Below are 137873 nucleotides of genomic sequence, written 5' to 3' on the forward strand. Positions count from 1 at the left end.
GTTCAAATGGCCCACACAACATGAAACAGTAGAATTGAACATCTACTGTTAAAAAAATTCTTGGGGCCCACGGAAGTTTTGGATCAAGCTTATATTTGTTTTTCTCTTCATCCATGTCTGTATAATCTTATGAATAGATTGGATGACAAATAAACATCATTGTGGGGCTTAACATGATTTCAATGGTTGAAATCATTATTCCCACTTTTTCTTGTGATACGATCAACTTGAGACTTGGATTTGGTTCAATTTTAGGCTCAACCCCTTAAATAATATGAAAAAACGGATGGACGGGATGGATTTCTCAAAAAATCTCACGGCATGCCCCACCCAGGATTCTAGTGCACTACTTCATGCTAAAGGCTTTTGCAGGAAATACTCCAAGTCATATTTTAATAACCAGTTTCATCGATTTTGTTTCTCCACTTATCCTCTAAAATCTTACCGTTGGGTTAGAAATTTCAACATCCAACCGCTTGTGTGTTGCCAGCTCTCAACCCTATGGAAGGTAACATACGGTCGAGCATATGGTACCTTTTCCATATATATATTTATTCATCCAAGTTCTGATGACCTTATCAATAGGTCACATGGCCAACAATCATTGCAAGGCCATAGAAAGTTTTTAATGGTAGCTTACCACTATTTCCTTTGATACCCCAGAATTAGATCTGCTTTAGTTTGGGGCTCATGCCCCGAAATGAGACAGGAAAACGGATAGACGACGTGGATATAGAATACATGCATCAAGGTGAGCCCCACAGTAAGCGTTGCAATTTCGTTTGTAAAGCCAGGGCAGCACCTAAGCCGTTCCTGTCCTAGCAGGAGCACGATGCAATCCACATCCCTTCTATGAAGACCAAGTAGCCAAAATCGGATGTCCGTGCTAAATCTGGTCCATCCATCAGCTGCGTCAACTCATGTTTGGGAAGTGGTGGCAATTGCCTAACGAGCCCCTAGCTCTGTTCCAAGTTTAGATTGCATGCATATCCACGGCTGTAGGAACAGAGAACTAACTGAAAGGAGCCCGATTCATTCAACAAATTTCAAAATTTCTATCTCCAGATTTATCTAGGGGTTGCTTCGATTGATAAAAGAGAAATTTCCTACTGTACTATCCATTTATGGCCCACGAACCTTTTTAAGTCCACTTCTTTTTACATCGCCAGAATAAGCCTCAGCTGTACGGACATACATTTATTGGACCAAAATGCCCCTTGCTCTTTCATACAACCGGCTCGTTATGGCTACGGGTTATAACCGTAGGTAAAACCGTAGCATTTAAAGAAGTAGACGAACTATCACGGCAATACTGCCATACCAATAGTAGTGCCACGGCAATATGTGCACTTTTTTTTTTTCCTTTTTTTCTTTTTTTTTTAACATGGAGAAATTTATTCTACCTACATTTTTCTCTAGTATATATTTATAGAAATATGTATATACAAGCATATAATTTTTTTTTTCTCTCTTTTTATCATTTCTTTCTCTATTCATTTAACAAGAATATCTTCTAAACCAAAATTAGTTACTTGACATACCATATATGATTTTAGGGTAGGAGAAGCTACTTTAGCCAACAAACCTGGTTATTTTTCAAGATTCCATTAGGTCAATGGTCGAAAATCTATTTCACTCACTTCGTTGTCAATTTCAATCAGTTCGCGGTCAATTTCATTCATTTCATTTACTTCACGATCAATTCCATGCATTTCACGATCAATCCCAGTGATTCCCCTTCACTTCACGGTCAATTCGCTTCACTTCACGGTCAATTCCATGCATTTCACTGTCAATTCTGGCGATTCCCCTTCACTTCACGGTCAATTCAATTCATTTTATGATCAATTCCCTTCACTTTACGGTCAATTCCGTGCATTTCACGGTCAATTCCCTTCATTTCACGGTCAATTCTATGCATTTCATGGTCAATTCCGGTGATTCCTCTTCACTTCACAGTCAATTCAATTCATTTCACGATCAATTCCCTTCACTTCACAGTCAATTCCATGCGTTTCACTGTCAATTTCCTTCACTTCACGGTCAATTCCATGCATTTCACTCCATTCACTCCCTTACACTCAAATACACGTCCAAACTCATCACTGTCATCCCTATTCCCTCAAATACACGTCCGAACTTATCTCTCCCATCCCTATTCCTTCTTTTCACCCATTTTCTTCATTAAATCTCCATCCGACTATCACATTACATCTTCCATATTCTATTCTACTTAAGGCTACCTGTATTCATTTTCTGAGAGGACGTGAATGCATTAATAAACGTGAAATGTTGTAGGCTTTTCTCCAAAGAATGTGACGCAGGGATGAACGTGATGAGGATAACTACTCCGAATCCACGGAGCTTCTCTGGACTCCTCACAGAGACTTCTCGAATCCACGAGGAAAGAAAGCAGAAAATAGAAATAAATTCTAATAAATTCGAAATTGATTAATTGATGAATAAAAACGAGTTCACAACCCTTTAAATAGGGGTACCAAGCAATGGGAAAGAAATCAGAATCAAACTACAACTCAAACTCTTAGAATCCGCGACTTACTATAAATAGTAAACTTACTATTTATAGACGGTCGGGATGTCTACTAGTGCGCATGGTTTTCGGCCAAAAATAGTAAGTGTCCTATTTGGCCTCACCAAACCGTTCTCCTAATTATTCTAAGCTCTTTTCATGTTGGGCGCAACTCCTAAAGCCCGACGGATGAAGAGTTATAATCAAACTAAAACTTACTATTTATAGTAAAAGCGAAATTAAAACGGGGAAACGACCATCGATCCAGGGGTTTTTCGCAATTCCGGGCTGCGCAACCCGGCGTAGCGGGTTGGTTGGCTTCAGTAGCTCGTTCTACCCCAAAATCATATATTTTACGTCAGATAACTCATTCCGGATTGCAAGATACGCCCGATTTAAGGTTCGATGGTCCGGATCACTTCTGTCGTCGACCGGGCCTTTTCTGATCCATCTTGGCCATGTAACTGTCCGCGACCTGCTCTACATCAGAATGTGTTTCACATCAATGCACTCTTATTCTTTTTCTTGAACATGGATTTCACTAATACGGCGGCTGTGGGAGGTAAGGACGTTTAAATTCTTAAGAAATTACCTAGAAGTTTGTGGTCAATTTCATGCATTGCTAAGTTAATGGAAATTGACCGTGAAATGCATGAAATTGGCCGTGAAGTGAAGGGAGTTAACCATGAAATGAATGAAAATGACCGTGAAGTGAAGGGAATTAACTGTGAAATGCATGGAATTGACCGTAAAGTGAAAGGAATTGACCGTGAAATGAATGGAAATGACCGTGAAGTGAAGGGAATTGACTGTGAAATGCATGAAATTGACAGTGAAGTGAAGGGGAAGGGATTGACCGTGAAATGCATGTAATTGACCGTGAAGTAAAGGGAGTTGACCGTGAAATGAATGGAAATGATCGTGAAGTGAAGAGAATTGACCGTGAAATGCATGGAATTGACCGTGAAGTGAAGGGAATTGACCGTGAAATGCATGGAATTGACTGTGAATTGACCGTGAAATTCATGGAATTGACCATGAACTGAAGGGAATCGCCAGGTTGACCATGAAATGCATGGAATTGATCGTGAAGTGAAGGGAATTGACCATCCAGTTGGGGTCGACCCCAACTTACTGCATGTCTGTCAAACCTTAAAACAATCTTATGTTGCAAGCTGGAATGAGTTTTTTGACATATCATATATGATTTTGGGGTAGGAGAAGTTGATTTAGCCAACCAACCTAGCAGATTTATGAGATTCCATCTGATCGATGGCTGAAAGCCTATTTTATTTTCGTTTTTACTATAGATATTAAGTTTTAGTTCGATTAGGCTGCCCCGACATTCTTCTCAACTCAAACTTGAAAACTTTAAACCCATGTAGTTAATCACTATAGAAGATGTTAATATCATGAATTTCATGTTCGGCTTGATGAATTTCATATTAGGCTCGTTGAATTTCATGTTTGGCTCGGTGAATTTCATGTTAAGCTCGTTGAATTTCACGTTAGGCTCGTTGAATTTCACATTATGCTCGTTGAATTGCGGTGACAGATGTAAAAGCTTAGGAAATTATTGCAAAAGAGAGTGAGGACAACAAAAAATTTTAAAAGCCAACTAGGGTGGGACATCTAGTCAAGGTCGACCCCAAATTAGTGCTAGTAAGATGGGGTCGACCTTGTTCCCCCTCAAAGCTCTTTGGGCCATACCTAAGTTATAGATTTATCCTATGATTTTGGTTTCCACCCAAACTTGTTGACGAAACTATAGATTCTTAATATACGACGATTCGAAGAATTTAACATTAGACCCTCCGAAATTTTCTCACATACATCCTCTGCAACCTTCATGTCAATTGCTTTCAATGGTTCTCGGTATAAAGAAGAAGTGGAACCCAAACAGCTTTCAGCCGAACGGGGTCGACCCCATCTAGACCCAGTCGACCCCATGAAATGCATGAAATTGACCTTGAAGTGAAGCGAAAATGACTGTGAAGTGAAGGGAATTGACCGTGAAATGCATGGAAATGACCGTGAAGTGAAGGGAATTGACCGTGAAATGCACGGAAATGACCATGAAGTGAAGGGAATTGTCCATGAAATGCATGGAATTGACCGCGAAGTGAAGGGAATTGACTATGAAATGCATGGAATTAACTGTGAAGTGAAGGGAATTGACCGTGAAATGCATGGAATTGACCGTAAAGTGAAGGGAATTGACTGTGAAATGCATGGAATTGATCGCGAAGCGAAGGGAATTGACCGTGAAATGCATGGAATTGACTGTGAAGGGAATTGATCGTGAAATGCATGGAATTGACCGTGAAGTGAAGGGAATTGACCGTGAAATGAATGGAATTGACCGTGAAGTGATAGGAATTGACCGTGAAATGCATTGAATTGACCGTGAAGTAAAGGGAATTGACAGTGAAATGCATGGAATTGACCGTGAAGTGAAGGGAATTGACCTTGAAATGCATGAAATTGACCGTGAAGTGAAGGGAATTGACTGTGAAAAGCATGGAATTGACTGTGAAGTGAAGGGAATTGACCATGAAATGCATGGAAATGACCGTGAAGTGAAGCGAATTGACCGTGAAGTAAAGGGAATTGACCGTGAAATGCATGGAATTGACCATGAAGTGAAGGGAATTGACCGTGAAGGGAAGGGGATTGACCGTGAAATGAATGGAAATGACCGTGAAGTGAAGGGAATTGACCGTGAAATGCATGGAATTGACCGTGAAGTGAAGGGGATTGACCGTGAAATGCATGGAATTGATCGTGAAGTGAAGGTGATTGACTGTGAAATGTATGAAATTGACTGTGAAGTTAAGGGAATTCGCGAGACTTGACAGCGAAATGCATGGAATTGACCGTGAAGTGAAGGAATTGACCGTGAAATGAATGAAATTTGTCACGCCCCAAACTCAGAAAACGGGCTCACAAAATTTTCGATCACTGAATCTAGTGCTGACAGCCTCCATACCACCCCATTCTCGGCTTTCAACGCCCATATGCCAGATTCCGATCCTGTGATCATACAAGGAGTATTTTCAACGTACATTTATCTCATAAGAAGTATAACCACAAGTTTACCCAAATCACAAAGGCAGCATCATCATCACATATCCACTAATATAAACAGTTGAATACAATGCTGAAAGGGAAATACATATATATCGAAATCAAAGCTCTAAAAGTCTGTTGTATGCTCCAAGCTCAACGCTGCTTCGACCTAACGCCACCTGCCAGCATTTATCGTGCATAAGCTTATAGAAAGCTTAGAGGGTGGTGGAAGTGTATGCACAAGGTAAGTGTCAAGTATGCAATACAATGCCATAAATCATACAATATTGAAATGAGCGGAAATACTGACAAGATCATGAATCATACGATATCAGAGTAAGTGGAAATATACTGATAAGTCCATGAGTGCCATCAGCTATACCAAGGCTATGCGATGCAAGGCATGAATGCTAACGGCCATATCAATGCAGAAACATGGCAACCCAGAATACTAAATGCTGTAGATGTAATGCAATATGTGGTGCGAATGAAATGACCAAGCTGGAGTGAAGTCGGGATGATAGTACATAGTATTGCATGCTATGAGGTCCATCACAAGGGACTTCTATCCAAACCAGTCTCATACCTAAATTTGGATAGCCAAACTCAATGTAGTAGACTCCTGATCTCAGGTTAGTTGCGCGCCCCAACTGAAATCCTTGCCATCACGAAGGTACACAACAATTAGTTGTGCATCACCAACCCGAGTAAATAGTGAATGAATGAATGAATGAGTATGCAACTCCTACTCAATAAGTCGACATATCAGTACGGTTCCTCTTTGAAAAATTATCGGGGTCTATTACACTCCAAACCAGATTGTCGTCCCATTGCGTGTAACAAGGTGAGTGGAAGAGACCTCACTATCCGCCTGCCAATATCGGGCTCGACTCGTCGATAGCGGACCCATTCCTCAAGTTGGTCAGACTCAACCTAGCATTGCCTCCTCCTCTCGGGAAAGTAAGGTCGTACCCCTTCTAACCGACCACGACACAGTGGGAGACGTGGCCTAACGGTATACGGTCCTCGTGCGTCCACTCGGTCTAGACGTTAGAGCAACCTTTGGAACCAAAAGGGTTCTAGGACTTTCACCCAGGGATATCTATAATACCCATGTAGAACAGATTTTCAGTGTCCCATCTGGCCATCCATGATATGCCTGTGGAGGCTACGACCCTGATGTCGCTAGGGCGTACAGTAATCACAGTACACAATGCAAGATGCACGAGTCATACAATCCAGTCATGCATTAATCATGCGCACACCGTGTGCTCATGTGAGATAATCTCCGCCTATCAGGGAGTCTCATAACAACCGGCACTATGGCATATGTAATTGTCAATCATATTTTATAACAAACATGCAGATGATGCATATGGGCATGTATCATGATGTTATGTTGTCACATACTCATAATTAATATCAATAACCGACATCGACAATCGACCTCGACAATGTGGACATTTAACCAACATTGCCTCCAAGGAATGGCCCATATAGAGCCCAACATATAGTGGACCCATGGCCTCACACAAGGGCCAAATATACAACACCATGGGCCTCGCTCAAGAGCTTAATACACATCACGATGGGCCTTTCACATGGGCCTAACATGCATCACAATGAGCTCCATCGCCTGGCCCTCAAATGCATTATAATGGGCATCATCACATAGGCCTCATATACATCACATTGGGCCTTAAACACGGGCTGAATACACATCACGATGGGCCTCAAATACAGGTCGTATATGCATCTCATTGGGCCTCAACAATCAGAATCGACAATCGAAATTAGTATCGACAATCGGAATCAGTCTCGATAATCAGCCTTAACAATCGGAATCGGAATCGGCCTCAACAATCGGCCTCGACAATCGGAATCGGAATCGGCCTCAACAATCGGCCTCGACAATCGGAATCGGATTCGGCCTCCACAATCAGAATTAAAATTGCCCTCAATAATCGGCCTTGACACTTGGAATCAGAATCGGCCTTAACAATCGAACTTGACAATTGAAGTCAGAATCAACAATCGGAATCGGCCTCGACAATCGGCCTAGACAATCAGAATCGGAATCGGCCTTAACAATTGAAATTCGCCTCAACAATCGGCCTCGACACTTGGAATCGGAATCAACCTCAACAATTGGCCTCGACAATCGGGATCGACCTCTACAATCGGCCTCAACAATCGGAATCGGCCTCGATAATCGACCTCGACAATCAGAATCGACCTCGATAATCGGCATCGACAATCGAAATTTGAATCGGCCTCAACAATTGGCCTCGACAATCGGAATCGACGTTGATAATTGACCTCGACAATCAGGATCGGAATCGGCCTTGACAATCGAAGTCGGAATCGACAATCAGAATCGACCTCGATAATTGGCCTCGACAATCGGAATCGAGGCCTCGACACTCGGAATCGGAATCAGCCTCAACAATCGGCCTCGACAATCAGAGTTAGAATCGACCTTGACACTCAGAATTGGAATCGGCCTCAACAATTGGTCTCGACAATCGGAATCGGCCTCAATAATCGGCCTCAACAATCGGCCTCGACAATCGAAGTCGGAATCGACAATCGGAATCGGCATCAGCCTCAACAATTAGAATAGGAATCGGCCTTAATAATCGGCCTTGACAATCGGAATCGGCCTCAACAATCAGCCTCGACAATCAGAATCGATAATCGGCCTAACAAAGGGCCTAAGGGAAGGTCACAATGTAGACATTTAACCATCATTGCCCATCAATGTAGACATTTAACCAACATCACTCTTAAGCAATGGCCGCCATAAACATTATTACATATATCATGATGGAATCTCACATCGTAATAGGCCTCATATACATCACATTCGGCCCACATAGAGGCCTCACATACATCTCATTGGGCTCACTCATGGTCCTTATATATATTACATTGGCCCTCAATCCATGGGCCTCAAATACGTCTCAATGGGTCTCATATACATCAAGTGGGCCGCATCATGTGGGCCACTCCAATGGGCCAACATGCATCAAATGGGCCACATTATATGGTCCGCACCAATGGGCCCATATACATCAAGTGGGCCGTATTAACGGGCCGCACCAATGAGCCTCAAATACATCAAATGGGCCGCACCATTGTGGGCCTAATACAGATCACAATGGGCCTTGCCCATTGGCCATGAATACATCACAATGGGCTTCATGGATGGGCCACACCAATGGGCCTCAAGTGGGCTTGGGCCACACCAAAAATCATTTCAATAGTTGTAGGTGTAACATATGTATCATTGTACACTATCATTCCATGGGGCACATGGCCCACTAACGATATTCAACACCATCCAAACATTGTCTATGTAAATCAGCACTTTCCAACCATTATCCACGTAAATCAACACCGTCCAAACACTGTCCAGCACCGTCCAGCATAATCTAAACGGTGTGGATTATAATAAATAAATCAAGGTGGGTCCCACGTGGGGCCACCATAATATAATATTATGTGTGTGTGTGTGTGTATAAAATATATCCACGTACATGTGGTGGGTCCCACATGAAATTTAGATCTATCCCATTCTCCCTGCAATACCATGAGAGAAAAAAATAATAATAAAATAATAAAAAGAGAACATCTTTTAATGTTTTAATGTTTGGACGGTGTGAGTATATCTCACATACATCAGGTGGCCACCCACCGTCCAAATGATGGACAGCGTTGATGGGAAACATACATCAAGGCCCCACAGTTCTGTCCAGATGGACGGACGGCTGTGGATATACAAACATCATGTGTGGGACCCACGTGACCTAGACGGTCTGGATGGCCCACATCTTCAAGCAGGCCCCACCGTCCCACGTGGACGGTGGGTGAAATACCATACATTTAAGGTGGTTCCCCACCGTTGGACGGTCTGATGGGTCCCACCGTCCAAACTGGACGGTGGATGAAGCATATACATCATGGTGTGGTCCATTGCACGGATGGTGCAGATGGCCCCACCGTCCAAACAGATACATCCATCAAGGTGGGGTCACGTACACGTGGCTCACAGCCACATACATTGAGGTGGCCCCAAGAACACGTGGCCCACTGCACGGATGGTGTTGATATAACACATACCCCATGTTCAGCGCCCACTAATGGATGGTCCCATGAGATGGATGGACGGTGTGGATGGAATCCACACGCAGGTGGGTCCCACGGCATGTACGGCGTGGATCAAGCATCAAGGTGGGCCACAAAAGGGAAAAAGAGAGAGAGAGAGAGAGAGAGATAAAGAGACGTGAATAGCGGAGGGACCCCGCCACTATGGGTCCCTCTTTGAAGAATGCATACATCAAGATGGGTCCCACCATATGTGGGCCCTTAAATCACAAAATCACAACATAAAATCACCCACCATTTCGATCTTCTTGGTCCGATGGAATCCCTAGCTCCTCGGCTTCGACTTTGATGGAGGATAATAAAGTTTGGAGGGTTAGGATAAAAGATGTGGGGTAGGAAGATGAGCCACACCAAGTTCTTCTCATGGAGAGCTTGGACGGTTGGGTTGCTTGGAGAATGAGAAAGAGAGGTTGTAAGAGAGAAAGATGGGTGAGTGATGGGGTGTGATGTGTACTTGACATGTAAGGGATGGGTTGCTTTGCTTTGGGGTTGCTTTAGTAAGGGAGTGATGAGATATGTACTTGACCTTTGATGTGTACTTGATTGATGGGATGTGATGTGATTGATTTAAAAGATTGTCTTGGGTTTGCAAATGCGCGGTGTTTTTCTCAAACTGAACGTCGGCCCACATCTCCTGGCCTGGGTATCGTCTCGGCAGGCGAGATGTGGCATTGGAACCGCAGTGACAATGCGGTCGCAAGAGTACAAGTTTCGAGTTGAGCCGACTCAGGAATATGAGACATGACTCAATATTGTGTGCAATTGTCAATAACAGATCACGGGTTGTCAGAATTTGACCATGAGAACTACGGAAGTCTACGGAACAGTACGGGTTAGGATAAGGGCCTAACAGAATTAACCGTGAAGTGAAGGGAATTCACCACGAAATGCTTGGAATTGACCGTGAAATGAAGGGAATTGACCGCAAAATGCATGGAATTGACCATAAAGTAAGGGGGATTCGCCAAAATTCACCGCGAAATACATAGAATTGATCGCGAAGTTAATGAAATTTGTCGCGAATTGATTGATTAAAATTGATCGTGAAGTGATTGAAATTGACCTCGAAGTGAATGAAATTAACTACGAAGTGAATGAAATGGATTTTCGACCATCGACCTAATGAAATCTTGGAAAATAACCAGGTTGGTTGGCTAAATTTACTTTTCCAGCCCCAAAATCATATATAGTAGGTCAAGTAAGTCATTCTAATTTAAGAGATATGCTTGTTAATTAAATGGAGAAAAAAATGAATTAAAATACAGAAAAATATTTTTATATACTTATATATACATAATTACATAAATATGTATTAGAGAAAAATGTAAAGGAGAAAAAATTCTCCTTGGTTAATAATAAGAATTTTTTATTTTTTATTTTACCAGATGGAATCTTTATTGCTTTTGTGGGTCCAATCATGAGGTCTGTGTTATATCCAAACCGTTCATCTATTTGCGAGCTCATATTAAGGCTTGAGACGAAAAATAAGACAGATCTAACTATCAAGTGTACCACACTGAAAAAGGCAATGGGGAATTGAACGTCTACCATAGAAATCCTTTCAGGGGTCATAGAAGTTTTGGATCATTATGAAATTTATTTTTCCTCTTCATCTAGGTCTTTGTGACCTTCTGAATGGATTGGATGGAAAATAAATGTTATGGTGGGCCCTACAAAATTTTTAACGGTGAAAATGAAGTTTCCCGCTGCTCTTTGTGGTGTGGTCCAGTTGAACTTTGGATATGATTTTTTCTTTTTGATAATGCTCCGAAATGATATCGAAATATGGATGAACGTTGTGGATATAATAAATACATAACTGTGGGGCCCATGTAACTTTGATCTTTTTCGAACCGTTCGTACAACTCGGAAGGAGGTCATTGCTCGTCTTCGAGTACCAGGCGATCCGCTTCCGGAAGGACAGGAGGGGCATTTTCGTTCTGAGAAATGGGGCCGTATAGCTGGGGCTTATTCTTGGGAGGTAAAAAGCAAGTGGGCTTAAAGAGGTTGGTGGGCCATATATGGGTCGTGCAGTGGAAATTTCCCTTGAAAAAAAACAACTAAAAGATAAATGGAAGACAAATGTTCTGTGGGCCCACCATGAGGTGTGTATTTCATCTATGTTGTCCATCCATTTTTTTCATATCATTTCATGGTATGAGTAAAACATTAGGTAGATCCAAATCTAATGTGAAATCTATTGTGGTGGTATGAGCCAAAAAAAAATTAGGTAGATTTAAATCTCCTGAGGACGACAGCATAGGAAACAGTATTGGTTGAACGCACGCTGTTAAAAGCTTCTTGAAAGCCACAAAAGTTTCAAATCTAGCTGGTATTTGTTTTTTTCCCCTTCATTTATTTTTGTAGGACCCATCTAAGAGGTTGAATGTCAAATAAACATTACAGTAGGCCTTATGAGGTTTTTAATGGTATACATTCAATCACTACTGTTTTTCTGTAGTGTGGTCCACCCAAGATTTAGATCTGCCTCATTTTTAGGATCAAGTCCTAAAATGATCTGAAAATAATGGATCAACGGTGTGAATAAAACACATGCATCATTGTGAGGCCTACAAAGCATTAACCACTGGCCACCTTGCTAGTGGCAAGGTCACTGGCCAAACCACCCATGTGGATGGACACACCCAGTCAAGTGCCAACGACAGCAAGACGTGTGGCATCGACCCACAGTGAAAATTTATAAATTCTCTGCATGAAGTGCGATTTTATGACCCCAGCTGCCTGTGCCCCCATTTGGAAGATTTCTGTGAGAAATCCACTGTCTAGAAAATAAGTAGATCCAATACTTAAGCAGACCGCATTTCAAAAAATAGTGGAGATGGAAATGCCCACCATTGAGAACGTTCCAAAGCCATTGTAATGTTTACATGCCATCCAAATCATTCACAAAACCAGATGAAATGAAAACATAAATATTAGCTCCATTCAAAATTTTTGTGGTGGGCATATCATCCCCACTATTTCCTAAAGTATAGTCTATTTGAGTTTTAGATTTCAATTTTTAGACCATCACCTAGCATGAGCTGGAGAAATTAATGGACGGGTGATTTCTCATGGACATCGTAGTAAGGTCCTACGTACCTTTCAACCGCATAAATTTTATGTAGATTGGAGGTAAAGCAATTCACGTTAAATTTTTTATATTTTTTTTTCATTTTTATCGTAAGTCTCGTATCCAACATGTGCACATAATACTTTTCCATTAGCAGAGATATAATCTACATCTATGTTATCTTCACGTAACTATAACTTCTATGGTTCACCCGCTTTCACCCATGTCCACCGGTCATCCGGAAATCAGTGTACTGATACCCTATGTTAATTTTGCATTATTTAAAAAATCATTGTGACTTTTTACATATATGCATGGCATAGGTGGTACAACAAATTCACACCCATCCAAATCATTTACAGTGTATAGAGCATTACTGAAAGAATACATTAGGAAGATAATATTAATGATCTTAATTTTTTCTACTCATAATTCTGACTACTCACTAATTTACTTTTAACCATTCATGTCGTGCCCGTTAATTGGATGGCTAGGATTGTTTGATTAGTGCAAGCTCAACACAATTTTTTAAACGGTACAAAACTAACAAAGGAGTCTAACCGTTTCCATATCTGGGCTAGGGTGTGTTTGCGGTGGCTCCCATCCAGCCCATGGGCCATGCTCGTGAATGGCTTCCTTTCCGGGACCACCTATGCACTTGGCAGAAAAGAGTAATGGAGTTGCAATTTGAATCTTGCTCTCCCTTCGTGTAAGATCTGGGCTGTACGTCGAGTGGACCCAACATGATGATCTGATGGACGGTCCTTGTACGAGAAAAATGAACCATGGTAGTCAGGCAAGTGCGGAGCCTACTACTAACTGTGTAGCACGTCGGGGAATAACACGCATGACATCCACACCGTCCATCAGTGCATTTTCTCATGTTCATCTTGAAACCTAAAAATCAGACAGGCCACACCATGGGAAAGAGTTGGGATGTTGGGCCATGTTCCCAAGGCCCTCAGGTTGGGCTTAGGTTGGAAAAGGCCAACCTGATTTGAATTCAGGTTGGGTTTGATTGACCAAATTCATGGCCAAGTTAGGTCGGCTCAGGAATAATCACATGCATTTGGGCTGGATTGGGTCAAGTATAGAGGACTTTGGGTTGGCTTTGCATTGGGCACCTTGGTTTGAAATTGGGGTGAGGTCGTAATACAAGATGCCAATAATCAAGTGGACCATTCTACGGAGGTTAGGGCCTAGATTTTATAATGTTTCATCTGGTGAGGCTCATTCGAGTTTTGGATTGGTTTTATGTTGTAGGTGTTTATCTCCATTGTCACTAATTCTTGTGAAAGCCAATCAAAATGAGTTACGTGTGATTTGGATGAATTTATGTCGTGTATTTGGAGATATGCGGAGATATATGAAGAGGATCCTGCAACAGAACAACTGAAGTATATCAAGCGATGCGATGATATCTATTATGCAAGAGCGTTCGTGTAGAAGCGGTTACATGATTGATGGCAAAAGTATGATCAAAGAAGGCTATGTAGTTTTAAATGATTATAACAACCGTCAAAATATGAGAATGATCTAAATTATCAGGGTAAGGATATAAATAGTAAAGGAATTCAACAGGAAAATTTGTCTCATACCAACTCAATCAAATCCAAACATAATTTTCCACTACCTGTCATTTTACATTTGTTAGTGTAATCATTTTACTTTTTCTGCTCAACCAATTACATCTCTGATGTAATCTTTTACATTTCGCTTACTATGTACGTTCCATAATATATTCTGTAACGTTAATCAAATAGGTGATAATCTTAGCTGTAATTTGGGTCTACGCTCATACGCTGGATTCAATTCTCCATTTAGTAAGGTGCTTCATAGCCATTTTCTACAATCGATTATAAAAATTTCTTTCTCGTTTCTCATTTATTTATATTGAAAAGTCTTTTCATATTGAAGGCAAATGTGTAACCCAAGGATGAGCTATGTTCTCTAAATATCGTCCAATCATATTTATGTACTGAGCAAGTGGCTGAATAGGCGATATTTCTCATTTGATCTCGATCATATATTATGTATATATATTATGCATGTATCTACATATCTCGATGCTCGAGGTCATAGTTGTTCGGCTTGAATCGAGCCGCAAATTCAATTCTAACAAGCCCTCACTCCCCACGTGATAAAATTGGAAAGAACAGCGAGGAGCAACAAGCCAAATATTAGTGAAGCGGATCAGCTGGTGTACCACACACCACCAACTGGGCTATCTGGGTACGTGTGGTGCAAAGGTGAGCGCGGAGGCTCCTCTCCCTCCTAATTGTACTAACTGTTGGAAGGAGATCAAAGTTACATGGCCCCAACATGATGTATTTATTGTATCCACATTGTTCATACATTTAGCATTATCATTATAGAACATGATCTCAAGAATGAGTCATATCCAAAACCCAAGTAGACGACGCCACAAATAACACAAAGGAGGATGATTCTCACCATTTTCACAGGCTCACCGTAACTTTTAATTTCCATCGAATCGATCCATCAGTCAAGTCAAATATACATGAAGGAAGAGAGAACAAATATCATATTAATCCAAAACTTCCGTAACCTCAACATAATTTCAGTGGTAAATGTTCAATCCCCAATCTCCACTACTTTTTGCAGTGTGGTTCACTTGATCTTTGGATCCATCGTATTTCTTGTCTCAAGCCTACTGAGGATGGACGATTTGATATAACACGTAGCTACGTCAACAAACAACCAGGTCCGCGGTGTGCGGTACACCACCCAATCCAATTCCGGTCAAGATTAGCCAACCCGCGTACAACGTGCAGCTGAGATGTTGAGCAGAGTACCATTGAAATTTGAGCCACGGCATGGCATGTTAATGGCGTGCTGCAGCGGAAACGCACCCGTGACTTTCGTACCGAGTAATGTTTTCTTGAATCATGTGCACTATGACAGTATGACGCACCGGCACGTGAAAACGGAAGTGGATTGGCTGGTGTACCACGGTTATATATCTAGTGTAATGACGTCCGCAAATTCTGCGGGTTACATCATGAGGTATGAGTTATATCCAAACCATTCATCCATTTTTCGAGATAGCCGTAGGGCTTGAGAAAAAATAATAAAACAGATGTAACGATCAAGTGGACGACACTGAAATTTGGGTTCACAGAAGTTTTGGATCAATATGAAATTTTGTTTTCCTCTTCATTCAGGTCTTTGTAAGGTTATGAACATATTGGATGGAAAATAAATGTTATGATACGCCCTACGGAATTTTAATGGTGAAAATCATTATGTTGGTTTGTATTTGTGGTGTGGTTCACTTGATCTTTAGATATGATTCCTTTTTTTTCTTAATATTTTAAAATAATTTTAAAAATGAATAAACAGTGTAGATATAATAAATACATCATTCTGGACCATGTAAGTTTAATTACTGTTCATTTCAGCTTGGAGTTGAGGAGAGTCAGTGCCCTTGATAACGGACGCGGATTGCGTCCTACCCGGTCAGTCATCCATCATAGCAGGGCTATGTGGGGCCCAACTTAATGTAAGCATTTTATCCACACCGTTTATCATTATTTTCAAATAAATTTATGTTATTATCTTAAAAATGAGGCAGGTCGAACTCTCAAGTGGACCACAGAGTGGGGATTGAACATCCACCATTAAAAACTTCTTAGGAGAGAAGTCTTAGATCAAGTTGATATTTGTTTTTTCACTTTATCCACGTCTATATGACGTTATTAACAGGTTGTATGATAATAAAAAAAAAACATTACGGTGGCCTTTATAAAGGTTTCAACGGTGGGTGTCATTATCACTGCAGCTTCCTTTGGTGTGATCCATCGGAATTGCGGACCTGCCTCATTTTTATCACAATAACTTTAAATGGTCTTAGAAAAACGATGAACGGAGTGGATAAAACTCTTACATCACAGTGGGCCCCACAGAGCCCCGCCTAGACGGATGACGGTCCGGGTGGGGGTAGGACGCTATCCGCGTCCCGCCAATCCGCTTCCCATGAAAACTTCTTTGGCCTGCTTCGTGCACTCAGAATCACGTACGTGGGTTTAACTTTGATGAGATCTAAACCGTCCATCAGATTGGAAGCCAAAATTCATGACAATCTAGAAATCAGGTAGGCCACACCCTACCCAAACGGTGGAATGGGAAGCACCCCAATTCGTTTTATATAGTGCCCACCGTGATGTTTACGAACCATCTTATCCATTCATCTTATGTGCCTCATCAGGATGAAAAATTACCTTAAAAAATCACAGCATTTCAAAACTCAGTTGGGTCATACCAACTGAATTTACATATTTACATGTATAATTTTATGAGGTGGCCACCTGAGTGTTAAATCATTCTGATTTTTGAATCCTAAATAATACGTGATGCATCAGATGAGCAATGTGGATTTCACGGCCTTAGTAACTTAACCCATGTAATACCTGGATGGCAAGATTTTTTATTTTTCAATTTTTGTGTAATTTTTAAATCCCACCAACTAGCGTTAAAAAGGCATCCCCGTAATTACATGTCTATCAACTGGAAGCGGATTGGCTGGTGTACCACGCACCAATTATATTAGCTGGTGTAGATAGGTGTGGTGCGAAGATGATCTCCGACGCTCGAGTTGTACAGACAGTTCAAAGGAGATTAAAGTTACATGAGCCCAACAATGATGTATTTATTATATCCACACCGTCCATCCATTTTTCGAGATTATTTTAGAGCATTAGACAAAAAATGAATCATATCCAAAGCTCAAATGGACCGTACCAAAAATAGCAGCGAGGATAAAGATTTTCACTGTTAAAAAATTGTAAGTCCACCATAACATTTATTTTCCAATCCAACCTGTTAATAAGTTCAAAAATACATGAAAGAGGACAAACAGATTTCGTATTGACTGGAAACTTCTGTAACCCCCAAAAAGGGTTTCAAAAAATAGATGTTCAATCCCCCGCTGTTTTTTGCAATGTGGTCCACTTGATCTTTAGATCTATCTTATTTTTCATCTCAAGCCTTAAGATGAGCTCGCTAAATGGATGAACGGTTTGGATATAACATATACCTCATGATGAACAGTTTGGATATAACTGGTGTGTGGTACACCTACACCAGCCAATCGGCTTCCAAATAAATCCCATTAAAAACTTAAATGGGCCACACACCAACACGATCAATATAAAATTATTCTCAAAACCACTAAATTCATGGGGAATGGTGCCCTGAAATTTCTATGAGACTGACTTTTGTACCCTCTCTTCATCTTCGTTTGTTACAACCTCATTAACAGGTTTGGTGAAAGATAAACACCATAGTGGCCCACATAGCATCCCCATTATTCCTTGTGGTGTGGCCCATTGAGTTATGGATGTAGTTGATTTTTGGCCTCAGGATCTAATATTGAGGATAGAACCTGATAGACGGGGTAGATTTTACATATACCATATGGTAAGCTCCTGACGTGTGTTTTAGGCCCCTCTTAAAACAGGTGTTGGACAGGATCCGGGTCCTTCCTTTTAGTTCACATGGGCCAGACCAGACCATAGTCTGCATTGGTCAGGCGCTACAGCTCATTAGATGTGACCTTTTATCCATTGTACACATGGCAATATTCAGGTTGATATAGACTGTCCAAACTGCGGTCCATTTTTTAAAGTACTGTAACCCAAAAATTGCCACTGATTGGATGATCATGGCCTAAAATTTATACTGATCAATCCTTCCCAACCATCCAACTAATGAACATTAAAAGTCAGTTAAAAAATCTTTGACCTAATAAATGGATGATGGGATGTGGACCATATATATGGTGGGTCCATGGATATATCTTTGAAGTAAAAGATGACTTTTAAATCTTTGAACTTGAAAGGGAGTAGTCTAGGTTGCAGCTATAAGATTGCACTCAAGTTACGATCAAGAACTAGGGCTGTGATTGGGCCGGGCTCAGGCACACTAAATCAAAAATTTGAATAGGCCCAGCTTGTCCAGCGCATCCCAAACAGTTCAAAATCTGGGGCTAAAATCAACCCCATGTCCGACCGCTAATAGCCCTATCAAGAATGTAAGAAAATTAGAGGAAGTGAAAGCGGAACAAGCTTGTATCCCAGCTAGAGGGAACGGATTTTGTGAGAGTGGGGAAATTGCAAGTTCGGTAAGGCCCCGATGTGGAGGGTTCCCATTGGTCCAATCCACATGTGACTTATTGATCAAGTATCGAACAACTTTCAAACATGTTTTGTATGGTTCTATCTTTTAAGGAAGCAGATTAGGTATGCCCTTATCATGGGCCCGCCTTGATGTATGTATTCTACATACATCCATGTTGTCCATCCATTTTTTTATATCATTTTAGGGCATAAGCCCAAAAATGATTATCTAAATCTCACATGGATCATACTATTGGAAACAGTGGTGATTGATTGCCCTACCATCAAAAACTTCCTAGTACCCATTATAATTTTTATTTTCCATCCGACTCATTGATAAGGTCACACAAACACTATAACAAATTAGACTTTTTACAGCGACTTTTTTTAGTGACGAGTCTAATTTCATGGCAAAAAGTCATTTTTTTACAATGACATTTCAAGTCGTCGCAAAAAATAGATTATTTACGATAACAGTTTAAATTGTCGCTAATAATCAACTTTTTTGCGACGAGCTTCAATCGTCGTCACAAAACTTGTCGAGAAAACTTGCCGCATTAATTTTTCATAACGACCTTAACCAGTCGTTGATAATAGCCACCTTTTGTGACAAATTATGTGTTGTACAAAAAAGTTTTTTACAACAACACAAAAGTTGTCGCAAACAGTAGCTTTTATGACGACTGGTTAAGCTCGTTGCGAAAATATAACATTAGAATTTTTTCCACAGTTCTTTTTGCAGCGACTAGTTAAACTCATTGCAAAAAATACTAAATTAGACTTTTTGCGACTAATGTAATTTCATTGTGAAATGGTAAAGTATTTCCAACAACATTGTAAATCATCGCAAATAGTCAACGTTTTTGTGACGAGTTGCAATTATTGTCACAAAATATTTTCCCATCAATTTTTTCCAGCAATTTACATGGCGGGAAAGACTTTTCATGACGCATTTTAATTATCATCGCTAATATCCAGTTTATGCGATAAATTAAGTGTCATCGCAAAACATTATTTTTTGCAACGACACAAAAGTCGCTGCAAATAGTTTGTTTTAGTGACGACTAGGTTAACTCGTTACACAAATACCAACTGAAACTTTTTACGACGAATGTAGTTTCATTGCGAAATGTTAGAATATTTGCAACAACATTGTAAATCATTACAAATAGTCAACATTTTTACGACGAGCTGTAATTATCATCGTAAAAAAATTTCTCACTAATTTGTTGGCGAAGACGAGGACTCGTTGCAAAACGTCTTTATTCGCAACGAGTCTCATATTTAGCGATGTTTTACGATATGCAATGACGACATATCAAGTCATCGCTAATTAGCTATATTTCGCGACAAGTTATTAGGTTGTTGCAAACAATTGAGTTATTGGCGACGAGTTGTCGTTTTTGTCACTAAATAGAATTTGTAACGCCTTATTTACAATAAAATTGGTGATGAGCAACACTCGTCACAAAAAAAAATTAGGAACGAGTTGGGAGTTTTTAGTAATGAGTTGACTTGTCGCAAAAAAACTGAATTATCGTAGTTAAACTTAGAAGAAGTTTTTTTAAAAAAAATCAGCTTGATACAAAACTTTTGTGGCCCATTAATGGTCAATCACCATTATTTCTTATGGAATGGCTTGCGGAGAATTGGATTTGCTTCATTTTTGAGCTCATACTCCAAAACAGCATGCAAAAATAGCATATATATATATATATATATATATATATATATATATATATAGGGAAAAGGTACTACGCGCTCGAGGTAATGGGAACGCCCCATGAGGTCGAGTTGTGTGGGCCCCACTGTGATGCATTTCGAACATCTACCCCATCAGTCAGATGCACCATTCCATCGTGGGCCTAGGTCTCAAAAATCAAGTCAATCCGTGACTTGTGTGGGCCACACCACATACAGAAGTGGGGAGGGGCCGTGCACCATTAAAACATTCATAATCATTTTTTGGGCCCACCAAGATGTGGTTTGCAAATCCAGCCCATCCATTATATGTGTCCCACTTGGATGAGGGTTTAGACCAAGTTTCAGCAGCATTCAAAACTCAGGTGGGCCCCACCAAGTGCTTTTATATGTTTTTGGCATGTCTTCACATGATTTTAGATGGTATAGCCCACCTAAGTTCCATATATGGCTGATTTTTGGGATATCCCATAATTTAAAGGGGAACCATCAAATGCACGGTGTTGATGGTCGACACGCATCACGGTGGGGCCCACACAGCTCGAACTCACGGGAGCTTATTGTGAGGTTGAGCACATAGTACCTTCCCCCCCCCCCCACACACACACACATATCAAGGTGGGTCCTATGGTAAGGACCGTACTGACTTGGGCGAGTCTGAGCTGCACTCCCATATCCCACAATAGCATATAGTCAATCAAATCTCACCACATCAGGCGTCACCAAACTCGATATTTTTCGGCCTTAATCCAGTTCTGAATGAGAGAGCTATAAAAGCATTTAGAAATACAATATAATGCATTTTGTTATATTGTAATAGAGGAAATCATCAATTATCAATCACAAGAAGCCATGTGATATTTAAAATTTAAAAAATCTATAAAATTTTAAAAAGTGAATTTATATGACACTTTACTTTGTTGATGGGTGGCTGGCTTACCCTATCACAACACAAACTTCCCATGCATTTATCATCAAATTCTTTTTGCTTTGTTTTTCTATGTCATGGAAAAAGCACTTTTTAGCATGCTAGTTGTGTTCACTTATAATTGGGGCTTGAGAGCAGATTAGGTGTTACTCGAGTAACACCATAGTGGGTGTTACCATCTTTCCTATAAATTACTCCTAATCATGCTAGAAATCCTCTTATAAGGTAAATTTATATGTTTATATTATTGGTAAATTTTATTATTTTGAGTAATTTTTGTTGTAGTTGAATTAGGACTTTATGAGGGTTTGAGTCTTTCATATAAGATATGTAATTGCACATTTCAGATTTATTATCCAATTATACAATTTCGAATATCTCTCTTTTAATCATGTGGATTTAAGGTTTTGCTTACTTGAGGAAGACAATTATCTTCTTCACATTATTTCACGACTTTTCCTGTGTCAAAAAGTGAAGTCAATTCCTATGAGAATTATAGCAATTTCTAAAGTACTTATGAAAATTAGAATAAAATACATGACCCTAACGTGCTGGATTTGTAAAGCCTTAAATTTGCTTGAAAATATTGTATCTTTAATACATCAGAAATGTAGTCTCACGGGTTAAGTTTAAGACACTAGATCACTGAAATTTTAACAAACCTAGATATGTTAATACTAGGTATGGTTCAAAATTTAAAATACCTTTTCTAATATCTCCTTTTATTTATTTACCTAGCAGTGTTGTTTAGTCTTATATATATATATATATATATATATATATATATATATATATATATATATATATATATAAAGTTGTGGAGGATTCTATGGTAAGTTAATTTAAAACATGAGACCTATGTACTTTGCTTTTTTATTTCCTTTTACTTGAAAGTAGTGTTTGTCTCACATCGAATAAGAAAAAAATAGTTAGAGAGGCATTTATATTGAGATCCTTGCCTATATGTTTATAATGCACACTAGAGGGTGGGATCTTTGCAAAGTTGTTATACGCCTATGCTTCTGCGTCTTTAATTTTCAACCATTAACGTCTCTATGATCATTGTTCCCTAAGGTGTGGTCCACTTGAGCTTTGGATTTGCCTCATTTTTGGGCTCATGCCTTGAAATCTGCTGTTAAAAATGATGAATGGTGTGGATAAGTCACATATATTGTAATGGGGCCCACATATTTAAATAGGTAATGACATGATTTTCATGGACCGTATTTCAAAACATAATTCCTAGTTAATTTCAAACAGGTGGAGTAAGTCATAATTACTTATTTTCATGTATTTACTAGGGAAATTGATAATCAAACAACCCCTACATGTAAGTCACATGTCTCGAGCTGGCCATCTTTTCATGATACTTTTGTTTTAAAAGGAGCTTTTATTTTTCATTTTTTTCCATTAGATTTTCTATTCTTTCATCTCTTCTTCTTCTTCTTCAACTTCTCCTCTTCATTCTTTTCTTTCTGTGTGGCAAATTAGTAGAGTTAAATCTTAGTTAACGAGAGTTGATCAAGCCTACACCTGATCTAAGCCATCCTTCATCTCAGAGAGCTCTTATATCCCAAGGACAAGAACTGCAACTCAATGCATTGGAGGGGCGCCTTGATAAATTGATCGAAGTCCATGGTATAATGGAGACTGCACCACTTGCAGTGGTGAGGTGCGCCTTGACCTAGATGAAGGAAAGCGAATATTAGCATAGAACCACCATTTTTCACACTTACACTAAGTGCGGAGAAAAGAGCTGCAAAGTGATCATAGACAGCGGGAGTTGTGAAAATGTAGTTTTCCCAGTGCCTAGGGTTGAAGTCAGTCCCTCACCCCAACCCATATAGAGTTTCTTGGGTAGATGCAACATCCTTCCCTGTGACCCAACGATGCCTTGTTCCGATTAAGTTTGGACCATATAAGGACAAGTTGTGGTGTGATGTGGTCACGATGGACGTTGGCCATATTATCTTGGGAAGGTCATGGCTCTATGACAAAGATGTCACAATATTTAGGCGTGCAAATAATTGTGTATTTAAGTATAAAAGAAAGAAGTTTGTCTTAAGCTCGCTCATTCCCAAATCGTCAACATGAGCGAAAGATGTTGCGTCCCCAGGCTGTCCTATGATCAAAGGGCGCTTCAGTCGAAGTCTCTCTACATCATAAATGCTAAGGAGTTTGAGTGAGAGAGTAAGGCGGGGACTATGGTGTACGACCTACTAGCTAGGGAGAGTACACTGAGGTTGCTATAGTGATACCTCAGGAGGCTCGTCCGGTCCTAGAAGAGTTTCGGGATGTCTTCCCTAAGGACCTTCAAGACGAGCTTCTACCAATGCGAGACATTCAGCAAGCGATAGATCTCGTCCTAGGGGCGACCTTACCAAACCTCCCTTACTACAGAATAAACCCAACCAAGCATGCCGAGTTGAAGAGGCAGGTGGATGAATTGCTTAAAAAGGGATTCATTCGTGAGAGTCTGAGCCCATGTGTCATGCCCGCGCTTCTTACGCCCAAGAAAGACGGCACATGGCGCATGTGTGTTGATAGTAGAGCCATAAACAAGATCACTGTCAAGTATCGGTTTCTCATCCCGAGGCTTGATGACATGCTTGACATGATGGCCACCTCTACTATCTTTTCAAAAATTGACCTTAAGAGTGGTTACCACCAAATTCGTATTCGCTCGGGAGATGAATGGAAAACTGCCTTCGAGACGAAGGATGGGCTCTACGAGCAGTTGGTTATGCTCTTCGGGTTAACCAATGTCCCAAGTACGTTTATGAGGGTGATGACTAGGGGTGTACATCGAGTCGAACTAAATCGAGCTGGCCTTAGCTTGACTTGGCTTGGCCACTTTCTGACCTTAGCTTGAACTCGACTCGGCTCAATCCTCGAGCCTGACTGGCTAACTCGGCTTCGTTCGGTCAGCAGCTCGGGCCAGGTCGAGTCAAGTCGAGTTCGAGCTGAGTTCGCCATTGCAGTATTTTTACAAACACCTGGACTGTACCTTCAAAATCTCACTATATTTGAGACAACAGCAATGGTTTTACAAGTATTTTATTAAATACCTTCTAAGCAACATTAAAATCAAGAAAACAAGGGTTTTGGTTTCATATACATACCTTCCTTGCCACCAGCCACATTTCTTTGAATCATTTCATCAAACACTTGGTGAGCAACATCAATATCAAAGTAACCGAGTCACTGAACTGGTTCGATTCAAGCTGGGTTTGATCTGAGTCGAGTCGAGTTGGGGCTAGCTCGAACTCATTTTCGAGCTTTAAAAAATCAGCTTTACTCGGCTCGAACTCAGCTTCAAACTGAGTTGAATCGAGCTTTTTCGAGTTGAGTTGAGCGAGCTAACCGAGCTAGCTCGGTTTGTGTACACCTCTAGTGATGATCCAGGTGCTGCGACCCCAAGTTTTTAGTTGTGTACTTTGATTATATCCTCACCTATAGTATATCCCTTAGCCAGCACATCGAGTACTTGAGGCAGGTCTGCAACGCTTTGTGCGTGGAAAAGCTCTATGCGAACCTCAAGAAGTGTTCCTTCTTGACCTCCCATGTTATCTTCTCGGGGTTCGTTGTATCATCAAAGGGTATATCTGCAGACTCTGAGAAAGTCAATGCCATTTTCAATTGGCTTGAGCCGCGTACCATACACAACGTGCAAAGCTTTCATGGCCTAACTACATTTTATCGGTGGTTCATCTGTGGATTTAGCTCGATTATGGCTCCCATCACAGATTGCATACGAAAATGGGAGTTTCAATGGACTAAAGCCGCGGCACAGGCTTTTTCAAAAATTAAAAAGAAGATGGCGAAGGCACCAGTCATGCGTCTACTTGACTTTACCAAATCATTTGAGGTGGCGTGTGACGCATCAGGAATTGCCATAGGCGCAGTGTTAAGCCAAGAGGGACATCTTGTGGCCTTTTCCAGTGAGAAGTTAAACGAGGCTAAACAACGCTACTCCACTTATGGCAAGTAGTTCTATGCGGTTGTGCAATCATTACGCCGTTGGCGGCATTATTTATTACGACAAGGATTCGTCCTGTTCTCTGATCATGAGGCCTTGACATATTTGAGTTCTCAAAAGAAGTTGAGCCCTAGGCATGCCAACTGGGCACAATTTCTTCAAGAGTACATGCTTGTGCTTAAACACAAGGCTGAAAAAGGGAATAAGATTGTTGACGTGCTTAGTCGTCGTATCATGACGCTGCGGTCCATGAGTATTGAAGTTACAAGCTTTGAGCAACTCAAGGGTGAGTACTCAAACTGTTTTGATTTGGGATCATTTATGCATCATTGTTTAGTGACCTGCCCTCGAGGAGTGCGGAGTTCGTCCTTACAGATGGATATCTTTTTAGAGGGGACAAGCTTTATATCACACGAACATCCCTCTGCGATTTTCTAATTTGGGAGCTACATGCTGGAGGGATGGCAGGTCACTTTGGTCGAGATAAAATAGTTGTCCTTGTGTCTGATTGTTTCTATTGGCCTAATCTCCAGCAAGATTTAGATAAAATTGTAGGGCAGTGTCAGACATGTCTATTGGCGAAGCAAAGGAAGCAAAATACAGGTTTATATACTCTTTTGCCAGTTTCATATGCCCTATGGCAAGATGTCAGTATGGACTTCGTGTTTGGGCTTCCTAAGACTATTCATAAGCACGACTTTATACTCGTGGTTGTTGATCGATTTTCTAAGATGGCCCATTTCCTACCCTATTATAAGACCTCAGATGCCTCCCATGTTGCTAAGTTATTCTTTCAGGAGATTGTGCGACTCTATGGAGTACTTAGATCCATCGTGTCTGATAAAGATACTAGGTTCACTAGTTATTTTTGGAAGACTCTCTAGCATCTTTTGGGTATGAGGCTCCAGTTTTCTTCAGCATATCATTCCCAGTCAGATGGTCAAACGAAGGTAGTGAGCCGTAGCTTAGGAAATTTGTTAAGATGTCTAGTTGGAGACCACCACAGGAGCTATGACACTGTTCCTCCCAAAGTAGAGTTCGCGTATAATTCTTCAGTGAACAGGTCCATAAGAATGAGCCCGTTTAAAATTGTTTCAAGTCTTAGACTCTGAGCCCCTATAGATTTGATGTAACACCCCATACCACTGGTACAGGGGTGTTGCCTTTTTAAAACCTACATCAACCTAAATCAGAACGGATTAATCAAATAGCTTGAACTCAACTTATGCAAGGCGGGACTTCCAAGCACCATTAAGGGTCATCCATCAGAAGCCCTAAAAGCTGTAATGCACCACATGTCAGTCTAAAAGGTAACTTTGACTAGACACCTCAAATCAAAATAGTTCCAACCCAACTAACTATAACAATATACGATGGATCAATCTTTGAGGGCTAGTGAATAGCCAACTGAATGCCCATTACGCTCTAAGTCCACAATAAGCTGTTGAAGTTTAATATCAAACAGATCCAATCATCGGATCAGCGGTCATGGGGCTAAATGGAGCCTGAGACGTGTGGTACGACCCACCTGGGCCTCAGGTCCGCCCTAAAATGGGCCAGTACCCCTTACGGATACTTACACGACATTTGGACAGATCAGATTCATCGCAACTGTCCCGGTGGATCCCACACAATGGGCATGTGCATCCCATGCACTTGTGCACGAAGTGCACTGGAGCTATTGGCTCGGTCAAATGAGCTTTGACCGAGCTCTTTGCAAAAAGAGAGAAACACATGTTCTCCCACCAAACGGAAGTTTGAAACTGGAAACCTTTGGGCTCCAAAGTGGCCCACCCTGGTTACTTTGCGAGCCATCCGAACCATTCAACTTCTCCGTGGGACCCATTTGATCAAAACCGTATAGGCTTTTGAGCCTTTGTAAATGGACGAGAGAGATGGGTTACAACCGTCCAACACATCACACGTGGGAGGCATCCGTGAGATGGGACCAATCTGGGATCGTTTGGGTGGCTCACGATCGGTTCGATCATGCCATCCCATCCATCTGTTTGCCTGGGTAAGATGTGCTCTCCCTTTTGCAAAAAACGGCCAGGTAGGGCCAGTAGGTGGGAAAAACGAGCGGAGACCTTCCTCTCTGGGAAAATAGAGGATAGCACGATCTCGGCCATCCCCTGACCACGTGGAGAAATCCGACCGTTGGGAGCTCTCCCTCACAACTATATAAATGTCATGTAGACCTAGGGATTCACACTAAGGAAAGAGAGAGGAGTGGTCAGTTCCTCCTGTTGCAGCTCGAGAGAAGCGAGCAGTGTCCACCCATCTCAGGTGACCCATTTCTCCCATCTCCCTGTAGTTTTCAGCTAGGAAGAAGTAAAAGTTGCCCGGACCGAAACCAGGCCAAGTAATGGCTGAGGTTTGGTCCAGCAGCAAGGTCGGAATGTCATTGTGTCGGGCTCAAAGCCCTGCTAAAACAATGGCTGTGTTGGGCTGAAACTAGACCAGGAGCCGAGTTCATTCTTGGACCGAACTCAAACCAACCCATGGCTGTGTTCAGGACAAATCCAGGTCCAGCAACAGGACATTTGGGGCTGGAGTTGAGCCAAGCAATGGCTCCACTTCAGGCTGCAACACTGTCAAGCGAGAGCACTATTCAAGCAAAAAAATCAGGCTAATTGCTGGAGCAATTCGGGTTGAAAATGAGCAGAGTTTGGGTGAATTAACAGACTTTAGTTGGGCTTTGTTTTGAGCTCTCAATAAAGCTTTGAAATAGGCCTTCATCAAACTCTGTTTTGAGCTGGAACCGAGCCAAATAATGGCTAAGTTCTAGGCCGGAACTATGGCAGAAACAGGCCCTGCTTAGTGCTGGGTATCAAAGCTCATACAGGCGAAGGAATGGCCGTGTATGGGGCCCAAAATCAGGCCGAATAAGAACAGCATGTGAGCTAAAAACAGACCCAAATACGGATCTGTGTTGGACCGGGATCAAGCCAAATGATGGCCGAATTCTAGGCCTGGATTGAGGCCTAAAGCCAGCTCTTAATTGAGCTCTGTAATAAGCCGAGATGGCCAGCAAGCGGGCCATGGTTTGAACCAAAAAAAAAAAATCAGAACCTTGTTCCAGCCTTCACCATGGCCACGCAACGGGCTAGAAACCCGCCTTTCCGGTTGTGTTTTAGGACCCAAGATGGACAGTCAATGGCCGTGAACAAGCTGTGTTCTAGCTGGGAAACAGAGTCCATATGGACCTAGTTTGAGCTCTTAGTCGAGCTTTGAAACAGGCCCAAAATCTAGAACGCGTGTTGGGCTACAACGGTCCCTGTTTGGGCCTACCATCAAGGGCTAATATTAGCCATGTCTGGGTTGAGAAAGGCCCTCCTTAGGACTCCTAAATGGGCCTAAAAATGGCCAGCAATCTGGACAGTAAATGGGGCTACAGATGTTGGACTGCACGCTGGCATCAGACGGGCCTCACACTGGCATCCAACAGCTAAGATTGGATCTCAGTGGGCCACTCCACATGCTAACCTGTGGACTGCACCCTGTATGAACAGGTGGGCCACATGGTATCACCAAGTGGGCCCCACCCTGTATGAACAGGTGGGCCACACGGTATCACCAAGTGGGCCGCACCCTGTTTAAAACAGGTGGGCCACACCATATATATAACGGTGGGCCACTCACTGCACCAGGCAGGTGGGCCATCCTCTGGGCATGGGGCGGGCCCAGGATCTGCTAGCCCATGGGTTCTAGGCCTAAGGAGGGCAACCCAACCAGCCCTTGGGCCGTACCTGCTTATGGGTTGCACTACACATTTCAACGGGCATCACTTGATGTGCTAAGGGCCGCCAAGGTGAGCCGAACAAGGTCCAGTCCAACCCAAAATATTTGGGCCATCTATGGCCAGCTATAATGGGCTCCGATCGGGCCCAGATTAAACTACAATAGGGCAACCCGATCAGGCCAAGGTAGGGCCAATTCGGGCCTTGATTGTTGGGCCAAGTCTGGCCCAAAGTCGCATATAGGAAGGCTCTCATCTACTTGCTAAATTGTCAACTCATGGATGCAACTCATGTCTTGGAAATTATTCCAGAAAATCCCTTATACGGCATTGGCCGATAGATAGCCGCGGAGAATAGAACCAAGGAAGAAGCAGCGACCCTTCAGGTGATGATTTTCTTCCCCTTGGGCTTTCCATCCCAAACTAAACTAAGAGTAGTCTTTGTGATAATCTAGAAGTGAAGAGACATATAATGATTATTTAGATGTTGAGACCGCTTCAAGGAATGATTTAATAGCTTGGAAATAGATTGTATTTATTTAGTATATTTGTTTAAATTCCCATGCTTTAGAGATATGGACTTACCTGGTGAGACTGCTTAGTACATTCAATTGATGAGATTGAAAGCATGTTCTATGGTCACATTTATGCTTGGTTAGCTTGCTTGAACATGTGTATTAAATTTATCCAAACTACATGCGCAATGTGCTAGTTCACTTAGTACATATTTTAAACTATAAACTTATAATCACGTGACTTGTAGGAACACATGCAATAATCTCTACTTCTTATTCATAAGTAGGTTCCATGCTATTGTTATGATACACACATTGTTGAAATCTCTCCATGAAATTCTAACTAAGGAGAGTCTATGCGTAGGGTGTAACTAGACTAGCTGTGACATAAGTGGACCCCCAACATGGAGGTTGTGTTTGTGTCGTTTGATTATAGGATTTACCATCCAGGTGTGGTCTCAGATATCTGACTATAGAATGAACCTTACAATATTTACAATTACTATGGTTTACTCGTCCTTAAATCATACATACCGTCATGTTTAATCACCGTACTTAACAATTTCGATACTTCATTCCAAGTTAGCATCTAGTGGTGGTCCCATTCGCATTGGAATTAATTGACCACGTGTTGGCGGGCTCTACACACACACCTTAAGACGGAAGCCTCATGGGCTAGGGATGGTGGTCATGGGACACTATGCCCGAGCCATCGGCCTATGCTGGGCCATGTACTCCCCGTAGTGACCGTGGGCTTATTTAAATTGGCTGAGTGAAATTGGACTAATGACGGATTGGCTAATCATGCATACATTGTATTTGGGCGATGACAGATGGCTAATTCTGGATGCTGTAGCACGTGCCTAATAGGGTTTAGTTGGGGTATCGTTTCGCTAGCTCCCAGACCATCAACTATCAACCCACCTTTGGTGAGTTTGGCACTATGCATTTACTATGTACTTTCACTGGTAACCGGCCACATTGCATGGATTTTTTCCAAAAGCCAACTGGATGAGCATCTTCAGTTCATGTGCACTTATACATTAATGTAGTTAACAAGACTGCATCATGTATTGTTTTGTGCGCTATATTGTTTTATGTTATATCTTGTCTAGGGCGGCGTTGTGTAATCTTGAGGAGAAATCACACTGAGCTGGCCATTCATTCATCAATGTTCAACCATACAGAGGACACAGATACAAGAGCCGATGAGTACACAGCAGATTTGAAGGCAGTGGCGGTCAAGGAGGAGCTCTATGGCGAGGAGCCGCAGCAGGAGGCGGCCGCCTATTTTGGGCTAAACCAGTAGATTAGCCCTTCATGATTATTTCAGTACATTAAGAAACTTGAAGTTATGTAATTAGCCCCCAGCTAAGTAGAATATCGTTCACATTTTTGGATCACATTTATGCTATATTTCATTTCGCTATTTGCACTTTAATTTACTTATTAATTACCACTATTAGTAGTTAACTCTTGAATTTTTGGAACAAGAAGCATATACTCGAGTTCTGAAAACTGGGGCGTTACATTTGATCCTCATGGCTAACCACAACGTCTATCAAAGTTAAGAGAATCCTTCGCCCAATATATACATGCATTGCATAGTGAGATCAGGAGGAAGATTAATTCAAGTAATGAACATTCTAAACTTTCCGCTGACACTCACAGGAGATTTAGATAATTTCAACCGGGAGATGACGTCATAGTTCGTATTAGGTCTGATCGGTTCCCACCTGGATCTGTGAAGAAGCTTCATGCCCGTATCATAGGCCCACATAAAATTATGAAAAGATTGGGGTGTAATGCTTATGTTGTTGATATTCCTGCTACCATGGGTATCAGTTCCACATTTAATGTGGAAGATCTAGTTCTCTTTCAAGAGCCATTACCTCTATCCATTGGTTCCCCCGTTTTTTCCCAGACCCCCCATATATGGACCTTGTCTACAACCTGATCTTCCTATACCCATCTTACTTTCTCTTCCACCTGCACTGAGAAGAGAACGAGATCGAGAAAATTTTGGACTCCAAGACAGTTTCCACTCACTCTGGGGGTTTTAAAAAATCCATAGTCAAATGGAGGAACAGGCCCATTCAAATACCTCTTGGATCACAAAGACAGAGCTTCAGCGCATCGACCCTGATTTTCTTGAGAGATATAGGAGTTCAATTTCGCCCGTGGTGAATTCTTCCTACCCGAGGAGAATTGATGTGGACATCAGTGGTGCACCCTTTAGAGTGTACTAGAGGAGAAGGCGTCGCCGGCAGAGTACCAGAGCAGAGGAGTTGATGTGGATGGATGATGGGTCCATTGGACCTACTTTCTAACGCGCTATGAGTGCAGGAGTGGCATGACCACACCCCGACCATAGATCCATGGGTTAGATTTCACACCATACCACGTGGGTGTTCACCCCGACCATAGATTCATGAGTCGGATTTCACACCTTACCACATGGGTGTTCACCCAGACCATAGATCCATGGATCAGATTTCACACCCTACCACACGAATGTTTTAGTTTTAGACTTTTTTGTTATTTTTCTTGTTTCAGGAGCTATATTGCAGCTTTCTTTATTTTTTATTTTTTTTTTATTTTTCTTATTTCCAGGTGCTTTAGTGCACTTTTACTTTTTCCATTGCTTATATATACGTTATGAGAAATCCTCTTTTTATTATTATTAAATGAATAGAAATTCGTCTCTCTTCTTCCTCTTTATTCAAGAGATTAGGGTTTCAGGATTAGCCCTTGGATGTTGAGGATTCCACCTTGATTTCAGGTTTCTTTTTTTATATATCTTCGAGGTGTAGGGAAAGGTAAGAATCATCTTTATTCTTTTCTTTTGACAACAAAAGGACCCATACTTTCTTCATCTTCAATCCTTCCTTCTTCACCATTTTCGTTCTTCTTTGGATACCCCCTTTCTAATTTGAACGAAAAATATGGATGGTTAGTCAGTAGAATCAGATCCAAACTTGATCGTGGACTGATTTATGCTAGATCTAGGATATCCTCATATTCCTAGATCTTTCATTTTTACTATTTTACGTGATTTTATGCTAAGGGGCATGACCTGATGGAATAACTTTATCTTTGTGTTGAGATTTACCTAATCCTTTTGATTGGAAACGGTTAGTTAATTGGTGTATTTATTTGAATATTCTTTAACCTGATTATACATGCATTTAGGGTTAAGTTATCACATGTCCTTGCATCAATTAATGATCATCAATTCACGGCGACGTACATGTCCTTAAGATAACTATTGTAATGTACTCCATCTCTCTTCTCTTAGTTTCATTTCAAATATATCTTTTCCTTCCAGAAACTTTTTTTAAAAAAAAAACTATCTTTACACCCCTAACTAAAAATTTCACACGTACGCAATGCTCTTGTTGGCCCACCTATGTAATGTTTATGCCACGTGAGGAGTAGATTAAAATTTACTTAGACAATATTCAGTAACACTATTACAACAATATTGTCCAAAACTAAGAATATATAATCTGTATACATAACCCTAACAACATGCACGATAATGTTACTTTTATATAACTCTAATAACACTATCCATATGGGATAATCACTAATAAAAATAAAATCACTTGAATGTGTCCCACCACTCTGATAAGCCCTGGTATAATCAAGTCAAGCTCTACTTGGGTCTTTACTAGGGCTAAAAGTTGGGCTGGTTGGGTTGGGTCGCATTGGTGATCAACCTTAGCCTAACCCAAGATTCCTACACCTCAACCTTAACCCAACCCAACCCAACTCAACCTCAGGTTAGAAATTCTCAATCCAAGCTCAACCTAAGCGCGCTCCATCAGTTTAGTCAGGTTGGTTAGGTGCATATATGTCAATATTTTCATTATTACATTAATTTATTATACTTCAATACACGGCTTATTTTTTGTACTTATGATTTTATTAATTATATTTGTAGTTATTTATAGTAAAGAACTTCTTTTTTTTTCTAAATAAATAAGCTAAAATATAGGACAACTTCTCTTTTAAAAGTTATGTTGTGTAGCAAGCAATCTATTTGAGAGAGAGGAATCTTGCGTACCTTATTAGCCCGAGTCATTGGAAATGATGTGGACCAATGAGACTCTACGGCACTGAAATTTCATGTGACTTCAACACAAATGATCTGCACTCAATTATAATTTATAAGTAAGTTATATATCGATCAGGTTCAGGTTAGGTCGGTGTAGACACCCCACCCAGGATAACATCTTGAAAAAAGGCTAAAACAGGCCAGGAACCATGATCACACCTTAAACCAAACCCTAATCCTAGCCTAAACTGAACCCTGCCACAAAAACCTCAAAACTTCTAAACCGATACCCAAAACCTTGATCCAAACGTTTAATCCACACACAGCCCCCGCCTATACCTTATACCATGATTAGAGCCCGTTACCCAAGCCCCAACCAACCTGGCCGAGTCATAAAACCCCAGAAGGAAGTCACCGTTCTAACCAGCACATCAGACAAAGCCAGCACGTGCGAACCCGGCCCGAACAGAGCCTGGGCGGTAGTCTGACTACCGTCGGCGGTACTCGGAATGCCGCTACATGCGGCTCGCGTGTGGACAGCTGTCCCAGCGTTCAAAAGTCAACTTTCTCTAGTATTTACCCTCCCCATCTTCACTACTTACCATTTTACCAGCCCCCAAAGCCAATGGGAACGCGTCACGTGGCACTCCTCTCCCCCTAGCTAATCACAAGCCTCCATTTCCTAATTTTAACCCTTACCTACCTCCTATTTACAACAATGTCATTGGAGAAGGCTATAAATAGCTCTCTCCTCTTCTCATTTGAGCCATCCCCAACAAGCTACTTCACATTTCCAAGGCAAAGTGAGAAAGAAAGGGAGAGAGTGAGGAAGAGAGTGAAGGAAAGGGAAGGAGCTCCCAAGCCTTAAATGATCCGAAATTTTCAGCCACCCCCTAGCCTTCCTCTCAACCTTTCCAATCCATAACTCTAGCTTAGATTGATCATGGTTTAATCCATACCTTAGCGCACTCAAAGATCAAGTCAAAGATCTATTCATTTTATATACAAGCATTCACCATGACATCTATTCGCTTCTCAACCCTCCTGCTCCTCTAGATCTCTAGTGAACGTATGCTCTATGACTTGTCATATACCGGATCCTGTCACATCGAAAAATTCCTAGTGATCTAGTCTATTCTTCTTTACCTTTTTACATAAGCATCATTACATCCACCTTCTAGATACGCCGTTGGACGTATACTCTGTGGCTTGCCGAAGTCTCGGATCTTGCCACATCAGAAATCCGCATGTGTGCCTAGTCCCATCTCGACCATAGCATACATCGCCCCTTGAGATTGTTTTACTACACTAAGTAGAGACCGTACATCTATACAGGCAGAGAGGATGCCTAACACCTTCCCTCTTTGTAACCGAGGTCCCTTACCCATAATCCCGAATAGCAGACCAGGAGTCAATCTAAAGGAGGGAAGTCTTCAGATTTCTCCGACTTTACGTATTCTGCAGTTCTAGCCGACTGTGGGATTATTCTGATTTATTCGGATAGTGGCAACTCCAACATCCATAATCACCCATATTAAAAACACTAATCAGCATGGGCGCCGATTTTTCTCTGTCTACAGTTGGGCAACCTGAGATCTCAACTCTAGCCCAACCCAAGTTTTTTCGAGTTAGTGTTTGTATAGCCTAATCCTGAGACCGAATTGAATACACCGTGCCTGAGCCTAACCTAATGTCGGATCGGTCACGGGTTGTTCGGATTGAACCCTCCCAACTTTAAGCCTTGTTCATTACTCTTGCCCCAGATGTACAATCACTGGAGTTTCAACACCAGGTCAAGGGTTCAAGTACCTAGGTGGTGAAATCCTGCTACTGCGTGAGTGTGGGATGTGTGTGGACCCATGGTTTGGTGATCCAAACACCTTTCATATTAGCCTCGGTTACCATCAATCTGCCTATATATATCGGAAGCGGAATGGTTGGTGTACCACACAGTAGCTATATAGATGCAATAGGTACGTGTCGTGCGAGGACGAGCACTGACGCTCCTCAAGCTCTGAGAATGGCTCGAAGGAGATCAAAGTTACATGGCCCTCTAGTGATTTATTTATTATATCTACACCATTCATCTATTTTTAGAGATCATTTTAGAGTATTATCCAAAAAAAACAAATCATACCCAAAGATCATTTGGACCACACCACAAATGGCAGCGGAGATAGGTTAAACAATTCGTAGGGCCCACATAACATTTATTTTCCATCCAATCTGTTCATGAGGTCACAAAGACCGGAATGAAGAGAAAAAACAAATTTCATATTAATCTAAAACTTCTGTGACTCCAAAAAGGGTTTCAATGGTAGATGTTTAATCCCCGTTGCTTTTTTTAGTGTGGTCCACTTGATAGTTAGATCTGTCTTATTTTTCGTCTCAAGCTTTAAGACGAGCTAGTCAAATGGATGGACAGTTTGGATATAACACATGCCTAGTGATCAGACCCACAGGACTTGCTGACGTCAATACACTACGCTGGTGTGAGGTACAGGTACACCAGCCAATCCGCTTCCATATATATCCTACCAGATTGGATGGTTGTATCCATCCAATCACAATTGTTATTTTAGACCATAGCTTCGATTCTACTCATTCACAGTTAAGCAACCACGTGCCTGCAACGTACCATAGCATGTGATACCGTACCGACTTTTAGGCCAACATGCCAGTTGTGTAGGAGCGGGGACTGTGGGGCCCACCATCATGTATGTACATTGCATCCGCATTGTCCATCCCTTTTGGCAGTTCATTTTAGGAAACGACAAAAAAACTAGAAATCTTAGGTAAACCACAATCAGGAAACAGTGATGATTGAATACCCACCGTTAAAATGTTCTTAGGGACCATCGCAATGTTTATTTGTCATCCATTCTAGACCCGGATTAAGGGAAACTTTTGTGGCCTACAAGGAGTTTTTAATGGTCAATCACCACTCTTTCCAGTGGTGTGGTCTACCTGTTATTTTAATCTGCTTCATTTTTTGGAACATGACCTAAAATGACCTATCAAAACAAATCGACGTGGTGGATTTAAGGCCCATACATCAGGGTGAAGCCACGCCCCTTGTGTAGGACAACAATACAGAAAATTAGGCGAGCTCACGGTGGGCCACACCTTTGAATAAATGGAGGTGTGGCCCACCTAGCCAACGGATCAAAATTAGGCAAGCTCACGGTGATTCTCTCTGTGTGGTATACCGTTTTCATTGTACCTTATTTTCCTTAACAAGTAGCACGTTGCTAGGAATGATGGAATAGGAATGGGACCACACGTGTAGCAGCCTTGGCTGCATGTGATCAGTTCCCGTATTTTCAGGTGTCCCCACCACCGTCCGTTGCTTCACAATAACCCCAGTCTGCCAAACCATGGGCCCCACGTGTGCAGACGGGTACATCAGGATACTATTCAGGTGCATCATGATCATATGATTCTTCACCGCCTTCTCTTTTTGGAGGTACTAGACAATGTTGGGTGGAAGAAAAAGCCTTTTCATGCACGGGTGCGGGTTAGCTTTCTGTCGTTTCATCTGTTGAATTGGTGGGCCACATCATCTTCCATTACCAAATGAGCTCATACATCCAATCAGTGACCTGGAAATGGATAATAACAGCCACTTGCCAGCATTTCACGTGTAAAAAAAGAAATGTGATTGACAGGACTGGATGGTCAGGATTAACCTTGCTCGGGCGATCTTCCATACACAAGTTGGTCCCACGTCATGGATGTCATCAGAATTTGTAGGGCCCACATGTAATGCTTCTCGGACTCCGAGCTGCCTGGTGGAATCTTGTAGAATATTGGGAAGATGCCCCACGACAGACTGGAAGCTAAGACTCCTTTTTTAAAATCCTTTTGTTAATTAGACTTTTGTCTATGGTGTAGTTTCAGCGGGAAAGGGATTTTAAAAAGGACTGGTTTTATATTTTTCAAAAAAGAAAAAATAAAAGAATCCTGAATCTTATTCACGTGAGTGTAAAAATTATTATCATGCATGTAAAAGTTATTCACATATTTGGAGCTTATTCGACTCCAGTCACATGTTATTCAATTTTCATGTCGGGTCCACCGTGTTGTGTACATGCAACGCAACGGAGATTGCTTTAGGGCCCGTTTGGCTGGGTGGATTGGAAGGGATTGAATGGTATTAGCGTGGATGGCATGGATTTCAAGGTAATGATGGTGTTGTCAGTGGATTGTCTCAAGATCCATCGGATTGCTATATCGAGTCTGTTTGGCATGTCCGGCCAATCCCAGGATTAAACCTTTCCATCCCTTCCCATCCCTGTAACCAAACATGTCCTAGGCATATTTGAACCAATTAGGGTGGATTGGAGGGGATTCAAAGGTAATGATGGTATTGTTGGTGGATTGTCTTAAGATCCATGAGATTGCTATATTTCGGGATCAGGTTACCCAATTTGTTTGGCATGCCTGGCCAATCCTGGGATTTAACTTCCAATCCCTTCCAATACCATCCAATCCCTTCCAATCTGCCCGGCCAAACGGGCCCTAATAGTGATAAGGAGAGCCATTGCCCGTGTTTCTAGTACCATGGAGCCAACTGTGATGTATATGTTTTATATCCATACCGTCCATTAGTTTTTTTAGATCATTCTAAGGCATGACCCTAAAACTGAACTAAATCCACATCTCATTAGAGGAAACAATAATGATTGAACACTGACGGGCAAAATAGGTTTTGAATGAGGCTGATATTTATGTTTTTGACTCTATGATCAAGCTAGATGGCAAATAAACACTATGGTGAGCATAAGGAGGCTTTAATGGTAGTTGTTCCATCGAATCCCATGACATTTTTTTTTGGGCTCACATCATAAAATGAGCTGGCAAAACAAATGGACAACATACACACACACACATATACACATCATGGTTAGACAGCTGATTTTGGAACCATCAACCTTGGTGGTTCTATTGAAGCCATTTCCGATTCAATCCATAGGTGAGTTTCACGATGATGATGGGATGTCCAAAAAATCAGTACATAATCATTAGGTCAGCCAAATCATTAGAAGAAAATGATCGATGGACATTTATCCAAAGGTTTTGAAGTGATGGCTCTTGTGATGGTTGATCTGCCTTAACTTACAGAGGATTTTTACTGTCAAATTCAAGAAAAGCACTGTCCTCAACAATACTTGACAATGGAAAGTCATTTTTTGGTATATAAAAAAGCCTTCATGATCTATTTTTCTGAAAGGTGGACTGAACGGTTGTGGGGCACATAGGATGTGTTGTATCCAAAGTTATTTTGGTCATTGCATGCCCAAAATGGACATTACTTTATATCAGGCAATGCATTGAATAACTAAATAAACCAATTTCTGGTATAATTTTTAAAAAAAAAAAGTGTTTTCAAACCATGGTTGAATGACTTTGCCCACTCTTGAGCTGAGTCGTGACTCGACAAGTCAAGGGTGTCTCATGTTGTTGACTCATGAGGTCGAACCTAGTCTTGCACACGAGTCGAGCTTGGCATAACTCGGCTTGCCTCGGCCACCAGCCAACCTTAGCTTGAATTTGGCTCGACATGGTGAGCCTGACTGGTCAACTCGGATCAATTTGGTTAGCAGTTTGGGCTAGCTTGAACTGAGTTCGAGCATGTGCAACATTTTCTCAAACACATATATTGCATCTTCAATTTCTCACACTTCGAATGCAAATCATTAATAACGTTTTGCAAGTATTTCATCAAACACTCAATGAGCAACATCAAAATCAAGATATGAGAGCAGTCTTGCATTGTAAAGGTTTTTTTATGGGGATTCGTTTCTTTAATCTTTCCTCGAATACCCATTTCGAGAATACCCTAATATGAGGGTAGTCCAAGAAACAACACTTTGTTGAGGCATTTCATCAAACACTTGGCAAGCAGCATCAAGATCAAAATGATCGAGTCACCGAATCGATTCGAATCGGAGTTCGATCCGAGTCGAGTTGAGCTCGGGCAAGCTCGAACTTTGCTCGAAATTTTTTTAAGCTTTAAAAATCAAGTTAACTTAGTCCAAATCTAGTTTTAAGCCGAGTCGAGTCAAACTTTTCTGAGTTGAGTCGAGCAAGTTGACCGAGCTAACTCGACTCGTGTACAGCTCTAGTCGAACCAGATCGGGTCCGGCCTAGTCTAAATTGGCTCTAAGTACTCGCATGGGACTCATTCAAGTTTTAAAAACATGTTTCAAACTTACACCTGAGGCCAACCCATTTTAACAGCTGTCTGATCCAAAATGCTTCAACCCAACAGTCCAACAATAGATTTGTCCTTCTTCCCGAATGAGAAACTACACATGTGGACCACGATCAAAGGCTTGAGTGGACCACGCTATAGGAAGTAGTGGTGACAATGATAGCCATCATTGAAACCTTCCTAGGGTCCATCGTGATGTATATTTTTTAAATCTGAATCTTCTGTTGCTGGAAAATAGGAATTTCTCATCGCCTACATTTTCACTGGGCCACATCATCACTGATGACATCAACACTGTTGCAATCTACATCTAATGTAGTACTGTCCAATGACATGGCCCAATGAAAATGCAAGAAATGAAAATTTCCTGTTTCCCAGCAATAGAGGATCTAAACTCCTATTTTTCATTCAACGTTTCAATATGGTTAGACAAACATGAATGAAGGGAAAACATAAATATCACTCTATCTAAAACGTTTGTGCCCCCAGGAGAATTTCAATAGTAGGCATTCCATCCCCACTATTTCTTGTGGTGTGGTCCACTTAAGCCTTAAATTTACCTCATTTTTGGGCTTATATCCTAAAATGACCTATCAAAATGGATGAACAATGTGGATAAAACACATACAAGGTGATTCCCATAGACCCCCTGCCAAGATCGTCCGTCTCTAGCTAGGTCCTGAGGAGGGTAATACCTAGTCTGCGTCCCGCTCAAACAAGACATCATCCAGTGAGTACCCGAAAGTGACCAAGTTATGATTGTCAAATGGTGGTTAAGAGTAAAATATTGATGGTTCAAATTTAAAGGGAAAATTATTAAAGTAATCGTAACAACCCTAATTCCTAAGTCTTTTTGGATATCCGAAATTGAATTTAAATTTGAATGGGAGAGAGAGAGGTAGTCAACAAACCTTTCCCTTATCTCTCTTATCTCTCCTTATCCCAGACGTTCACTCCTTCAAATTTGAATGGGAGAGAGAAGAGGAGAAGGAAGAGGAGGAAACCCTAAGCCACGGTTGATCTAAGTTGGTGATTAATCATTTTTATATCATTTTCTTATAAACTAGATTAATTCCATGAAATATGCAATGAATGGATTTGATTAGCCACACATTCATCGCATCATCACATGGACCTACTTAGTGTATACAATAAAGAGATATCGATCCTCTGTAATCGCTTTTGCGATTTAGCGTAGAGAATCGAGATGGACCACCTTGATGTGTGGGATTAGATCCACACATATTCTTTGATTGTTGAGGTCAAAAAATGTCAGGCCCCCGAAGATCAGATTGATCAGATCATCAAATGGGGCACACTGATCAGATGGACATTCTAGATAAATCATGTATTGTATATCGTATTGGGTCACTGGACAAGTGAGAGCCCATCTATATGCTCTATCCTATTTCTAGGATCAAACTACACTGGGATCTTGAATATCATATCGATCTAACTGTTTGTGCGCTGCACTGATCAGACAATAATTATTATCAAATCATGTAGTTTTGAAAGATGTGGACTGTGGGGTTTTCAATCAAGCTGATTAATGGACCTCTCTTAATCAATCATGAAAGGACCAATGTTGGTTTGGATTTAACCAACAATGTATAATTGGACTTTAAAAATGAGATTAAGAAAAATCCATAATTTTTATTTCAATTTATCAAAATCAAATCAAGTCCAAAGACTTTCGATTTGATATTTGATTCGAGTCGATTCGATCAGCAAGTCATCAATTCGATCGACAGTGTGGTCAATCCGATCATAAACAATTGAATAGATTTGTTCGATTTTGAAATTGAAGATCTGGATTGATGAACCCATTATAATTACAGATTTGAATAAGTTATGCATGTCCAGACCATTTAAATGTCGTTGGATGGTGGACAACCACTTTGATTTGATCAAGTGGGTCCCACATTAGGTTGTGGTGATCACAAACCCAGTGTTAAGGGTTGGATATGAAAGGATTCAATTAGACAGCGTGAAAACCTTCGTGTGGACCCCAATTTGAGAACTGATCAATCAAAAGTGGGCCTCACCATATGAATTAACGTGATCAGTAAAATTATTTCACTTATATGTTGTATTAGGGATTCCTAATTCATTCTAAGTCGGTTAATATAACAGAATCACCATCACCGAATAACAAGTGAGTGATCCCAACATGTTTCCTCTTCATTAGAGTTAAAATAGCTTAGATATATTTGATATATTTGATTTAATGTTTGTCATAATGCTTCTTTGTTTGATTAATTTGAAACTATCTGATTGGACGTTTGTTGAATACATGGTTTGATCCGTTTCAAATGAGAACTATCTTGTTGCTGATTTCATTGAAATCTCATTTAATCTATGTTGCATCTAATCTGAGATTTCAAATTTATCTACATGTGATCAATTGGAGTGCAACCGTGTAATTGCATTTGGACATTAACATCTTGCATGCACACTACGTGCCAAGTTTATCCTAGGGGACCTCTTCATATGCGGGTCATGCTCATGCTTACCAGACTCTACCAAACTGGTGGAAGCCTACCCAAGTGGTAGATGTGGGTCTTGCTCATGCCCACTAAATTTGTAAAAGCCTGCCCAAGCGGCGGATGCAGGCTAACAGTTATCCAACTCAAGCAAGTGAACGATTATCCTACTTGATGCTACTAGATGCTTTCATACATTTAATACATTTACACGACATTGATGCATTTATACACCTTATGCATTTACACGATATTGATACATTCATTCATTTCATGCATTTATATGACTAAATAGTTCTTTTGTGCATATTATGCTTGTTGTACTATTTTAATTTTAATGTCAACAAACTATGCTAGGAATTCTCACTAGGCTTGCCTAGCTTACTCTCTATTAATGAAAAACTATACATATGTAACTAAGATCGAACCTTGGACATGAGGACATGAAGACGCGATGAGCTAATGAATGACCCAAAGGACACGTGGCCCTATTTGACATAAGAAGAAATCGTTGCCTTGGATTAATTATCCAATTTTATTTATTTTTGAATATTTATGACACGTGTGTCATTTTCTTAGATTGGTTAAGTTTTATGTGTTGCTTACATTTTTTGCTTTGGTTAATATGGTGATGTAGGGAAGGACGTGAGGTCAAGCACCGTCTTCCTCCTAGGATAACTATTCTGAATGTACGGAACTTCTCTGGATTCCTCAAAGAGAAACCTCGAATCCACAAGGAAAATAAAAATAGAAATAATTTTTAAATATTTGAAATAACTTATTGATGATGAAAATGAGTTTACAACTCTTTAAATAAGGCTATGAACCCTATGGAGAAGTTTCGGAATCATACTATAACTAAAACTCCTAGAAATTGTGACTTACTATAAATAGTAAACTTACTATTTATAGATAGTCGTGATTGCTACTAATGCGAACGGTTTTTAACCAAAAATAGTAAGTGTCTTGTTTGGATTCACCATGTTGTTCTCTTAATTATTCTAAGCACTTTTTATGTTGGGCGCAACTCCTAAAGCCCAACGGATGAAGAGTTATACTCAAAGTAAAACTTACTATAACTAGTAAAAATGAAATTAAAACAGGGATTTGACTATCACTCTAGTGGTATTTCAAAAATTCGGTGTGCGCAACCCGGCATAGTCTGGTTGGGTGGTTAAAGTAGCTCATCCTACCGAAAATCATATATGGTATGTCCAATAGCTCATTTCAATTTACAAAATACGTCTGTTTTAAGTTCTGACAATCCGAATCACTTCTGTTGTTGATCAGGCCTTTTCTGATCTATCTTGGCCATGAAAGTGTCCGTGACCCACTCTACATCATGTGGACATGAAATTACAATTATTTGATTGATTATTAATATTTATACAAGAATAAGACCCCAAAAGAGTGGGTCATTGGATGCCTTATTGATGTTGGAAATGAATGAAAGTTAATTATGATATATTATATGTGAATGATGATGAACGGAACTTAGAATTCACATTATTAATACTAAATTAATATCACATAGTAAATGCATTAAATTGATTAAGTACACTTGATGTACGAACCGTGACATGAAACTCAAGTATGGAATGCACACTTAATGCCCGAGTTTCAAGTCAGAATAGTAATGCCATGGTAACTCTCTTAAGAGAGATTCATCATCCATTAGCAATATGCATTGCTTCCATCCCTATGTTAAGTTAGGGTAACAATACAATCCATGGTCCTACTTCATTGTTACGTGAAATCTAGATAGTCCATTATTTTTTCTAGCTCATTTTTGGTAATGGTCATAAAATCATATGTATATGAAACTTAAGTGGGCCATATGATGGGAACACTGGGAATTGAGACTCCTATGATTGAAACCCTTCTGAGGCCTTCCATGATATTTATATGAGAACTAACCCATCTATAAGGTGAGTACATCAAAGGTTAGTAACAATTTGTTATCGGTGATTTGGCCAAATTGAGCTTTGGATTGGCTTGAGTTTTTAGATGACATGGTAACATAAGAAGGCGTAAATGAAGTATGTAGTGTCTTTCACAAATATCAAGGTGGGCATCACATCTCATATTTGTTGCTTGCACTTTTATAGAGTACATTAGGTGAGACCCTAGACTCACCATGACCGTGTGACCCTTATTGTGGGGCCCACTTTGATGTATGTATTCAGTATACACACGTCCATCCATTTTTCTAGATAATTTTAGGGCATTATCCCAAAAAATGAAGCAAAGCCACTTATTAGGTAGACCATAACATGGGAAATAGTGGTTATTGACCGTTAATGGGCCACAAAAGCTTTAGGGGGTGTTTGGATGGGCGGTGTGCGATGGAGTAGACTGTATTAGGTGGGATAGGGTCCTCGAATCCCACAGCGTCAGAATAGTCGTCTATTTGGACTGGCAGTGGATTCGCAACTGGTGAGAAAATCCCCTGGATTGTAAGGGATTTGGTCGCTGGATTCTGGGGGTTGTCGGTGGTATGGCGCAATCCTGCGAGATCAGTGTTAGATAGGAGTTTTTTTTCCCTACCATTCTCCTTCCTGATGTCCATCGTACGGCTGAAATCTGGATCGATTTTCAGGTGCTGGGATTTGGCGGGAGGATCAGGAAGAGATGGTGGTGGGAGATGATTATTGTTGGTGCGAAATGGGGTTATAAGAAGCCATTTCAGGTCGCAATGGTCGTCACCAGTTGAGTCGGCGCTGCCATCGCGAACTGACGGTCTTCTCGGGCAGAGGTAGGTCCTCTTCCTTGCTCAAATTCTATGAGTAAACCCCAATTTTCATTGCATGTACCAGTATGGCTTGATCTGTGTTGCGCCTGAGAGGGATGAGGTGGTTTTGCATGCATGTGATGTATGCGACTTCGTCACAGGCGAGATAGGCCCTTCGATATGGAGTCGACCTGTGTCATTGGCTGCGACGGCATCGTTTGACATTCTGATTTATGCGGGGGTGAATTTTCAGACAATACGTCATATACCCTGATGTTTCGCTTCCTATTATTGTCGACTTTCATTGCATGTATCTGATTAAGTAAGCCTTTTTGCTGGATTTTCTGCTGTTGGTATATCTTAGATGGGTTTTCTATTATTGGTATATCTCATATAGTTTTGCATAGGTATATCTCAGGTACCTTTTCTGTTATTGGTATATCTATTGCTTGATTTTCTGTTGTGGGTATATCTGAGAGAGATTTTCTAGTGTTGGGATATCTGAGATGGATTCTCTAATATATCTGAGGTGGATTTTCTGTTGTTGGTATATCTAATGCTGAATTTTTATTGTGTATCTTTCATATGCATGGTATACATGTTGGTATATGTCACATGGATTTTTACTGCTAAATCTCAGATGAATTTTTCTCTTCTGAGTATATATATTGTTGCATTTTCTTATGTCGGTTTTTCTCAAATGGGTTATATAGATGTCAGTATATCTGAGATGGGTTTTTCTGTATATCTCAGATGATTTTATGTTGTTGGTATATCTATTGATAGATTTGTCTATTGTTGCTATATCTCAAGTGGAATTTACACATGTTGGTATATCTCAGATGTATTTCCAACGTCTCATCAGATTTCAATGACTTTGTTTTATGTTTTTTAAGTATTCTAATATCACATTGTTATAGATCTGTGCATGTGTTTTTTGTAGCCTATAGTTCTACTTGAATATTCTTGCTTTTTCCTGCTTATGGGTAGCTAACTCCTTGTAAATTGTAGTACTTAGTCTACTTAGCCATTTTTCGATCTTATTTCTCTGCTGAGAAAAATATATTTTACATGTTCTTATGCTTGGTGTTTTTTTTCCTTTTGTTTTTCTTCATTTCCTGTTCTTTTTTTTTTATTGAGTCTATGGTATCTTCTTCTTTTATAATGAGATGGTTTTCTGGTATATGTCATATGAATTTACCAGGATTATCTCAGATGGTTTTCTGTGTTAGTATATCAATTGCTGGATTTCTCTGTTGTTGATATATATCAGATGGATTTTCTGTTGCAGGATTTTACACTTGCACATCATAATCCTGTTATCAATAATCATGTTCTGCTGATAAATTGTACATGTATCGATGATAGTTTAATCAGTATATAGATGACAATTATGGATTTTGAAGGATTGTTCTAGAAATAGACTGTATGCCTTGGAATCCAGTTATGAAATTTTGAGTTTTTTAGTACATGTACAAATGATAGTCTGGGAATGTATAGATACAAGCTGTTTAATTTGACATTGTTCTTCTGAGTATAGATTGTTCTCCTTAGAATCCAGTTATGAATTTTTCATATATAAAGTATATGTATATATGAATTGTTGATCAATGAATATATGATAGTTATGAATTTTTTTTTTCTTTCTTTTTTTGTTCTCATGAGAATAGACTGTTCTCTTTGTATTCCAGTTATGTATTTCCCATGCCCAAAGTACATGTATAGATGACAGTTTGATCAATGTCATCGTTTTTTTAAAATAAAAAAAAATATTTGTTCTCCTTATATTCCAGTTACTTTCATCAAACAAATGCCTGGAAATAAGATTCTGTGGAATTTATGGGATCACATTGTGTTTGACAATTATGAAAATCTGTGAACCGTCCTCATTTGGTGTCTGTTTGGGTTGCACAAAGTGGATATTTTTATATTGTTTGAGAAGATAATAATTTCTTTGGAAATTAAAATAGACATTTAGTTTCTATTCTGCTGAGAATAGACTGTTCTTTTGGAATTTCACAGAAAGCAGAGACGTATACATTATAGTATGACCTTGATAGCCAAGACAGTTATGGATTTTTCCCTTCATCTGAGAATAGTCTGTTCTCCTTAGAATCAATTTATGAATTTTTCATTTGGGTAGCTAACTCCTTGCAAAATGCGGTACTTAGTCTATTTAACCATTTTTCGATCTTATTTTCTCTACTGTAAAAAATATATTTTAGATGTTCTTATGTTGGTGTTATTGTTGACTTTTGTTTTTTTTTTTTTTTTTTCATTTTCTATAAATCTTTCACTTCTCTTGCTTTGATTAAGTCTATGGTATCTTCTTGTTTTATAATGAGATGGTTTTCTGGTACATGTTACATGGATTTCCCAGGATTATCTCAGATGATTTGTTGTGTTGGTATATCAATCGCTGGATTTGTCTGATGTTGCTATATCTCAGATGGATTTGCTGTTGCTGGATTTTACACTTGGACATCATAATCCTATTATCAGAAATCATGTTCTGCTGATCTATTGTACATGTATAGATGATAGTTTAATCAGTGTATGGATGAGTCATACGGATTTTGAAGAATTGTTCTGGGAATAGATTGTATGCCTTGGAATCCAGTTATGAAATTTTGTGTTTTTTAGTACATGTTTAGATGACAGTTCTATTAATGCATAGATGCAAGCTGTTCAATTTGACACTGTTCTTCTGATAATAGACTATTCTCCTTAGAATCTAGTTATGAATTTTTCTCATATAAAGTGCACATATATATATATGATGGTTTGATCAATGTATAGATGATAGTTATGAATTTTTTTTTCTAATTGTGTTCTTCTGAGAATAGACTGTTTTGACCCTTCATCCTAACTTATGTGACATTATCAATAGATTGGATGACAAATAAACACTGAGGAAACATTAAGGTGCACCCTAAGAAGTTTTTAATGATAACGCCTTTAATCACCACTGTTTCCTATGATATGGTCCAACTAACAATTGGATTTGCTTCATTTTTTGGAGTAATACCCTAAATGATATAGAAAAATGGATGGATGCTATGGATATAGAATTCATACATCAAGGTGAGCCTTGCAGTAAGGGCCACACCGTCTTGGGGGAGACCAGGGTCTCACTTAATCCGCTCCCTACCTTTCCACTATAGGACAGATGTCAATCCCATTCCATTTTGGGCGGCCAGAATGTTGTGAAACTTAAAAAAAAGTGTGCACTTTCAGGGGCCATTATCACTTCCCCATGTAATAGAAACATTGAGGAGCCGTATATTATCAGGCGCGCATGCCTCTTGATATACAGGAATTTAGAAATTATACATGTGGCATTTATTAACTCAAATAAATTTAAATTGACACAGAACTCACTATTGCTGAGTCACCGTCCTAAAATCCTAGCCTTTGATTTGTGGACACTTGTTTGCCATAAGAATTCCATTAAATACTTTTCATTTTTAACCGTCCAATATCTGCCCATCGATCCACTATTCAATAATCAATTAAGTGTGATTTTTGGTCCATGTTGCATCTAAACTATCTAAAATAGGAACCATAATTCGCCTAAGCTAGATGCCACGTATGCAATTTCTTTGTAATTCTAAACTCCTGCACTTCACCCATCATGCTCCACCAGAGTATCAATGCTCTTTTATGTTGATGGGCCAATGCAGGAATCCGGCTTTCCTGGTATAATGTCTGAGAAGACTAAAGTACGGTCAATGGGATGGACGGTGGATACAGGCAGAGTCAAAGGACAGAGAAAATTGGCTTTAAAAAGCTTGATTTGGATTTGTAGCTGGTGGTCTCTAGTTGGATGTTTAGTCAGGCTGAATTTTTGGTTATTCAATGCTCAATATTTCGTTCAAGCTGTCCAAAAATGGCCCCATGCGGTACAATCCAATCGGCGGATTGGTTGTTTCTCACCAGTTGGCCATTGCCCATTTTGATGTATGTGTTGTATATCCATGCCCTCCATCAATTTTTTCAGCTCAGATTAGGGTATGTTCCAAAAAAATGAAGTAGATCCAAATCTCAAGTGGAACACAATGAAAGGATGGGATGACCACCATTAAAAACTTATTGAGGGCCACAAAAGTTTTAGATCAAGCTGATATTTATGTTTTCCCTTCATTCAGGTCCGTGTGACTAATCAATAGGTTGGATGGAACATTACGGTGGGCTTAGGAAGAGTTTTTTTTTTTTTTTTAAATGTTGGAAGTTCAACCATCACAGTTTATGTGGTGTGCTACGCTTGATATTTAGATCTATTTCATTTTTGGGACTATGCCTTAAAATGATCTGAAAAAATCGACGCACGGCCTGAATTTACAGCACATACATCAAGGTGGGCCCAATGGTCAGGGAAACACCCACTAAGGTGTTACCCGGATACAACCAAATCCGCTACAATTGGATTTAACTGCTGAGCCCCGTTGAATTCTAACTGGCGTTTGATATCAACGAGTATAATTCTTTCTACGCTTGCAGACCACGTCAACATTCCTACCGTCATTTTGGACTCAAGCTGCGGATGACGCTTGATACGCAGGCACTCAGGAGTCTATATGCATAGCTTATGTTGGCTCAAATGAACCGACTAGATTGTACGAACGATCGTCTCCAACCTACAATCCCAGGATAAGATTGGTCGAAGAATCCTGACCTCTGATTCGTGGACACTGGTGTGTAGAAAATGGGCCGTTGGATTTTTTTTATTTTTCACCATCCAGATAAATATCTACCAATGCTATAATCTCATATAATCAAAATAAATCATTTTTCGTTTAAAATACCCCTACACTGGGAACTATAATCTGGACGGTTTAATTTCATTGCTAATGTGTCATGTTTGCAAGTTTCGAGTAATAACTGAGTGACTGCGTATCATTCATCGCACTGTAATAAAGTAAGTTCTCTTTCTCATTTGGAAGCCTGTAAATAGGGGTAAATGAGAAAAATTTTGAGCGACGGGTGGGCCACAAATATAATGATCACAAGCAAGTAAGTTGTTAATGCCCTTTAACCTTTCATTTAGATGGCTAACCTTTGAATTATTTGGATTATTCTATTGGTGTCATTTTAGTTATGTGCTCAATAATTAATTTGTTTCGGCGTATCATTAATAAGTGTTTAAAATGACAACTATCTTAATAGTAATGGAGATATTGAAAAGATTTCAAATATATGAACATAGAAGTGGTGTTGTTTCTTATAAGAGTTAAATTTTCTTTTACGATTGTTCATAAATTATGATAAACACATGGTCATTAAATGTGTTGAACAAAATTTATAGAAACTCAAATAACACAAATTGAGTATGTGTATGGTATATCCGGCTCTATTATTTAGAAATAACTGGTTTAAAGCTGCGATAACCAAAAAATTTGATAGAATTTTGATATACTTATACCAATGGAATATTCAGATTGAATGATATCTCTTATTATGCATATAACTTATGTCTAGTTTTTGTGTGTGTGTGTGTGTGTGTTGAAAATAAATTTCAATTAACTGAGAGATTATTATGGAAAAATATTTTCATTAAAAATATTTTAAATAAATAATTATACGTAAATATATAAAAGGTTTGTAAAAAAAACTTGGTTTTTTGTATTTTATGAATAGCCTCATATTGAACGGGTGAGAAAGAAATTTTTTTTTTTTAATAAGTAGGGTATTGAGTACCTTACTATTTGATTGGTGAATTAGAGGAATACTGAGACTTGCATGTTCTAATGTAAAGCACTAGAATGCCCGCACACGCGCACGACTGTGGTCATGGTCTTGGTCTCAATCACGGTCACAGTATCAGGCTCAGACTTGGACTCGGTGTGAGGGTTTAGGCATGTGAGGCAGTGTTGTTGTGGAGGCACTAGTGATGCACTTTGCATTTCACACTTGTACATGGTATCGCTCTTTCATGACCTTACATGAACTAATGCGACATGAGTGCAAGTCATGGTATGACACGGTTAAAAGAGATGGGTTATGTAAGACCCGTATCCTAGACCATACCATTCTTTAGGCTTCCACGATCCTCCAAGTCGAATTCCGACGACCTGCGATCTATAATCAGCATTTACGCGCGACCCTAAGTTGCATTCTATCGATTTGAGTCGGCTCGACCCTACACTTGTACCCTTGTGACCGTGCCGTCGCCGCGTCTCACGCGCCAATGTGATACCCAGGACGGACCGCGTTCATTTTGAGGAAAACGCCTTGCAAAATCCAAGAGAACATGTCCCATCAATTATATCAATCATGTCAAGTACATATCCCATCCCAAAGTACAAAGCAACCCTTAAAGTCAACTATCTCTCTCCACTCATCCTTTTTCAAGTACACCCATCACTCACTCACCCATCACTCCATTCATCACCCATCCCTTACATCACCTCTCTCTCTCTCTCTCTCTGATCTCTCTCTTCACTCCCAAGCAACCCCACCATGAGAGAGAACGTCCAAGCTCTCTATGAGAAAGAGCTAGGTGTGGCCCACCTTTCTACCACCCAATCCCACCCCCAAAGATTATCTCAACCATTAAAATTCATCCCTTTGAGCTCCAGAACGCATTGGTGGAAAGATGAGTCCAAGATCTAACGGTGGGTCCACATGATTTGAGACGAAATTGTGATTTTGATTTAGGGCCCACATGATTTGAGACCCATATTATTGTAATGTATGTATTGATGCATGTGTTAGAGGGGCCCATAGTGGCGGGGCCCCTCTCTCTCTCTCTGCGTGTGGCCCACTTGATCCAGACCATCCGATCTTGAGGCCCACCTTACTGCTACCTTTTAGCGGGCCTTGGATGAAGGGAATATATATATATATATATATATATATATATATATATCAGCTTGATCCAAACATCTGGCCCACTAGACATGGGACCACCGTGATGTATGTGATTTATTCACACCGTCCAGCCTGTTGGACGGTGTGACCCACCGTTGAAGTGTGGCCGTTGATGTATGTGTCTGGCCTCCAGGCCATCCAGGGCCTGGACGCTAGACTATATTATAATATATATATATATATATATGTATATAATATGATAATATATTAATATAATATGATGGTGGGCCCACGTGGGACCCATCATGAGGTGTGTCATTTACACCATCCGTCCATTACTCGGACATGGGATGCCTTGAATCCACACGTGTGGGGCCCCACCTTGATTTATGTATTCTATTTCGTCCATTTGGACCACACTATGATGTATGTATTTTATACATACTATCCATCCAGTTTTCATGGTGTGGGGCCCACCCCACACATGTGGCACGTGTGGAGGTGGAACCCACCTTGATGTATTTCTTTTGTATCCACACCGTCCAATGTTATGACGGTGGGCTCACTATAGTGATGTCGGCAAGTTTTGTGACCGACCATGGTGTATGTGACTTTCAGCCACACTGTCCATATTGAGATGGTGGGACCCACCCCCGACGTATTTGTTAATCCATACCATCCATGTGGGACCCACACACCAAGTATATAGCTGATGTATTGACGTCAATAATGCTCTGTGGGTCTAATCAGAGATATGTGTTATATCCAAACCGTCCATTGTAAGGACATTACCAGGTGCTGTAGGACGCACCATGATGTATCTTCATTCCATGCCATCCATCTATCTTTCATCTGGGCCGTCCATCCTTGGACCCCAGCAACAATGGCTGTTGTATCGTCATTAGCAAGTTCTGTGGGTCCCGTGTGATGTATGTATTTTACCCTTACCGTCCAACCATTGGTAGAGATCATTTATGGCATTACAAAGAGGATGTGATAGATCTAAATTTTAGGTGGGAGTCACCTTGATGTATTTATTTTATATCCACATCGTCCGCTGGATTGGGACGGTGGGACGTCATCCGTGATGTATATCTATGCCGTCCATTTGTGTAGCCTATCGTGATATATGTTTTGTATATCTATGGCGACGATTAGTGCGGCCCATGTGATGCGGCCCACTTGACGTATATGAGGCCCATTGGCGCGGCCCGTTGATGTGGCCCACTTGACGTATATGAGGCTCATTGGTGCGGCCCACTTGATGTTTATGAGGCTCATTGGTGCGGTCCATTGATGTGGCCCATTTTACGTTTATGAGGCCCATGGTGATGTATATTAGGCCCTTGTATGAGGCCATGGGCCAATTATAGGTTTGGCTATATGTGGGCCACTCCTTGGGAGCAATGTTGGTTAAATGTCCACATTGATGGGCAATGATGGTTGAATGTCCATATTGTGACCTTCCCTTAGGCCTCATTAGGCCCATTCTCACGGATTCCGATTGTCGAAGCCGATTTCGATTTTAAAGGTTGATTTCGATTGTTGAGGCCGACTCTAATTATCGAGACCAATTTCAATTGTAGATGTCGATTTTGATTATCGAGGCCGAATCTGATTGTCGAGATCGATTGTACGGGCTGATTATCGATGCCGATTGTCGATACCGATTATGAGTATATGACAATATAGCATCATGATACATGCCTATACGCATCATCTGCATGTTTGTTAAGAGATGTGGTTGACCATTGCATATGTCATTGGGCAGTGTAACGCCCCGGTTTTCAGGACCCGAGTATATGACCCGTGTCCCAAAAACCCGAGTGTCAGCTTTAAAAGATGGTCGAATTCGAGTGTATTTTTTTTTTTTTTCCTTCATCAGAGTAAGCAAATGAGCGTAGTGTGGAAAAATCGACATAAAGGAAAATTTCATTATCATTCAAATTTACAAGAAGCTGCCCATAATGACTTATACAAACCAATGTCTCTGAATTTAACAAGTACAAGATTTACAATAATTTAATACATGAAGAATAGCGGAAAACATATAAATATAAGCCGCAAGATCACGCAGCTCCTCCAGGTAAATACAGCCATGCATCCCTGGCAATCGTACCCTGCTCCTCATCAAGTTTGAACGTACATATCACTAAAGCCACCTGTACTACCTGTACGGTTGTATATTTGATGGATGAGTGGCCAACTCAGTGTGAATTCCCCTCAAGATTACACACCGTCGCATTAGGTAAGAAATAATATAAAACATCCAGACAACCAAAACAGAGTAAATGCAGTCTTATTAGGTGCATGGATGCATGAATGCAATCATCGACCCGGGTAAATCATCCGGACGGTCGGTGTCCCAGGAAAAACATCCAGATAGGCAATGGGGTCGTCACCCAAAGATGTGAGTGGTCATCAGCGCAACACGCAGCGTAATCGTATGGGCATGAGTGATCCAAGTCATCATCATAAATCGATCGGCTGGTCATTAGCGCAACTCGCAGCGTAATCGTATGGGCATAATGATCCAAGCCGTCGTAGTATGCTATGTGTGCATGATTTGCCAGCTCATTATTAGTCCAATTGCAATCAGCCATTTTAGAATAAGCTCACGGTCACTACGGGGAGCGCAGGGCCCAGCGTAGGCCGACAGCTCGGGCATAGTGTCCCATTACCACCATCCCCGGCTCATGAGGCTACCATCTTATGATGTTTAATGGAAACCCGTCGACTAGTGGCCAATCATATTACAGTATATGGGGCTTACCATCGCATGGTTACGTAGTATAAAACATCGAACCCATATAGGGAAATTATCAGAACAAAGCCACATAGGGCGATATCAAACAAGCCACATAGTGTAATTATCAAAATAGGCCTCATAGGGCGAGTGTCAAAACCATGCGATAAAAGACGATCCTTGAAAACCATTTGGACACAATAACCCTGGATGGTAGGCCCACATCAATGATCCATTTAGACCACTACTCAATAACCACTAAGTCGAAGGTCCATTTTAATCACAACCAGTTGGGTTACATCACAAGTATGGGTGTACATTTATAGGTGGGGGTTTCCTACTAATATACCAGTTTAATGTCCATAAGCAATACACAAATAATCCACAAGCATGAACAAATATACAGGATGAACATTAAGCAGGCAATATAGTAATTCAATTTCCACCAGCTAATACATGTGATTATAAGAGAGAGATCAATTATAATTTTTAATAAAAACTATAAGTTAAGCTAATGAGAAGATGGAAAGCTCAAGGGAAAGAATCATCACCTTATACTTTGAATCGCCTACCAGTGTCGCTAAGTGCTTGTTCCTTTAGAATTGAATCCTACCACAGATCATGAGCTTATATCATTAGATCCAAGTTCCACGCACTACCTGGGGTTTGGATTTCTTTTAGGGTTTTAATATGGAATTAGGGCTTCATCCTGAAATTTAGGTTTAGGCCAAATCTTTAAGGTTGAACTTTAGTGGTGTGTAATTATTTATAATGTTAATTTAATAGTTATAAAATCTTTACTAACATTAGTGTCATAGTTAATATTAGTTAATAATAATTATGATGATAATTAATATTATGATATACTATCTATGATAAGACAATGCATTAACATTTAATAATGGTATCATTTTAATTTTTTGTATATAATAACTATCATTAGAATAGATAATTTACTAATCGTCATGCATCCTAATATTTAACGATCTTATTAATAATGAAAATGGTAACAATGTTAATTTAATAATTAGAAAATAATTATTAACCATAGTGTTACAATTAATATTAGTTAATGTAGTAAAATAATCATTATGGTGACACTAACCAAAATTAATATTTAAGAATAATAAATAGGATAATGATATTCAATAATTGTAATTTGTTTACAATAACTAGTTTAGCATAATGGCCTACTAATGGCTAATCTTTGCTAATATTAATAATACCAATGGCAACAAATGGTAATAGTACGTCGAAACTTAACTAGAATGGGGGAAAATGTTGACTCACCCATAATGATTCGGTTCGAACCGAGTTGACTCGGCTCAACACAACCGTCCATCGACTCTCTCTCTTTCTCTCCATCTCTTCTTTCCATTTCTTTTCCTCCTTTCTTTCCTCCAACTCCCACAGCTGGAAATGATCAGCAAGGAGCCGGATCGGACCAGGCTTTACGACTCAGTCGAGTCGACTCAGCGGTGGCTCTCTCTTCCTCTACCTGTATCTTCTTCCTCTCTCTTCCTACTTCTCTTTTATTTATTTATTTATTCTTCTCTCTTCACAGCTAGGCCATCAAGGAGGTTGGATCGGATCCAACACAACCCCACTCGACCCGACTTAGTCTTGGTCGAACTGAGTTGACTCAGCGCATCAGGAAACCGACCGTGAGATGGCAGCCATTCCTTCCCTCTCTCTGATTTTCGCTTCTTTCCTTCTCTCTATCTTTATCTCCTTCTCCTTATATCCTCTTCCTAATTCCTTGCTGCTGGAACGTCCAGCAACGGCAGATAGACCCAGCCTGGCTCGGACCGCACTTGGCTTGGATCGAGTTGTGGTGCAGTTGCCTGGTGCAGCAACCCACCACGCACCTTCATCTTCCTTTCTCCTTTCTTTCTTTCTCCCTTCGCCATCACCAGATGGTGAAAGCCGGAAAAACGACATCCTGTACTGCGCTGACCCGGTTTTGAGCGGTGGAGAAGATGAACGCCGTTAATGGCGGATCTCCAATGAAGGCTTCTTTCTTCATTCTACCGGTTGTGGACTGATCTAATGGGCCCCAGGAAGCTTAGAGAATAGAGAGAATGAAGCTCAGATGAGCTTTTCTCGATGGGTTCGGAGGTGGAAGGGAAATGGCTGGTTTCATGGTTGTGGCTGCGAAAATGGAGGGTGAGCTACTGTCCCTCGATCCGCACGCCTTATATGCTTGCCCTGATCCTTTCTAAACCGTCGGATCAATAGCAAGTGGCCAGGATCTCCTCTGGCTGAAACCGCCTCCAAAACAGTGGGCGGGAACCAAAACAATCCCTGGTTTTGCAAGGAACGCCCTAAGCAAATGGATGGCTGAGATTTTCCCAGACAAACGGTCAGGATACGTTGAATTAAAGGGCTGGGATTGGAGAGGGGAGAGAGCACACGGATCGCTCTCATGGCAAGGAGGACAATTGCCATTTTTGAAAATGTGTTTTTGCAGGGCCGTTTTGCAGCGAGGTTTGTGTGTCCAAACATGCATGAAAATCTGATATGAACTTGGGTTTTGGTCTCACACGTGTCCTCTGTCGAATGGACGGTTTGGATCATCAAGGTGGGGACCATATGGTGGGCCGCAATGCATTGCAAACGGACGCCGTCCGCTGCTGACAAAAACGCAAAGAGAGAGACTTCTCTATTTCGGGAAGTCGCGGGTCAAGGGAGCTCTGACCGCTTCAGGTGGTACGGTGCACCGCGGGTTCATCCCCTGTGGTGCACATGCGACGCAAGTGTGGGGCCCAATGTGACGTTTGTGGGAAATCTACTCCATCCATTTCACTTGATGGGCCCAAGTATGGGTTTTTAACCTAAACTCAGGCGGGTACAATGCCCAGGTGGGCCATCCATGCAGATTTTTCCTCTAAATTGGTGTTTTCATTGATCTGACGGTTAGATCATCCCGAAGTTGGACATCAACGGTTAAAAGGTCTTAATGGGCCATTTGTAAGGCTTTTGTAATATATTATTAACTGATACTAATATTAATATAATTTTTTATTATTTTTGTATCTTACCTATAATTACAATATTTAAAATCTCATATATATAAATATAATTTTAATATTAACATACCACTAATTACATTCATTAATATACTTAATTCTTAATATACAATATTATATTTAATTAAAACTATATTTGTATTTAATAATATTGTTAAATATAAATTTTCATTAAAATATCTAATGATTTTTATATACATACGGATATAAAAATATTCACTGCTATATTATTATTTAAAATTTGATTTTATGTTGTGAAATTATTTTTCATTGTGTTTATTTAATATAATATTGTTTTCATAATGTCTTATATACATTAAATACATATGTATCATTTTAGCATGAAATTTTAAATCTTTACACAGTATATACACTTCATAGTGTATATATATTTAGGTTGTATTATTCTTTGTATTTATATTAAATTAAATTACATGGTAACACTCGAGTACTGGAAAGTACGGGGTGTTACAGGCAGGTTGTTATGAGACTCTGATAGGCGGAGATTGTCTCACATGACCGCACGGTATGCGTAGGATTGATGCATGACTAGATTGTATGACTCATACATCTTCCATTATGTGTTGTAATTATTATATGCCCTAGCGACATAAGGGCCGTAGCCTCCACAGGCATGTCGTGGATGGCCAGATGGGACACCGAAAATCTATTGCTAGCATCGGGGTGTCATAGATGTCCCCGTGTGAACATTTCTAAACTCCGTGGTCAGGAGACGCCCCAACGTCTAGATCGAGTGGATACATGAACACCCAAGTGCAGAATACCAGTGGGCCGTGTCTCCCACTGTGTCGTAGTCGGTTGGAAAGGGGTTGTGGCCTTACCTGCCCGAGGGTAATGCACATAGCCAGGCTGAGTTTGACCAGCTCGTAATTGGGTCCGCTATCGACGTGCCGGGTAGATATTGGCTGACTACTGGTTAGGCGGATAGTGAGGTCTCTTCCACTTATATGGTTGCTCGTCCAGTGGGCCGGCGATTGCATCTAGAGTATAGTAGACCCCAGTGATGATACCAGAGATGTACGATGTTGATATGTGGACTTATTGAGCAAGAGTTGTAGACTAACATCTTACTCATTCATTCGTTCATTCACTATCAACTCGTGCTAGTGGTGCACAATTAATTTAATATGTGTAGATTCGTAATGGCTAGGATTTCGGTTAGGCACGTGACTAATCTGAGATCAGGAGTCTACCACATTGAGCCTGATCATCCAAATTTAGGTATTAGACTGGTTTGGATAGAAGTCCCTTATGATGGACCCTATAGCCTGCGATACTACGTACTATCAATCCGACTTCACATTTCAACTTGGTCATTTCATTCGCATTGCATATCGCATACTGCATCCGCAGCATATGGTATTTTAAGTTGCTATGTTTCTGCATCTATATGACCTAGATGATCCTGATGGTATTTATGAACTTGCCCACATGTTTCCGCATTACTCTGATATTGTACGATTTATGGATTACCAGTATTTCCGCTTACTTTGATATTTATATGCTTGACATGTGCATTGTACACACTTTCACTACCCTCTAAGCTTTTTATAAGCTTATACACGATAGATGCGTACAAGTGACATTAGGTCGCAGCAGCGTTGAGCTTGGAGCGTGCAGTTGTCTTCTGGAGCTTTGATTTTTGATATATGTATTTCCCTTTTAGCACTGTATTCAACTATTTATATTAGTAGATATGTGATGATGATGTTGCTTTTGTAATTTAGGTATACTTGTGGTTATGCTTCTTATGAGATATATGTACGTTGGAAAATCCTTATTGTAGGATCCCAAGATCGGAACTTGGTGTATGGGCGTTGGGAGTTGAGAATGGAGTACTACGGAGGCTGTCGGCATCGGATTTGGCGATCCGAAATTCTGTGAGCCCGTTTTCTGAGTTTTGGGCGTGATAGGTTAGGTGGATGGATTTGGAGTGTTGTGGGTAAGAGGTTTGAGAGAGACTTATTTGCCTTATATAGAGGCTAAAAGTAGTTGTTTAAGAGGCCTATTATAACTACTCATGTAGCAATAAATTAGTCTATGTAGAAAATACTACATGTGGCTAGCCATTGTGTCTAGACAGCTAATATGCAATTGTTTTTTCACATGTAAAATGGTCAAAAACTGCTAAATAACAGCTAATTTCTCACCAACTATTATAAACAGTCAATTGTAGTTATTACCTTGGACCAAAACGTCCAAATACCCTGGAGCTAGCTTATATAAACTGAGCTTGGATGGTTCATTTCAACATTACAAACATTCAATTCATTCTCTCATATGAATCAATAAAGTTTAAAGTGTTCTTTGATCAAGTTAACGGGTTCAATACGAACCTAAGCCAGCCAGTCTACAAGAACCATAACACTGTAGTGGTCTAAACAAGCAAGAATCAGACCAACATGGTGGTCTAATTCTAAAAATATTAGATTGATCTTAAACTTCTATGACCCTTAATAAGCATTTAAAACCACTAGTTCACCGTGTGGATAAGACACATGCACCATGGAGGTACCATAGATTTTTGACACTAGCTAATTTGCTTGTGTTGGGATTGCTAGCCAAACCGCATCCAAATCAGGGAAGCCGATTGGCTACTGTACCTCACACCAGCTATATATCTATTGTATCGATGTTAGCAAGGTTTGTGGGTTTGATCATAAGGTATGTGTTATATCAAAACTATCCATCCATCCATTTGTTGAGATTGTCTTAAGGCTTGAGATGAAAAATAAGAGATCTAACTATCAAGTGGACTATATTGCAAAAAGCGGTGGCATATTGAAGGTCTACCATTGAAGCTCTTTTTGTGGTTATAGAAGTTTTGGATCAATATGAAATTTGTTTTTTCTCTTCATTCATGCCTATGTAACGTCTTGAGCAAATTGGATGGAAAATAAACGCTGCAGTGGCCCAATGAATTGTTTAATTGTGAAAATCATTATCTCCGGTGTTATTTATGGTGTGGTCCAGATAATCTCTGGATATGATTATTTTTTTACATAATGCTCAAAAATGATCTCCAAAAATAGGTGAACAGTGTAGATATAATAAATACGTCACTGTGTGGCAATGTAACTTTGATATCCTTTGAACCGTTCGTATAACTCGGAGACCGAGGAGCGTAGTGCTCGTCTTCGCTCAACACGTACCTAAGGCAGCTATATTGCTGGTGTAAGGTACACCAGCCAATCGCTTCCCAAATCAGGCCTACTTCTGACGATTTAAATGCGTAATTTAGGTGCAGATAACAGCAGTGAATGGATCAGATGCTACACATTCGTTCCCTGGTAGAATATGGTACGCGATGTGCCATTAAACCTCACGCGAGCGAATGCGCAGCATTCGTCCAACGCAACGGTACAAAAGCGAGCGATTCGAAAACAAACCATCGGTTTTTTTAGCATTCCCTCTCTCTCTGCAACCGACATTTTAGTACTGCAAAAACACAGAGAAAAGGAGACACTCATGCGCGAATAGATCAAGGCAGCGATTCGCACGACACGTGAAAATTATCCACATGAATGCAAGATCCCATCTATTCAATAGATTGAATCCACCTTGAAATTCGTTTAGTTAAAAAATACACCTATCCAATCATTAGATGGCCCATGCATGAGTTAGAGAAACGGACGGTCAGGAGAAAACCGCAGTCGATACTCGACGTTCATTTAACCCAACTAAGTAATGTGACGGATGACCCCACCTGACGAATATCCTAAACCTTTTTCACGTATGAGGATCTTCTACGTGTGCCGAGAATCGACCCTTTAAATCCTCTTCGCGCGAATATCCACAGTTGATACAAAGCTGACCTGGCCTTTCCCTTGCAGGGTTGCAGGTATAAATGCCTTAAAACTACTTCCGAACATTCAAACCATTCGAACCTTTCTCTTGAAACCGCCTCTCTCCCACCAAGAAAGCCACCAGTGGTTTCGTCCATTACAGCTTCTCTGATCTTCTTCTTTGGAATTTCCAGCATTCTGACGAAAATGCCCTTATTGGCGTCTGCTTGTTTTCCTTGATTGATTCTAGAAGGTTCTAGAAGTTGCATTGGATCGTTTGGTTGCCTTCAAATGGTGTTTTAGGGTTTCCCTTTTCTCAAGTAATCCTCAGGTATATTGTTTTTCCTTTTTTTTTTTTTTTAAAATAAAACTTTTATCAGGGTGTGTTTCGTTGCACCAAATTTCAAGAAATATCGTGAAATTTTGCACCGAATTAGACTGATTAATAATGGATTATCATGATATTTGGTGCAACCAAACGCAGCCTAATCTCTCTCTCTCTCTCAAAAAAAAAAAAAAAAAAAAAAAAAAACCAAACGCAGCCTAATAAATAACAATTTATCTTGTTTTCTTGCAATCTGTTTTCGTTGCCACTGCTGCTAATTTTTTTCTTTCTTTCTTTCTTTCTTCTTCTTCTTCTTCTTCTTTTTCGGAAATTTGGAAAATTTTCTGTGTTGGGTAAATTTATAATTATGCATATGTGAAATGCTTAGGGTGTATTTTGATGCCACCCATTTTTTTTTCATTAAATCTGCAAGTGATATGAGGGTGCCGGGACGCTGCACTCTCCTTAGTTTTGCAAGAAATGGGGTTACCAAGGCATTGCTTGAACGCTTCTCACTAATGTGTTAAAATATGAGATGCTTTTGAATTTCTGAACCCTCGTCATAAAAAAACATATTTGGGTGAAATTTCAGGTCAGCTGGATACTTGAATAGGCCACATCTCATGTTTAATTCCAGCCATTGGTATGCTTCCGCCAGGAGAAAATGCGTTAAAACACATTTTTTAATGGCATCCAAACATGCCCTATAGGATTGAATAAACACGCAAACAGGCTGCCAAGCATCCTGACTCAACAACCTACATGGTGTCAATGTAGTGCACTTGTGAGGGCTGCATTTCCGTTTGTTAGGCAGACAGTACTTAACATGTGCTCTGGCCATAATTGGGTTGGTTCTTTCATCAGGTGGGGCAGGCATTTACGGTTAATGTGGAACATTAGTGACTTTATTTTTTCTGAGAAATGTGATGGGTACTTGCAGTTGAATTGTACTGTGCTTACATTGGCACCTGTGTGCAAAATCTGGTTGTTCATCTGGTGGTCCCTCTGTTTATTTTCTCTGTCCCAAAAAAAAAAGAAGAAGGCCAGATGGGTCTTAAGCTGTTCCACAGCCTATGAAAAAAATGGATGGTTTAGAAAACTGACAAATGGCTCTGCACTCAACATGCACATGAGGGCCCCTGATAACTGGACAAGCCAAATTTTGGGCCAAAGTATACGCAGTGCAGTCCACGTGATGAGTAATGAATGACCCAGATCTTGCACAAGTGGAACATTGGCACTTGTGGGCCTTTGAATAGTCATGCAGAGCCTATTTCTTTAGCCATCATTTTTCTAGGAAACTTGTGGGCTGTGGCCCTAAATATGAGCCAATCACCTTTTTTTTTTGAAAGATCAATCGGCTTGTTTTTGGGCCTAGTGCACATAAGTGGCTGCCTAATGAACTGTTATAATACCTCATATGTAGTTGTGTTATGGTGCTAACTTCTCTTTAGGCACGAATAATCCCAAACCCCACTAGGCAATCTTTCCATGGGAATTCTGATCCTTTTAGACAACCATATGAGTCTCTCGCTCTCTTCAATGCGATTTGTCAACACCATGCCTTGGAAACAGTGGAACCCCTCCTTGAAGTGAACACGTGGGCATAAGTGAAGTTGTCATGGTTAAGTTGCAAAAATCTCCGTGGTTGGAATCATCAAAGTTCATTTTCGTTGGTTCAATTTGGCATGGGGAAAAGTCCATCCACACAATTTCCATTTCCCCTAAGGCCATGTTTGGAAACGATGGATTCCATGCCAAACAATGGAAAAGGAAAAAGGATTTCCTGTTGATGTGATGTTTTGTGTTGTTTGGAAAGCAAGGAAAAAGGTGGATTCCACCAAGCAATGGTTACACTTTTCCATAATTTGGATTCTTGGTACGATACACTAGGTAAATATTGTGAGAGGAATATGAGATTTCCACCGACTATCCAAACAAGAACTTGATTTTTTTTTTTTTTGAAAGATGATGAAATTTTATTAGAAAAGCTCGCTAAAGCAAAAGTTAGGTGAGGAAAGAATACAACTCCAAACTACAATGCAAAGAAAGAAGAAAGATTGCAAACATCCATTGACTTAATGTTGAACGCCCAACCCACCACTTCTATTTTAATTTTCGTCACCACATCTTCCACAAATGCACTCCTACTATGGAAAGAACCCATATTCCGTCCCTCCAAATCACCCAAAGCACTACCATTATGATGAGCTAACACATCGCCTTCCCTATCCTTATTCCTTCGTTGTGCCAAGCCCACAAGATGTCTTCCATAGACTGTGGCATCACCTACGAAGTTTTGAATACTAGAAAGAAGCATTCCCACACCTTCTGAGGGCCTGCTTGGATTGCCACTTACCATGGTATTGTATTGCAAATGAGCAATCATGACTTGCCCATTACACTGAAAGTGGCTGTTAGTGTATTTTGACTAACTAAAGCATGTGTTTCGATAAAGATGTAAATTTCTGGACTTTCCACCGACCAATCATGTGTTTGGAAGGGAGGTAATTAGGCATGTGGGGTCCACATTAATGAATGGACAACTTAGATATACAATGCATACATTAAGGTGGACCCCATGATCAGGGTGGTACCCAAATCGCTTGTTTTGGGTACCAAGTGGTGTTGTAGTGAGATGTATTTTCTGTGGGATATCTTCAATTACACTGACATAATGTCAGGGGAAATCCACGGGTTTGAATTTTGTCTCTCTATTTTTGGCAAACACACTTAACGTAAAATCAAGGATGAAATTTCCAGTATTTGCTGTGGATGTAATCATATCCAAATAGGCCTTGAGTGAAAGCGTAGTGGATGAAAAGGTGATCAGTGGACTCTGCATTGTTTATGCGCATAACGGAAATGTTGGGGGGAGGATCTTAGATCTCTTTTGGAGATTATTAATGGTCAATACCCTTTTCCCACCAACCAGCCAAACGGAAGCCACAACTCTAGGGGGACTGGGGGAGCTCAATAGAACTCTGCATGGGAAGGGTAACTTGATGTGATAATCAAAGGTGATTTTCGAATCAAATTGTAGAAAGATCGAATAGAAAAGTGGCCCGAGTTGTGCACGTGTTGCACCATGGAGTCCTCTCCTTAGCTTGCTCGATCTATCAAAAAAAGATCGAGGGCATCTAAATAGGGACAAAGTGTGGCATATTGGCAAACATAGGTTTTATCAAGGTTAAGCACCCTCCCAAAGAAAGATGGCATTGCTTCTAGCTTGAGAGCTTTCTCTTGATCCTTTCTATGATCTTATACCAGAGGTGCTTAGCCAACCTCTCAATATACAAAGGAAGGCCCATGTATGTTGAAGGAAAAGACCCCACCCTACACCTAAAAATGACCAACCTTGACACTTCAAGCTCTCTTGATCATTTTAGTGATCTTATCCCAGTGGTGCTTAGCTAGCCTCGCGAAGGAAAAGACCCAACCCCACACCTAAAAATGGCCAATCTACACTTCATCCTTGTCCAGCCTCACACCTAGCATCTCACTTTTAGAAGTTTTAGTAATGTTAAGCGTCAAACATGAAACCCTTTAAAAATGACCAACCTTGACCTCTCTTGATCGTTTCAATGATCTTATCCCATAGGTGCTTAGCCGGCCTCCCAATATACAAAGGAAGGCCTATGTATGTCGTGAAGGAAAAGACCCAACCCTACACCTAAAAATGACCAACCTCGACACTTCATCCTTGTCCAGCCTCACACCTAGCATCTTACTTTTAGTAATGTTAAACTTCAAACGTGAAACTTGAAACATCTTACTATCTTCCACAAGTTATCCACCATTGCCTTGTCAGCGTCTCAAAGTAAAATTGTATCATTGTCATATTACAGATGATTAATTTGAGCACTTGTGTTTGCCACCTTAAAACCTCTGATTAAACTACTTGACTTTAAGTAACATTCTGTTGAGGGGTTTTGCAACAACCACAATTAGGAAAGGAGATAGAGGATCACTCTGCCTAAGTCCCTTCAAGGCCTTAAAGAAACATTTTGTTTCTGGCGATCTATTGACCAAGACAAAAAAAACACCCAAACGAATACATTCTTAAACCCAATTCCTCTATTTATGCCTATACCCATAGATTTGGATATTGGTATCACACTAGTCAATACGGCCATATCGTATCCATATTGGCACAAGATGATATGCGATACGGGATCGTACTAGCCCGATTAAAAAAAAAGAAGATTTTTATCGGCCTATACAAGGCATATCAACACATGATATGGGGCTGATACGGGTTGATACACCAATAAAAGCCCTCTTTATTTATTTATTATTTTTAAATTCACTCATGTCTCTTCTTCTTCTTCTTTATTTATTTATTTATTTTTCCATTTAAACCATGGAGCAAGCTTAAAAAATAAAAGCTCATTTTAGGCTGTACCTATTTTGGGATCAAAACAAATAATTTGAATGCAATTTTTGTTGTATTTCAATGTAAAGGCCCTAATTCACCAAATCATGCTTGATTTATGTTCAATTGGGGTCCATCTTTAACAAGTCAAACAGACACACAAACGTTCTCATCAAAGAATGGTTTGATGCACCATCATATGCATGTTCAGAATATGAAAAAAGGAAGAAGATAGATTCTTGAATTTCTTATTATTTTATTTTTTTTCCTAATATTTTTCTTAGTTCTTTGGCTTAATTTTTTTGGACCAATATTGACGCAGGACAGCCCTAGTTATGATGCATGCTCATGGACATAATTAAACAGCGGAAATAAAAGGAATAAATGATCTAAAATTCTAACAGTAATCATCATAACTAAGAAAATCATAAAGGAAACATGCAATGGAGCGGGCTATCACTACAACCATGGATTATGGAATTCAATTACTACTTAGGTTGGATCCGGCGAGGGATGAGACCTCCCGATCTTGCATGGTCATACCCAATCGATCAATGAAGATCACTAGTCCGAAGAACCAAGAAGTTTCTTGGATTATGGATTTGAGAAATTGGGGGTTTAGGGTTTAGATTGGTTCTCAAGATTTTGATCGAAGAAGGATTAGCCAAAACTGGAAAATAGAAGGAAGAAAACTATTACCTTGAAGAAGTTGGAGGGGCACAAGAAGAAATTAGAAGAAGAAGATCAAGGGAAGAGAAGAAGCACCATTAGAGAGAAGAGAGGAAGGAGGCAACCAAAGGGTTTGCTTTTCATTAATCAATAGTTAAAATTCGAGTTTAGGGCTTTAGCCTACTTAAATAAGCAAATAAAGATATAAAATTACTAAAAGACCCCTAGAATAAGCAAATAAAGACATAAAATTACTAAAAGACCCCTAAGTCAAAAACGCTCAAATAACATAAGCACGGGAAAGTTTGGGCGCTCGGTCTTCTTTCTCCAATCTTCCTTCACATGTGCCTTCCCTGAGTGAGGTCTTCTATATGTCCAATCACATGTGAAAGGTCTTCAGCTCCTCAATAGTCGCCTATCCACAAGGATGACACTTGTGGTTGGCGCTTTCTTCGTTGGTACACCTTGAATGCGCTTGTGTCCGCATCAATTCCCCTCGGGTGAGAAAAACTCGACTCCGACGAGTTGAAACTTTTGTAGCGCTCGAGTAGATCTGGATCAATACCCTGCAATGCGTCGCTGGACAGCCACGTAGATTCAGACGATGGTTTGTTCTTCCACTTGACAAGATACCTTTGGAAACCCCCATCTCTCGTGGATACTATCTCGTCATCCAAGATTTCCTCAATTGCTTCTTTATGGGTAATGGGTGGAGGAGGGGGTGGAAGGGGTTGGGTAACAAACTCAGAAAAAGGCCATGAAAGGGACGATGTATCAATAATGGGAGTATGGGCACGGGTTAGATCTTCCACATTAAAAGTTGGATTAATGCTCATTTCAGGTGGAAGGTCAACCTAATACGCGTTGGACCCAACCTTTTGTAATATCTTGAATGGTCCAGCACTACGCGCTTGTAATTTCTTTGCAGATCCTTGAGAGAATCGCTCTGGCCTTATTCGCACCATTACAGTCTCCTTCTTGAAATTCTTGCACTCTACGATGAGAATCAACTGAAACTTTATAATCATCATTGCTCTTATTTAACCGTTGTCTAATATGTGTATGCAAATCATGAATATGGCGTGTGAATGCATCGGCTGACTCAGAAGACCTTTGTGTAACAGACATAGGTAAGAGATCTATGGGCATTTTAGGTTTATAACCACTTACAATTTCAAAAGGACTCAACCCTGTAGATCTATTAACTGACCCATTATAAGCAAGTTCAGCAGTTGGTAAAATTAGGTCCCAAGTCTTAACATGTTCACCCACTAGACAACGTAGAAGATTTCCAAGGCTACGGTTTACCACTTCAGTTTGACCATCTGTTTGTGGGTGGTAAGCAGTAGAAAATTGCAAACGAGTTCCCATAATGTGCCACAGTGTCTTCCAAAAATAGCTAGTAAATCGAACATCATGATCAGACACTATGGTTTTAGGTAACCCATGGAGACGCACCACACCATAAAAAAAGAGATGAGCAACATGAGACGCATCTGACGTCTTCGAACATGGGAGGAAATGCACCATTTTAGAAAAACGGTCCACAACGACAAAAACGGAATCGTGCTTTTTTATAGTCTTGGGAAGCCCGAGCACGAAGTCCATACTAATATCCTGCCACGGAGCATGTGGCACTAGCAATGGCGTGTACAGCCCGGTATTTTGCTTTCTTTGTTTTGCCAGCTGACATGTTCGACACTGCCCTAAAACTTTGGCTACGTCTCGCTTGAGGCTTGGCCAATAGAAACGATCTTCCACGAGGGCAATGGTCTTATCACGACCAAAATGGCCAGCTATCCCTCCTGAATGAAGCTCCCAGATGAGGAATTCACGAAGGGACATACGGGGAATACAAAGTCTGTCTCCCTTGAAAAGAAAGCCATCTTTAAGAACATATTCACCCATAATATGCTGGTCACTAGAGAGCGACGCGTAAGTACCCCCAAAATCAGGACATATGGGGTATTCATCTTTCAGTTGCTCAAATCCGACTACCTCTACACTCAAGGAGTTGAGCAACGCCACTCTCCTACTAAGGACATCCGCTGGTTTGTTTTCAACCCCGGCCTTGTGTTTCAAAACAAATGAATATTCCTCAAGAAACGCTACCCACTTGGCATGCCTTGGGTTGAGTTTCTTCTGAGAATGCAAATATCTCAAAGTCTCATGGTCAGAAAACAAAACGAATTCTTGCGGTAGGAGGTAGTGTCGCCAATGTCTCAGGGATTGCACTACCGCATAAAATTCTTTGTCGTAAGTGGAGTATTTTTGTTTTGCCTCATTCAGTTTCTCACTGAAATAGGCCACTGGGTGTCCTTCTTGATTCAACACTCCACCTATACTGACACCAGACGCATCGCACGCTACTACAAAGACTTTAGAAAAGTCAGGTAGACGCATGACAGGAGCTTCCACCATCTTGCCCTTAATTTCTTTAAAAGCCTTGACGGCGGCTTTAGACCACACGAACTCTCCCTTTTTCATGCACTCGGTAATGGGAGCCATGATCGTGCTAAAACCCCTAATGAACCGACGATAAAAAGTTACTAGGCCGTGAAAACTTCGCACCTCTTGAATGTTCCTTGGTTCTGGCCACTCAACTATGGCCCTGACTTTTTCAGGGTCTGCGCGCATCCCTTCAGATGTCACTATAAATCCTAAGAACACAACTTGGCTAGACATGAATGCACATTTCTTAAGATTAGCATACAACTTTTCCTTCCTAAGGACACTGCAGACCTTCTTTAAATGTTCAAGGTGTGATTCCTTAGTGGTACTATAAATAAGAATATCGTCAAAGTACACCACTAGGAATTTTTCCATGAACGGCCTCAAAGCTAGTGTCATCACCCGCATGAAAGTACTGGGTGCGTTAGTCAAGCCGAAGGGCATGACCAACCACTCACACAACCCATCTTTCGTCTTAAACGCCGTCTTCCACTCATCTCCTGGGCGTATACGGATTTGGTGATATCCACTCTTGAGGTCTATCTTAGAGAATATAGTGCACCTGGCCAATATGTCAAGCATATCATCAAGTCTAGGTATAGGGAACCTATACTTGACAGTAATTTTATTTATGGCACGGCTGTCCACACACATGCGCCACGTGCCGTCTCTCTTTGGCGTCAACAATGCAGGCACGACACACGGGCTCATACTCTCTTGGATGAAACTCTTTTGCAGAAGCTCATCAACTTGCTTCTTCAACTCTGCATGCGCTACAGGGTTCATCCTGTAGTGAGGAAGGTTCGGTAGAGTAGACCCTAGGAGAAGATCAATGACATGCTGTATGTCCCTCATAGGTGGCAACTCATTCGGTAAGTCTTCAGGAAATACATCACTATATTCCTTCAGGACCGAGGTCATCTCACGGGGCAACTCTGATGGAACCTCAGGTGTAATTTCTCTAGCCACAAGGGCATACACCATAGAATCCTCCTTAGCCTCTTTTTCAAACTCTCTTGCGCTGATTATATGTAAAGACTTAGGTTTGGATTTCCCCATTTCTCTAGGCTCACTTGCCTTCTCATCCTTCTTCTTCCCTAGTGTATTCTCAGGTGGCATGAGATTAAGTTTGATCTTTTTACCATTATACATAAAAGTACACGCATTCGAACGGTTAAAGATCGTGACATCATTATCGAATAGCCATGGTCTACCTAGGATAACATGTCCCACATCCATAGGTAAAACATCACACCACAGAGACTCTTTGTATGACGCAAACTCGATGGGGACTAGACATTGCTGGGTGACAGGTAGGGATGTCTTGTCAACCCAAGAAACTTTATACGGGTCTGGATGAGGTGTGGATTTCAGTTTTAAGCGATCTAAGGTGCTAGTGGAAATCACATTCTGACAACTTCCACTGTCCACTATCACCTTACAATTCTTTTCACCACACTTGGCAATAGTGTAGAAGATAGTGCTTCGACGCCAGTCAGTATTACTTCTAGACTGAGCTAACACACGCCTGACTACTGCAAGCGTTGCTTCTCCATCCACTTCTTCTTCATCAGTAAGTCCTCCTTTAGGGTGATACTCTTCAACTTCATAATCACCCTGGTCATCTCTACCCTCGTGGGACTCGCCTATAACTAAGGCTCTCCCACGGCTCTTCGTAGGACACTGATTAGACATGTGGCCAAGGTTGCCACACTCATAGCACCTCACTTGGCTCATGTTACTAGGACCGGCACCAAGAACCCCTTTGCCCTTGTCCTCCCTAGGCCTAGACGGAATGGTCGCCTGTGCCCTAGGATGATTACCAATATTAGGTCTAGTTCCTTGGGAACTAGATCTAGCACTGGAGTCTCGGGACTCAAAACGACGAACGACAGGAGCCTCCAGATATTGCTCTAACTCCTGCACGACTTGATATGCTTCATCTAAGACCGTTAAGAGCCGAGTAATAAGCTCGCGCTGAAGATCTGCACAAAGGCCCGTCTTAAAACGCGAGAGCGTTACTAGAGGGTCTTCTCGGATATCACATCGCATCACATACTCTTCAAATTTAGCGATGTAGTTAGCGGTAGGTATTGACCTTTGGCGTAAGGATTGCCATTGGTCAAAGAGCTTCTGACGGTATGGGAGAGGAATGTACTTCTCCTTCAACTTCTCTTTCATCTCATACCAATGTGTGATAGGGGCTCTACCAACTCTCTCTATCCTACGCTCGGTGTTGGTCCAGAAGAGCTTGGCTTGACCCACAAGCTTTATCTTAGCAAACTGCATTTGACAGTTTTCTGACATGCCATACCACTCAAAGTAGTGGTCCATGTCAGCAACCCAGTCAAGGAATGCCTTGGGATCCAAGCGCCCATCAAAACTCGGGGCCTCAACTCTCACACTCTTCATCGCACGCTCATCTGGATCATAGCGGTCTTGATGACCACATGTGGCTCGTGCCTCTCGCACCACACCACGACCGTTACCACGATCTCTATCCTCACTACCACCATGTGTGGCAGCGCGTTCTTCAATGATTTCTTCCACTTGGGAGTGCGCATTTTCCCCTACAGCGGGGTTTTCCTTTTGGGACGCCTCTAGTTGCTCCACCTTAGTCATGGTAGTGGTAATTTGGTTCTTAAGGCGGGCAAACTCACGCCTTTGACCCACTTCTAAGGCGGTTATCTTTTGTATCAATTGAGCAAGTTGCTCAGATAACTGCTCGTTATTCATGGTAGGTTGAAGTCCGAAACCTCTACCTCTTCTCGTGGGCATACAATGAAGACTCGAACCAAACTCTACCTAACTAGACTACTAGGTGTCATGACTTTCAAGATGAATGCGATGAATGCAAAACTACTATGAACTGACACAATTAAGTTGAAACAGGAAACAACTCAAATCTGGAAATTTTCCAGATTAGGAACTTTCTAAAATTGGAAAGTTTCTAAAATTGAAAACTTTCTAAACCTGGAACTTTAAGTTAAACCTAAAAATCAAAACCGTAATTTGATAACTCGATCTAAACAAAAACCATGCAAGCCTAGGCTTTGATACCAAATTTGACGCAGGACAGCCCTAGTTATGATGCATGCTCATGGACATAATTAAACAGCGGAAATAAAAGGAATAAATGATCTAAAATTCTAACAGTAATCATCATAACTGAGAAAATCATAAAGGAAACATGCAATGGAGCGGGCCATCACTACAACCATGGATTATGGAATTCAATTACTACTCAGGTTGAATCCGGCGAGGGATGAGACCTCCCGATCTTGCATGGTCACACCCAATCGATCAATGAAGATCACTAGTCCGAAGAACCAAGAAGTTTCTCGGATTAGGGATTTGAGAAATTGGGGGTTTAGGGTTTAGATCGGTTCTCAAGATTTTGATCGAAGAAGGATTAGCCAAAATTGGAAAATAGAGGGAAGAAAACTATTACCTTGAAGAAGTTGGAGGGGCACAAGAAGAAATTAGAAGAAGAAGATCAAGGGAAGAGAAGAAGCACTATTAGGGAGAAGAGAGGAAGGAGGCAACCAAAGGGTTTGCTTTTCATTAATCAATAGTTAAAATTTGAGTTTAGGGCTTTAGCCCACTTAAATAAGCAAATAAAGACATAAAATTACTAAAAGACCCCTAGAATAAGCAAATAAAGACATAAAATTACTAAAAGACCCCTAACTAAGTCAAAAACGCGCAAATAACATAAGTACGGGAAAGTTTGGGTGCTCGGTCTTCTTTCTCCAATCTTCCTTCACATGTGTCTTCCCTGAGTGAGGTCTTCTATATGTCCAATCACATGTGAAAGGTCTTCAGCTCCTCAATAGTCGCCTATCCACAAGGACGACACTTGTGGTTGGCGCTTTCTTCGTTGGTACACCTTGAATGCGCTTGTGTCCGCATCAAATATGGGTCGATATCATCCGATATCGATACATGATGCCTGTATCGTATCGTTTTTTGGCTGGGTTGATACGCTCCCCAATATTGATATTCAGAACCATGCTTATACCCCAATCTTCTCAACATGTAATTGGGGAACTCCTTGTCGACATGGTCACATGCCTTCTCGATGTCCATCTTGGATGCTAAACCTCTTTTGGCTTCCCTGTGCTCAGAGTCAATGCACTTATGAGCGATGAGAGCACTTTCCAGAATTTGCCTGCCCGCTATACAACTATTATGGTTCTTGGTGATGACATTCACGAGGACTTCTCGAAGTCTTATGCAAGGATTTTGGAAAATATCTTATAAGGGCCTGCGATGATACTGACGGGCCTAAATCTTAAATTTTCCGTCCCTTCGACCTTCAGAATGATTGCAATAAAAGACGCTCCAAGCTCTTTTGACAATTGGCCCCTCTTAAAGAATTTAACAATAAAATTCACATCTCCCTTAACCACATTCCAGAATATCTAGAAGGAAGCCATGGGATAGCCATCCACTCTAATATGATGCTGTATCTCTTCCCTTTGCTTTTATCTCTTCCTTGGAAATTGGCTTTTCAAGGAATTTCGCCTCAACATTCAACAATTGGTTAAAACCTAGGTTTTCCAATTATCACAAGATAGTAGATTCTTATAGTAATTTGCAAATGCATCATTGACTTGCGCTTTCTCCTCTATTATTTTGCTGTCCACTACTAAACTGATAATCCCAAGGTATTCCATAATGGTAACAGTGGCCGTAACGACCACCACCCTTATCGTTACAATACGGGTCGTAACTTGCAGGGATTTGGGAGATTGGAACCATGGGGCCACTCGATCAAGAGGTCTGCCAAAACTTGTAGGGATTTGGAAGATTTTTATGAAAAGTTATAGAATTTCAGGGTTCCTGCCTGTTGCGAAAATGGCTTCAGAAGCCTTTTCTGAGGATGCCATCTTCTTTGTAATCTGGGAACGAGCAGAAGCTTTGAGTGGCCACGTGATGTATGGGTCTTATCCACACCGTCCATCCATTTTTTCACATCATTTTAGGGTATAAACCCAAAAATAGGCAGATCCAAGGCTCAAGTGGACTACACAATGGGGATTAAACTCTTACCGTTGAAAACTTCTTGGGTGCCACATAAGTTTTGGATGGAGCTAATATTTGTGTTTTCTCTTCATCCAGGTCTACGTAACTTTATGAATAGGTTGGATGGAAAATAAACATCACGGTGGGCCCTAGAAAAGTTTCAATGGTGAGAATCATTACCACTGCTACTTCCTGTGGTGTGGTCCGCTTGGGCCTTGGATCTTTCTCATTTTTAGGCTTATACCCTAAAATGATATGAAAAAAATGGATGGATGGTGTTGATAAGACCCATACATCACGGTGGCCAATCAAAGATACTGCTCGTTCCCAGCTGGAGACGGGCTGTGGTAGGACGCAATTCGGGTACCTTTTTTAATGGATGCGTAGAGACAGACAGACGGTCTTTCATGGGCTCTGTGGGGTCCACATTGATGTATATGTTTTATCCAGGCCGTCCATCCTTCTTTTCATATAATTTAAGGATGTTATACGAAAAATTAAGCAAATCAAGATCTTAGGTGGACCACACCAGAAAAACTGCCGAATGACCATTAAAAGTATTTTATAGGCCACAAACGTTTTGGTTTACACTAATCTTTGTATATTTCCTTCATTCAGTTTTGATTGACCTTATCAACGGTTTGGATAACAAATAAACATTAAGGATTTACTTTAAAAGTAGGCCTTGATATATTTTTAATGGTGAACGTTCAATAATCACTGTTTCATATGGTGTGGTCCACCTGAGATTCGGATGTACTTAATGTTTGGGAAAACGTTCTAAAAGGATCTGTAAACATGAATGGACGGAGTGGATATATAACATATCATCAAAGGTGGGCCCTACAGTAAAGGTAACACCGGCTATGCAGTTACCCGTGTAACACCTAATCCACGCTCCTTAAGTTAAGGGAAAGTGGATTCAGTGCGACTTGCCCCACTAAAAATGGTGGGGCCTACATAAATTTATGTATTGTATATCCATTCTGTCCATCCATTTGGAGAGATTAGTTTAGGTCATAAGACAAATAATGGGTCAAATCCAAAGCCCAAGTGGACCCCAACACACAAAACAGTGGGGATTGAACTCCTACCATTAAAAACTTTGTGAGGGCCACAAAAGTTTTTTATCAAGCTGATATTTGTGTTTTTCCTTGACAACTATTCGTATGAACTTGTGAACATGTTGGATCTAAAATAAACATTATGGTGGATCCCATAAAAGTGGATTCAAGTTTCAACGGTGGGTGTCATTGTCCCCATTGTTATCCATGGTAGGGTCCACTTGAGCTTTGGATCTGCCTAATTCTTTGGCTTAGGACCTAAAGTGATATCTCCAAATGGATGGACGGTGTGGATACATCACATACATAATGGCAAGGGCCACACTGAGGATCCCACGCACATGTTGGTTTCGAAGCAGGGCCGGCGCAAAAATGGTGGTACCCGGATTTCCTAGTAATGCTTTTCGCTCCCACCATGATGTTTCTGAAAAATCCACACCATCCATCTGTTTGTCTAGATCATTTTTGGACATGAGCTAAAAATCAGGTAGATCCAAAACTCAAGACGGCCATAGGAGAAAGAAAACTAGACAAAGTTTTGTACCGTTGAAACCTTCTTGGGCTCCACCTTGATGTTTATATGCCATCCGAACCGTTTGTAAGGCCATTTCCACTGGGATGAAGTGAAAAAACAAAAAACTTAGCCTGATACGAAACTTTTGTGGCCATATGAATGTTTAAACAGTGGTCACTGAATCTTCACTCTTTCCTCTCGTGCGGCCCACTTGAGTTTTGTATCCACCTTATTTTTGGTCTCATGTCCTAAAATGATCTAGAAAAAAGGATGGACGGCGTGGATTTTTCAAAAACATTATGGTGGGCCCCACCTATTATCTCAGCGCAGGAACTTCCTAGGAAATGCCTTCGCACGAAATCGAGTCCAATCGTGATGGCTTACTAATGCTCTGTACCAGTAGCTATTGGTCAGTGCCCTGTGGGCCCCACAATAATGTAAGTGTTTTATCTGCGCCATCCATCCATTTTTCAAATCATTTTAGGGCATTAGCCCAAAAATGAGGTAGATCAAATCTCATGTGGACCACAGTAAAAGAAACGGTGGTGATTGAAGGTTTCATCGTGGGCCTTAGGAAGGTTTCAACGGTGGGTGTCACCGTCCCCACTGTTTTTTGTGGTGGGATCCACTTAGTTGTGTTTTCATACATGTTTTGATACATTTATAAATGTTATACATTATATTTGAATATAGGACAACGCATGGCTTATGACCCTCTACAAAGGAAACCTATTGTCTGCACTTTATTTCTGAGATGTTATGATTTAAAAGCGTGTATTAAAGTTTTTTTTAACAATCCCTGAAGTTTCATTGAAAAATTCAACCATTTTCCCAATATTTCCCCATGTTTTCCAAAAAGTGTGATAAATTATGCGATACAAACGATATATCCCGTGCGATAACCTATACGTATATGTACCCCAAGGGTGTGATACATTGCACGATACCGATATTTCGAACACTGATTATATCTCCGATATGTCACTTTTGTAGGACATTGGAGCCATGTAAATGATGGGGGTTCCAACGCGAACCTTGGATGTCTGGAAAATCAGGCCAATCCCCTCATTACTGGGCTAAACCATTGAAATCAATGGATGACTGCCGGTTTGACTCCATCATACAGTCGTGGCCTGCCTAATGGGTGGATTTTCTAGATTTTGGAGACAGCTGATCTTCAAGTTGGTCACCGTCGTTTACATGGCGTGGATGGCCAACAAGATTGATCCTTCAGCTGGAAAGATGTGGTTGCGTGCTAGTTTAGTTAGGAAGTGGCATGGGTAAATGTTAGTTAGGAAGCTGTGTTTTGGTTATTTTGGAAAAAAAGTAGTGATATATTATTCTTTGGAAAGAGTTAGGAAATGTGTGGGTCAAGAGCTTTGCTATGCCCACGTGTGTATCTAAGGCAAAGGTTTTGGACCTACGATCTAGATCTTAAAGGCAAGTTTTTGGACAGGTCATCATTGAGTTCCAGGTTTAACTTGATGTTGGGGTCCCTTTTTGTAATTGTGGTTATCTTGACAACCAAGTCATCCTAGAGTTTGCTTTCCATTATTAATAAGAGCTCTCATTGAATCTTGAATTGATACCGGATGTCATCTAGTTCCTACGATGTTGGTTATGTGGCTTTTTCTTCCTCATATTATTTGATGTAGGATACATGTGTGGATGTCATGTTTCACATGAGATTATCCAAAGGACAACTCAAAGCATACAGGTTATGGGCCAAGCCCACTAAACAATAATTTCAGTAGAACAATTCACCAAACAGTAATTTCAGCAAGAAAAAATGCATGTCATTTCATTAGAAATCATCCCCACATGCACACGTTCATATAAAGATTAAATCGCAGGATGTCAAGGTTGTTAGAACAACCCCGTAGCACAGAATATCAACAAAATACTCATGGGCAGATTCATACACACATGGAATTTACCATACTCATTCACCACATAAACTTTGTTTAGAGGAGATGAAGATCACGTGGGATATGGGGTGAGATAAATCTGTAATTTGGGAACTGAGGGTTGTGGGAGGAAATTGGGAGAGAGTCTAGGGTAGGTTTTATGTGGGAGGCAGGGACATAGGGTGTCGAGGTTTTGAGTGCAATGGATTGAAGGATTTAGGCTATATAAGATCAAAGATGTGTTTTTAAAGGAGTAGAAGGAGAAGGAAAGACCATACCTTGCAGAAGATAAATACGTAAGCGAGTCATACGCCCACAAAAAGATGAAATCTCATCACCTTGCTCCAAGTCTCATAGAGGGTTCTTCCAAGTCGCATGGAAGAACACTAAGAAATCCAAACCAACCAGAATGTGTAGAAAAATAACAAAACATAAATGGACATTAAAAAATTGAAAAAGGACTTGATCACATGGTGGGCGACCATGTGATCGGACGCGATCCAATGGTTGGATCTCAACCAAACTCTCAAAAACTATCCTGACACTCCAAATAATGCAGCCCATGTTCATCCTCCCAGTTTGGGGTCTTCATGATGCTCATCCTATGCACATGGGGTCTTCAAAGTGGCCCGCGGGCCAGGCCCAAGTAGTGATCACCCAAATAAAGTGTGGGCTGGGTTGGGCCAGGGCCTGGGGCTCTCCTATGGTGACGCTGGTACACTCTGATGTTTGCATCAACTCTCCCCGGCTGAGAAAGTCTCGCCGCTGGTGAGACAAAACTCCTGTAACACTCTAGTAGATCAGGGTCAAGCCATTGTGTCTCTACCTCTGTAATCCACGTGCAGTCTAATGTAGGTCGATCCTTTCACTTGACGAGAAACTTCTGGAATCCACCATGGTGGGTAGAGACTATCTGCTCATCCAGAATGTCCTCGATTTGCTCTCTCATGTGTACAGATGATATGGGGGGTGCAGGCTGAGAGGAAGGCTCAGGTATAGGCCATAGGCCAGGGGACTGATCAGTGGGAGGCTCAAGGTGTGGATCATGAGGTGGGCCTCTAAATGGCACGAGATCTTCCACGTTAAATGTAGACCTGATATTCAATGTAGGTGGAAGCTCGAGAACATACGCATTGGGACCCATACGGTTTAAAATTTTATATGGTCCTGCGCTGCGGGCATGTAATTTCTTAGTAGCACTAGATGGTATCCACTTTGGCCTAATACGGACCATGACCTCATCACCCATTTGAAATTCCTTGAATCGACGGTGCATGTCTACTTGAAGTTTATAATTTATATTACTTGAATTAATTCTTTGCATAATCTCCCTGTGTAAATCATGCATGTAATGTGCAAAGGACTCAGCAGACTCAGAAGGACGACGTGACACAGATATGAGAATCAAATCTATAGGTCTCCTAGGCTTATAACCAAGAACAATCTTAAACGGACTCTTCCCCGTAGGCTTATTTACTGAACTATTATATGCCAACTCTGCAGTTGGCAAGACTGCATCCCAAGTCCTAAGATGATCACCAACCAGACATCTCAACAAGTCGCCTAGGCTCCTATTCACCACCCCAGTCTGGCCATTAGTTTGAGGATGGTATGCCGAAGAAAACTGCAGACGAGTTCCTATAATATGCCATAGTGTCTTCCAAAAATAGCTCACAAACTTGACATCTCGGTCAGAAACTATGGTTTTTGACAAACCATGCAATGGAACAACCTCATCAAAGAAGATCCGAGCAATGTGTGAGGCATTTGACGTCTTGGAGCATGCAATGAAGTGGGCCATTTTGGAAAAACGGTCCACCACGACAAATACGGAATCTTGCTTCTTGATAGTCTTGGGAAGCCCCAACACGAAATCCTTACTAAGATCGTCCCAAGGGGCATATGGCACAAGCAAAGGAGTATACAATCTTGTGTTCTGTTTCTTTTGCTTTGCCAATTGACATGTACGACATTGCCCTACAATTCTAGCCACATTTCGCTTGAGACTTGGCCAGTAAAATCGGTCCTCAACAAGGGTTATCGTTTTATCCCTTCCAAAATGACCAGCTACACCACCTACATGTAGCTCCCATATTAGAAATCCCGTAGGGACGTGCGAGGAATGCAGAGCCGATCTCCACGAAACAGGTAATAATCATGAATGACAAACTCACTGTCTGTCCTCGTGGGATCCTCTAGAAGTGACACATATCTCTCTCCAAAGTCCGGGCACTTAGGATATTCGTCTTTTAACCGCTTAAAACCCGTAACCTCTTCTCTCAGAGAATGGAGAGTCACAACCCTACGACGATGGGCATCCGCGGGTTTGTTCTTGACTTCGGCCTTATGCTTGAGAACAAACGAGTACTCTTGAAGAAATTCGACCCATTTGGCATGCTTAGGGTTCAACTTCTTCTGAGAGCCTAAATATCGCAAGGCCTCGTGGTCAGAGAACAAGATGAACTCATGCGGGAGTAAATAGTGGCGCCAATGCCTTAATGACTGCACCACCGCATAAAATTCCTTGTCATAGGTGGAGTATTTCTGTTTTGCCTCATTCAGTTTCTCACTAAAATAGGCAACTGGGTGTCCCTCCTGACTTAGTGCTCCCCCTATTCCCATACCTGAGGTGTCACAAGCCACTTCAAAGACTTTAGAAAAATCTGGAAGTTGCATGACAGGGGCCTCAACCATCTTGCCCTTTATGTCTTTAAAGGCCTTAAAGGCTGCACTTGTCCACTGGAACTCCCCTTTTTTGATACAATCGGTAATGGGAGCCATAATGGAATTAAAGCCTTTAATGAACCGACGATAAAAGGTAGCTAAGCCGTGGAAGCTACGCACCTCATGAATGTTCTGTGGTTCTGGCCAACTCACTATGGCCTGGACCTTTTCAGGATCCGCACGCATACCCTCGGACGACACTATGAACCCTAAGAAGATAACTCGATCTGACATAAAAGCGCACTTCTCGAGGTTTGCTTATAATTGCTCCGTCCTAAGGATCTGACAGACCTGCCTCAAATGGTGGAGATGTTGTTCCTTAGTGGTACTATAAATGAGAATATCGTCAAAATAAACCACCAGGAACTTGCCCATGAAGGGCCTCAACACCTGGGTCATCACTCGCATAAAAGTACTTGGGGCATTAGTCAACCCAAAGGGCATGACCACCCATTCGTACAACCCATCCTTCGTCTTGAAGGTTGTCTTCTATTCATCATCTGGGCAAATGTGAATTTGGTGATACCCACTCTTGAGGTCAATCTTCAAGAAAATCGTGGCACCGACCATCATGTCGAGCATATCATCAAGCCTCGGTATAGGAAACAGATACTTGACTGTGATCTTGTTAATTGCTCGGCTGTCCACGCACATGCGCCACGTGCCATCCTTCTTGGGTGTGAAGTGTGCAGTTACAACACATGGACTTAAAACTCTCTCGAATGAACCCTTTTCTTAACAACTCATCAACTTGCCTCTTCAATTCGGCATGCTCGGTCGGGTTCATTCAATAGTGAGGAAGGTTCAGGAGAGTAGACCCAGAGACTAAGTCAATGACATGCTGGATGTCTCTCATGGGTGAAAGTTCATCTGGTAAGTCCTCAGGAAATACATCACTAAACTCCTCTAGAACGAGACTCACCCTAGACGGGATCTCTGCCCTAACCTCTGCTGTAACCTCTCTTGCCACTAGGGCATACACCTTCAAACTCTCTGTAGCCTCTTTCTCAAATTCTTTCACATTAATAATGTGAAGAGACTTTGTTTGGGATTTCCTCACTTCTTTTCCATCACCCTCTTGACGTCTTTCCTTTTTGCCTGGGTGTTCTTGGGAGGCAGAGGCTTCAGAATAATCTTTCTGCCTTTGTGTAAGAATGTATAGGCATTTGAACGACCATATATCGTGACATCCTTATCAAAGAGCCAAGGCCAACCCAAGATGATGTGTCCCACATCCATGGGCAAAACATCACAACACAGTGTCTTTATAGGATCCAAACTCTAAAGGGCCAAAGGCACTAGACATCACTGGGACACTGGCATGGAAGAGTTGTCAACCCGAGAGACTTTATAGGGTTGAGGGTGGGGAGTGGGCTTAAGGCCCAAACGATCTAAGGTGCTAGCGGAGACCACATTTGTACAACTTCCACTATCGACAATGACTTTGCAATTCTTTTCTCCAATTTTAGTGTAAGTGTGGAAAATAGTAGAACGACGCCAGTCATCCTAGTCCTTAGCCTGAGTTAGGATACGTCTGACTATAGCAAGTGGGATAGTCTCCTCATCGTCTTCATCACTAGCACCCACATTAGGGCGATACTCTTCTTCTTCATAGTCGCCCTGGTCATTTTGATCTTCCCCTTGATCTTCAATTAGGAGGGCCTTTCCTCGCACCTTTTGGGGACACTCACGTGTGAAATGACCCGTTTTGCCGCATTGGTAGCATTCTGTAGGCTCACCTCCTCTTGAGCTAGATCCCTCAATGGCCTTATCCTTGAAATCTCTAGGATTGGGTCGATTAGAGGAAGATGGTTTGGGTTGAGTCCCATAATTAGGTCTCATACCCTGAGGTGGAGCCCTAGAACTGGGATCCCGATAGTCCATACGTCGAGAATGCTGGAGTGCTACATACCGCTCTAACTCAAGAACCAACTGGTAGGCATGATCGAATGTGCCAACATTGCGAGTGAGCAGCTCGTGCTGAAGATTAGGTCGGAGCCCCATCCTAAATCTAGAGAGTGTCACAATGGGGTCCTCCTGGATGTCACATTGCAACATATGCTCATCAAATTTAGCAATATAATCTGTGGCTGACATGTTCCCCTGGCGAAGGGACTGCCACTGATCCATGAGCTTATGTTGGTATGACAGGGGAAGATACTTCTCCCTCAGGGCGTCTTTCATCTTGACCCATAGTGTGATGGGAGGTTGCCTAGACCTCTCAAGTCGGTGCTCATAGTTCAACAAAAAAGACTTAGCCTGACTAACAAGCTTCATCTTGGCGAACTGCACTCGACGGCCGTCAGGCATGTCATGCCACTCGAAAAAGTGGTCCATGTTTGCCAGCTAGTCGACAAAGACTTTGGGGTCTAGCTGACCATCAAAGCTCGGCGCGTCGACTTTCACACCTCTCATGACACGGTCTTTAACATCATGTCGGTCATGGTACTCAAATTGGGGTGGTTGAGGACGCACCCCTACACGTCCAACTACTGGGCCATGCCCCCTCGCATAATCCCTAGCAGGCTCTCTCTGAGGGGTAGGACGTGCTATGGGAGCCCTAGCTGGCTCTACTGGGGGTGTGGGATCCCTCCTAGCACCACGCTCCAATACCTCAGCCTGAGGCTCATGCTCGTCACCAAGATCCTCAAGGTCAGCAAGGTGCCGCTTATTGGATTCTGTCGCTGTGCGCTGCTCCTCAATAGCTGTTTCAAGACGATCTAGCCTAGACGTGATGGCTTGTAGTTGTGCTAGGATCTGTTGAGATAACGAGTTGGGATCATGACTATTACTTGCAATTGCCATACCGTGACACACTTAAGACAACTTTAATGTAAGGACTCACTTAAAAGGAAGAAACTAATTCTAGGATTGATACGAAAACTGATTCGATGGGGCACGGGGTGTACCCAATGTAACCCTAGACTCTAGTTCAGATTTACTATCCTAATGGTGTGGCCTAAACACTATATGAGATGCAATCTCAACCTATATGCATGCACACAAAAGACCCTAACTTTATATGAGACTCACAAATACTCTATGCTAAACTTGTCTCTAATACAAAAAATGATGTAGGATACATGTGTGGATGTCATGTTTCACAGGAGATTATCCAAAGGACAACTCAAAGCATACACATTATGGGCCAAGCCCATTAAACAATAATTTCAGTAGAACAGTTCACCAAATAGTAATTTCAGCAAGCAAAAATGCATGTAATTTCATTAGAAATCATCCCCACACACACACGTTCATATAAAGATTAAATCGTAGGATGTCAAGGTTGTTAGAACAACCTCTTAACACAAAATATCAACAAAATACTCATGGGCAGATTCTTAGACACATAGAATTTACCATACTCATTCACCACATAAACTTTGTTTAGAGGAGATGAAGATCACGTGAGATATGGGGTGGGATAAATTTGTAATTTAGGAACTGAGGGTTGTGGGAGGAAATTGAGAGAGGGTCTAGGGTAGGTTTTATGTGGGAGGCAAGAACATAGGGTGTCGGGGTTTTGGGCGCAATGGATTGAAGGATTTAGGCTAGATAGGATCAAAGAGGTGTTTTTAAAGGAGTAGAAGGAGAAGGAAAGACCATACCTTGCAGAAGATAAACACGTGAGCGAGTCGCACGCCCACAAAAAGATGGAATCTCACCACCTTATTCCAAGTCTCATGGAGGGTTCTTCCAAGTTGCATGGAAGAAAGAAATGCGTCTCTTTAGAAAACAAACGTGTACTCTTTTTTACCCTAGGGTTGGACGTTTAACCCCCTTAAATAAAGTTTTTACATTAAAAGTAAAATGACCAACATGCCCCTTTTAAAATCTAGCAAATTAGGGGCCCACTAAGAAATCCAAACCAACCAAAATGTGTAGAAAAATAACAAAACGTAAATGGACACTAAAAACTGAAAAAGGACTTGATTACATGGTGGGCGACCATGTGATCGGACGCGATCCAACGGTTGGATCTCAACCAAAACTCTCAAAAACTATCGTGACACTCCAAATAATGCAGCCCATGTGCATCCTCTTAGTTTGGGGCCTTCATGATGCTCATCCTATGCACATGGGGTCTTCAAAGTGGCCTACGGGCCAGGCCCAAGTAGTGATCACCCAAATAAAGTGTGAGCTGGGTTGGGCCAGGGCCTGGGGCTCTCCTATGGCAACGCTGGTACACTCTGATGTCCGCATCATTATTTAAGAGTTATACTCATCATTATCTATTTGTGTGTGTGTGTGTGTGTGTGTGTGTGTGTGTGTGTGTGTGTGTGTGTTGTTTTTTTTTTTTTTCCTGATTGGCAAAACAAGATTCTAAGGCCAACCTGAAATAGCTTGGACAAGGCTATGATGATGACTATGGTGATGTGTGTTTGTATGTTTTCTCCCTAGATTCACATGCAACTAGTTCGACCACTAAGTCATGGTCCAACTGGCATGTTCTTGCCAACATGTGATGTTTGTATAACATCCAACTTGTCCAAAAGGCTAGCCCTAGTACAAATATCATCTAGCACAAAATAAGGCTGATCCACTCATTAGGTAGGCCACACTTGTGCTTTGGATCATAGCTGTTGTGTTGTGGACCAAACATTTGCCGGAGGCTAAATCAGTGACCTAGTCAATTTTGCCACCTGTACTACAAAGCTATGCACAGTATGTGTAGACTTGTAGACTATGCTTGAAGCGTGGAGGGAGTCTAGAGAAAAGGTAGAAGAATGTAGAGTAGTGTAGAGATCCCTTGAAGTTTTTAGAGTTCTTTATTTTGGATTTTGTAGAGAGGGTTCTGTGGAGTCATCTAGAAGGTTTCTTGAATATTCTCGGCCATTGGATGATTGCTGCATAAGACCATAGCATACATGTAAGTAACTAGAAGGTTCCTAGCCTATATGAGGAGGGACTCCTTTGTAACCAACTTAGAAAACCATAGAAATTGTAAACTCTTGAGTTATCTAGGGCACTACAAGTTTTCTTGCCTTCAAATCTTTTATGTGTTCTCTTCTATTCCAAGTGGCCTAGCTAGCAGCTACACTCGGGTAGTAGGCAGACTCGCTCGCAAAGGGGGTGTTTATGAGTTCCGCACGGTTTATGTTTGGGGAAGCACTTAGGCAGTTAGACATGACTGTCAATGATTTTCTATACTGTGGCTCACAAGGGGGTGTTTACAAGTGTTGCATGGTCCACTTATGATGAATGGATCACGTGATATTTGTATTAGGTGTTCTTCATGGTGGGCCAACCTTTTCGACTAGTTGGATGTGGTGTTTATGATTGGTGGACTTTTGATCTTTCTGGAAGGAAAAAGATATCTACATTTACAAGGAGAGAGATGAGAGTAAGGAAAGAGTGTGTTGAGTCCATATAGCTTTTGATCAGTCCTATAGGTACAATTGCGAGACTTTGGGTTTGGTCCCATAAGACGGGAAAGAAAAACGTGACAGGATTCCATCTCAGCTCATGGACATTGCTTAAAGGAGCATATCGTTGTAAAAGGAAGGATTTAAGACTTTGTGGAAAGTTCTTGAAGGAACATCATGTGGAGAAGTGGTGCAAGAAACAGAACAGACCTCTCATTCACCTAAAACTGTAATATTGATGGTAGTTCGATAGGCGCTCTGGTTCCTGCTTGAATGGGAAATCATTAGTGATCACTTGGGTGTTGTATGTTCGGTGTACTCAGTAAGGAGCTGAACCATGGTTTAGAACATTGCTGCACATGCCACCTTGTTTTTCTGACCTCCATTTATTTTCTAGCCTCTGACTACAAGGTATCGCTGCAGAATGACCTGTCAAATTGCATGAGTAGGAATGATTTATTAACGATGAGTATATCATCTGTTGAGAACACAGAATCAACACTTTATGTGGATGCACAATGAACTGACTTTGCAATTACCTGTCTAATGAAGTGGGAGTAACCAGATTGCAATTGCCTTAGCATTCATGTTGAGTGCTTGGCCCCCTAAGTGCAATTGCATTGCCTTCAAGTTGGATTTGAAAAGAATGTAACTGCAGATTGACTTTGCAATTACCTGTCTAATGAAGTGGGAGTAACCAGATTGCAATTGCCTTGGCATTCATGTTGAGTGCTTGGCCCCCTAAGTGCAATTGCATTGCCTTCAAGTTGGATTTGAAAAGAATGTAACTGCAGATTGAGGACTAGCAATCTCACTATGATTATTACCAAGCAGTGAAACACTACTAATATTTGTCCTATCCTTTATTAACTTGATTATTTGTAATTCAATTCACTAGTGCATCCAAACACGCCAAAATGTTTATGTTAGCAAGGAATTATATTATCCTCGGCCTGTGGATATGCAGTGTCTTCAGGTCTTTAATTTCTGATGAGCCGACCTTGGATTGTCCATGCTCAACTGGTCCCCAAGATCAGAAGATCCGCCATGACAAATCCTGCACTTGGCAATTTCTTGGCCCAGAAATTATTTAAAAACATTTATTGTGCGCGCACGCGCACGTGTGTGTGTGTGTGTGTGTGTGTGTGTGTGTGTGTGTGTGTGTGTGTGTGCGCGCGTGCGTGTGTGTGTGTGTGACAAATACCTTAAGATTCATGTGATAAATATGTTATATTTTATACTCTGCTGAGATTTTGAAAATCTTGCTATAATATCATTTAGTGCACTTTTTGTGACATTATTGCAAGATTTTCAAAACCTCGGCAATATTTGTCACTGGTTCCATCCAGAAGGGGGCCATCGAATTAACAGTCTGGATCACTAAACCACTGGGCTTACTAGCACAGAGTCTGCAGACTCAAAGTCGGACACTATGCATATCTTGGACCAAGAATCACATAATTCCACTTATTTTGTTTGAATTAAAGTGCTAATTCAACCTGAATTGATGTTTTTTATTCTTGCCTTCACTTTGTCCTATAGGGCAACTGTTACCCCTTTTTGCCATTGATTGTGTGCCCTCAACCACTCAAAAAGAAAGAAAGAAAGAAAAAGTAAAACAAGGAAAAAAAAGAGTGCCTTCAGTTTGAAATGAGAGTCGGTCTATACATCTCCTACCATCCAAAAAATGGTGGGTGGAACTGTTAGTGATGGACTTCTAAAAACCCAATTTTGAAATGCTTGCATATATCCACCAAACTATCTTTAAATGGTGGAAAATAATGTGTTCTCTCTGGGTGCAATGAATCGGAGGCACGTCCTTGTTCCATCCATATTTTGTCTCTTTTTATTTATTTTTAGGTTAAACTGCTTGCGAGTTTTTTTTTTTTAAGAATCCAGATTAATATGTTATTCTTGTTTTGAATATCACCATTTCAGCAGGCAGGTTTTTTTGAAGGAAAGAGAGCAGCATGGGCATAAAAGCTCGTCAAAGCTCTACTGGTTCTCCTAAAGTAGAGGTGGGAGAGATAGACACAAGAGCACCATTTGAATCTGTTAAAGCTGCAGTTAGCTTATTTGGTGAAGGAGCCAACTCTGCTGACAAGGCTACTGTGAAGAAGCCAAAGCCTCTGCTGACGGAGGTATTTTTGAAACTCCGTAAAAAATGAAATTTTTTGTTAGGATCATTTCTTCTATAATAGCAGTACTGTCCTTTGCTAACGACATTAACAAGGTTCGGGCAACCAACCTATACTTGAGAAATTGACAGAACTGACTATATGCTAACGAAATTATACAGACCTTCATGGAGATGTGTATTAACTAAATTCCATATATAAGAATGGTCTCTTTCGTGTCATCTGGTTATTTAAGTATATCATTTAGATGTCGATTAGTCAGAATTTTTTCATAGAATGTTAGGAAGCTACTTATGAAAGAGTCATGCTTAATTGCACGGAACTTTTTGACACTTTTTGTGCACCAGTTTCCCATGGGACGTGGCAAAGGTGTGCAAGGTCTGAACTACTCACCTTGTGAGCCCTTCCATATGTGAGACATGGTCCAAAAGTCAGCTTGATCTAACCGCTTGATGGGATCAAGGACAAAAATGCCTGTGTCGTTTATTACTATAAAATGCCTAGGATTGTCCTACTAGCCTTGATTCTGAGCCTTCGACCATATGTTGTGAGATTGTCTGCTAGGTTGGTTGTGGTGTTTTTTTTTCCTTCTTCCCTCAAGCCTGTATTTTCCCCCATCACACGCACACACACGAGTAGAGCAGGCATGTGCAACTCACGTGGAGAGAAAACAGTGTGCAGATGGTGGGAGAGATGAGAGGTCAAGCAGTTGTAAAAATTGGGTTTCTTTTGATCAGCAATCCTATGATAGTTCACCATCTCTTTAAAAATGGTGGTGACACTTCATTTCTGCACATGGAATAGTTATTTGGAAATCCAAACCATCGAATTAGTTGACAACTTTGGATGCAGTGCAACCTAAAAATTACATTAAGAACATGATATTTGCTATCTGATCTTACCCTTGAAATTTGGACGACTCACCATTTTACTTCTAACCACCATCCATTTAATAACCATCAAGTGGATGATTAGAATTGCTTGATTGCTGTGATTATGAGTACATACTCCATCCACAATGTGACCCACAATCTGGGTGTAGGTAGCTTTATGTGAGTCTCAAATGTGAGGGAATGAGTCAGCGACACCTTTAAAATGATGGCGAACTATCATAAGAGTCTCCCTTTTTTTTTTTTTTTTGTGTGTGTGTGTGTGTGTAGTGGAACAACTCACCTAGTATACATGCATACCTTCTAAATTCCTTAACTGCCCTTTAGTTAGATCTAAAACCCTTTGATGTCCTTTCACAAGGCAAACTTCTAGCAGGTTGAAAAATTAATTTTGGGGAAAATTTTGCCCGTGGCTACAATCGTTATACATATATATTTTATTGGAATGATCACATGTGTGATGTGATCACACGTGTGGACACATGTAACGTCGTCACGTGTGGTAAATGGTAATCTTGATTGGGTTCGGTCTTTATGTATTGGCATCATGTGTACATGAGCCAAATTGGTAGTGGTTTTTAACTATTGAGGGTATTCTTGTAATTTCACATTTTTAAGTGAAAGCTCTAATATGAGAAAACAAGTGGTGGGATGTGATGGGTTGCTTGAGCATCCCCATTCTCTCACGTTTTTCTCCTCATTTTCTGCTCTTTTTTCTTTCCTTCTCTCTCCAAAATCAACATGGTATCAGAGCTATGTTGATCCATTTTTCTTCTTCATCTTCTTTTCTGTATTTTTCCATTCTCTATGGTGGGAAACTCTAATGTATTTGGTTAACCTAATCTCTTTTGGCTGTTGTACCCCCACATGATGGGTGGTGAAATCGTGTTTAATGAAGGTAAGGCCTGCTTTTGCATTTTACTTGCTCGATGGGACAAAGTGGGCCATCTTTCATCCCGTATACAATCTATGGTCAGTTTTGAAGTATGGTATCAGATTTGAAGGCTGAAAATTCAGAAGTTTCATGAAGCCTTCCTTTATTGTGTTAATCTAGACAAGTTGAAGCTTGGAAGCCAGTATTGATATAGTAGGCCAATTTTTTGAAGAATTTGTTTTCAAGAAAAAATATTTGTTATTATTCAGATAGATTTCAAAAATGATCCCAAGACTAGTATTTTATCCTCTTTAGATTTGGTGCTTCTTCAATAACATCAATGAAATTGAATGGCACAAATTATCTACAGTGGGCCACATTTGTAGATGTTTTTCTGACTAGAAAGAGAAAAGTTAAATATTTGACATCACCTATGCCTAATATCATTGTCACATACTATGATGATTGGATGGCAGAGGATGCTCAAATTAGGGCATTGTTGTGAAATAGCATGGAACCACGTATCAATGCCAATGTAATTTTCCTCAAGACCGCCAAAGATGTCTTGGACACCTTGAAATGGATGTATTTTGGTGAGAAAAACTTAATCCATATTTATGAACTCCTACAGATAGGCAAAATGGACACCTTAGAGTGAACTCCTATAGATAGCCAAAATGGACACCTTAGAGTGGAAGGATTCTCTGATGCAGACTGGGTTGGATCTCCTTTAAATAAGCGATCCACCATAGGTTATTGTACATTTGTAGGAGGTAATCTTGTTACCTGGAGAAGCAAGAAGCAACAAGCCTTTGCTTGTTTTATTGCAAAATCAGAGTATAGAGCCATGTCCCATAGCACGTGTGAACTTGTGTGGTTGAAGACTTTGATGTGTGAGAGTTTTGTGGTTGATACTCTCATGAATTTATATTGTGAGTTTGTGATAATCAAGCTGCGTCACATATCACCAGTAATCAACTTATCATGAGAGGACTAAGCATATTGAAGTGGACTGTCACTTCATTAGAGAGAGGTTGCGGACAAGGAAATATCAACCCTATTCATTAAATCTGAAGTTCATGTTGCCAACATGTTTCTTTTTTTGAAAGACATGCAATTTATTAGCAAAACAAGGCAACAAAAAACAAGGAAACAAAACCGCAACAAAGAAAGAAAGCAACACTGAAGAAGGAAAAAAGAACAAGAACAAAAAGAAGGAGAAACCCAACTATACAAGAACTGTCCCAACGAAAATGAACCCCAACAAAGTAGAAAGAAAAGACTTAGGGAGCCAAGTCCCTAAACGAAACAAGGACCTGGGAACTCCAGCTATAGTAACCGAGTGATTCCTGAAGCAACGGTTGTTCCTTTCCAACTAGATTGCCCACAACACAACAAGGAAAACAACCCCCTACTTTCTTTTGCCCATCAAACCTCTAGAATTAGCGTGCCACTGACACATAAGAGCTTCCATTGACTTGGGCATCACCCACGCAATCCCTGAAAGCCTCAAGACGCTCCACCAAATATCTGAAGATTAGGGGCAATGGATGAAAAGATGATCAACCATTTCTTTGGACCAGAGGCACATGATGCAGACTCTAGGAATGCGCATTTTGCGTTTTTGAAGGTTGTCAATAGTGAGGACATGGTTTCTTCTCACCAACCAACCAAAAGCTGCAGCTTTGAGGGGGACACCATGTTTCCACAAAGGTGCTATATGGGAGGCCGACATGGAGGAACCCTTTGCAAGGGATTTATAGAACAGACGCATGGAAAAGACTCCAGACGCAGAGATTCTCCAATGCAACGAGTCTTTGTCAGCAACAACAGGATGGAAATCCTGCAAACGAGCAAAGAGGATTGTAAGATCCTCAATCTCAGAATCTAAGATATTCCTATGGAATGGGGGGAGCTAGATACCTCCCCTCCCCCAAATAAATGAAACAACCCTTCACTAGAACATCCTTATCAATAGAGATGGCAAAGAGACCAGGGAAAGATTAAACCAAAGTCTGATTGCCACACCAAAGGTGGAGCAAAAATTTAGTTTTAAATCCATTTCCTAAGGAGTGGGAAACTCTTTCAAAGATCATAGGAGTTGTTTTAGTGATTCCTTTCCAAATAAAGGAAGCTCTGTATAACGAAGAGGATCTTGTCCACCAGCCTTGAGGGGAAGAACCATACTTAGTAGAAATAATTAGATGCCAAAGATTATCATTTTCCATACCAAATCTTCGGAACCATTTCCCTAAGAGGGCTTCATTAACCAGGGAAAGATCCTTGATGTTTGCCCCCCCTCTTCAAAAGAAGCACAAACCTCTCTCCAGTTCAACAAAGGAAATTTCTTCCCCTTAGAGAAGCCTTGTCTCATGAAGTTTCTACTCAGTTTATCAATTCTATCGATGATGGACTTAAGGCAGCAAAAAAGGGAGAAATGGTAGATAGGCAAGTTTGATAGGGAGGGATTTAATGAGGTTGATTCTCCCCCCTAAAGATAGAACATTCATCTTCCAGGAGGATAATTTTTGTTCCATTCTTTCAACTATTCTCTCCTAAAGAAATAAAGGAGGTTTACCAATACAGAGGGGAAGCCCTAAGTAAAGAGTGGGCATTGAGCTTACCTTGCATCCTAAGAAATCAACAAAAGATGAACAAACCTCTGGGCTGAGATTAATCCCAAATAATTCTGATTTCGCCAGGTTTGTCCTGAGACCCGAAATGACCTCGAACCAAACAACGATCATGCCAAGACAAGAAATCATGTTGTCATTTGCCTCATAGAAAATAAGAGTATCATTAACAAATTGGGTTTTGCAAATGTCCCGACCTTCATGGGGACGTTAGTGACATCCCCAAAGCTTTTCAGTGACACATGGAATGCTCAATCATTAATCAGGATGGTTCATTCAATAATACTATTGGGAGCAAGCATTGTGCAAAAATTACGTTGATCTGATGATCCTAACCCTATGAATGAAGCCAATTTGTTACAATCATTTGTTTTTTCAAGCCATAGATAACAAGCCATAGATTGAATGATTAGAATCATCAAACAAAAGGGCTACTTTGGAAGCATAGGCAATAGAGAATGAGATCTATTAGATAGATGGTTCAAGATGATGACTGGACCTATTTTACTTATTAACTCAATCTTGACTATCCATTTTCCATTTTATTGATCATCCTATTGACATGATTTTTGCACCAATGCCTATCCCTAGTTGTGTGGAGTGGATGATTCAAATTGATGATTAGACTTAACACGTCATTGAAAAGGATGTTAGACATTGCTCCCCATGAAGATATCTTAAAAAAAAAAGGTCCCCATAAAGGCGGGGATGTTAACAAACCCCCCACTACCCACACACACACACTGGAGATTGAAATTATATTAAGAGAGAGAGAGAGAGAGAGAGAGAGAGAGAGAGGTCTTAATGTAGGGGCATTTTCACACCGGGCTCGAGTGGGGTGGCTTGTGGGATGTAGGGGCACACTTGGGGTGGGCAGCTCGTGTGAGGCGGAACCCATGTGAAGTGGGGCCCACGAGAGAGGTTCGGCCGAGGTCCTAACCCATGGGATGTGGGGCCTGGGCTATGAGATGAATGGATTGATTCGCCATGCTCTATTAGTTCGAGCTTTTAGAGAAAGTGGTTAATTATCCTGCATCAAAGTGGTATTAAAGCGGGAGGTCTTGTGTTCGAAACTCTTCGCCGGGGGTGATTAATGTAGGGGCATTTTCACATTGTGCTCGAGTGGGGCGGCCTGTGGGATGTAGGGGCACACTTGGGGTGGGTGGCCTGTGTGAGGTGGGTGTGATGGGGACATCTTGCGCACACGCATGCCCGCCCCTACGCACGTAGCAAGGAGGGCCCCACCATCGATTTGGATTGATGCCGACATCTATGGAGGGCCTCCTAGTTAGAGGAATGTGTTTTGGTTCCTTGGAGTGGACTCGATCATCGTGCGGATCCCACCATTGGATCTCATGATCGTGGCCCACTACCCTAGATGATCTAGGACTTTTGAGTTTTGCTTATTATTGTTATTAGGAACATCATGAACGGTTTAGATTGATTTGATTAGTTGTTATTTTTGTTACTTCGTTTCTAAGTAATAGTGCGCGCACATGGCGCGACTTTTGGGGTATAGGTTTATATATATATATATATATATATATATATATATATATATATATATATATATATATATATATATATAGGCAACCCCTTGTAGTTTTTTCCATTGCAGATTATTAATAAAATTCTGCGTTTTCTTGCTTCTCTAATTCTTTGAGTTGTGAAAACCTAATTGGGTGCAAAACCCTCCCTTCTTTAAAGGGCTAACTACTATGGTGCAAAGCCACACCCATTCCAAATCGCCTCCATCTCCTACCCTCCATAATCCTCATCTCCTATAGCCATCCCTTCATCAAATCCACTCGCGTTTGCAGCTAATCTTTCCCATACAGCAGATTTCCAGAATTTGGCTCTGCAGGAGGGTTGAAACTTTGACGGAGCACCGTGTTCAAACCGATCATCCGTTTGACTTGAAATTTGGAGGGAAGGTGGCTCATCCCTTGCCGACCAGGGATGAGATTCGTGGGCTCCACACACGTGCGGGCCGCCATCCATGCACGTGCGTTAGGCGGGTTAGCTGTCCACACATGCGGAATCGGTTCCAGGTTCTCTCTTTCCTCTCTTTCGCTCCTCTCTCACCTGATTTCCCTAACCCTAACCCTAACCCTAGATTGTCCTAAATCCCTATTTCCATGCCCTTTTTAAACCCAAGGGTTCTCTGAATTGAAATCCGTGAATCCCTTGGATTGAGAAAATATTTCTATGCATATGTGGATGAATTTACTCTCCTTTGAGTATTGTTTGGTCTATAATTTGTATTGATCCAGCCCTAACATGTGTAAGCCTGGACCCTCGTAGATTCCTCTTGGTTGAGTGCTTGAACTTTTGTGTAAGATATGAAATTTTGTGTAATTGTTTCTGAACTAGTGTGATCTAAAGCTTGAAAATCTTGCATATTATATTTGAATTTCATGTCCTGCATCAGGGTAAGGCGGGTGGCTTGTGTGAGGCAGAACCCATGTGAAGTGGGGCTCACGAGGGGGGTTCGGCTAAGGCCTTAACCCATGGGATGTGGGGCCTGGGCTATGAGATAAAAGGATTGATTTGCCATGATCTTAATGTGTATGTGAAATCCACTTCGACCATTAGACACAACTAGTGTTCATAATATTAGTATTGTTACATGAATCAATGGTTGGAGATTGTCGATACCCAAAAATGTGTCGCTAACTGAGGGAAAGTTTGGGGAAACATGGAGAAAATGGTGGAATTTCTTAATGAAACTTCTGGAGATACTAAAATACACTTGCATATTTAGGAATCAAATAATTGAAAAAAATTGCAAACATAACAAGTTTTCCTTTAATGCGGGCCTAAAAGCATGTAACACTTAAGGCAACATTAGAGAAACATGCGGAAAATGGTGGAATTTCTCAGTGATACTTCAATAAATGCTAAGTTATACATTTGCATGTTTTGGAATAAAATAATAGCAAAAAAGATGCATAAATAAGAAGTTTCCCTTTAGGGCCTAAAAGCATGTATCACCGACTTAGGAAAACATTGGGGAAAGATGAGAAATTTGGTGGATCCATCTATCCATGCATGCATGCATGCACACACATACATACAAACACATATGCATGATCCATCCATCCAACCAACCATCCACGCAAGCATACATACATATATGACACATACATACATGCATGATCCATCCATGCATGCATACATACACACATACTTGTATCTCATCATACAACCATGTACCCATAAAAAAAATTTGAAATGGATTTTTTTAATAAATAGATTTTTGGCGATATCGATACATTGGCAGTTCAAGTGACATTTAGAATTTATTTAGTCGAAAATATCGTGATTCATTGGCACTATTGATACACTAGTGATACCTTGCGAGATATCACTGATACTTAGAATTTCTGATACCAGTGTTTCTCGGCATCACCAAGCTGGCTATACTGATAATATTAGCAATATTATCGATAGTACCACCGATTCTCGGAACAATGGATGCGCCGTCCCATCTTAGGCCTAGGGCTAAAAAATCAAGCTAACCTTTGATTAAGGTGGGCTACACCAAAGGAAATAGTTGAGAGAGAGAGAGAGAGAGAGAGAGAGAGAGAGAGAGAGAGAGAGAGAGATCTATCCTTAATTTTTTTTAGGGTCTGCCATGATGAGTGAGAGAGAGAGAGAGAGAGAGAGAGAGAGAGAGAGAGAGAGAGAGAGATCTATCCTTAATTTTTTTTAGGGTCTGCCATGATGAGTATGTGTCCACTCCAACCACTATATGCTAAACCAAAAGTTAGGCTTGGGGCTGCGCATCCTTCACTTAGGTGGGCCACACCAAGGGAAATAGTTGAGGGTGTGCCACCTTGTACACCTTTTCCAATTGTATAGTTTGCTTGGTCATGTATGGGTCTGATTTTTGGCTTTGGGCCAAACATGGGGTGGCACACTTGATGGTCGGAGCGGATTTCACATACACATTGCGTTGGAGCCCACCCAAGCCGCCCACCCTTTTTCTCACATGGATGGTCTCTTGTGGCACTGCTCGCGAGAGACCACCACTATGTGTGTGATTGTTTATAGGGCCCATTGAGACGTGGTTCAGACATCCAGCCCATCCATTGTGTGTGTCCCACTTGGATGAGGGATCACACCAAGTTTTAGCTATATCCAAATCTCAAATTGGCTCCACCAAGTGCTTAGGCATGATTTCACATGGTTTTAGATGGTGTGGGTCACTTGAGTTTCGAATACGGTTGGTTTTTGGGAATCCCATAACCTAGAGAGGACCCACCAAATGCACGGTGTGGATGCCCGACACAGATCATGGTGGTGCCCACAGAGCTCCCATGAGGTCGACCTCATAATACCATTTCCATATAGGGAAAAGGTTCTATCAGGTCGACGTCGACCTCATGGGAGCTTCCCATGAAGTCGAGTTCTGTGGGCCCATTATAATGTGTCGGACATCCGCACATCAATTAAATGATGGGCCATGGGCCTAAAAATCGGGCCAATCCATGACTTAGGTGGGCCACACCATAGACAACTGTTGAGAGTGGATTCCCACCCATTGAGACCTTGGTTGTTTATAGGGCCCACCAAAGATACGGTTTAGACATCTAACCCATCCATTGTGTCTCCTGGTTGGATGAGGGGTCGCACCAAATTCCAGGCCATTCAAAAACTAAGGTGGGCCCCGCCAAGTGCTTTTAGATGTTTTAGTCATGGTTTTACATGGTTTTGTATTGTGTGGCCCATCTGAGTTTCAGATACGACTGATTTTTGGGGCACACAATACAAATTCCAGGCCATTCAAAAACTAAGGTGTACTATTTATGATGGGGCTTGCCAGATGGAGTGGATCCTGTACCTATCGTGTGTCCCCTACCAAAATATCCTTCAGCTCAGGTTGCATTTGGATGCAACACTGAACAGATTGCAACGACCTTTGCTTGTATTCATTTAGGGGATGTTTGGATATCACCGATTCTATGGAAATCAATGTAAAATGGAAAAAGTTTTCTGTCAATGTGACAGTTTGAGATGTTTAATAGCAAAGAAAAGGGAGGATCCTACAAAGCAATGATTGCACTTTCTATAGTTTGGATTCTCTAGTTCGAGAACTAGGTGACCGTTATCTCTCAAATATGAGATTTGTACTCGCTATCGAAACAAGAACCCTAAGATTGGAATCTGTGTTTCAAAAGTGCTCATAGAAATAATCATTGTCTAATCATTACCTATTCTTTTCTTATCCCTTGTAATCAGGGTGTTCGAAAACGGTTATGTATCAGCCGTAACGGTAACGGCCGTGACCGTTATGCGTTACGGGGTCGTAACGGCCACCCCCTCTTTTTTTTTTTTTTTTTTTTTTTTTTTTGTGCCTGTAACATACAGTACCGTAACAACTGTTACGGGCCCAAAGAAAATAGGAAAAAATGAAAAAAAAAAAACGTACTTTTTTTTCCCCTTCTTCTCCTTCTACTTTTCGGGCTACTGCTGCGGCTCTTCTTCTTCTTCTTCTTCCTCTCTCTCTCTCTCTCTCTCTCTCTCTCTCCCTCTCCCTCTCTTCTTTCCCTCTTTTCTTTTCTCGGTTTTCCTCTCTTCTTTTCATTTCAGTCTTGGAACAAGGAATGGACTGCGTGGCTGTTTCACAGCCACGCACTTCAAATTTATTTTTTAAAATGCTCCGCGGTGCGCGCTGTACAGTGCACTTGCATTGTTTTGTTACGCGGGCCCACCTTGATTTATGTGTATTATATCCATGCCGTCCATTATAATGTTTATTTTCCATCGAACTTGTTGGTAAGGTCACATGGACTTTGACCTTGATGAAGGGAGAACACAAATAGTAGCTTGATTAAAAAAAAAGTCCTAAATTTTTTTTAATGGTGGGAATTAAATCCTTATTTTATGGTTCACCTAAGATTTGGATCAACGTCATTTTTTGGACCATGCCCTAAAATAAGTTGGCAAAAAGGATGGACCACATGGATATACAACAAATGCATTGAGGTGGGCCCCACTTTTAGAGGGTTACTCACTAGTGGTCCACTGAAGATTTAGATCTACCTGAAAATTTGGACCATGCCTTAAAATGAGTTGGCAAAACAGTTTGATGGCATTGATGTACAAATACATTGAGGTGGCCCGCCTGGCCGACTAGTAGTCCACTTGAGATATGGATTTACCCTTTTTTTTTTTTTTTTTTTTTTCCAATGCCCTTAAATGAGTTGCCAAAACGGATGAATGACATGGATATATAATACATGATCGAGTGGACCCCAGTACATGGCCCTAAAAATTTATACATGACGTATATATTAACTCAAAATTAACCAATTAAAATTTGGGACCATTGTTGCTAAGTCACAATCCCAAAATTAAATAACTCCTACAATTTTCATCATTAGTTTGCAGACACTTGTTTTTTGAAATAGGACCATTTGATAATTTTCATTTTTCATTGTCCAATAAATGTCCACCAATCCATTAGTGGGATAAGTGTCAATAGATTGCATTAATTTGAGGCTAGTTTGGGGCATCGAATGGTCCCCAAACCAGCCCTGAATCGACAACAATATTTACCTTAATTTAATTTTAATTTTTTGAAAGATTTATGGGGGAAAATGATATCAAATTGTTAGGTATATGAATTACATAATAGGATACAAAAGTCCCTAAACTCTATTTATTGAAATAAAATGCATGTGAGTCACGAAGTATGCAATGCACTAGTACTATAAATAAAAGGAAAACTTGAAAATATAAGATGTTTTGGCATTACATTAATTATAGTAAATTTATATAGATATTATATAGTTAGAAAACTAAATATCAATTAATTTCAGGTTGTCAGGTTCATAAATCCATCAGACAACCCGATATACCATTCCCACCAAAGAGTGGACCGTTACACCACCATAAACATGTTCCAAATTATAAATGAATGCATATTTGGAATATTTAGAGTATTCCGGATTTAATGGATATTTTTCCATAATTTTTTGACAAAAATAAAATAAAATAAAATTGCACGGTTACACACCCTGCATCGGCTGTTACGGCCCCGTATTGGCCGATACAGGGCGTATCCGTATTGTTACGCCCACCGATGCCATTATGGAACACCTTGCTTGTAATACATGTATCCAAACATGGCCTTCAACTTCAAGGGTCCAGGGTCTGAATTGCAACTACGGTACTTCCAAGTTGGATTTCAAAGAATTGTAACTGTAATTTGAGTGCAACTTCACCATCTTTAGTAATGCAATTACAATCTTGTTAGTGCCTCTCTGTTAGGGCTGTCATTGGATGGGTACTGCGACCTGTGTGTACCAGATGGACCTGACCCAATTTTAATCAAGTCCTAATTGGTCAATGTCCGATTTCCCAAACCCAGTTAGTATTAGGTTGGGTTTGGTTCTGCCATTTGGACCTGGCAAAAAATAAACCTGGGTCTAGCTTTACCGGGTCTAGTTGGGTCCGGGTTCGGGTCCACTGTTTAGGATCCGATTAAAATTGGGTCAAGTAATTTAATTTTAATAGAAATATTATATATTTAATAGTATATATTAATTATTCTAGCAACGGAATGAGGCTTTTCAAGCCACAACACCTCTCATGTATCAAACTATCACACGTGTGATCTAGTCTATCCATTCAAGTGAGCCAACCAAGTGAACACCCGTATTTGACATGATCGCGACCTGAACACCACTTGAAACCAAGGTTTAAAGATCCAATGGTGATGGGTACCCAATAGGTCTCAAAATCCAATCGAATCCATGTTTGGGTCCTAAAAACCAAGATCCTGACATGACCTAACAAGACCCGACCCTTATAAGATCAGGTCCAGTAACTCTAGGACCTGAGCTGAACCTGACATGTTGATAGCCTGACTCTGTTGAACTAATTATTGCAATCCAGTTCTATGGTTCGTCCACACTGCATTCTGAATCTTCCCTAGATTTTCTACTTTTATGTATTATTCTTTAATCTTTTATCCCAAATCCTGTCTCTCATTGTATTGCATCCTGAAGCTTTCATCTTTTAGCAGCTAGAATTCCATGGATTTTCTGCTTATTTGATCTACATTATACTTTTATTTTTTGCATTCTATGTTTCAACTTTGGATAGGACAGTTTGCCAACATGCAGGATTCCTACATGTGGGACCGTGGCATGGATTTTCTACTTATTTTATGTACACTGTACTTCTATTTTTTGTATTTTATGTTTCAAATTTGGATAGGAATCACGGGGTCCAGCTCATCAGCAAACATACAGTTTGCCTACATGCAGGATTTCTACATGTGGGACCATGGTCTAGTGATCCAAACCATTGATTTTATGGATCCATTGTCGACGGGGAATGCCTGAAAATCTTCCCAATTGGAATGATCTAGCCCTTGCCTAACACTTTGATCACTGACTTATTTTCTGTTGAATACGAACCATTATCTTTCCTCCTCAACCCTCTTATCTGTTGGCCATTGATGGAAGGGCTAGGATCTTCCAAATTGAAAGTTTCTTGACGTATTCCCCATTCACGTGGAACTCGTCAAGTCAAAAGTGGTTCTGTGCATAAGGATTCTGCTTGTCAGCTAAGCTGTAAATTGCTGCTGATGAGCATGAGTCTACAAGTTCCTCACGTTTCAATGAGGTGAACTTATTATACGAATTTCTGCTCCCAACTTATGGCTTGCAACAGAGAGTATTGGCAAAGGAGACCGAACTGCAATTGGCAGAAAAGGAGCTAAACAAGTTCAAGCAACAACTGAAGAATGCTGAAACCACAAAAGCAGAAGCACTCATCGAGCTCGAAAGGGCTAAAAAAACAGTTGCAGATCTGACCCTCAAGCTCAGGACTATAAATGAGTCCAAAGAATCGGCAGTCAAAGCAATGGAAACTACAAAGAACCAGGCCAACAAACTTGAAAATGCTATCACTGGAAATACTGAAAATGGTGGATGGAAACATGAATTAGACAGTGCTAGAGAACAGTATGCATCTGCCATCACTGAGCTTGACGCTGCAAAACAGGAACTAAGGAAAATCAGGCAAGATTTTGAGGATTCGATTGATGCAAAAGTCGCAGCTTTCCAGCAGGCAGAAGAAGCCAATAATGCTTCTGAGGTTAATAAGGAGCGGACTGCTGAGATCTCAAAGGAGATTGCTTCCATACAGGAGTTGCTCATGCACACGAAGCTTGCCTCTGAGCAAGCCCAACTAGAGCAAGCAAAGATTCTATCCGAGACCGACTCCCAGCAGCAGTCTTCTAGACTCGCGCTAGAAGAAGCAGAGAAGAAATTGGAGTCTTTGAAGAAAGAGTTCGATCCCGAAATGACTAGGAGTCTCGAAGAGAAGCTGGCAGAAATGGACACCGAGATTGGGGTCTTGCAGAAAGAGATAGTAAATGCAAAGGCATCTGATCTGAATACGGTGAGAGATGTGACGACTGAACTTGACAGCGCGAAAGAAACACTGCAGAAAGTAGCAGAAGAAGAGGGTACTCTCAGAAATTTGGTAGAGTCTCTCAAGCAGGAGCTTGAGAGTATAAAAAAGGACCATTCTGAACTGAAGGAGAAGGAAATGGAAGCAGAATCTGTAGCTGGGAATCTGCATGTCAAGCTCCGGAAAGTGAAGGGCGAGCTTGAAGAAGCCTTTGCAGGAGAATCAAAAGAGAGAGGCGCATCCGAAGAATTGATTTCGACTCTACAGCAGCTTTTGACAGAATCAGATAATGCAAGAAAGGAAGCAGAAACAATGAAGAGAAATGCTGAAGAACTCAGGAAAGAAGCCGAAACAGCTCGAATTGCTTTGGAAGAAGCAGAGAAGAATATGCAGGGTGCCCTGAAGGATGCTGAAGAAGCAAAGGCCGCAGAGGCAATTGCCCTTGATCAGCTGAAGATTTTATCAGAGAAGACTAATGCAGCCCGTGCTTCGTTGTCGGAATCCAATACCCAGATCACAATCTCAGTGGAGGAATACGAGGCATTGAGCCGGAAGGTTGAGGAATCCAATACATTGGTTGAAATGAAGGTGGCTGCCGTGATGGCCCAGGTGGAAGCCGTGAAGGCCTGCGAGAATGAAGCGGTGAAGAGATTGGAGGCAACCCAAAGGGAGATGGAAGCAATGAATGCTTCGACAGAGGAGGCGTTTAAGAGGGCAGAGATGGCAGAGATGGCGAAGAAGGCAGTGGAGGGAGAGCTCCGAAGGTGGCGTGAGCGCGAGCAGAAGAAGGCTGCTGACGCCGCATCCCGGATCCTGGCTGAGACAGAGATGTCATCGGAGGTGTCACCACCAAGGGCTGGCGAGATTCGGATGCTGCACCCATCGGAAAATATGAAAATAGACCATACGGTGGAGAAAGCACCAGTAGTAAAAAAAGCTCTCTTTCCCAGCCTCAGCGGCATCTTTGCAAGAAAGCCCCACGTAGACGCTGGATTGCGGGCTCTTCTCCCGGGCGAGAAACCAGTGTGAGCATTGTTTCAGTGTACTGCTATTTTTGCATGTGTGATTGCTGGCTCTGTTATGTACAGTTTGAGAGTTGTAGAATCTCTTTCATGTATGTTCTCATGAAGCATAAAGAAGCATGTATAATGTCCACTTGAAGTGATGTAGAATTTCCTCAATTTTAAGGTTTCTGTAAGTGGGGCCCATGCCTTGGTGATGCCCTTCAAGGATGGCCCCCAAAAGTCTCCTGGATTGGAAGATTCTAGCCCTTTGATTGAGAGAGCATAAAGATTGATAGGAAAGGTCCACTTTTGATGGGAAAAGGTCAGATTTGACTACTAGGATCCTTGATTCAGGGAAAATTTCTGGGCGTTTCCCATCCCTAGGGTCCAACAGATCAATGGGAAAAGTCTCCGGGATTGGAAGATTCTAGCCCTTTGATTGAGAGAGCATAAAGATTGATAGGAAAGGTCCACTTTTGATGGGAAAAGGTCAGATTTGACTACCAGGATCCTTGATTCAGGGAAAATTTCTTGGGCGTTTCCCATCCTTGGAGTCCAACAGATCAATGGTCTGGGTCCCTGACGCATGGGTCCCATATGTACAAAATCTTGGGTTGAGAACGGAGTAAGGTGGTTTGGAAGCTTGGATTTTTGGGCCTTTCGGATTTGGAACCTAGTTCCGGCCTGAATCTTGTGTTTGGCCCTTTGGAACTTGTTGCTCCTCAAAAGTGTCAGTTTTCCATTTCCTCTTTAATAATGGCATTCCAAAATCCAAGGACTCATAATACTCGAATGGTAATGTTTCAATCGGCAAGGTTGAAAATCCAGGTTGCCAAATACAGTTTCTGAATTCCATAGGTTGAAAATCTAAGTTACCAAACACAACTGATAGAATGAAAATTTCAGGAATTTGAAATCCTAAATTTGGATTCTCAAGTAAAAATCTAAATCCAAGCCGTCAAATAGCCCTTGACCTGAATCGAAGTCCTCATGGGGTTCACCCTCGTGAAACATAAGAAATTACCAGAAATTCTGAGAAAGGACGGTGTAAAAATTTCACTGAAATTAAGGGAAACCACCCCACTGCTAGAAAATGGTTGAGGATGCTCGATCCGCAAGAAAATCTGTTGTTGTTGAAGCACATTTCAATAGGAATTGTGTGGAACTCCCATTTTGCATTGTGTGGAATGGTGAAGGGGGCGTTGAAGTGGCTCAAATTGGCAAGCAAAGAGCTGCAATGATGGCAACCAGAATGGGATTTTGACATGTTATGATCATGCTGAGTTTCTTGATTTTTTTTTTTTCATTTATAGTTCTTAAACTCGTTGACTTGACTCGATCAAGTATCGAAACTCAGTCGAGTCAACTTGACTCAGCGAGATATTGAGCCATATCATTGGAAATTTGGTGGTCAGCCTTACTGAGCCTGGACTTGTTGAGCTGACTCGGTGGCTCTGTACAATTAACATGACTCAACATGACTGGTTCCTGGTCGCCTTGAGTGGTGGGATTTTATCAAAGTTACTGAAATACATCGGCAGTGGGATTCAAACTCCCAACCTCTAGTGGAGGCAATGACATGAACCAATGAGATATCAAAGATGTAATGATGTTATTTCCTTGAGTTATAGTTTATATCACTCATTCTATATTATGATATACGTTTTATATGGCTTATCCAAGATCTATCTTAAATATCTATCAACAATCTTAATATTTTCAATTTATGAGTTGTGTTGGATCCAGTCTTCATGTCTACCCTACTAGGCTAAACATCAAGTTGTGTTGGCTGGAGTACTTGAGTCAACCTGACCTGGCTAAAAATATTGGAGTTGAATTTTTCGGGTTTTTAAACAGTCTTCACTGCTCTGTGATCCCGTGGAATCCATGCTTTGGAGACTACTTTTGGTGAACCATTACGTGGCGCAATGAAAACATCCCACTGCTCGTTTTAGATGTAAGGCCTACATTGAAAATGATAAAATGATTAAGCATATTTGTTTTACCAATTATGATAATAATGAGATAGAAATGTGCAATGATTACAAATTACTTGTCTTTTGACAATACATTTATTTATGGTTGAAATATATTGATACTACTAATTGGATTCATTAATGTTGTGAAAAAGTGTCATGCTTGCAAAATTCTTTACTTGCCCTGCTAAATATATCTAACTAACATTTCATGTGTTTAGTTCATCAGCAATACAATCATAATGATAATACATTTCCTATATGTTACCATTTAATTGGCAAAATAAATGGACCCTAGGAAATCTTTAAAGTGATTTACATTTGACATGCACATATGGAATGTTTTCATCGGGCCAGCCAGGAGTCGGCTATAGACACCCCACCTAGGATGAACAATTTGATTAAACAACCCATATGCCTAATCCTAACCTTTGAGCTATACCTAGAACTTGATCCTAGCTTTACCCTAAACTTGACCAAAATTCAATCCAAGACCTAACCCAATTCAAAACCAAAACTATGGTCCAAATTCAAGCCCAAACTTATGCCAAATCCCCTTAAACCCAAACCTGTCTGAAAATCTGAACTCCAAAAAGGTACTCAAGGTCCGTTAGAGCTCCTTGTTAAATTTGGGAGCCATCCATGAGACGCCAGCACATGATTTTTTGATTGTCATGTGGATGACCGTGCATTTTTAGGCAGGCTTAAGTGGAGGATAGAGAATTCTACTCCCTTACATGAGTGTTGCGCCTAGATCTCATAATAACCAAAATACACCTTGGAACCTCCTCTTTTTACCCCCTTTCTACCCCCCATCCAATGGGAGGATGCTATGTGGCATTTCCATTCCATCAACCAACCAATCACAAAAACGGAATTACATGTGAAGGGTGTGGATATAATGTTGATGTGAAGGGTGTACATATAATGTTTATGATGGTGGACCGTACCGACATGGGTCACCTTGTTGATCTCCATGGATAGCAATACATGAACATAGGGGCTCCATGCTAGTGGGCCTCACGCACACAAAGAAAATACAAAAGAAATAAAGAGAATGATGTGGAGGATGGAAAGAGGTGTAGAATCACCATCAAATGGATGGATGACTAGATGATGATGTGTGGTCCACTCTTTCTAGGTTTGATGGTGGGCCACACCTTGGCCCACTCTCTTTCTCAAAATTTTAGAAAATTTTAAGTATAGCAAAAGTATGAGTGTAAGAGAGCTTCTACTCATATATAGAGAGAATTAGGGATTGAAGTGGCAAGTTTATGGCTAAAAGTGAGGTGGAAGGTGATGTATATTATAGGTAGTGGATGGATGAGGTGGATGGTGTTAAGTATGCATTGGCCAAGTAAAAGAAATCTAGGCGTGCATTGACTAATGGATGGATAAGGATTGTGGGTCATAGGTGATGCATGGTGGATGATGAAGTGGAGTGTTGCAATTGGCTGTTTGAAGTGATGTAGTACAAAACAAGACATGCATTGGATGCATGTGTAGGATGAAGTGGATATGGCCATAATTAGTTTCTAAGGTATGAAGAGAGAGCTAATGATGAGTTTTGGAGTAGAACTCATTTTTGTCTCAAAGTGCATTGTCTTATATGTGTTAGCTTTTATTTGTTATGTAGTGATTGTCTTATCTTGTGATAATTTTAATGTTCTAGAAAGTAAGCTTTAGGCCCACATGGGCCTAGCACAATAAAGGTTGCTTATTGTTATAAGATACGTAATTTGGGCTGTAGATTCGATGGGTCGTATCTTATTAATGGAGCGTCGGATTGACGCACGGTTTTCATCATGGTGACCGCAGGGACGATGTAGTCCACACAACAGAGGTTTCAAGGTCATTTGAGACCAATCACTCTGGTAAGGTTTCTAGGTGCACTAGGGTGCAGTGTGTGGTATATCAATTGCGTGGGTTGGGACACGTGTGTGCACGAGTAGTGTTACAAAGGATTGGGATCCCACAGGACGAAACAGTCCAATGTGTTTTCATAAAAAAACTATTTACCATTGATGCAATCAAAATGTCTTTGATGACATCTAGATTCAAATATCAATGGCATTGAAGCATGTTCAATAGCAATGAAAAAGTGCTCAACCAATTACCAACCAAGTGATATTTTTCAATGAAAATTCTGATGGCATCGAGCCATCTCTCGATGACATCATATTAATCAAAATTCTATTACACATTGACTCTATATATAATATTGATCAAAATTCTATTACACTTGAAAGGGTTTCAGTGTCACTAGTTCAATCGCCCACTGCTATTTACAGTGTGGTCCACTTGATTTTTAGATCTGTCCCTCAAGCATTATGAGGAGCTCAAGTGGACGGACGGTTTGGATATAACTCATACCTCATGGACCCACAGAACTTGGTGACGTCAACACACTACCTATGTCTTAATAGCTCAACGCGTGTCAGGTGATTGGCTACAACCAAGTTCTTCTGCAAGAGCTGCTGTATGAGAAGTTTACAAAGCCGGAGCTACGTGGGGGCATGTATCGCATTACATCCACTCCGTCAATGAGGTGAGACTTCTCATAGTAGCCCACTAAATCTCAACCGTTAACAAATTCCTTTGCTATACGGTTACTGCGGAAATCCACTGATTGGGTGGGTAGGATCATCTGATTAATATGGGCGTTGAACCATTTGCCATCCCATCCATGCTATGGACAGCTACGTGGAGGTTCCTATTGGTAGATCACCTTGCCACATGTACCATGGATAGATGGATCTACAAAAGGGTGGTGGTCCACTTGAGAGTGTGACATCAAGGTATGACTACTATCTTCGTGGCCCACTCCAGAAGAAACATTAGGGAATGAATTGAAAATGCCTACCATTGATATTTGATGTCGACATGGGTCGTCTGGTAAAATCCACCCCATTTATCGAGGAAGCAGATTGGCTGGTGTACCTCACACCAGCTATATAGCTACTAGATTGACGTCAATAAGATTTCTGGGTCTGATAATGAGGTATGTGTTATATCCAAATCGTCTATCCATTTGGCGAGCTGTCTTAAGGTTTGAGATGAAAAATCAGACGGATATAACTATCAAGTGTGGGGGGATTTAACGTCTACCATTGAAACCTTTTTGGGGTCACAGGAATTTTGAATTAATATGAAATTTGTTTTTCCTCTTCATTAAGGTCTTTGTGACCTTATGAATAGATTGGATGGAAAATAAACGTTATGATGGGCCCAACGAATTGTTTAGCGTGAAAATTATTATCTTAGCTGCTATTTGTGGTGTGGTTGAGATGATCTTAGTATATGATTCTTTTTTTTTTTTTTTTTTTTTTTTGTTTTTTTTTATAATGCTCTAAAATTATTTCTAAAAATAGATGAATAGTGTGGATATAATAAATATACTACTATGGGGCCATGTAACTTTGATTTCTTTTGAACCGTTCGTACAACTCAAAGCTTGAGAAGCGTCAGAGCTCGTCTTCGCACGAACCTACGGCAGCTATATAACTGGGGTGAGGCACATCAGCGAATCCGCTTCATGGGCCATGAGCTAAAAAAAAAAAAAAAAAGAAGCCAGGACCGAAACTCTAGTCATAGCTCACATGTATTAGAGAAGACGGGATCTTCATGTTACAATTTAATTGGGCCACATCATTACACTGCATTTAATAATAAAGTGTTGAAAAGGTCAGTGATGATATGAATCAATCAGTACGCAGCAAAATAATACTTTTCGGACGCGGATTAGCTACTGATAGGTTAAAGTAGCGAGACTGGCTGGTGAAGTGGCGTCACTAAGTTCTATGGCCCATGATGATGTACTTTTTATATCCACTCCGTCCATCTATTTGGAGAGATTATTTTAAGGAAATAGAGAAAGAATTAGTCTAATCCAAATCTCCAATGGACCACACCACAGAAAACAGTGGGAAGAGTGACGCTTACCTTTAAAAACTTCTAAAGCCCATAAATGTTTTAGATCAATCTGATACTTGTGTTTTCCCTTCTTTCATGTCTGTGTTAACTTGTAAACAGTTTGGATTTCAAATAAACATCATAGTGGGCCTTAGGAAGGTTTCAACGGTGGGAATCACTATCCCCACTGTTTTCTGTGGTGGGGTCTGCTAAACCTTTGGATCTGGCTCATTCTTTGGATCATGTCCTAAAATGATTTCTCCAAATGGATGGACGGTGTGGATACAGCACATACATCATAGTGGCCCCACAGAACTTAGTGACGTCACTTCGGTAGCAAGTTTCGCTACTCAACCAGTCAGTAGCTAATCTGTGTTCATATTTTTCTGCCTACAAGCAAATGATCCATATTCATTTGAGAAATTCACTCTGTTTGATGCCAACTTAAGGTATGAGGTGCGCTGAACAATGAGCCTGATCGAAAAGCAAGTGGACCACAAGGAAGGAAAAATGTAGAGATTGAGTGGTCACTGTTCAAACATTTGGAGACCATGATGGCTTTCAGAAATTCACCAGTTCCATCTATTTTACTACCTCATGTTAGGACATGACCTAAAAAAATCAAGGCAGTTCCAAAAATCAATTAGGCCACACAATTAAAAATATTGGAGATTTAACGTAAGGCATGTCATTTAAAAGCTAGCTCTTGGGGCCACGAAAGGTCTGGACCCAGGAAGGGTTGGAGCATATGATTGTAATAGAATCCGTAATCAAGCATTCCAGCTACAATGTGGAGCCTCGTTCCAACAATTGGATCGCATGTGTGATTAATCTGGGCCCTTCAATATTAGGCAGTGCACGATGTCATGTAAGCCACAAATTGACGCTTGGACTTTTTTCGTTTTTTTTTTTTTTTTTTTTTTTTGTTTTTTGTTTTTTACATACGGCCATTTTTCTTATACAAACGTTATTTGCTTGATCAGCAGGCCACTCCTATTTTTCCTGTCCACGCCATGTTCTTTGCATTGATAAATGTTTTGGGAGAACCGCGGAAGCACACAGAGATGAATCTATGATATCAATCCAATAAGATCAAGCAAACACAAAGAGAACATTGAGATTTTAATGTGGAAAAACTTTTTCGGAAAAAACAATAAAAATTACGGCACAAAGCGGTAGATGATCATGATGAAAGTAGAAATTATAGAGAGAAAGCTTACCCGATTTGAACAACCTCGAATCTCACCCTTGCTACACCCATTTGAAACCTTAGGACGATTTAGAAACCCTTAGAATATCTACCAATCCCGTTTATACCCATATATATAACCTTGAAAAGAATCTTAAACGAAATCAAAAATAAATCTTGCAATTTTGCAGTTTTGCAAAAAATCTACGCAGAATCTATCGATGCCATCGAAACTAATACGTCAATGCTATCGAATACTCATAGATAGCATCGAACTAACACTTCAATTGTTCAGAGGCAAAACATGATTTTTCAGAAATTTTTGATGGCATCGAACACTCATCGATGACATCAAAAAAAGTGCCCAGTTAGTCCAGTTACGGGTGCACATGGGTTGGCTCGGTCCGGTTCTGGGGTGAAAATGGAACCGAACCGTTCCTAACGATTCTACAATTTTTGGAACAGGAAGCGGATCGTTAGCACCCTAGAACTGAACCGGAACCGAATTGTGAAAAACGGTTTGGTTCCGGATTGGTTCCATAGTTATGGGCTTTAGAGAGAGAGAGAGAGAGAGAGAGAGAGAGAGAGAGAGTACCGGGTGTGGGGATGGAAGTGGTGAAAGGGGCGACGTGAATGAGCAGGAAGCAACGGGCGTGGGGCATAAGATTCTCGATAGCCCAACGAACGGCTCCTGCGGCTGTTGCTGTGGCCCACTGCCACAACCATGGTGGCATCATCTCTATCGCCCATTCCTCCAACTGACATTGCTCCCGCGCGATTGATGAAAACAGAAGGCCAGACCAAGAATCAAAAGAGGATGACCAGAGAAGACTTTAAGGTTCTGATGCATAGGAAACAGAATAGTGTCCTGATGCGCCTATTCATACATTTAAGGGACATGGATTGGAGATCCAAATCGTTTGTCTCAAGTAGAGAGAGAGAGAGAGAGAGAGAGAGAGAGAGAGAGAGAGAGAGAGGGCAGGGGCAGGAGCAGCAGTCAATGAGAGAGAGGGCGAGGGCGGTAGCAGTTGGGCGAGAGAGATTAGATTAGAGTTTTATTTATTTATTTATTTTAAGTTATATGTTCGGATCGACGGTTCAGATCCATGGTTCGGATCAACGGTTCGATTCGGTTCTACAGGGCCTTAAACTAGAATCGATTCATATCCAATGGTTCTTGAAATTTTGGAACTGGAACCGGAACCGGTGTTGTCTAGAACCGGACCAAACCGGACCGATCCAACAGTTTCGATCCGGTTTCATGGTTCTACCGGTTCGATGTGCATCCCTAAGTCCAATGACCAACTGAAGAAAATCCAGAAAACATCAATGGAATCGAGAACTTTTTGATGCTATCGAAGGTGACATTGAACAGACTGTCAATTGCATCGATAGACCCAATAACATACTCAATTTAAGACATTTATTACAAAAAAATGGTATCGATAAAAAAATGTAGGCCAGTCGTTCAATCAAAATCAAATCCGAGAGCTATACCCTACTAACCTCAAGTGGGCCACACGAGGATTGTCCACCCACCGTTCATTCATGGGCTCACATATGTTTCACGATCAATAAATGGATCCAGGATTTGAACGATACAGATTGCATACGTATATACATGTGAACAATATTGGATGATTACAATACATATGAAAAGAAGATTTAAAGAATTCACCTTCATCCATGTATGTGTGACCTAATAGAAAGGTTGGATGGTAAATAAACATTAAGGTGTGCCTTGGGAAGTTGTTAATGGTGGATTTCCACCACCACTTTATTCCAGTTGTGTCCACCTGAGATTTAGATCTACTTCATTTTTAGGATCAAGCACTAAAATATGAGTATGAAGATGGATGGACGGCATGGATTAAAAATATACATCATGCTGAGGCCCACAGAGCCCCTTCCAGCAGCAACGTTGCTACCGACCGTGTCAGATTACTGTCCTCGTCCGGAGCTTACTTGTTCAAAGCACGACACGTGTCAGGTGATTGAAACGGAAAAGGCTGAGTTGTCATAAGTGGGGATCGACCATTCACTTACAGGGATGTAGGGCCTTATGTTGATGAGATCCAACCCGTTCATCAGCTGCGCCATTGCATGTTCGACCTTAATCCTCTACATCACACTGATCCAAAACTAAGGTGGGCCTCACCATAGGAAATAATATGAAATATGCTTATAACCTCTAAATTCACGTAATAGAGTGGTTCACCTGACCCTTAGATCGGCGTGATATTTGGAAAGTGCTTCCTCTTGTTGTGAAAAGTCATGTGTATGGATTGAATGGCGTATATAAATGAAGGTTGGATCATACACAACTAACGGTCAGCATTCCTTTCCAATTCTTCCTAACCGTGCAGTCCACCTAAGTATCGCACCGACTCAGTTTTCATTTTTTCAGGTGAAATTGGGGCCGCACGTATGATCGATATTCCCCACGTGGTGCTGCGTTAGTTACGAATACGCTTATTCTACCAAGGTTCTTGGAAGCCAGCCATCTCTTTATTACTACTACAGTACCGAAATTGGATTGCGCACTGAGTTGCTCGGTACCCTCTTATCGTACTGAGTAAACTTAGTTGGGCCCACCTTGAATGTATGTGGTCCACGCCGTCCATACTTTTTTCCATATAATTTGAGGGGTTTATTCCAAAATTGAAGCATATCCAAAGATCATGTTGATCATACCACAAGAAACAGTGGGGATAATTTCTACCGTTGAAACCTTTTTAGGCCACACTGTGATGTTTATTTGTCATCCAACCTGTTCATAAGATCATACAGACATGGATGAGAGGAAAACACCAATATAAGCTTGATCCAAAACTTCTGTGGCTCCAAAGAAATTTTCAACGGTAGACGTTGAATGCAACTGTTTGCTGTAGTGTGGTCCATTTGAACATTTCATATACTTCAATTTTGGTATCGAACCCACAGAGAGTGAGTTACTAAGCAATCCGCTTACTACAGTACCTTAGGACGCGGATTACATGGGATGGGGATTTCCTGCTAAGCCTTCTGCAGGAAGTTCCTGCGCTGGAAACTTAGGTGGGCGACCGTGATGTTTGTGAGAAATCTAATCCGTTCATCCGTTTTGTGATCTCATTTTAAGACTTGAGACCAAAAGTGAAAAGGATATCCAAATCTCAAGTGGGCCATACTAAAGGAAAAATTGGGTAGGAAAATTCCTACATCTGAAACCCGGGATCCAAAGTGATGTTTACATGCCATCCATACCGTAAAATTACAGTAGCTAGGTCGACGGTGCCCTAGGTATCTCAAAATCTCATATGAGTCAGACCATAGGAAAACAGTGGTGATTGATATAGCTCGACACATGTCAGGTGATTAGTGTGGTCCACCTCTATCTCATTTTTTACCTCGTATCGAACTAATTTTTAAGAACCTCAACTTCCATCTGAATAGCTCGACACGTGTCAAGTGATTGGCTCCAACTGAGATTCTTCTGCTAGAGCGGCTGTATGAAACGCGTACAAAGCCGGAGTTATGAGGGGCATGTGTCACATTACATCCACTCCGTCAATGGGTGAGCCTTCGCATCGTAGCCCACTAAATTTCAACTGTTAACAAAATCTTGTGCTCTACGATTACTGCGGAAAGCCACTGATCAGATGGATAGGAAATCCGATTCATATGGGTTTTGAACCATTTTCCATCCATGGTAGGGACAACTATATGGAGCGTCGCATTGGTAAATCATCCTGCCACGTGTACCATGGATAGATGGATCTACAAAAAAGATGGTCCACTTGAGAGTGTGACATCACCATTGACATTTGATGTCTTCATGGGGTCCACCACGTTGTCTTTGTGACACTGTGGAGCCCCGTATAAAGTTGGAGCATGATTGTAATAGAATGTGAACAATATTGGATGAGTATACAATACATATGAAAAGAAGATTTAAATAATTCACATTCATCTAATAAATCAATAGTTAGAATCATGTTATCTACAATTGATTGATGAATAATTTGAGAAGGGTGGAATGTGGCCCATTTTCAAAATTGAAAAAAGAAAAAAATGAAATTGAAAATTATCACTTCTTTCAATCTTCCTTGTCAATGTCAATGATATGAGATATCATTCTTCATTCAATCTTCCTTGCTTATGCCCATGATGATTAAAGAAAATCATAAAACCCAAGTGTTGATTTTCAGGCCCGTGATGAAAAGCCCAAACCCGGATTGTATGAAAATGGGCGCGCAATCCATTTGCTTTGACGGAAGAGGTCCACTTGCCATTCAAAGTATAGGCTCCTGATGATTTCCAATAGTTAAAGCGTGTGAACCAATCCCGACCTTGATGATCAAGGGTAACACATTCAATCCCGATACCTCTCTCCAACTTGTATCTTTGGTGGGACGTCAGTGCTGGAAGGAGGGTTTGACTGATAGATGATGTGGGGAAGAGTAGACGATTTTGATGGGAATCAATGTCAGTAGATGTCAGCTCCTTGCCGAAGGCCCATATGAGACTTGTTGCTTTCAAGCGGAGGTGGGCTTCAATCCATCCGTGGGGATATGGCTTTTCAACGGTGAGCTTCTTGTTGTAATCAGCTGACTTCTCTATCTTCTTGCTGTTGTTGTTGGAATCATCCATCTTTCTCTTCTTGTTGTAGCAATTGGTGATGATATTGTTGTTGGGTAGGGTGGTGATAGAAGTGGAGAGAACAAGAGAAGTAGAGGTTGCCACCTTTGCTAACATCAACAGATTGCCGAAGTCCGCATCCATTCTCCTCAAAGTTCTTATTGCAGTAAACGCTAATGTGGTGGAGAGAGAGAGAGAGAGAGAGAGAGAGAGAGAGATGAAGAGAGGCAAAAAGAGAGGTTTGAGAGAGAGACGAATGAAGGAAACGAAAATAAGAAAGTTTTGAGAGAGAAGAAACGAAAATAAGAAAGTTCTGAGAGAACGATAAATAAAGTTTTTCAACTGAAAGATGATGGGAAAGATAGTTTCCATTTTTTTTTTCAAGGGATTTTGGAAAGTACTAGAATGAGCGCTGACGCGGATTGGATCCTCACGCTGATTGGAGCGAGTGTTGACGCACGCTGACTGGAGCGAGCGCTGCTGGGCCCCACCATGATGCGTGTATTTTATCCATGCCGTCTATCCATTTGGCCATATCATTTTATGGCAAGATCTAAAAAGTGAGTCAGATCTAAGGCTCAAGTGCACCCCACCACAGGCAAAAACGTTCATTGAACGCCTACCATTAAAATCGTCTTACCACGGTGAATATTCACACTTGTGGATTGACTATCTGCTTACCGGTATGTAAGATTTTATTTTGATGAGATCCAACCGTCCATCAGCTGTACCACCCTATGTTAGTCCTTAATGCTGAATGTCACACTGATCCAGAACTCAGGTGGGCCTCACCGCAGGAAACAGTTTGAAATTTGCCTACAATCTCATGTAGTCATTGTAGAACGATTTTTGAAAACTAGCCGTTTCATTATCCTGTAATTTCTTACCGCTGAAGTAATTGTTTTAGTGGGTAATCGCAAGTTCCATCTTAATAGAATGACACGTGTCAGTTGATTGGCTCCAATAAGGAATCCTCTGCGAGAGCTGTTGTACGAAACGTGTACAAAGCCGCAGGAGAAATTTCCAACTGTACGACCAGTATATGGCCCACAACCTTTTTAAGCCCATTATTTTTAGCGGGAAAGAATCCTCCCTAGGTGTACGGATGCCCTTCATAACGAAAATGCCCCTACTCTAGTATAGACGAGGAATCCTACGATACGGTTTTAGCTACGGCTATAATCCGTAGCCATAACCGCAGCCATTGACAATAAAATTTGGGCAGTACTACCGCCGATCTAGCGGTAAATGCCGCCAACCTCTAGACGTCTGTGTGGTGGTGCCGCCCGGGTGCGGTAGTGCCGCCCGGTTTTTTATAAAAAAATTGGGTGGGTCCCATTGTGGGCCCCACATAATTTTGAATGGGCCCCACACCAATGTTTATGATTTTGGTGGGCCCCACATCCACCTGTGCACTTTATTATATTTTTATTTTTATTTTTACATGGATAACTTCATTCTACCTACATTTTTCTCTAATACATATTTATATAAATATGTATATATAAGCATATAAAAAATTTTTCTCTCTTTTTTTCATTTCTTTCTTTATTCATTTAACAAGAATATCTTCTAAACCAAAATTAGTTACTTGATGTACCCTATATGATTTTAGGGTAGGAGAAGCTACTTTAGCCAACCAACCTATTTATTTTCCAAGATTCCATTAGGTCAATGGTTGAAAATCCATTTCATTCACTTCGCGATCAATTTCAATTAGTTCGCGGTCAATTTTATTCATTTCATTTACTTCACGATCAATTCCATGCATTTCATGGTCATTCCCGGCGATTCTGCTTTACTTTACGGTCAATTCCATGTATTTCACGGTCAATTCCCTTCACTTCACGGTCATTTCCATGCATTTCACAGTCAATTCGCGTCACTTCATGGTCATTTCCGTGCATTTCATAGTCATTCCCGGCGATTCCGTGTTGATTCACGGTCATTTTCATGCATTTCACGGACAATTCCCTTCACTTCACGGTCATTTCCACACATTTCACGGTCAATTCGCTTCACTTCACGATCATTTCCACGCATTCCACAGTCAGTCCCGACGATTCCGTGTTGATTCACGGTCATTTTCATGCATTTCACGGTCAATTTCCTTCACTTCACGGTCATTTCCACACATTTCACGGTCAATTCGCTTCACTTCACGGTCATTTCCATGCATTTTATGGTCATTACCGGCGATTCCGTGTTGATTCACGGTCATTTCCATGCATTTCACGGTCAATTTCCTTCACTTCATGGTCATTTCCACACATTTCACGGTTAATTCGCTTCACTTCACGGTCATTTCCATGCATTTTATGGTCATTCCCGGCGATTCCATGTTGATTCACGGTTATTTCCATGCATTTCACGGTCAATTCCCTTCAGTTCACGGTCATTTCCACGTATTTCACGGTCAATTCGCTCCACTTCACGGTCATTTTCATGCATTTCATGGTCATTCTTGGCCATTCCGTGTTGATTCACGGTCAGTTCCAAGCATTTCATGGTCAATCCCCTTCACTTCACGGTCATTTCCATGCATTTCACGGTCAATTCGCTTCATTTCACGGTCATTTCCATGCATTTCACGGTCATTCCCGGTGATTCCGTGTTGATTCACGGTCATTTCCATGCATTTCACAGTCAATTCGATTCACTTCACGGTCATTTCCACACATTTCAAGGTCAATTCGCTTCACTTTATGGTCATTTTCATACATTTCACGGTCATTCCTGGCAATTCCGTGTTGATTCATGATTATTTCCTTGCATTTCATAGTCAATTCCCTTCACTTCACGATTATTTCCACGCATTTCATGGTCAATTCACTTCACTTCACGGTCATTTCCATGCATTACACGGTCATTCCCAGTTATTCCATGTTGATTCACGGTCATTTTCATGCAATTCACGGTCAATTCCTTTCACTTCATGGTCATTTCCACGCATTTCACGGTCAATTTGCTTTACTTAACGGTCATTTCCATGCATTTCACAGTCATTCCCGCCAATTCCATGTTGATTCACAGTCATTTCCACGCATTTCACGGTCAATTCCCTTCACTTCACGGTCATTTCCATGCATTTCACGGTCAATTCGCTTCACTTCATGGTCATTTCTACGCATTTCACGGTCAATTCGCTTCACTTCACGGTCATTTTCATGCATTTCACGGTCATTCTCGGCAAGTCCGTGTTGATTCATGGTCATTTCCATGCATTTCACGGTCAATTCGCTTCACTTCACGGTCATTTCTATGCATTTCATGGTCATTCCTGCCAATTCCGTGTTGATTTACGGTAATTTCTATGCATTTCACAGTCAATTCCCTTCACTTCACGGTCATTTCTACGCATTTCACGGTCAATTCGCTTCACTTCACGGTCATTTCCATGCATTACACGGTCATTCCCGGCAATTCCGTGTTGATTCATGGTCATTTCCACGCATTTCACGGTCAATTCGCTTCACTTCATGGTCATTTCCATGCATTACATGGTCATTCTCGGCATTTCCACGCATTTCACGGTCATTTCCACGCATTTCACGGTCAATTCCTTTCATGTCACGGTCATTTCCAAGCATTTAACGGTCAATTCGCTTCAATTCACGGTCATTTCCATGCATTTCACGGTCATTCCCGATAATTTCGTGTTGATTCACGGTCATTTCCACGCATTTCACGGTTAATTCCCTTCACTTCACGGTCATTTCCACGCATTTCACGGTCAATTCGCTTCACTTCACAATCATTTTCATGCATTTCACGGTTAATTCGCTTCACTTCACAGTCATTTCCACGCATTTCACGGTCAATTTGCTTCACTTCTCGGTCATTTCCATGTATTTCACGGTCATTCCCGACAATTCCGTGTTGATTCACGTTCATTTTCACACATTTCATGGTCAATTCCCTTCACTTCACGGTCATTTCCATGCATTTCACAGTTAATTCGCTTCACTTCACAGTCATTTCCATGCATTTCATGGTCATTCCGGGCAATTCCGTGTTGGTTCACGGTCATTTCCACGCATTTCACGGTCAATTCCCTTCACTTGCCTGCTCATTTTTCAGTTTGTCCCGCTCATTTTTCATTTTATCTCGCTCAATTTCAGGTCAATTCGCTTCACTTCACGGTCATTTCCATGCATTTCACGGTCATTCCGGGCGATTCCGTGTTGATTCACGGTCATTTCCATGCATTTCATGGTCAATTCCCTTCACTTCACGGTCATTTCCACGCATTTCACGATCAATTCGTTCCACTTTATGGTCATTTCCATGCATTTAGGTCATTCATGTTTTTACGGTCATTTCCGCATTTAGTCATTCCCTTCACGATGTCATTGTCAATTCCTTCACTTACGGTCATTTCCATGCATTTCACGGTCATTCCGGCGATTCCAGTTCACTTCATGGTCATTTCCACGCATTTCACGGTCAATTCGCTTTACTTCACGGTCATTTCCATGCATTTCACAGTCATTCCCGGCGATTCTGTGTTGATTCACAGTCATTTCCACGCATTTCACCATCATTCCTTTCACTTCACGGTCATTTCCACGTATTTCATGATCAATTCGCTTCACTTCACGGTCATTCCATGCATTACGCGGTCATTCCCAGCAATTCCATGTTGATTCACGGTCATTTTCACGCATTTCACGGTCAATTCGCTTCACTTTACGGTCATTTCTACATATTTTACGGTCAATTCTCTTCACTGTCATTTCCCCGCATTTCGCGGTCAATTCACTTCACTTCACGACCATTTCCATGCATTTCACGGTCATTCCCGGCGATTCCGTGTTGATTCACAGTCATTTCCACGCATTTCACAGTTAATTCCTTTCACTTCACGGTCATTTCCACGCGTTTCACAGTCAATTTGCTTCACTTCACGGTCATTTCCATGCATTTAACGGTCATTCCCGACGATTCCGTGTTGATTCACGACCATTTTCATGCATTTCACGGTCAATTCCTTTCACTTCATGGTCATTTCCACGCATTTCACGGTCAATTGGCTTCACTTCACGGTCATTTCCATGCATTACACGGTCATTCCCGGCAATTCCGTGTTGATTCACGGTCATTTCCACGCATTTCACGGTCAGTTGGCTTCACTTCACGGTCATTTCCATGCATTTAACGGTCATTTTCGGCAATTCCGTGTTGATTCACGGTCATTTCCACTCATTTCACGGCCAATTCGCTTCACTTCACGGTCATTTCCATGCATTTCACGATCAATTCCCTTCCCTTCACAGTCATTTCCATGCATTTCACGGTCAATCCCCTTCACTTCACGGTCATTTCCATGCTTTTCACGGTCAATTCCGGCGATTCCGTTTCATTTCAGGGTCATATCAAATTGTGTTTTCTTGAACAAAGAACTAAAGATGATGTGACTTTTGCTTATCCTATAGATGTTCAATACAAGAATGCTACTGAAGTGGGGTACAAATCTATGACTTAATGGCTATGAGAACAGGCATCATGATGGTCTATGAACTCGGACAATCCAGTGATTTTTTGGTTTTCCTATGTATTCTCAGTTCCAAGCAGTAGTATTTTGGATTCACCAAGTTATCTCATTTGACTTATATTTGAACATGATCCCTACTCTTGGTTTTCATCATTTCATTACAATTCCTCATTTACAACTTCTAAATTAGCAAAATAAAGAAATCAGCAATTTAAAAAAGTATAACCTATTTCTAGCAATATCTTCTGGTGTCTTGCTTTTTAAAACCTGCAATATCCTTTGCAATGAAGTTGGGTTGAACATGGCTTAGGATTGGATGGAAGAATGACCCTTAGATTAGTTGAGGCTCTCTTTCCAGTCTTCATTTATGAATTCTGGCTTCATTGCTCTCTTTAAAGTGTTTCCAATGTGTTGGGTCAGGCAGCTCGAGACCTCAACTCGAGCCCCACCCAAGTTTTATCGAGTTGGTGTTTGTATGGCCCAACCCTAAGACCAAACCTGATACATCCTGCCCAAGCCCAACCCAATGTTGGGTGGGTCACAGGTTGGTTGGGTTGAACTTTCCCAATTTTCAGCCCTAAAATCATATATGGTACGTCAAGTAACTAATTTTGGTTTAGAAGATATTCTTGTTATATGAATAAAGAAAGAAATGAAAAAAGGAGAGAATTTTTTTTTTATATGCTTATATATACATATTTATATAAATACGTGTTAGAGAAAAATGTAGGTAGAATAAAATTCTCCATGTAAAAAAAAATTAAATTAATTTTTTTTTAAAAAAAATGTGCACAAGATACGGCTATAGCTACGACTATAATCCGTAGCCATAGATCGGGGGTGGAATCGTGGCATCCGCGATTGATCGCCGAATTTACATGATTATGTGTTGAAGAAAAATGTAAGGGAGAAAAAGTTCTCGTTGTAAAAAGAAAAAGAAAAAAACTGGGTTTTTTTTTTTTGCGGTGGAATTTTTGTTGCTTTTGTGGGTCCCATCATGAGGTCTGTGTTATATCCAAACCGTCCATCTATTTGGCGAGCTCATATTAAGTCTTGAGATGAAAAATAAGACAGATCTAACTATCAAGTGGACCACACTGTAAAAGACAGTGGGGAATTGAACGTCTACCATTGAAACCCTTTTAGGGGTTACAGAAGTTATCGATCATTATGAAATTTGTTTTTCCTCTTCCATCCAGGTCTTTGTGACCTTACGAATAGATTGGATGGAAAATAAATGTTATGGTGGGCCCAAAATTTTTTTTAACTGTGAAAATCAGTTTTCCCGCTGCTCTTTGTGGTGTGGTCCAGTTGATATTTGGATATGATTTTTTTTATTTTGGATAATGCTCCGAAATGATCTCGAAATATGGATGAACGTTGTGGATATAATAAATACATAACTGTGGGGCCCATGTAACGTTGATCACTTTTGAACCGTTCGTACAACTCGGAGTTCGAGGAGCGTCAGCGCTCGTCTTCGAGCGCCAGCCGATCCGCCGGTAAAAGCAGGGGGCATTTTCGACCTTTGGCAAGTCGTCCGTACAGCTGAGGCTTATTCTTGGAAGGTAAAATGAGGTGGGCTTCTCGTAAATGGGCCATAAATGGGTTGTACAGTCGCAAATTTCTCAAGCCGCAGCCATGTGGGGGTGAAATCAGATTGCGTGCTGAGTTACTCTATCGGCTCTTATCGTACTCAGTAAACTCAGTTGGGCCCACCTTGAATGTATATGGTCTATCCACACTGTCCATCCGTTTTTGCATCTAATTTAAAGGGTTGAGCCCAAAATATAAGCATATCCAAAGATCAAGTGGATCATTCCGCAGGAAACAGTAGGGTTAACGATTTCCACCGTTGAAACCTTGTTAGGGCCCATAGTGATGTTTATTTGTCATCCAACCGGTTCATAAGATCATACAGACATGGATGAACAGAAAACACAAATATAAGCTTGATCCAAAACTTTTATGGCCCCTAAGAAATTTTCAGCGGTAGAAATTCAAGACAACTCTGTGGTGTGGTCCATTTGAACATTGTATATGCTTCAATTTTGGGCTCAAGTTCTAAAATTATCTGGGAAAATAGATGGACGGAGTAGATAAAATACATAAATCTTGGTGGACCTCACAGAGTCAGTACGCAATCCGCTTCCGGGTGGTGTCATGTATTGTATTACATCCACTCTGTCAATGAGATGAATCTCAACCATTAACAATTTTTTGTTCTCTACGGTTACTGTGGAAAGCCACTGATCCATGTTGGGTTTGAAACATCAATGATAGGGACAACTATAGGAAGGGTCTAATTGATACATCGCTCCGCCAAGCGTACCATAGATAAATGGATCTACAAAAGGATGGTCCACTTGCGAGCGGACCACAGCCTTTTTCTTAGCCAGCTCATCAGTGTGGCCATCTGACAAACCGTTCGTGTGTCTCGAATAGGCACGTGTGCCGCTGTAAAAGTGGGCATGATCTGAATAGTATACAATGCACTGTTTTGTTTTACGCAGAGTGTAAAACACGCGAGCACTGTGGAGCCTACCACGTTTTCTACTGTAATCAGCTCTGTCCATAAGGTAGGAACACTTATTTGAACCGTACATAACAAATGGCAGTTGGACAGTGAACTTGGATACGCCACACCAATGGGAACGAGCTAGAACGGGCATTTTTATATTGGTAAAATGGTAAAAAGATCGCACGTGTGCTAACAACCATGGTAAGGTAAGGTAACATTTTCATGTGCCACCCCAAAGGAAGCAATGGGGAATGGAAATGCCACCGTTTATATCTTCACGTGTCCACCGCTTTGTATCTGTGACATCCACTACAGATGGTCAACTCGCGATAGGTCGTAGACTAGTGAAACCTAAAACCAAGCATAGCGCAGACTTAGGTGGGCCACCCCATGAAGATGGAATTCCACAGCTGACACCTTGATTGATCTACCATGTTCCTATCCTACTGCCCTACCAAATTAGATGGTTAGGCCCACCTTCAAGTTGGATTAACTTAAAAATGTTCCTTATTTCTTACCTATTCTAAAAATAACCAATTAGAAAAGTGAAGAAAAAGTATACAAAAAATTTTCAAATATATTCGAAGTGCTTTTTATAAAACTATAGCTGGTGTTGAGCTAGATGAACACGTTATCTGATAATAGGGTGCGGCCAAGAAGTCCAAAAGTTGAAAAGTTGTCGGCGGTAACAAACAGACAAGAAAATCCCAAAGAGACATATGGATATGTAAAATCGACGTGGCAATGATTCAACTACCGTAATTACAAAATAAGGGAAAAGATATATCCACAGAGATGCAGCAACACAAATTTATAAACAACAAAAACATCAAAAAAGCAAAACATTTCATACTAATATAACAAATCTAATCAAATTTATCTTATCTTGTCTTAGCATAATTAGTAGCCTTAGCTCTATCTTAAGAGTAATGGTAGCCTTTTAGCTATAATCATTAGATGTCATCCAAGTCTATACTGGACTATATCCTTTCTCAAGTGTTGGGATGCCTTGCACAAAACCTTAGGATCTAGCCTCCCGAAACAAACCAGAAATATGGATAATAAAGCAATGAAATAAATCAAAGCATAAACTATACACCACACAAGAGATTTTTAGGTGGAAAACCCTCAAAGAGGTAAAAACCACGGGACGTCGTCCAGATCAACAATCCACTATGAAGTAGAATGTTACAACCTTCTTCACTCACGCAGGAGTGGATAAACAATCAGAGAAACAAAGAAAACGGAGAGATCTAACCGATTACGAGGACATAGAGGTGCTAAGATATAGATTGCACAGTAAATAACTTCCACGAGCATAACATCCCTTCTATAAGCTTCCTCTCTCTCTCTCTCTCTCAACTTTGATAGCCCTAAACCCCTTAGCAAATCACTTGTAAAGTTTTAGGAAACCCTCTTGTCCTCCCTAGAAAGCCCTAGGTACATCCTATTTAAAGTTTTAGGAAACTCTTTTTTTCGCATCCCAGTTGCGAAAGGACTTGTGACACGAAATCTGCGCAAAATCGCGGAACGAATCTGTGTAACCTCGACTGGTCGTACCGAGTCCACGACCGGTCAAGAGCTACCCACGACTGGACGTAGACCACCTACGACCGGTCGAGCACCCCGGAGAATAATTACTCATAGTCGCTGGACTTTGAGTTGTGGCAGGACTCGAACCCACAACTGGTCGAGCGCCATCCACGACCGGTCGAGCAGGTTGCAGGACTGGTCGAGCAGCGCGGTGAACCACTTCGGATTTCGCACCTGCTGCTCCATCTCTCCTCTGATCTGAGGAGAAAAAACCCCATCAAATCTCCCCCTTTCCGTCTCAGGAGGGATTCACTTTCTTCAAGCCAGTCAGGTTTCTACAAACCTCAAACTTGCCCTTGAGTAAAGCCTTGGTCATCATGTCTGATCCATTATCATCCGTGTGGACCTTCTCAAGCTGTAACGCCTTCTGTTCCAAAGTATCCCTGATCCAGTGATACCGAATCTCTATGTGCTTCGACTTGGAATGCTGAATTGGATTCTTGCTCAAGTGTATAACACTTTCACTATCAAAATAGACCACGTGCTCCTCCTGCTTCAGGTTAAGTTCTTATAGGAACCTCTTCATCTAAAGCATCTCTTTACATGCCTCTGTGACTGCAATGTACTCGGCCTCTGTCGTCGACAATGTTACGACCTTCTGTAGTTTGCTCTGCCAAGAAACCACTCCCCCTGCAAACGTGAACATGAAGTCCGATGTAGACTTCCTGGAGTCTATGTCACCTGCCATATCTGCATCTGTGTAGCCTTCTAACACAGGTTTACCGTCACCATAGCATAAGCTCAACCTGGATGAGCCTCTTAGATACCGCAGTATCCATTTCACCGCTGCCCAATGTTCTTTGCCAGGATTGATAAGATACCGGCTGACAACAGCAACCGCATATGCTATATCTGGGCGTTTACACACCATAGCATACATCAAACTTCCTACTGCTGACGCGTAGGGTATCTTTTGCATCTTTTCCACCTCTGCCTTCGTCTTGGGACACTGCCTATCGCTTAATCTGAAGTGCCCATCCAGTGGGGTACTGACCGGCTTCGCTGCATTCATATTGAACCGCTTTAGGACTTTCTCAATATACCGCTCTTGTGACAGCTAGAGCTTCTTGCTGCTTCTGTCACGAGTTATTTCCATTCCTAAGATCTGTCTAGCCGGGCCCAAGTCTTTCATCGCAAAAGACTTGCCCAACTCCTGTGTCAGCTTGTCGATCTTCTTGATGTCTTTTCTCATGATGAGCATGTCATCAATGTATAACAACAGAACTAAGAAATCACCATCTGAGAACTTGCACGTGAACACACAGTGGTCCGACTCCGTTCTGTCATATCCATGCCTCAACATAAACGAGTCGAACTTCTTGTACCATTGTCGTGGAGCTTGTTTTATCCCATACAAGCTCTTCCTCAGCCTACACACCATATACTCTTTGCCCTTGACTTCGAACCCCTCTGATTGGTGCATGTAGATCTATTCTTCCATGTCACCATGGAGGAAGGCAGTTTTGACATCTAATTGCTCTATCTCCAGATCCATGCTAGCTGCCAACCCAAGCAACACACGTATAGATGTCATCTTCACCACTGGTGAGAATATCTCTTTGAAGTCTATACCTTTCCTCTAACCAAACCCTTTCACCACAAGTCTGGCCTTGAACCTTGTCTGTGAATTCTTCTGCTCAACCTTCTTTCTGAACACCCACTTGTTGCTCAAAGATTTCTTGCCCTTAGGCAATTTCACCGTATATAGGTGTGGTTCTTATGCAAGGATTCCATTTCCTCTTGCATAGCTTTCAACCACTCCCCCTTATGCTCGTCAGCTACAGTCTCAGAATAGTTTTTGGCTCTCCCCTATCAGTCAGCATAATGTACTCATGCGGCGAGTACCTTTTGGACGGTTGTCTATCCCTAGATGACCTCCTCACCTGTGGCTCAACAGGTGGATCAAGTGGGGGCTGCTCCCTTGGTCCATCTTCTGAAGGAACTCCCTCGTCCTCTGCATTTTGCTGTACTCCCCAGTCATCAGGCACCACAGGAGGAATAACCGGATCCATGTCCTCTAGCTCACCTGAACTAGGCTGGTTCTTCTCTGGCTTGCCAATGTCTTTTATATACTGATCTTCAAGAAAACGACATCTCTGCTTCTGACGAGCTTCCTCTCGGTTGGATCCCATAATCTGTAACCGAATTTTTCATCACCGTACCCCAAGAACACACACTGCCTAATCTTCATATCGAGCGTGGACCTCTCGTCCTTTGGTACGTGAACGGATGCCTTACATCCAAATACCCTGAGATGACTATACAATGGATCCTGTCAAGTCCACACCTTCTCAGGTACTTCTCCATTCAACAGGACTAATGGAGACTTGTTTATCAGATACACCGTCGTGTGCATTGCTTCTCCCCAGAATGTCTTGGGCAATTTTGCATGGGATAACATGCATCTGATTCTCTCTACAATGGTGCGATTCATTCGCTCAGCCACACTATTATGCTGGAGGGTCTTGGGAACCGTCTGTTCATGCCGTATACCCAGGGACTTATAATACTCATGAAAGTCGCCAATGTATTCACCACCATTATCAATGCAGATGCACTTTAATGATCTACCTGTCTCTCTCTCGACCATAATATGAAATAATTTAAACACACCAAAGACCTCGTCCTTGAATTTCAAAGCATAAACCCAAATCCTCCTAGATGCATCATCTATAAAAGTAACAAAATACAATGCCCCACCTAAGGTTTTTATCCTCATAGGACCACAAACATCAGAATAAACCAAATCTAATGCATGCACTTTACTAACATGAGAAGCAGATTTAACGAATGAAACTCTGTGCTGTTTCCCTGATAAACAATCAAGACAGGTTTTGAGAGGTATACCTGTCACGTCTAGAAGGAGGCGCTTCTTTGCTAGTACTTGAAGTCCTTTTTCACTCATATGGCCAACACGCCTGTGCCGCATGTCAATAGCTGAATCTTTCGCTATATTCAACCCACCCTTACACACACTGACACTTGTCTTGTAAAGGGTGCAACACTTCTTTCCTCTGACCGCGATCAACGAACCCTTGATGAGTTTCCAGCGCCCACTAGCAAACCGGCTTTCATAGCCATCATCATCCAACCTTCCCGTCGACATCAAGTTGAGGCGAAGGTCTGGGATATGCCTCACATCCCTGAGAACCAATGTGCAACCCACATTGGTCTTTACATAAATATCACCGACTCCCACAATTTTCGATACGGCAGAATTTCTCATCTTCACCGTCCCATAGTCACCTGACTTGTAGCTTGTGAAGGAGTCCCTATGTGGAGTCGCATGAAAAGAGGCTCCCGAGTCTATCACCCAGTCGGTGTCCTGACTCGTAGCCATGAGACATATATTGTGATCTGCTGAAAGAATAACTACAACGTCACCATCTGAAGCGACCGCAGTGGAATCTGATTCAGCTTCCTTCTCCTTTCATTTTTCTTTCTTGTCATTCTTCTTACCACGACATTCATGCTTATAGTGGCCCTTCTTACCACAATTCCAGCAATTAACATCTTTTCTGTTACTCGACTTGCCCATTGATTTATCTCGGGCCTTCCCGCCCCTCTCCGTAGTACCCCATTCTCGACTCCTAGCATCCATACACCAGATTCCAATCCTAGGATCCTATAAGGAGGATTTTTTTTTAGTGTACATTTAAGTCGTAATAAGCATAACCACAAGATTACCCAACTCACAAAGGCAACATCATCATCACATATCTACTAATATAATCATTTTAGTACAATGCTGAAATGGAAATACATATATCGAAATCAAAGCTCCAGAAGATATCGTACTCAGTAAACTCAGTTGGGCCCACCTTGAATGTATATGGTCTATCCACGCTGTCCATCCGTTTTTGCATCTAATTTAAAGGGTTGAGCCCAAAATATAAGCATATCCAAAGATCAAGTGGATCATTCCGCAGGAAACAGTAGGGTTAACGATTTCCACCGTTGAAACCTTGTTAGGGCCCATAGTGATGTTTATTTGTCATCCAACCGGTTAAGATCATACAGACATAGATGAACAGAAAACACAAATATAAGCTTGATCCAAAACTTCTGTGGCCCCAAAGAAAATTTCAACGGTAGAAGGTCAAGTCAACTGTTTAATGTGGTGTGGTCCATTTGTGCATTGTATATGCTTTAATTTTGGATTCAATACCTCAAATTACTTTAGAAAATGGATGGACGGAGCGGATAAAATACATAAATCATGGTGGACCTCACAGAGTTTACTCAGTACGCAATCGGCTTCCGGGTGGTGTCATGTATTGTATTACATCCACTCCGTCAATGAGATGAGCCTTCTCATGGTAGACTATCGAATCTCAACCGTTAACAATTTTTCGTTTTCTACGGTTACTGTGGAAAGCCACTGATATCCCATGTTGGGTTTGAACCATTTACCATCACTCGTAGGTACAACTAATTGAAGGGTCCAATTGGTACATCGACCTGGCAAGCGTACCATAGATAAATGGATCTACAAAAGAGTGGTCCACTTGCGAGCGGATCACAACCTTTTTCTTAGCCAGCTCATCAGTGTGGCCATCTGACATACCGTTCACGTGTCTCGAATAGGCACGTGTGCCGCTGTAAAAGTGGGCATGATCCGAATAGTATACAATGCACTGTTTTGTTTCACGGAGAGTGTTAAACACCCTAGCACTGTGGAGCCTACCACGTTTTATAATGTAATCAGCTCTGTCCATAAGGTAGGAACACTTATTTGAACCGTACATAACAAATAGCAGTTGGACAGTGAACTTGGATACGCCACACCAATGGGAACGAGCCAGAACGGGCCTTTTTATATTGGTAAAATGGTAAAAAGATGGTACGTGTGGTAACAACCATGGTAAGGTAAGGTAATATCTTCATGGGCCACCCCAAAGGAAGAATGGGGAATGGAAATGCCACCGTTTATAACTTCACGTGTCCACCGCATTGTATCTGTGACATCCACTACAGATAGTCAACTCGCGATAGGTCGTGGACTCAGGTGGGCCACCCCTGCAAGAATTCTATAAGGTAGAGCCTTATTGATCAACGTTCTAGATTATCCTAAGGGTTGGATAATGTGATCGGGTATACCAATGGGTCCCACTAAGTTGTGATACATTCAGAAATTTGTGTAAGGGGTGGGGTGCTACATCTGTGATGCACACATAGTGTTTTAGAAGAACTAGGATTGTCAAATTCGTGTGGAGCCATATGGAGAGGAGTTTTGATGGGTTTCAAACTCCTTTACCCTCTCCATTATGAAACAGGGTTGGGTCCTCAATCCAACACCATCGATAGAAGTTTCAGCCCCATCATAGCTTCTCTAAGGGTGTATGGAGAGGAAGACTTCGTCATCTTATCTATAGCAACGACGTCTCAATCAGGTACGCCCTATAAGCCCTTATGATCTCCTTATCCGATGCACAACACGGTTGTAACACCCTGAAATTCAAGGGCCGAGAAAGAACTCGGCTCCTGAATTTTCGAGTGCCACGTGTGCACTGATGAGTTATGAATGCATGTAAATATCAGGTATTAGCACACAATTGAGAATTACACTCAGCCTGCTTAATATTAAACCAATTGAACAAGATCCGAGTGCTACTAAAGTAAATAAATTTTCCAACATAAATCCAATATCCATAAATAAACCCAACAATCCATAGTATCGTCATCTAGGGATCCTGTCCCATCCACGTGTCACTCTCCAAAATGATTTGGGATCTGGCGTAATCCCGTCGTCATCCATTGTGCTAGTAGGGTCCGCCAAATGTCTGGAAATACGCCCCCTCCTCATCGTCGTCTGCATCGACATTGTCCAGCGCGTCTCGCTCCAGGGTACCTTCATTTATGTCAGAATCTGGTTGATGTTTTAGAATACCATCCCAGAGTGGGAGTGAGTAGATAACTCAGTGGTACTATTAGCAATAAGCTACACAAATTATCATGCATAGAATACATTTAATGAACAACATATATCTTAGAATCCTAAATACTGTTGGTTAATGCAATGCATGGTTTAATGATATGGTGCATGCCCCTCACCACCAACACTCACTCAAGCGACGACATCTAATGTTTGCAATGATCAACACTCTCTTAGTTGCAACCTCGACTGCCGAATCGCACAATAATAATGCAATGTCGTGAAACATGTTAGCTCAGTTGGTTAATTAGGTTCATTCGTCCATCAGGTTGGGGAAACTGAAATACCCTTAGTGGAGTTATTGCCCCAATCTGATTGAGCGGCTCAAGGGCCGTGGTCACATGACTCTCGCGATCTTTAGCCTCATATGGGGTCGTCAATCCCGAAATCCTTAAGGGGGCGTTTGGCACATGGTATTAGATGGGATTAGGTGGGATGGAATTGCATTTGGTCCTGTGCCAATTCCACTCAATGTTTGGGAAGAATGTAGAAGGTTGGAATTAGATTAGATGGAATTGCATTGGGTCCCGTGCCAATTCCACTCAATGTTAGCAAGTTGTATAGGTCCCACCATGATGTGTGGGCTATATCCACACTATCCACCCATTTTTCGAGATCATTTTAGAGCATGGGCTAAAAAATCAGGTAGGTCTAAAGCTAAAGTGGACCCCACCATAGAAAGCAACGGGGATTAAATGCATACCGTTGAAAACTTCTTTGGGGCCACATAAGTTTTTGATCTGCCTCATTTTTAGGCCCATGCCATAAAATGAGGTTACAAAACAGATGAACGGTTTGGATATAACACATATGTGTTAATCTCAATAGTTTTAAATGATGGTGGGTATATTCATTCAATGTACCACTGTATTACAAACATAGTATGGAATTAAGCTTATCCCATGGTAACAGGGGACAATCCCTGCCATGTGTAATAATTACGTTTTTTTTTTAAAAAATTTAATCCCATCCCACCTAATCCTTTCCAATACCATGCACCAAACACCCCCTAAGCTCAGACGAAGACAATTGGGACTTAAATGTCCTACTCGCGGTCACTATAGGGAGGTCGTCTGTCACGCCCCGAAATCCGACACCTGGGATATCCGACCCCGATTCCGTACCCGCAGGCATGACTTATGTTTTGTATGTTTACATTTCATATTTCACACGTATATTGACAAAATAACCTCATTCATAAAATATAACAATCCAAAAATTGAATAATCAAACATTTATTTAAAGAAAAATGTCAATGTTCCGACTATTCAAGATTATCATCAAACACATGTCATCGTAATGTTGTTATATTAAATGTTAATTACACTTATTCAGAAAATGGTAAAGAAACAAAAATAAATAAAAGAAAATCTCTTTAAGCTCCTTCATGTGATCCCGATTCTGAAATTTTAAAATCCCAACAGGGTAAGCTGCGAAGCCTAGTGAGTAATCTCAACATAGGTTTCAAAATAATTTCATGTAATATGAATAAAACTGTATAAAAATATAATACATATTTGGGCAAAACAACAAATGAGGAGATTTAATAAAAAAATGTTTCCATGTAAATTTAAAGAAAAATGAATGAATGAAATCAACATATGTTATACTCCATAATAGCATGTGCAGTTTATTCTTTTTAACACCAGGGACAGTATACACCGGTTGGCCAACACCCGCGCCAATACAATACCTAGCCTCGCAATGGGAACCTCTTGCATGACATGCTCACCCATCCAAAGGGCACTTGGTGAGGGACCCGTTTGTACGTTAGCTGGTCAGACTACTACCCTATCGAACCTGGCAGTGGGAATCTTTTGCAATCCTGAGATGCTCACCCACTCAAAGGGTACGGTAGATGTTCCAAAAGGTACCAATTGAGTTTCTGGGACTTTCAACCCAAGGGTCTTGATCGCCCTACCTATTTACGCTTTAGGGATTTTCAACCTAGAGGACTTGATCGCCCCACCTATTTTCTGGTGTTTCATAACTATTTTAATGATGCATGATTTTAATATTGCATTAATCAAGTATTTCAAAAAATCTTCAATGGTTGCTATTCTTCGATCAATCCATAATACTTTGTGTATATAATTTATCGAACTAAAAATAAAATTTTCAATCAATATAAATTATCTTTACTGATTAAAGTTCTACAAAAAAATAAACATGTAATGTAATATATTAGATCTTGATTAAAGTTCTACGTAAAGAAAAGAAATAATAATAATAAACACGCAACGTGCTTTATTATATCTAAGAATTTAGAAATTTATATATAAACTCAAGATTTTTACAATAATTCTAACAACAAAGTTAAAATGTAAAAGTAAATTTTTAATGTAAGATTAACAATAAGACAATATAAAACTCGAATTGAGGCATATTAAAATAATGACAACTGATGTAATAAAAAAGTTAAAAATTAAAGATCATTTTTAGGAAGCATGGTAAGTAATTACATTAAAAAAAAAATCTAACATGGCAAAGATTAATTATAAGCACAAAAGAACAAACAAATATATATATATATATATATATATATATATATATATATATATATATATGTATATATATTTTTCCTTTTTCTCTTTCCTCCTTTTCTTTCTTCATTTTTCTTTCCTCTCTCTCTCTCTCTCTCTCTTGCTTGGTAGTGAGATGTCACTTACGTCTCCCCTCTACTGTTTTATATTATAAGGTGGGTCCCACTTTATGTAGATGCATGGGAGGTTTCACACATGATTTTTCATCTTCACATGTTTTTTTTTTCCCCTTGCTGGATAAAACGCAAGTGAGTTATGGATTTCATATATATTGAAAATTATCTAAAGTTTGGTATGAACCACATATTTGATATGAAATATGACCCCTCACGCTAAAACTAAACCGGTAAGGTTTTATGATTTTCGAAGTTGTATAATGTGTACCGTTGGTTCGATGATCGATTGAATAGATAAGACGATCTATGATAATAACGAAAAATGAATGATGAGCGGTTGGATGATTTTGTAAATGAGAAGTGTATGGTCCACTAGGTTCCTTGACAGGAGACGAAGTTTGTGTACAGATGGTTTCATGGATGGTTTAAGGTATAAGAGTTTGTTGTGTGATGTACAGGGTGAAATAATATATAAGTGTACACATATTCTTTTAAAATATAAAATCGAAACTAACTTTCTAAGCCTAGATCACCATTGATTTGTGGGTCTAATTGTCTCGTAAGAGATATTTTCTCAGAACCGACCGATAAGAGCGTTGGGCATAACAAGATCTTCATGATGAACCATTAATTTTAGTTTATAGATGGACCACTTGAGAGTTATGATCTATATTTGTAATGGATGGTGAGATAATGGATCTAAGTGTAGAAATTAAGAGATTTTGATTTAAATTAGGTGAATAGGTCTTGGTATAAGTTCGGATATAAATGGGCATGTGCAAATATGGTTTTAAGAATAGTCTATGTGCATGGGCATCTACACTCTTAGATGTTTTGGATCGATGATGGACTTCACATTTTGAAGATTTAACTTAAATGAACGAATTCCCAGTTAAGGGTTTTTAAGCGCTACGTAATGATGAATTCAATTTTGTAATTGGGTCACTGAACATGGGTGATCTTTACCATCAGATTTTGATAAGTACCCACTGGATGGACATTTTTTGGAAAACAAAATACATGATTGGAATTCTCATATAGCCATTTACAAAATGTCCAGACGGTTTTTTTGACAAGGCTTCTAGAAAGTAGTTTTTGAGAAAGGTCTGTACATGTGGGTATTTATTCTAGGATTACTTGGCGCCCAAATTGATCGAGTTATAGTTGTTAGAATCTTAATTCATTGGTATGGTTTCTATAGAAAAATATAAGAATCATAATAGTCATGTTGAACTATTTGTTCGGGTCTGAAAAATGGGTGGATCTGATCATATGACATTTTGTTTTGTATGATAGAGATGTCAAAAAATCCTATAGATGGAATGTAATATATATCTAGTGATTTCAAGGTAAATGTATGGAGGGTTTTATGATCGGACAAAATATTTAAAAGATATATGTCGTTTTTAACATATACCATTTGAATCATAATTATGGTATTGGTCCTATGATATGTATGATCACGTTTAATGAAATATAACCTGATAAGAATCTTAGTTATGAAAATTATATCATAATCTGAAAGTTAGGAATTTGGTTGAGTGGACTTATGCAATTGTGGCCCTTGATTTATATAAAAAAAATATTTAGAATTTAAGATTGAAAAAAAATAAACAGGTGGTTAGGTTCCTTAAAATATGAATAAGCAAGTGTACGGATAGTTTATCAATTGAATGAGTGGTTAAAAAGTTATAAGGGATATATGACAATGCGATGTAGGGTTCACCCAAGGAAAGTGTTATCCTATCATAGTTACTAGTATCAAGTTTTAATATTTATAGGAGAATTCTTTTAAAAAAATGAACAACCAAATAAATAAATAAATAAATTATACTACCAAAATTTACTTGGGATATTACATCGTCACCCCAGCACAGGCCGACAGCACTGGCATAGTGTCCCATACCACCGTCCTCGGCTCACGAGTCTACGTGCTCGCTGGTCACTACGGGGAGGCTCATCTCCTTAACATAGGCCGACACCACAAGCATAATGTCCCATACCACCATTCCCAACTCATGAGTCTTGTGGGCCGTAAATTATAACTAATAGTGGGCGCAAAGGTCTTAGGGTACTTTGGGTTCATACAGACATGATCAAACATGTTTAACGCACAAGGATGGCCAATTTGTGAGTTAATATACCTCGACAGGCTAAACCATAACTAATCGGCCTGAGAACGATGTCTCGTGTAGTCCAACTACGGCCAACAATCTACGGATCAGCTAATCCTCGCGGGCAGGTCCAACAAGAGATCGCTCAAGAAATTCCAGGTAATTGGCCGATCCATAAGGGTATATGCATCAATGCACAACAAACATTGTCAACTTTGGGACAATTCACACATAACAGACATAAATTAATAAATTCAGTACATGGACAGCAGCATATGAAGTTCCACCAAACATACGGGTCATAAGGGCCTCTAACGAGTAGACTCCGAGACTTCCTCCTTGTCTCTTCATTGAAGAGACAACTAGTTACGTGTTCCATAACTATTTCAATTTGCACGAAATTGTGCTATGACACATACATAATTCAGAACACTCAGGTAATGAACTAAGCAAAAGTAAAGCTAATTCATCAATTTAGACCATCTTCATCAGGAGAGTTCAGTTCACTATATTCACCTCATTCATGTGCATCGGCCATGTAACCACCAGGTCAAATGAACTTGAGATTCACAAGTCGCCTTACTTAGAAGAAATTGAAGTTACCTACTCCTTCTCTAAATATGCAATTTGGCTAATTTCAGCCATAGGCTAGTTGAGGTTTCCGTATACACATGGTGGAACAAATCACTTCCGAACTATTGTCTAAGAAGTCCTAGCGCCTAATAGTCCCATTCCAATGCATTATCGACATATTCTTGGAATTTTGCTAATATGCCTAAAATTGGAGAATATAGTCAATAAAGCAAGTCCTCCATCTTAGCCTTCCATATGGTCCAATTAGAACCTATGCTGAGGCACGATCATTCTGATGGCCACCTTCATAAGGTCAATGGTCCGCATCCTACTGTTGAATCGGAAGTTAGCTTGAGATACGCACTTTGTGTCGCCGATGCCTCGCACAAAACCTTAGGATGTAGCCTCCCGAAACAAACTAGCATTATGAAATAAAAGAGCAATGAAATAAATCAAAGCATAAACCACACACCACAGAAGAGATTTACGTGAAAAACCATCAAAAAGGTAAAAACCATGAGACCTAGTCCAGATCAAGAATCCACTATGAAGTAGAACGTTACAACCTTATTCACTCACGCTAGAGTGGATAAACAATAAGAGAAACAAAGAAAACGGAGAGATTTAACCGGATTACTTGTCTTAGGACCGAGATATAGATTGCATAGAGATAACCTCCACGAGCATAACCTCCTGATAAGCTTCCTCTGCTCTTGTGCTCTGGGCTCTCTGCATCTGCAACTTTGGTAGAGGGTAAATCCTTTAGCAATATCCCTTGTAAAGCTTTAGAAACCCTCTTGTCCTCCCTAGAAAGCCCTAGGTACATCCTATTTAAAGTTTTAGAAACTCCATATTTTACGAAAAGACTTGCGACACGAAATCTGCGCAAAATCGCGAACGATGATTTGAGTCGACGTTTTTCGGATCTTGTCTTAGTCCACGACGCAGTAGCCACCTACGACCGGTTGTGGACCACTCTACGACCGTTCGAGCACCGAAGAATAAGTGGTAACGACTTTTAGTCTATAATCGAACCCACGTGTCAGCGCATCCAACGCTCGTCACCACCTAGCGGCGACGTGTACCACTCCAGATTTTGCACCCGCTACTCCATCTCTCCTCTGATCTGAGGAGGAAAAACCCTATCAATAAGCAGTTCTTCTTTCAGAAAGATGCCTTGCAGTTGCTCCGATGGTTGACTGTAAGTATTTCCTTTGTGTTTGATCAATGTTAAGTAGTAAAAAGTCATTTCATATGAAAGACAAGTTATAAACCATCTTTGGACGAAGAACCCCACCCTCCAACAATCTCTTGATCACTTTGATACAATTTGTGAATGACTGAATAAGCGTCCAATCTTCTTAGATCTCGGTCATATGTGATCTTAATCAACGTATCTACCTATATTGGCGCTTGGGGTCAAATTGTTGAGTTGGAATCGAGCTGCACAATCGGTTCAAACACTCTTACAGACACCACACGTGACAAAAAACAAACCAAGCGACAACATTTTTTGTCACACCTGGTGGAACAAAAACTAGGTTGCCATAAATATTCATTTTGCATTGGTCGTATAAAGACAACAATTTTTTTACATGTCCGGTGGGATGACTAACTACTTGGCTGTTATATATTCATGTTAACACAACATGAGCCGAAGGAATACTAGTAATACTTCTGGCATTAATGAACCTTCTGCACAAGAGGAAGAAATGCAAGTCCTAGCACTTAGCTTGTTACTGAACTCGACACCAAATCCTTCAAACCCAGATAGGGTATCTTCATTTCAGATTGATCTTTTTAAGATAATGTCAGATGGATTATGCGATATGCAAATGGAGATTCAACATATTGTAGAAAAATTACGAGCTCAGGCCGAGCATTCATGAATTCAGGCTGAAACTTTCAATAGGTAGATGGCTAGTCAGATTGAGAGCTTGAATCGGATGATGACTATTTTTTTTTAAAGAATGTCTGTTGTGCCCCAACAAATTGTGCCTCAACCTATTATCTCTCAGAAACTATGTCTCAGCCTGTTGTCCCTTAGCAAACTGTTCTTTAACAAATTGTTGAGATAAGTTTTATTGGAAACTTGGCAGCAGCACAACCAACACCGGTAACACCTTTGTTACAAAGGAACACACACCTTTCTCCAGTGCAGGAAGCGCAAACCTCC

The 137873-nt window shown here is 40.9% G+C and overlaps 1 protein-coding gene across 2 annotated transcripts; it reads left to right on the plus strand.

Annotated features, from left to right (window-relative positions):
* The first annotated feature begins 61796 nt into the window (after positions 1 to 61796).
* LOC131258197 (WEB family protein At5g55860-like) lies at positions 61797 to 103291 on the plus strand. Of its 2 annotated transcripts, none has more exons than XM_058259323.1 (3): positions 61797 to 62051; positions 88082 to 88284; positions 101367 to 103291. In XM_058259323.1, the coding sequence occupies exons 2-3, from the start codon at positions 88114 to 88116 to the stop codon at positions 103137 to 103139; spliced, it is 1944 nt and encodes a 647-aa protein (XP_058115306.1). In that variant the 5' UTR covers positions 61797 to 62051; positions 88082 to 88113; the 3' UTR covers positions 103140 to 103291. The 2 variants fall into 2 exon arrangements, with proteins under 2 accessions (XP_058115306.1, XP_058115307.1); XM_058259324.1 differs by having other exon boundaries at positions 88085 to 88284.
* The last annotated feature ends 34582 nt before the right edge of the window (positions 103292 to 137873 follow it).

Source organism: Magnolia sinica, chromosome 10 (assembly GCF_029962835.1).
Source record: "Magnolia sinica isolate HGM2019 chromosome 10, MsV1, whole genome shotgun sequence".
NCBI lineage: Eukaryota > Viridiplantae > Streptophyta > Magnoliopsida > Magnoliales > Magnoliaceae > Magnolia > Magnolia sinica.

Excerpts from the sequence above, each read along its gene's own strand:
- LOC131258197 (XM_058259323.1), top strand. The coding sequence starts at position 88,114 with ATGGGCATAAAAGCTCGTCAAAGCTCTACTGGTTCTCCTAAAGTAGAG. Across the intron at positions 88,285-101,366 it reads CAAAGCCTCTGCTGACGGAG|AGAGTATTGGCAAAGGAGAC; the intron begins GTATTTTTGAAA and ends GGCTTGCAACAG.